This window comes from Rattus norvegicus, chromosome 1 (genome assembly GCF_036323735.1).
Source record: "Rattus norvegicus strain BN/NHsdMcwi chromosome 1, GRCr8, whole genome shotgun sequence".
NCBI classification, from domain to species: domain Eukaryota; kingdom Metazoa; phylum Chordata; class Mammalia; order Rodentia; family Muridae; genus Rattus; species Rattus norvegicus.
The window spans coordinates 77080224-77219099 of record NC_086019.1 but is presented as its reverse complement, the minus strand read 5'-3'; the positions used below and the strand labels follow the sequence as shown (position 1 = coordinate 77219099).

Below are 138876 nucleotides of genomic sequence, written 5' to 3'. Positions count from 1 at the left end.
AGGGTTACAGAAGGGTCAAGCCACTGTCAGAGACAGCAAAACAGGCTAACACCAGAGACAACATTATGGCGACAGAAAAACACAGGAAAGTAAACAACAGAAAGCAAGACTGCTTGGCATCTTCAGAGCCCATTTCTACCACCAATGCGAATACTGGATATCCATATACACGTGAAGAGCAAGATTAGGAATTAATTAAAATCACATCACATAATGATGATAGGGAACTGTAAGAAGGACATAAATAACATCCTTAAAGAAATAAAGGACAGCACAGTTAAACTTCAAGGTGAAAGCACTTCACCTTGAAGCACTTAAGCACTTCAAGGTGAAACACAAAAATCCCTTAGAGAATTGTAGAAATACACACCAAACAGGTGAATAGATTGAACAAACCCATCCAGGATTTAAAATTGGAAATTATAAAGAAAACACAAAGGGAGATAGCCCTGGAAAGAAAAAACTTAGGAAAGAGATCAGGAGTAATAGGCACAAGCATCATCAACAGAATACAAGCTAGACCACTCTTCGGCATATACCCAAATGAAGCTCCAACATACAACAAAGACATATGCTCCACTATGTTCATATCAGCCTTATTTATACTACCAAGATGCCCAACAACAGAGGAATGGATACAGATAATGTGGTACATATACACAACAGAGTATCAAAAACAATGACTTCATGAAAATCATGAGCAAATGGATGGAAATAGAAAATATCATCCTGAGTGAGGTAACCAATCACAAAAAATGCACATGGTATACATTCACTGATAAGTTAATATTAGCCCAAAACCTCCAATTTCCCAAGATACAATCCACACAAAACATGAAGATCCAGTAGATGGACGACCAAAGTGTGTGTGCTTCAGTCCTTTTTAAAAGGGGGAACAAAAGTATTCATTGGAGGATATATGGAGACAAACTTGGATCAGAGACTGAAGGAATGGTCATTCAGGCCTGCAAAATCTGGATATATACATATATACATATATATAGTATATATAATATATATATATATATCAAAAACTAGACAATAATGCTGACAGGAGCCTGATATAGCTGTCCCCTGAGAGGCTTTGCTAAATTGTGTCAGATACAGAGGCCAGTGCTAGCAGCAAACCATTGAACTGAGAAGGGGTCCACATTAGAGGATTAAAAGGACTGAAGGAACCGAAGTGTCTTGCAACGCCATAAGAACATCAATACCAACCAACCAGAACTCCCAGGTACTAAACCACTACCCACAGGGTATACATGGACAGACCCCTAGCTCCAACTGCATATGTACCAGAGGATGGCCTGTTGGGCAAAAAATGAGAAGAGAAATCCTTGGTTCTGAAAAGGCTATAACCCCCTCACCCCCAGTATAAGGAAATGTCTGGGCACAGAGTTAGGAAGGGAAGGGTGGTTGGCGAGGGAGAACACGCTTATAGAATTAGGGCAGGGGGAGAACATAGTGGGCTCATGGATGGGAGCCTATAAAAGGAATAACATTTGAAATGTAAATAAAATATATTCAAGAAAGGGAAGAAAAGAACGTTTAGAAACTGGTTTTGCCTATCCACTATGTGAACACAAAACTCAGTCTTGATGACACAGTGGTTGGTTGAGCTCTCACACAACCCTCAGATTTTTTTTCAATTTTCAGACGGAACTCAAATTCACTATATGACTGCATTTCTCAGTTAACTGCTTGAACAAATGCTGCCAGTAGAGGCCAAGGTCTCTTGTGTGAGCCTTTATAAAAACACTTTGGCTAATATTGAATATTTCACAGTAATATTCTGCCCTTAATGCATGTTTCGGCTGTTTATGTTTAGAAAACTTGTATCCTTAGGGGAGAATTTGTCCACCTTGCTTTTACTCTCTCTCTCTCTCTCTCTCTCTCTCTCTCTCTCTCTCTCTCTCTGTCTCTCTCTCTCTCTCTCTCTCTTTCTAGCTCTCCCTCTCTTTCTCTCTGTGTGTGAGAGTGTGTGTGTGCATGTGTGTGTGTGTCTGTGTGTGTGTGTGGTGTGCACGTGTGTGTGCATTTTAATTTTATGAGGAAGCATTTCTCTGTGTAGCCTGGATTTCCAAGAACTTACTCTCTAGACCAAGCTGATCTCAAACTTATAGACACAGACATGCCTCTCTGCCTCTGCCTCTGCCTCTGCCTCTGCCTCTGCCTCTGCCTCTGCCTCTGCCTCTGCCTCTGCCTCTGCCTCTGCCTCTGCCTCTGCCTCTGCCTCTGCCTCTGCCTCTGCCTCTGCCTCTGCCTCTGCCTCTGCCTCTGTCTCTGCCTCTGCCTCTGCCTCTGCCTCATCTGCCTCTGCCTCTCAAGAGCTGGGAGTATGGTCCTGAGCCTCCACTGCCCAATTTTATCCAGATTCTTTGGCCTCTGCAAAGATACTGGTCCTGCAGGTGCTCTTGCTATAAGCCAGAGAGAGAAGAAAGCATTCATATTGTGGAAGACTTGACTATTGCAGTTTCTATTGAAAACTTACTTATCAATACTTTTGTTTCGTGTTCATTTTTTTATATCCTAAATTGGCCTCCAACTTGCTGGGTAGTTGATGATGACGTTCAGGAACCAGAATTCTCAGCATTTCCTACCACACAGTAGATTTGGTAGTGAGGATGGTGCCCAATCTGCACACTGAGCTCCAACACAACACTTTTGTTTTGGTGGATTTGATGAGGGACCCCCAGTGGAGGAATAAGGACACTAAACACCCCATAGAGTTTTTAACCCAAAATTTGTCCAGTCTAAAAGAAATTCAAGAAAGAGATGGACCAGATAGCCAAGGCAGTCCAATGTGAGACTCATGGCAAGCTCCAATCCCTGATGCTATTATGCTTGTACTCAGAATCTTAGCACAACTGTGCTCAGAGAGACCCCACTGAGGAGCTGAACCAGATGCAGAGACCCAGAACCAAACATTGGACAGAGCTCAGTGACTCTTCTAGAAAAGCTGGGAAAGCTTGAATGCCCTGAATGGGATAGGAGCTCCAGAGGAAATCCAACAGAGTCAACAACCTGGACAATTAGGAGCTACCAAAGACTGAACCACAAAACCAGAACTACCATAGGATAGACCTAGGCTCTGTACATATGTACCGGATGGACAGCTTGATCTTCATGCATGGTCCCAAACAAATGAAGGGAAGGCTCTCCCTCAAGCTGTGTTCTGTCTATGGATCTCATGTTCTTACCAGGGATGGCTTACTTGGCCTCAGTGTAAAAGGATGCACCTAGTCCTGCAGAAATTTGATGTACCAGGATGTAGTGAGCCCCAACTGAGTCTCCCTTTTCCCAGAAGAGACTAGAAGGGAGGATGGGAAGATGAGTTATGGGAAGTGTGGAGAATGGAAGGTGAGGGCGCTGATATTGGTGTGAAAAGAGAATAAATGAATTAATTAATGAAAAAAGAAAGAAAATATTATATTAGATCCAATCCCCAGATCTACCCATATTTTGCCAATGCAGTGTCAGTTGCCTTGTCCACCTCTCTGTCTCTCTGTCTTTCACTGTCTGTCTCTGTCTCAAAACTCATTTTTTTAGTTACATTCAAATGGTCACACACACACACACACACACACACACACACACACACACACACACACACATGTCCTGGTATCCCTCCTGCTTTCTTCACATCACCACTCCCTTTGGCTCCAGAGGGTGCTCTTCTCTCCTTACTCTCCACCTGCCCCCACCCATCACTCCCCCTACCTCCTAACACTCCACAGTCCTCCCACATTACCCTTCTCTGAGGCATCAGTGCTCTACAGGATTAGGAAGATCCTCTACCCCTGACGACAGAGCAGTCCATTGCTCCATATCTGCTAGGCGCCAAGGAGCAGCCCATGGATCCTTTTGGGTTGGTGACTTAGTCTTCCTATCTGGAGGTGGTCATTTAGGTTCCATCTCACCACTGCTGCTCATTTCTGCTAAAGGTCATCCCCACTGAGTCTTTGGAGCCTCTCACATCCCAGGGCTCTGGCACTTTCTAGAGGTGCCACCCCCCACCATGCACCTGCAACTGAATATTTCAATTCATCCTTCTGTCCCACTGGGCTTTCCTCCTGTCTCTCACAATGGGGGATCCCTCCAGAGTCCCACCTTCACTCTATCAACAATTTCCCTCCCTCCCTCTGCTGGCTGTTGTTATTTAGCTCCTCCTTCTATGTGGGATTGAAGTATCCTCAATTCGGCCTTCCTTCCTTCTTTCCTTCCTTCCTTTCTTCCTTCCTTCCTTCCTTCCTTCCTTCCTTCCTTCCTTCCTTCCTCCCTTCCTTCTTTCCTTCCTTCCTTCTAAATTTCGTATCACTGGAGCCTGCCTTCTTTGTCCCTGGGTTCCTTCAGATCTCCTGGTAGGCCTGAGCCCCTGCCTTGAACCGACAAAGTGTGGGGACTTCCAACTGAGGGTTCTTCAGAGGGGCAGAGAAGCTGCAGATTCATTGCCCTGACTGCAGTAGATCTCCCGGGAGGCCTTCAGACTGTTGTGTCTTCAGAGTAGCACTCAAGCTGCTCTTCTGTGTGAAGATGTTCTCCAGGGTGGCCTACAGACTGTGGTTTCTCTTTCCCTCTGTGCAGCAGAACTCCATGTAGGCTTTCAAACTGTTGGCTCAGTGGCCATGCATGCTAAAGAGTTTCTGGGAGGCCTTCAGACTGTGGAGTCAGTTGTCCACTTGCCTTATGTGTATGTCCTGGAATGGGTCAGGCTGTGGTTTCTTCAGGAGAGCAGATGACCAGGCAATCTGCCCCCAGCAGAAGATGCCAGACAGAAGGGGAAATGAGGAAAAAGGGGAGAGGAATAGGGGGAGAGATGCAGAAAAGACTCTCTATGCTTAGTTTTGTTTCAGAAACTTCCCTTTTCCTAGTTACTTTTAATACTAATGTTTAAGGAAAATAAGCCCATCAAGGAAAGAACAGAGGATTGAAACATTTCTTGTTGACTGATTGCTACACCTGTAGACCAGTGCATCTCTCAGCCCTCATCAGAGAGGATTCAGGAATGCTAATAACACAGGAAATCTCAGCCGGTCACTGTGCAGTGATATGAGTTGGGTGTGCTCACACAGGACTAGAATGGATGTGTCGCATATCTGCTATGACAGCTTAAGGGTTTTCATAGAATTTGGGGTGAGCAGAGTTTTTGAGCCAAAAGTAGTTGATAATATCAATGAAACAATGTTTTCTTGACAAAAAACAGGACAGGAACAGAGCTATTGAGCTATGGGGATTAACACAGAATTCAGACAAACAGTATAAGATTAAGCCCAACTATTACTGTTAATTCTTTGTCAAAATGGTAGAAGATAGAGTTTTCTGGGAAGACAAAACTGAATCAGGAAAATATTACAAAGGACCTAAGTTCATTTCCGAACACACACATAAAACCTTGACTGTCTACAATTCTACTCCAGGGGACCATACAGTCTTCTCCAGCTCCACGTACCAAGACATTTGCATGCATGCATTGGAAAACTCTGACAAAACAGTCTTTTTAGTTTTGCAGCAATGTTTGCTTTATTAGAGAACATATAATCCAACAATAAGGAATGCACATTTTCAATGACTTTTGAAATGACCTCACATTATAATCACAGTGGCATGAAACTAATGCATACAGACTTGGGAAATTTCCCCAAATTCAGGGGTTAAGTGTGTCCATTAACATGCTTCTTTATAGATATAAACGTCTAAACTAGTCAAGGGGGTGAGAAGCACTGCTAGGACTCTCAATGTAGTTCTTGGTAAACCAGTCTTCCAATTGGTGAAAGTCTTCAAGCATCCATTGCCAGACCCCTTCGTCCAATAGAGGTAAATCCTCACACTCCTCTGGGTTTTGGGTGTCAACTGCCATGGCAACTGGAGCTCCAGCTGCTGCAAGGTCAGACTGGGCTTCAACTGGTGCTGATTCACCAGAGTCTCCAGCAGTGACAGGGTCATTACCGTCAAGCACGTCTTCTGGCAGACAACACATGGCACCATCATAGGTCCAATTGCCATCCAGAGAAGACTCCTGGCTGCAGTTCAGTTTGGGAGTGGAATCCACATCCAGAATGGCTGTGGCCATGGGCTCTCCCTGGTCACAACCAACAACAGCTATGGAACCAGGAAAATCAGTTGACCAAGAAACAGCTTCAGGGCCTCCATTTGTCTCTGGCAGTGCTTCTGGAACATTCTTCTGTTTGCACTTAGCCCGGTTGTTCTTGAACCAGACCTGAAAGACAAAGGAAAGATCAGGGGAATGCCCAGTTTCCCCTAACTGGACCACAAGGTAAAACAATTGAATGTAAGCTTTTTCTATAGCAATACTTCATGAGGCAGCAACAGAGAAGCCTGAGATTCAAGATCCCTAGCAGATTGTAGTATGATAGAATATGAATGACCAAGGATTGGAGAGAGTGTGTTTGTGTCTCTTACGTTTTAGTACGAGTTCTGATGTCTAACCTCTAGGACCCTGGAGGGGAATCATTTACATCCCTATTGGTATCCAGTTGATGGAGAAAGTGAGGCACAGCATTGGATGCATGAATGAATATCCACCACCCAAACTGTCCACACATCCCCATGCATTTAAGAAGCACAAAATTCAGGTACCTGATCGGAAAGGGGATATTTTTGCTATGGGCCTAAGGGTAAAGAGAGAGACAAACCTTGATCTCATTCTCTGTCACACCAAACAAGGTTGCCAGCTCCAAACACAGTTTCTTGTCTGGGTACTGGCACTCAGCAAAATGTTCTTGCAGCACGGACTTTTGTTTTGCGGAGTACTGAGTGCGTTCCTTTCGGCACTTCCTTGGAGCTACAGGGCCAGTTTGTTTACCGCCATGTTTATCTGACAGTGCCATAGGTTCTATGGGAACATGGAAACCAGATCTCGATGAGGGTCTTGAAGGTCTCTGATGACTTGGATGCCCTGAGGGGCTTCTCAGAGTTGGGAAACCTGGGTCCATTACAGGACCTGGTTGCATCTGGATACTTGATTCTCTTGATGACCCTTGGGACTCTTGCCAATTTAGGTTCTGTTCAGGCACTGAAGGACTTGATTGCATTGGAGTTCTTGAGGTCACAAGGGGACTCTGGCCCATTTGAAAAGCTAAGTTCCATGAAGGCTCTTGAGGCAATTGGGAACTGGTGTCCATGGGGGTATATGAAGACATTTGGAATTTGGGAAGAAAGGAGGGACCTTCAATCATATCTGTGTTCTGAACTGACTGGAGTATGTTCCTGTACTATAGAACATGGAAAAAGGAAATACATCAGAAAAGCTTCAGAGAGCACCCATCAACCCATCATGCCTACCCAGCATTTACTTTGCTCTTCTTATAGAGCAGAACTCACTCAGACCTTCTGACCAACTAACTGCCTGGTTCCCAAGCTTATTAGCAATCTCAATACTTCAATAAACTTGCAACTAGCTCCTATCTTAATATCAGACTGTCAGGCCAGGGAGGAGGGCAATTGAATGTCCTGCCCAAGCTTTAAAAGTCACAGATCCTCCTCATTTCTGCTGGTGCTCTCTCTAAACAAGGAGTGAAGGGGCCATGGAATTTGCAGCAGCTCAATGATCACACCCCACCCTCATCTCCCACACGAGAGCATTATGATCTAATTACCACATATATCATCGGGCTCTCACTCGTCACACAGATCCACCTCATATAGAATCTCTACTCCAAGACATTGCTTTAATTGCCACCCACGACCCTCCCATATGCTCCTCCTTTCATCCACTCACATCCAACAGACATTCCCACCCTATGACCACACTTAGTCCTCAGCCACATCTTATGGAACCTTGACAGGTAGAAGACACCTTTCTTGAGACAAGTTTTGTCTGTATGACCTTGGCTGTCCTATAACTCCATCTGAAGACAAGGCTGAACTTGAACTCAGAGATCCACCTGCCTGTTACCAAACCCAATCCAGTGCCTGAATTAAAGGTATGAAACACAATGGTGACATTCTTTTGGGTCTCCTGTCCTTTGGGTTCCATACACAAGAAATCTTTCCTTCCCTCTTCTGTGACCATCTCTAGAAATGGATCTCTTAGCATGCTGCTGCCCAAGGGACCTGTTCATTCCTGCTCAGTTCAGTCACGTGGTAATTCCCTCTTCTTTCAATGTTTCTCTCTTCATTCCTTCTTTCCTTTCCTTGTAAATGCACATGTCTTCCTGGATCTCATTCTACAGACAATCCAGTCCTTATCACAAACACCCACAGCCAATGGCTCCTGAGAACTGGAATTGTGGTTGTCTCTTCTTGTTGAATGAATGTCTACTCAGCCATAAACCTCTCTAGGTGGCACACTGTTGAGCCAAAATATCACAACCTTAGCCTATCTTGGCCAGCCCAGACCACACTTTGGTCCCAAGGTCACGGGAGACTTCGTTGTGAGTTTATCCTAGTCCTGCATGCACGTTTAACAGGAAATAAATCAGAGAAATCAAACGATACATTTCTCCTAGAGTCAAGACTCTATTGAATTAGGCTTCATATACAACACAGTGCTCAGGATAGTGCCTAGAATGGAGAACAGAGCACCTAGGGGTCTCCTTAATGCTTATCCACAGACTGCTCCAATCCCTGCACCTAAGAGGTTCCCAGCGTTCACATGGCAAGAGCTCCTAATTTACTTAATATCTTCTGCCTCTCTACAAGACAAATGTTAGACTTTACTAATCAAACACCCATACAAGACACAAAATATTATCAAAGCTCTTCCTCCACTAACTCCCAGAATTCCCAACCAGGATGCCCCCTTCACCCAGCAACCTTAAGCATTTCATGCAGCCCACCAACTGGACAGGAATCCTGTGGGCTCTTGATGTTTGTCCAAACTTCTGTTTGACTTCTATTATGTAAATTCTACAATATATAACGTGCACTTATATATCTCTTTGGTTCCTCATACCTTACAGACATTCAAGTCCGTTACCTTCACCCACCTTTGATGACACACTGGCTTCATAATAACCGCCTAGAGCTCTATTCTTGTGGGTTTACTTCTGCTTGTTTTATTGTCTCTTGTTTGGGTTTTGAGTCAAAGCCTCCCTATTAGACCAGGCTGATCTAGGCTTACTGAACAACAAAGGGCTCAGGCCTCGGCCTTGGTTACTACACAAAAGCACAATAGATGGGCCAGCAGCATTGGGTCTTACTAGCCCTCTTGGTCTGTGTTCCAGGAGCACTGCACACTTCTTTCCAAGTGTTAACACCTGTGGAGAAACAAGTGCGCTGCCCCTTCCTTCCCTCAGGACTACCTGCCCAACTCTGGCGATTTGGGGGACCTCAACCTCCAAACACAAACACCAGCTGCAGAATGACCCCCAAAGCTCTTCAACTTCTAGCTCCCTCTCTCTTCCATGAGGGTAACCACCCGCAAAACATACATCATTTACAAAATGTATTCAGGACACTCACTCACCTGAAAAACAGCAGCTCGCTTTACCTTGTTTCGATTCTTCACTGTGTTTTACCAGTTCTTCCAGAACCAGGCCTTAAATATCCTCTCCAGGCACGATAGTCAAAGCTCCACCCACTCTTTGGCTCCTCCCACTCCCCGGATCTTCAAATTCATTGGATAAACACACCATTTGCTGTCAACGCTATTTCAGCCCCACCCTAGAGAGTCCTCATCTTTGATTGAATCACAGTTCTTTTGTTTTATTTTTGAGTCAGGGTCTGTTGTTGCACAAAGCTCTTTCCTTCACAAGCTTCTAAGTGATCTAGTTCTACCCACAAAAACAATTCCTGGGTTTTTAGGAAAATCTTCCTGCAATACATCATGATCCTGGATGGGTGTCTACCTAAATTCGAAGGACTCAGGAGACAGAGAATGGTGCATCTCTGTCAGTTCCAAGCTGTCTTTCTCTACATACCACTTTACAGGATAGAACTACACAGAAAATATCCTCAGAATTAAAATATGCATCTAAATATATGAATATATATGCTATCAAGTCTCCTCCCCAAGCTCTTATCAACATCTATACCCATCATAATTCAAATTTATTCTCTTACATAAAAAATTTTAAAAGGTAAATTAAACTCCATGTGAATAGCATTCACCACACCAAATAATGGAGTCTACACAAACCAAAAACTGTCCCTCTGACCACATGTCCTACCTGAGTGTTAGATTGTTATTCCCAGACTAGAACAACATCTAAATAACCCAATAAAACTCAGAGTTCAGCTAGGTATCTTGTGTCTCTTATCTCACCAAGACTTCTAACTTGAAGGGCAGTTGGATTTTGTCAAAGGCTTTTTTAGCAACTAATGAGAGGATCCTGTGATATTTTTCTCTCATTTGTTCATATGGTGAATTACAGGGATGGAGTTTCTTGTATTGAAGCAACCTTTCCACCCTGGGTTGATGATTTCTTTGATGTCTTCTGTGATTTGGTGTCTGAGTATTTTGTTGAGTACTTCTGCATCTGTGTTCATAAGAGAAATGGATTTGAAATTCTTTGTTGAATCTGCATGTGTCTTGTGAAGTAAGGTGACAGAGCCCTCACAGAATGAATTTGGCACTGTTCCCTCTCCTTCTTTTGTATGCAATAGTCTTGGAAGCATTGGTATCAGCTGTTCTTTGACAACCTGGTAGAAATCTGTGCTAAAACGATCTTGCCCTGAGATTTTGTTTCATTTGGGGGACTTTCAAGGTCTGCTTATTTTTCTGTAGGGTATATAGGAGTGTTTAGATATATTACATGTTCTCCACTTATCATTAGTAAGTGGTATCTGTTTAAAAAATAATCCATTTTTTGTAGATTTTCCCATGTTGTGGAGCATAGGCTTTCAAGCAAGATCTAATGATTCTCAGAGTTTCTTCAGTGTCCATTACATTCCCTCATGATTCATTTATGGTTTTCTTGATCTGTGTATTGTCTACCATGGCCAAGCATTTGCTTATCTTGTCTGTTTTCTGAAAGAACCTGTTTTTCTTAGTTCTTTGTATTATTCTCTTTCTTTCAACTTGATTGACTAGAAACAGTCCTGAGTTTGATTATATCCTGCCAATTACTTCTTTAATTTCTTAAGGAAGGCAGTTAGTGCTATGAACTTTTCTCCTACCACTGCTTTACTGTTTCCCATAAGTTTGGGTATGGTGTGAGCTCATTTTATTTGAATTTTAAAAGGCTTCAATTTCTTTACTTCTTGCCTGACCTAACCACCATTGATTAGACAGTTTTTCAGTTTACGTGAGTATGTAGGTTTCCTTTTGCTTCTGTTGTTCAAGCCAAGCTTGAATCCAAGGAAATCTGATATGAAACAAAGGGTTATTTCTTGAATATGTTCCCACTTGCTTTGTGACCAAGTATGTGGTCAATTTTAGAGAGTTGCATGAAGTGCATATAAGATACATTCTTATGCATTTATATTCTATAGAAGTGTTAGGACTATTTGATTCATAACCTCTATTAGTTTCATTACTTCTGTTTAGTTTCTGTCTGGATAATCTGTTGATGAGATTGGGGTGTTGAAGTCTTCTACTATCACTACTTAGGTTTTGATATATTATTTGATCTTTAGTAATTTTTCACATAGAAATGTGGGTACACCTGTTAAAGGAATCAGAGAAAAGGCTGGAAGAGCTTGAAGGGGCTGGAAACCTCATATGAACAAAAATGTCAACCAACCAGAGCTTCCAGGGACTAAACCACTACCCAAAAACTATACATGGACTGACCCTGTACTCTAACCTCATAGGTAGCAATGTATAGCCTAGTAAGAGCACCAGTGGAAGGGGAAGCCCTTGGTCCTGCCAAGACTGAACACCCAGTGAACGTGAGGGTGAACCCAGTGTTGGGGGGAGGGTGGTAATGGGTGGAGAATGGGGAGGGGAAGTCCATATAGGAGGGGTTAGGGGGATGTTGGCCCAGAAACGGGGAAGGAGAATAACAATCGAAATGTAAATAACAAGCTAATAAAGATTAAAAAAAGAAAGAAATGTGGGTACACATGCTTTTGAAGATAGATGTCTAGATTTTAAATGTTTTGTTGGATTGTTTCTTAAGATGTATGAGGTATCTTTCTACATCTCTTTTGATTACTTATGATTAAAACTCTCTTTTTTGATATTAATATGATATCTGCACCGTTTTTGGTTCCTTTGCTTAGAAAAACTGTTAATTCCTTTAATTTGAGATGAAGTCTATCTTTGTTGCTGAGGATCTAAAGAAGATTCCTATTGGTATGGAATGTCTACTTCCAGTACTGGCTGAAATTGAATCTTCACCCAGGATCATCTCAGCAGCTCCAATTTCATTCCCTCATATCCAGCAAATACTCTCCATGTCCCGCCCTCTGGCACCATGAAGTATGGCCAGGTTGAAGACACCAAACGTTTAGTTGGTGGTGGTGTAATTTGGTTTCTTTTTCCTTTGTTTGTTTCTTTGCTTGTTTGGTTTTTGAGAAAAGGTATCATAATATAACCTCCCTGGCTGTCCTTTAACTCAATTGATAGACAAGGCTGACAGGCAACTCAAAAAAGATCTACCTGCCTCTAATTACCCAGAGCTGGAGAAAAGGTGTGGGCTACCACACCAGTCTTTGAGCACATCATTCTTAACTAAGCAGATATATTCAAATCATGGTTTGTTTACATTCTGGGAAATTATCATAGCCTTAGCCCCATCATTTGGAGTCTCTTGTACTTTGGGACTCCAGTACACTGGAAATTTGGCCTTCCCAAATCAGTAAACTTATCAAGAAATAAGGGTCTTCTCATTTTGTTCTGCAGGGGTTTCCTGCCCTGTGGTAGCACCTCCTAATTGTTTCCTTCCTTCTAAGCAATTTATGGAACCACCAACTCACCAGGAAACCAGCAGGCTGCTGCAGCTTGCCCAATCTTCTGTCTGATTGACCTCTACTCCCAGGACCTGCACTTACATCTCTCTACAAACTTGAAACTTAGTTTTCCTCCCAATCTTTCTATCCACCCACTCCACAGAATCTCAGATCCATTATCCTCACCCACACTTTGGTGCCACTCAGGATTCAACCTTACCTCATGTAGGCATAGGTTTGTAGATTTAATTATTCCTGTTTATTATCTTTTGTTTGGGTTTTGAGACGTGGTTTTTCTATTATTCTAGCCTGTTCTAGAGGTGACCTTGGATCGGCCTGCTGAGTCCTAATTACAGGTGTGGGTCCACACAATGTTCAAGATTTAATCATAGTTCCAGAACAATCTCAGGGTGATGATGGGTTTGTGTGGAGATTGAATTTTAAGCAAAACTTGGTCTGTGTCTCATGAAGCTTCTTCATAGAAGACATTGGGAGTGCATCTGTAAGTCACTTTCTCGGGAAATAGATTTCTATTCAGTCTCCTTCCATGGGTGCTACCATTATTCCTCATACTAGGCACCTCCCTTGCCTTAGAAGATAACATGCTGCTCAGTCTGCAACGAATTTGTTTGCCCCCTCATTCAAGCATCTTCTCCGTCCTGGGACATCCACAATGTCTAAAGAACACTTCAGTCTCTTTATACACACTGTGGTATCTACACAGATACTCCAAGACTCCGGCGTAGATGGCTCAGGGTTTTGATGTGCTGGTGCCTGGGTCTCTGCTCCCAGATTTTCCCTAGGCTAAATGGAATTAATTAGAAAATGCTGATGTCCTTTTGTGAAATAATGAACTGTTTATAATCAATACCTAGGAACCTCAGCTTACATCTCAGATGTTTACCCACTGTCAATGCAGGAAAAGCGAATCTCCAGCTGGTCCTTTACTTATTCCCATCAACTGTTTTAGGAATAAACCTTAGTTTACTAGATCGAACCCTGGGAGGATTTCTTCACATTTAGAGAGGATTATAATTCGTTACAAAAGCAACTGTAAATTTTACAAATAAAGACCAGGTGAGATTTTTGTCAGAGTATTGTTCTACATTCCTGTGAGATCCTGGGAACAAACCTCAGTATCATATGGTATATCAAAAAAGGAAATATCGAAATGTATATAAGCAATTCTCAAGTTAACAAAAAAAAAGAACAAAAAAAAGGAAATAGATTGAAAATTGTTATGCCATGTCTTATTTTGTGTATGATTTTGGTCTTTATCTTATCAGGTTCCACGTGTGAATGTTAGAAATGAACATGTAGCCGGTTTCTGCTGCACCCAGAACTGAACCGGTCTCACAGCTCTCTGTACCCAAATTCGATGGAGAAGAGAGCTGGACTCCCAGAAGTGAGAACAATCCTGACAGCTCAGAGGAGACAACGACTTCTTCTCACATTCCTGATCCCAGAGGAACATGCCTAGTGACCTCTGTGCCGTCTACAAAAAGGAACTTAGGAGCAGTCAGGGGCAGGACTCTTCAGGTTGCTGCCTATGCCCAGAACAGAAAGGAGCTATGACACACATGACAACAAAGGAAAGACCAACTCTTCTACTCCAAGCAACCTATCTGGACACAAACCTTGGAGCAGATCTCTGTATGAAGATCCAGCTGAAAGAAAACAGATCTATAGGAGTGCTGACACACAGGCTTACAGGAGGGTCAAGCCACTGTCAGAGACAGCAAAACAAGCTAACACCAGAGACAACATTATGGCGATAGGCAAACACAGGAAACTAAAGAACAGAAAGCAAGACTGCTTGGCATCTTCAGAGCCCAGTTCTACCACCAATGCAAATACTGGATATCCATACACACCTGAAAAGCAAGATTTGGATTTAATTAAAATCACATCACATAATGATAGAGAACTTATTCTCAAAAATTGTTTAGGGATGAAACTTAGGTTACTAGATTAAACCCTGTGAAACTTTCTTCACATCTACAGGGGATTAAAATAAATAACAAAAGCAGTTGTAAATTCTACAAAAAAGGACCAGGTGAGGATTTTTTTCAGAGCATTGTTCTAATTTTGTTTGACATCCTGGGAACAACCTTCATTATTGTATGATAAATAAAAATAGAAAATAGATTGAAAATTGTTGTGCCAAGTCTTATTTTGTGTATTATTTTGGTCCTTATCAGGGTTAACATGTGTATGTTAGAAAATGACATGTAGCAGATTTCTGCCTGGGCCCAGAACCGACCTGGTCCCACAGCTCTCTGTACCCAAATCCCATGGGGGAGACAGCTGGGCTCTCAAAAATGTAGACAATCGGTTGGGGATTTAGCTCAGTGGTAGAGCGCTTGCCTAGGAAGCGCAAGGCCCTGGGTTCGGTCCCCAGCTCCGAAAAAAAAAAGAACCAAAAAAAAATGTAGACAACCCTTAGAGCTGAGAGGTAACCACCACTTCTGCTCCTATTCCTAGCCTAAGAGTATTCCTAGCCTAGCTCCTATTCCTATTCCTGCCTAGTCCCCTCTGAATACAGGAACACAGAAGCAGTCAGCATCAGGACCCTTCTGGTTTCTGTTTCTGCCCAGAACTAAAAGCCAGTTGTCAGGAGTGATAACACACCTGAGAACAAAGGAAAGACCAACTCTTCTGCTCCAAGTGATCCACCTGGAGGCTTCAGGACACAGAAATCAAGGAGCATCTCTCTGTTTCCAGATCCAGCTTGAAATAAAACATGTCTAGAGAGTGCTGACACAGGTTTACAAAAGGATCAAGCCACTGTCAGAGACAGCAAAACAAACTAACACCATAGACAACCTGATGGCAAGAGACAAGCACAGTAACCTATGCAACAGAAAACAAGACTAATTGGCATCATCAGAGCCCACTTTGCCACCAAAGCAAATACTAGGTATCCAAACACACCTGAAAAGCAAGATTTGGATTTAATTAAAATCACATCACATAATGATAATAGAGGACGTTAAGAAGGACAGAAGGGCATCTCTTCCTTTAGGTTAGGGATGTTTTCTTCTATTATTTTGTTGAAGATATTTAGTGGCCCTTTATATTGGGAGTCTTCACTCTCATCTATACCTATTGTCCTTAGGTTTATTCTTCTCATTGTGTCCTAGATTTCCTGAATGCTTTGGGTGAGGAGCTCTTTGTAGTTTATATTATCATTGACAGTTATTTCGATGTTGTCTATGGTATCTTCTGCTCCTGAGATTCTCTCATCTATCTTGTATTCTGTGATACAAGATATAGATGCTTGCATCTATGACTCTTGATCTCTTTCCTAGGTTTTCTATCTCCAGGCTTGTCTCCCTTTGTGCTTTATTGTTTCTATTTCCAGTTTTAAACCCTAGATTATTTTGTTCAATTCCTTCACATGTTTGGTTGTGTTTTCCTGTAATTCTTTAAGGAATTTTGTGTTTCATCTTTAAGGGTTTCTACTTGTTTACCTGTGTTGTCCTATATTTCTTTAAGAGAGTTATTTATATCCATCTGAAAGTCCTCTATCATCATCATGAGATGTGATTTTTTAAATCCAAATCTTGCTTTTCTGGTGAGTTTGGGTATCCAGTATTTGCTTTGTGAGAGAACTGGATTCTGATGATGCCAAGTAATCTTGTATTCTGTTGCTTAGGTTCCTGTGCTTGCTTCTTGCCATCAGGTTGTCTCTAGTGTTACCTTGTCTTGCTGTCTCTGACAGTGGCTTGACCCTCCTGTAAGCCTGTGTCAGCACTCCTGTTGTCTTTCAGCTGGATATGGGAGCAGAGAGCTGCTATTGGGTTTGTGTGACCTGAAGCCTCCCAGATGGGTTGCTATGCACAGAAGAGTTGGCCTTACCTCTGCTCTCAGGTTTGTAGGTGCTCCTGGAGACTGGCTTTCAGCTTGTAGCATATGCAGGATCCCAGAAGGTCTCTGCCCCTGAGTGTTCCTTGGTCCCTGTGCCCAGAAAGCACAGAGGGCACCAGACTGGTTCCTCTTGGGTCAGGGATGTGGGCAGAAGTAGTTGTCTTCCCTGAGGCTTCAGGATTGTCTGCCCTTCTGAGGGTCCAGCTCTCTCCTCCAGGGGATTTGGGTGCAGGGAGCTGTGGGACTGGTTCAGTTCAGTTCCTGGTGCAGGCAGAAACCATGTCCTGTATTTATTTAAGGAAGTTATTTATGTCCTTCAAGTCCTCTACCATCATCATGAGATGTGATTTTAAATCATGATCTTGCTTTTCCGGTGTGTTGAGGTATCCTGGACTTGCTGTGGTGTGGGAACTGCCTTCTGAAAATCCCAAGTTGCCTTGGTTTCTGTTGCTTAGGTTCTGGCACTTGCCTCTTGTTATCTCAATATCTCTGGTCCTGCTGTCTCTGACAGTGGCTTGACCCTCCTGTAAATCTGTGTGTCAGCTGTCTTGGAAGACTAGCTCTCTCCTTGTGGGATCTGGGTATAGAGAAATATGGTACAGGATCAGCTCCAGGCACAGAGGGAATCCAGGATCTCATCCCAGTCTGCTTCTTGGATCTCATGTCCTAGGGATCCAGGCAGGTTCCTCAGCTCTCAGGTATGTCAGCACTCCTGGGAGACCAACTCTCTGCCAGTGGAATCCAGGCACGGAGAGCTGTGGCATTGGGTCAACTCTAGGGGCCCATGTCTGGTTTTTGCAGGGTCCTTTTGTTGCACTGTGACACTTTACCCATACACATCTCCCAAGTCCCAGACATTAAATATGATAGTTCTACATATTTAGAGTGTGCATGTCCTTTTCAAACAGGATACCACTCCACCTATAAGTCACCTTTACCTACACTGGCCTTGAACTTTTGATACTTGACAGGACAGAGTGCTCAAAGCTAATATCTCTGCACCGGCAATACAGAAACAGGAAGATGAGGATCTTGCTCAAGGTCATCTTTGGGATGATGGTGGCCTATTGGGACATATGAGACCCTAAGTAAACCACAAATGCTAACATCATTACAGTGCACCTAAGGAGGAACTGAGGCAGCAGGATCCACAGGAACTAAAAGCCAATGTGGGCTATGTCCTGAGTTCCATTCCATTTGAGTTATAGATGAGACAATGTGAACACTAAAACCACCACAGAAATACTATTCTTCCTAACCAAAGTAGAAAGAACCAAATGTCAGAATATATAATAGAAGTGTGCCTCAGACATCTGAACATATCAGTGAATAAAAATCAATTTCTATCTTTTGTTGTATGTGGAATATGTTCCCTTGGCATGGTGCTGTGAGTCTATTATTAAGAGTGACATTTTAATGGATGTTTTTGTTGTTGTTGTTGTTGTTGTTCTTACGGTTGTTGTTGTTGTTTCTGCTGCTGCTGTTGTTGTTGTTACGGCTGTTTGTCTGTTGGTTTTAATTTCCTTTATCTCTTTCCATCAATTGTGATTTTAAATGTTATGTTTGTGTTTTGTGTTTGACACTTACAGCCATCTCTAGTGTTTCACAATTCCCTAGGGGTCCATTTTATGAAAGAGCACTCGAGACCTGCCTGTCTGGAAGTTGTTCATGTACAAGAAGAGACAGAAACAAAGACACAGAGAGAGACACGGACTCACCAGGGGGTACTGGTTCAAGTGCATGGATGGCAAGGAAAAATGGTGATTCCAGCCAGTCTGACCAGAGTTGCTGAGAAGTCCTCCTTGGTTTTGTCTGAGTAGCTCAGTCTGTTCCAGTAGCTAAGGCCAGCACAGAACTTGTGAAATAAACTTTCCCAGAGTTGTTCATTGTGGATTGGGGAGCATAGGGTCCAATGGTGCTCTTCCTGCCACAGAGAGGAATAAGACACACCTCTCTTTTCAGATTGGGGTGAGTGCAGATATGTGTCCTACAAGAGTTTAGTGTTGCTCAGTGGACCGTGAAGGTACTAAATAAGATTGTGTTTTACAACAGTAGAATGCTGTAGGGACATGCTACTGAATTCAGCAGAAATTCCAGCAGGAATACTATGCCAGGAGCCTTGTGGTCTTGTGTTCAAAATGATGGCAGACATTTTATTGGAGGAACCATCCATGTCAGTAACCCAGGTTTCTATGTGCCTCATGCTTTGAGTGATGTTGGCACAGTCTAGAGAGAAAGAACACAGGAGATGACATCTTACCAATGTCAAAGTGAAAGGGACAGGAAAGCTTCCCAGAAGCCATCTCAAAGGACATACAAGGATGCTTACCTGGGCAAGTACAAGCAATGTGCAAATACTCATAAAAATGGAAGCAATGTTGCAGATATGTCCAGCTGGGTGCAGACTCCAGGTAGAGGCCTGAAGCTGGCATAAGGCAGGTCCATAGCAGCACAGCAGGTTGCTGCCTGATCATAAGGGTTTCTAGTTTGACCCTGGTCCCACACAGTGTGGCACTTGGTGCTGAGTCTGAACCCTATTTACAAGGCAAATGGTGGACTAAAACACAGAAGTATACAGAGGCAGGAGGTGAGGAACTAGAGGACAGAATTGGTGGGGAGAGATGGCAAAGCTACCTCTGGAGTCACTCCACAGCTATGTTTTACATAAGCTTTGCTCTGAGTTGGTTCTGAAGACTCCAGCAAGGTAACCTGTGGTGGCTTTTGAAGGGGCATAAGGCTGGGTTGGGGGTTGTAAAAGGTTGGTAGGAGGCTGCCCCCTAGAGGACTCACAGAGACACTTTCAGACCACACTCTCAACCTGGGAACCCATTTGGGGTCAGGTGGGACAGACTGGGTAGGGAGACTTCTCTAGAGAGAGAATTCTACCTCATGAAGAAAACCATGTTCCCTGCAAGAAACAGAGAGCAAAGGACAGCCACTTCCTATAGAACAATTTCTGATGAAGAGGCTGGAGAAGAGGTCACAGGGCTACTGTTCCATATACAACTTTGGAGCACTTTTGTACCTTAGCTCTCTCCTCTGAGCAAAACCCAGTGAAAAGCTAGCTCTTCCTGCCTGGGATTTTATCTGGACAAATCTGTGCTGCTGTGGACATCTCTTTTTGTCCCCAGGAGCAAAGGGGCCTATGAATGTACTGGTTTCTGGACACCTGGATCCCCTGAAAGGCTGTCTGATTCTCAGCCAAGCCAACCACCAACACATGGCTCACAAGCCATGGAAATTAGGTTAGTCATCTTCCAGAGTTAAAAGCAGAAAGAAACAGGAGAGGCTCTTAGTAACTTGGATACACAGGGGGCACATGGGACTGGCCCTGCAGAGCCATAACACCTCACTGGTTTGCCAATGACTCTCTGCTTCCTTTGGACATACCCCCACCCTCCTCTCTCCCTGCTTTAATCAGCATCTCTGCCATCCAATTTTGGATCAGCAGGCATGAGGTGGTCTTTCAGGGGTTTCTATTGAATTGGTCTTTCTGAACTGACATATCAAGTTCCTAAATGTGCCACAAGTGGGCACTTGCTTCATTTGTCACAAAGGACAAGAGGGAATATGTATAAAAAGAATGAGGACTTGTGCCCACCTGATCTTGAAGATGACTCTAAGATCTCCTTTCCTCAGAGCCAGGTTCTTATGGGAAACGACTTCTTTTTGGTTGTGGCAGCAGCAGCACAGGTTTGAGAGACAGTTCATGATTGCCTTCCTCACCCCCATCGAGTGGTGTTGCCAGGTATGAGGGCAAGTTCAGCCCACATCCTGAGGATGGACATCAGTAATGAGCTCTTCCTAAATGATGGAGACATTCTGAAGGAGCCTCTTCCTGTTTGATGGCATCTTCCTGGGTGAGGTTCTTTTCCTCCATGAGGGCCTCTTTCTCCAAGGTATACCCAGAGGAGAAGCCTGTGAGGGTTACAATCTTAGGCACTTGCAGGGATCCACAGAGCTCCTCCTGGGTCTGCAGGAGGACATATTCCTGTCAGGCTTATATGCAATGACTCTCATGCTCCTGACAACACTAGGGCTCGGAGTGTCTGGGAAAACCTGTGTGGAAGTAGGTGGTAAACATGACTCACAGTCCCTGATCATGGGGTGTGTCTTGATTTGGTGAATGTTGAGCCTCTTGCTGGGATTGATCATTAGCGTTTCAATGACGACATTGAAAACATCAATGGAAACATGAGGAGAAATGCTGAAGTTTGCAGCAATGATCACCTCCTCAAAAGACCTGCCTTAGAAAGGCAGGCTCCCAGACAACATGAGGAAGAGGAGGACCACTAAACTACAGATATCCACTGGGTATCCCTCTTACACCTCTGCTTACAAGAGTTCTGAGGCACAGTAGGGCAGTGTGCCACAGAAATTTGCCAGTTTCTGCCTAAGAATTACTTTAGCAGCAAGGCCAAAATCAGACATCTTGGGTTTGCCCCTGTAATCAGTCAAAATAGCTGGCCTTTGTGTCTCGATGGTCAATGTGATTGTTGTGGCAGTACTGCACAGCATGTACTATCTGAACAAACATTCTCCAAGACTAGCTCTCCTCTAAAGACCGCCTTCATGATGAGATCTAGTAGCTCTCCCTCTGGGGCACACTCCATCACCTTGTAAGTGATCTCTCTTCTCTGGACCACATGAAACGCTTGATAATGTTAGAATGGCTAAGGATTTTCATAATCCTGGCTTCCCTGCAGAGCAGTGAGGCATACTTCTTGATGTTTCGAAGAATTTTTTCAGACACAGAGGTCAATGTGGTGATATGGAAGGTCTGTTTCACCACTGAAAAGTTTCTTTCACCCAATGGAGAAGTTTTCCTCAATCGAGTAGCAGACCTTCAGATCCTGCTGCATCATCAGGCTCTCATGACTTGACTAGAACCAAGCTCTAAGGAGAAATTTAAAAAAAAAAAAGGTTTAAATCAGCCCCAAGGGAATGTTTACAACTACAAATTATTTCTTATCAAAAAAAGGGTCAGAAATATGTCAGATAACCTAGTCAGGTACTTTAAATGCTTGGAAAGAGAAGAACAAAACACCTTCTAAAGCAGTAGATACAACTATAGCAAGGATCAGGTCAATAGGGACCAACTGCAAACTGAAAGAACAAAACAAATAATCAAAGACAGTAAGAGCTGCTCATTGGAAAAGACAACCATCCTACTTCCCCCCCCCCCCCCCCCGATCTCAGCATTCACTGTGAACCAATGCACTAAGAAAATCAGGCTCAAGAAGAGTAGATAAGACGACAAACCCTCCAAAAACCACAGTGTCCAGGCTGGGGAGCTATTTCTGGAGTCCAGAATATCAGCTACTCCTGCAGAGGACCTGCATTTGGTTCTCAGGACCCAGGTCAGGTGGCTGCTGTAAGTTCAGCTCTAGGACATCTTACACCTCTGGCCTCTAAGGAGACCCATACAACAAACTCACAGACGCTACATGTCGCTTAGAATACTAATACAAGTCTTTATATAATGTTATTTATGACCTTCAAAGGTCAGAGAGGGCATCAGATTCTCTGGAAATGGAACTACAGGTAGTTGTAGTGAGACTTTTGGTTTGTTTTAAAACCCAGTTATGGTATGTGAACATGTTATTGTTTTAATTCCAGGTGTATGATAAGAGGCTCACAACCAAATGTAATTCTGGTTCCTGAAAATCTGAGTCCCTTCTTCTGACCTCCACAGCAGGGACCAGGGAGATGGTGCTCAGACACACATGAAGGCAAAAATACACCTACACGTAAATGAAAACAGAAAATGTTCTCACTTATCAAATATAACTTAAAACAATAAAAAGTAAAATGGGAGATAATAAAGAGCATGGAAAAGTAAATGCATGAATCAAGCCAGCAAATACACAAACGAAAACCAAAAAAAAAAAAAAAAAAAAAAAAAAAACCATGTCATAGTGGAGAGAAACTACTTTGGGATCCAAAGCTCACAAAGTCCAAGTATGATGACTTAGCAGCATCAAATTCCAGTTGGTTTCCAACCAACCTACAGCTTCAAACATGTAATGGCAAGAGGCAGCCTCAGTCAGAGCTCTAAATGGGCAGGTGTCTATCATTCCCTACAATGGTTCCTGGTGAGATCAGAGCAGGAAATGGACCAATGGTGTCTAGGCACAACCCACTGGGTTTCCTCACATTCTGTCCCAAAGGACAGGAAGAATGATCTTGGTCAGTGGGGCAGTAGAGAGCTGGTTACACTCAAAGATCTGTCTCCAATGTTGCCCAGTGACCCACTTCTACCTGTTAGGCTCACTGTAAGATCCTTAATTTCTCCCAAATGGCACCCCCTTGTGGGAACAATATTCAAACACTTGACACTCTGTGGAACTTTTGACACTCTAACTTTAACAAGAACAATTTCCTTGTTAACACAGAATCCTGAGAATGATGGATGGGCTCCAGACCTTTGGTCCTCCCTCAGTTATGGGCTCTGGTATTCCTTGGTTACTAGATGGACAGTGTTCTGCTTGACCCCAGCCTTTATGATAACTTTGTAGCAACTCAGGTCTATACTCTCAAAGTATTCAATTATTATTTTTTGTAAACAAACATCGATGGGTGCTAAAGGATGGTAGCTACTTACTACATTGGAAGTCAAGACAAAATACTGTTTGCCGTGGTACCCCAGGGTTTGAGACTAACACCTGTGGGGCTGAGAGGAAGAGGACACCATCCATCCCATGTTCCCCATGAGGCCTGAGACATCTCCCCAAAGCCCAGGATCCAGAGACACTAACAGTTCCCCTCTGTTTTTCCGACGGGACAAGAGTTTGTTAGGGAGTCTGTGAAGTGCTAGACAGACTATGCCAGCACTAGGCAGGTTTTGTTCCTTCACATGTTCTTTGGACCGCACAACTCAAGGGCACAGGCTTGATCCTTTGCTTCAAAATTATTATTGCCCCATCTCCTGTGCCTGGTAAATCACATTCACCCACCTTAAGACAGAAGATACCTCATGGAATGACCATGACCCAAGTAGGTGGAGGGACCAACTATGGTATGTGCCAGCCAGGAATGCTCTTCAAGGAAGCACAAATCTGGCCCTCTTAAGACTTACATTTAGGGGGGAGGGAGAAAACAAAGACATTTACTCTGTCCTTAAAGTCGTTTCAGTTGCCCACTTCCAGAATTAGCAGGAACAGAATGGGATCTGATCATTCCTTTGGCCCTTGCATGGTGTCACGACTTTTGAACTTGCCATGGTCCAGCCTTGACATGAGTCTGGGGTTGTCAAGTACTGGGGATACTTGATAGGCAAATAAGAAAACACACAATTGAGAATATACATACATATACATATACATATACATATACATATACATATACATATACATATACATATACATATACATATACATATACATATACATATACATATACATATATATGCTAACAGGCTGTTCTTTTTTGCCATGAGAGCTTCTGAACTCAAGAGTCAGAAATGCTCATATAGATTTGACTCAACCCCAGTATTTTATTGCAATCATACAAGAAGTTGGGTTACAAAATTTATAGGGGGTTGGGTAAATGCTTCCCTATTTTCCTGTGTCAACATTTTCTTATGATACAGAGTCATACGGATTGAGAAGAGAAAAAAAGGGAACTATACAATCTCAAACATAATTGTTTTGTAGCAAGCACAATGTTTTTATATCTCCCGACCACCAGTCTCTGATTAGGTCAGGGGCAGCAGTATTGCGGTTACAGAGTCACCATCTTTCAGATATGACAGTATGGTTTCATGAAAGGGCAAACATAAGGTCATACTGCTAACCTTACAGTCTTCAGGACTCCATCTATCTACAAAAACATCCTTACTTAACCTGTATGGAGAATTTCTAGGGGATGCCACCACCTTCCCTAAACCCGAGGAACCCATTGCCGATTTTCTGGGAAATATCTGTATGCTATTCCATCCTCAGTTTTGTAATAAAAACGTCCTGTTTTTATTGTATAGAATTTAGACTAAGACTGGAGGATCAGCTGCAGATTTACTAATCTCTGCCCTTGGCTCCAGGTTACTCTCATTTTCACCTCGACTGAGTGTAACATACATTTCTCTTGAATTCATGTAGAGCCTTCACTTTAATATTATTGGTACCATCTAGCTTCTGGACATCAAGCAAGCTCCTACTAAGTCTTGCCCAGTTACCAAATACTGGTATAATCAAGGAAAGAGGAAAGAGAAGGAATAATAAATAAACAGGAGAATGATAAGTATGAAGAACAGTTACAGAATTGACATCATTAGGTACCTGCACCAAAGAAGCAGACCCTGAAGCCTCAGTACTCATACTGGACCCCAAAAGAGGTCATGGCCCTGTGCCCTGAAACAGTACATCAAGCAGGTTTTTCTTCCTTGTTATCAGATGTCTCAGGCATCTTGGGCTTAATGTGCGGAGACTCCAACATGAACTGCCAGGAAGATCCTAAGATAACCAGCTAGAAGGAAACTTTCTGCTAAAGCACAGAGACACATTGTTGCCCTTCCTTAAGAGACCATCCAATATTGCCAGTCAGTCCTGTGAATAGGAGGACTTGATATAACTAGGCCTGTACTTGGAAAGTAAGGGTATGAACAAAAAAGGAAACACTGGGGGACTTGGAAGGGGCAGACAATAGAAGGTGTGATCAGGGAGGGGAAGTGATCAAAGTTCTTCATGTACGTGTATGGAAATATCATTGTGAGAATGAGCATGTTGTGTAAACTAATGTTCCAAAATAGTTAAAGGAATAGAGACATGTAAAATAGGACATTTTTAAAGCAAAGTCAAAAAACTAATTAACAAAGACAATAAAAAATTTCCCAATCATATTTCAACGAAGAACTAGAAGAGTTAGTTTAAAAGCAGAAAACAGAAACCTCTAAACTGAAACATAGGAACGTAGAAGAAAACTCACTGTGTTCAGATTCAACAACTCACAAAGATCCGAGCGCAGTGGCTCACCAGCCTAGAAACCCAAATGCTCTCCAACCAGCCAACAGCAACTGCACTCACTGTGAGGACAGAGGCAGCCTCGGCCAGAGCTGTAAGTGGGCAATGACCTCATAATAGTTCTCTTTGAGGTTAGAGCTGAAATGGAGCGATGATGGCAGGGCACAACCCACTGATGCCTTCACATTCTGCCCTTAAGACAGGAAAGGCTGGTCAGTGGGGCAGTGGAGACCTGCCAAGGCTACATTTGCCAGATTTTCTACAACTTTTCCAAACAGGGCCACACGCTAGGGACCAATGTTCAAGCACGTGATCCTTTCTTAGTTGATATCCAAACCCCAATAAAGACGCTTTCCACTTTAGCAATACTAGGTGGAGTCCTTTGAATTATAACAGGCTGCACACTGCTATCCTTCACTGACTCTGCACACTGTATTAATATGCTTTCTCCTGCTAGGACTCCAAACACCACAAACAAATGCAACTTGGGGAAGCAAGGGTTTATTTGGCTTTTACTTCCCAATCACAGCCTGACTGGAAGTCAGGGCAGGAACTCAAGACAGGACTCGAGGCAAGAACTGAGGTAGATACCATGGAGTACAGCTTCTTATGGGCTTGCTCTCCATGACTGAGCCTGCACATATATACATTTATAGAGCCATGACCTTGTACCCAGGGACATAAATCAGACATGATGCTCCCCCATAGACTTACCTATTAAGCTCCCTCTTCTTCCCCAGATTTTCCTAGCTGTGTCAAGTTGACCAAAAAAAAAAAAAAAAAAAAAAAAAAGCAATTGGCACATGTTAGCATTCGTATAAAAGTGAACATCATGGTTCACTTTTTACTTGGACATAAACATTGTTTAATAAGTGCTGGTTTATAGAACCTGCCTCATTCATACTCAAGAAAATAAGTTCCCTATTTTAGGTTTGGAGTAAAAAGAATAAAATGGTAGCTCCTGACTGACACTATAATGCTGTGACACAATGCTCTGTTTCCCAGGACACTCCAGGGTAAACGATTACTATCTATGGGGCCAAGAGGAGGACACTTAGTCAAATCTTCACCCAAAACTGTTCATTCAGTTTCTTACCACACAAAAAGTTGGAGTCCAGAAAGCAGCATGTTGATATGTTCAAAATGACAGAGAAAAAGAAGTTGATCAATGATCATTCCATAATTCTCACCCCCGAGGGAGAGGCACACATCGTATCTTCAGTGAAACCTGCTATTCCCCGGCAACATTTTGGAAAAGTAGACCAAAAACTCTCAAACCAAACCACAACCAAAACAGTTGACAATGTAAATGAAGATTATACTACACTTCCTGGCTCAGGAAACTCCTATATGGCTTCTCTGGAAAAGTTTGGACAACATTAGTTCCCCTAGCCCTTTTTATGACTTAAACTCTATTTTGTGTCTTCAGTCCCTCTGAATTTTCAATCCTGGTACAGTTGGTGATTTCTTCATCCAAGCCCTTATGATTCTCACGGTGTTACCTCAGAATTACCAGCCATTGCCATCAACATTGATGCCGTCTCACACTTTTAGGACTCTCATTGTTGTCCTGTCTGCCCCTCCAGTTCCTCCAGCCACTCTCTACCTTCTAATGTTTCTAACACCTGTTAGGCCCAGCCATCTGAGGACCTGATGACCAAACAATAAGATCAGCTGCCCATCCCCAGCTCTAAGGCAGCTCTAGAGGATGAGCTCTGACTCGTGTCACTGCTTTGATCCTTCTTGTCTGTCAGGTTAATCTGTCAGGTAGACACCATTCCAGAATGGATGGATCTGTTGAGCCATTCTAGTCTGGTAACAAGGCTGCTTTTATCTCAAGGCAGGCTGGACTCACAGCAAAACCTTGCCAACTTTGAGCAAGACCAGAAAGGGTTAATCTTAAAAAGCCCTGGCAGCAAAATCTGTCTAGGGCAGTTAGTACCACTGTGAAGAATTAGACCTTCTGGAACCACAGGTCTTTATTGTGATTGCCAAGAGAGCCGGGGGTCACTCAAGGGGCTGAGGCAGGTGAGTGATCTAGTATCATTTAGGTCTTTCCTCATTTAGGTTTCTGTTGCTATGATAAACATCATGGGCAAAACTAACTTGGTAGGAAAGAGTTTCTTTCCTCCTATGTTTTACCACCTGTAAAAAACAAAGCCATAACACAAACCTGGAGGCAGGACCTGAAGCAGAGACCACAGATGAACTGTTGCTGACTAGCTTGCTGCCTCTGCCATTCTACCTTCCTTAAAAAAGGAATCACCTGCCCATGAATCACATTACCCACAGGAATGACGTAAGGCCACCCTACACCAATTAGCAATTAAGGAAGTGCCCTATAGACTGGCTCCTTGCCACTCTGGGACAGAAAAATTTTTTGATTGAGGTTTCCCAGGTATGGCTCTGAAATAACCTTGCTATGGCAAGGTTATATTTGTTAGGATTTAGAATCTTGGCCTGCGCCCAGACAGAACATACCAAGCCAACATGGTTCCACGTGGAGAGGTTTAATGAGAGAAGAGGAAAGGAGACGAAAGGCTGGCCATGAGCATGTGGAGGAAAGGGTGGGGGTGGGGAGAGAAGGGACAGGGACAGAGGGAAAGAGAGCAGAGAAGCAAAGAACAAAGAGAAAGAGAGAATGAGGAGGAGGCAAGCAGCCCCTTACATAGTGTCAGGCACAGCTGGCTGTTGCCAGGCAACTGTGGGGTGGAGCATACCTGGCTGTTCCCAGGTAGCTGTGGGGGTGGAACTTAGAATATCAACAATATTGACTTATTTTAGAAACAATTTCTCTTGTACCACATGTTGGCCACAAATTCAGTATTTAACTGTTGTTTTAAAAACAACAGTTTCCTCATTAACGTTTTAAAACAAAATCCTAAATATTCAATTTTACCAAATGAAGACTGAAGGCCTACATGCTGTGGTGAAAACCTCCTAGCTCAGTTAGGCAGAGAAAGCACACAGTTGACCTTCTTCCTCAACATAGGTCCCAGAAGGGAAAAAACCAGTTCTCCTTCTCCACACAACTGAAAAACCCTTCCAACTGAATCCCCCTCCTTTCTACTTCCTCTATCTCCTGACATTCCTCTCATTCTCTATGGTTTTTCCCTAGGTTCACTTCCTGTCAACTGGTGGCTTTCTCCACCTCTTGAACTATAGTTGACTTAATTCAATATTGTTTCCAAGAAACAGCAAACTGTCTGATTAAAGCTGTATGCTAGGACTGAGACACAACTAGAAACAGGTTTGTCCAGTACACAGTCTCACTGTGTGATTAAATATCCTGCAACACAATTGGATTAAAGGTGTGTGCTACAGCTGAGCCACAGCACAACCAGAGATAGATTTTTCCAGTATAAGATCTCACAGTGTGATCAAATATCTTGCAGCTTCTGATCTTCCTGCCTCTGGTGTTATAGGCATATGCCACCAAGTCTAGCTTAGAAATTTCCATCCATCTTCACAGATACATATTTTCATATTATTCCAAATGTAGGGTGCACCATAGTATATTGAACTGTCCCTATTTTAAATTTTTACTTTTATTTGTTTACCTATTTATTTTTGCATACGTTCAGGGCCTTGCACATAATTGGAAAGCATGTAAGTACTGTGAAGTGTCTTCCCTGGTTTGGTTTGGTTTTCATTTGTTTGTTTGTTTTCTTTTGAGACAGGGTCTTTCTCTCTGTAGTACTGGAACTGGAAACATAGACTAGGTTGGCCTTGAAAGTTACCAAAATCCTCTTGTCTCTGCCTCCTGAGTGTTGGTATTAGAAACCTGTGGAAACACATTCAGCTAACCCTTGGTGTTTGGGTGTTTTGTTCTGTTTTGTTTTGTTTGTTTTGTTGAGGCAGGATCTAGCAAGATAAGTCAGGCTGGCCTGGAACTTTATATATAATTCAAGTTGGCCTTTAATTTATGATCCTACTCTTTCCCAAGTGGTGAGATTACAGCCATGGATCACCACAATAGGTTCTAAGTCCACTTGTCTATAATTTAAGACCATGTCTTGACCTGGGAGTGAAGCCTGTGCTCTACATCCCCAACTACTCAACCCACACCCAGAGACAGCTTGACCCCAGGAGTTCTGACACCTCCACAATCACAGATGAGGCCCTAAACTTTGCCTCAATACCTGACCTAACTGGGACCCCTAGGGTCCTAGGGGACACAAGAACCCCACAGAGCCAGAGACACACGTTCCTTCTGTTTTACACCTCTGCCCAGGAGTGATGACTGTACTCACTGACCAGCACCTGACCAATGCAGATGCAGAACTCCCAGCCAGCCATAGGACTGAACCCAGGGACCCCCAATGGAACAGCTAGGGAATGACTGGAGAAGCTGAAGGAGATTACAACCCCATAGGAAGAACAATATCAGCTAACTGGACCTCCACCCAGAGCTCCCATAGACTAAACCACCAACCAAAGATGGATCCATGACTCCAGCTACATATGTAGCTGAGGATGCCCCTTATCTGACATCAATGGGAGGGGAGGCCATTGGTCCTGTGGATGCCCAAACAAAGAGCGATGCTAGGGCAGTGAGGCAGGAGCAAGTAAATGGGTGGAGGAGCACCTTCATAGAGTCAAAAGGGAGGGGTGAGAGGGACGGTGAGGTGGGAAGTTTCTGGAGGAGTAACCTGGAAGGGGGATATCATTTGCAATGTAAATGAATAAAATGATTAATTAAACAAAAAAGAACATGTCTCATACCAGGCTGCCTTTTAATTGGAAATGTTCACCCAAGGGTGCCCTGAAAGTTCTACACGGAAGATAGGATCTTACAATGTAGGAGAGGAGGAGGAAGAGGAGGAGAAGTGTTGACATTACAGCTGTGTGCTGCCATGCCCAGCTTCATAACCTTTCCTTTTATCATTATATTATTTATTTGCATGTGTGCATACACATGGCATGCTGTACACATGGAAGCCAGAAGACAAGCCAAGGGACTCCTACAAAGTAGTGTAGGGGATTGCACTCATATCCTCAGGCTTGGGAGAAAGCATCTTAACCCAGTGCCATCTTGCTATCTTTCAAGTAGACCCTTGCATGTATCTTGTATAAAGCTCAGGGTGGTAATGCATGCATGTATTCCTACTACTCTAGAGACAGTGTGTCACTAGTCAGTATGGACTGCCTTTTTTTTATTATTATTATTAACTTGAGTATTTCTTATATACATTTCGAGTGTTATTCCCTTTCCTGGTTTCCGGGCAAACATCCCCCTCCCCCCTCTCCATCCTTATGGGTGTTCCCCTCCCAACCCTCCCCCCATTGCCGCCCTCCCCCCACCAGTCTAGTTCACTGGGGGTTCAGTCTTAGCAGGACCCAGGGCTTCCCCTTCCACTGGTGCTCTTACTAGGATATTCATTGCTACCTATGAGGTCAGAGTCCAGGGTCAGTCCATGCATAGTCTTTAGGTAGTGGCTTAGTCCCTGGAAGCTCTGGTTGCTTGGCATTGTTGTACATATGGGGTCTCGAGCCCCTTCAAGCTCTTCCAGTTCTTTCTCTGATTCCTTCAACGGGGGTCCTATTCTCAGTTCAGTGGTTTGCTGCTGGCATTCGCCTCTGTATTTGCTGTATTCTGGCTGTGTCTCTCAGGAGCGATCTACAATGGACTGCCTTTTTAATTGTCTTGCCTCAACCTCCTGAATTATGTTATCTGTTTTATTATTTGACCTGTATAGTTCATCTTTAAAATGCTTTGTTATTTAGATATAAACTCAGACTTTCTAATGCTTGGAAAGAGGATCAGGGGGCAGTTGGTAAAGTGGCTGCTGTTACAGGGTGAGGACCTGAGTTTAGATTCCTTTCACCCACATAAAAACTGACTGAATTGGGACAAGTTGACCTCTGAATTTCACTGGGCACCATAGCCAGTCTATGAGTTCCAGGTTCAGAGAGTATACTTGTCTTAACAAGTATGGATGTGAGAGAAAAAGCCCGAAGATAAACTTTGACCTTCACACATGCATGTAGAGCATGTGCACTCATATGACCTCACATGCACACACATCTATACCTAGAAGCTAGGCTGTTGGCAAATCCCTGTAACCAAAATACTGAAGATGTGGAGCCAAGAAAGTCAGGAAATCAAGACTAGGTTATTACACAGTGAATTCAAGGCCTACCTTGACTACAGGAAACGAGAAGTGGGGAAGAGGTTATTTACATTTCGAACTTTCCAGCTACAACCTGTCACTGAGGGATTCTGTCCTGGTTTGAGTAGGAATGGCACCATAGATTCATGTGCTTGGTGAACAAGGAGTGACACTATTAGAAGGTGTGGCCTGGAATGGGTGTGGCCTACTTAGAGGAACTGTGTTACTGCAGGTTAGCTTGGAGATTTCAGATGCTCAGGCCAAGTCCTTTGTCTTCTTGCTGAGGATCTTGTCGTAGATCTCTCTGCTACTCTCTATTCCCGTGCTCCTGCTCCTGACTGAATTTCTGAACTGTAAGCCAGCTCCAATTCAGTGTTTCCTTTACATGAGTTGCCATGGTCATGGTGTCTGTTCATAGTAATAGAACACAGACTAAGCGAGAAGCTAAGACAGGAACTCAGGGAACCTGGAGGCAGTGGTCATGGAGGAATGCCTCTTACTGGCTTGCTTTCTTTGGCTTACTCAGCCTGCTTTCTTACAGAACCCAAGACCACCCACCTAGAAGTGGCTCCAGGCACAGTGGGTCATACCCTCCCACATCAATCAAGCAATTGCTTCAGAGACTTTCCCACAGGCCACACTGATGAAGACAACTCCTCATTTGAGGTTTCCTCTTCTCATGGGACTCTAGTTGATAAAAAGACTAACCAGAACACAAATTTTACATTTTGTCAATTCTCTACTGTTGTCCTTTTGAGCCTTTATGTTTGATCCTGCCCATTGAAAGCCAGCAGATCTTGGGCTTGTCTGTGTGTGAAAGCCATTGTGGAATTTTTTTTAACTTCCTTAAAAGGCCTGGAGAGCTAGCTTATCAGTTAAGATTATTGGCTGATCTTCTAGAGGACCCAAGTTCAATTATCAGCATCCTATCTGCAGCTCCAGTTCCAGGGGATCAGACCTCTTTTCTGTCCTCCTTAGACACCAGGCACATGTGGTAAACATACACACACGAGAGAGAGAGAGAGAGAGAGAGAGAGAGAGAGAGAGAGAGGAAGGATACGCACACATAAACCTAAGTTTATATCTTTAAAATAAAAGAACAAATTTAATTTAATTTCAAATTTTTTATTTATTGTATATGAATGATGATTGGTCACCTGCATTCATCTGTGTGATGGTGGAGGTCAGAAAAGTTCATGGAATCCCCTGGAACTGCAGTTACAGCCACCCTTGGGAGCTGGGAACAAAACCTGAAGAACTCCCAGTTCACTTAAAGGCTGAGTCATCTCTACAGCTCCAAAAATAAATGCTAAAAATGCTGCTTTCAGCCACAGGGTGGTAGTGGTGCATGCCTTTAATACCTGTACTCCGGGGGCATAGTCAGGATCTCTTTCGTTTGAAACCAGCCTGATCTACAGAGTGAGTTCCAGGATAGCCAGCCTACACAGAGAAACCCTGACTCAAAAAAAAACAGAAGAAAAAAGAAAAAAAGGGAAAAGTTCCTACATCCTGTAGGCCTAGACTTAATGGCCCTGTATAGGATTGTGAGGAGTTTATTTTGAGGAGAGGCTAATGTAGCTTAGGCTGTCCTGGAACTTAATATGTAACTGAGGCTGGCGACATGATCTCATGGTGAAACTGATGCTCCTGCCTCAGCTTCCTAACTACTGCAATTTCAAGCAGCATTACTAAGATTTATCCTTTTGTTACATTATTCAAGAGATATAAAGAGGTGGCTGGGGAGACATGGGAGCAGTTAAGAGCAGCTGGCTGCTCTTCCAGAGGACTAGGGTTCAAGTCCACATAGCAGCTCACAACTGTCTGTATTTCCAGTCCCTGGGGAAGCTAAGGCCCCCTTCTGGTCTCCACTGTACATTGCACAAATGTAGTGCAGAAACATAGGTACAGGCAAACATCTGTACACATAAAATTAATAAATAAATAAGATGTTAAAAGAGCCTTAAAGAGGCTGGGAAGATGGCTCAGTGGTTAAGACCACTGGCTGTTCTTCCAGAGGTCCCGAGTTCAATTCCCAGGAGCCACATGGTGGCTCACAACCATCTGTAATCAGATCCAGTGTCCTCTGTGTCTGAAGAGAACCAGAGAGTACTCACGTACATGAAATAACTTTTTAAAAGAGATGCAAACAAGACTCTCTATGCTTACTTTTGTTTTAGAATCCTTGGTCCTGTCAAGGCTCCATGCCCCAGTGTAGGGGTGGAGAGGTGGGAGGGAGTAGATGGGTGGGTGAGGGAGCCCCCTCTTAAAAGCAGGGAGAGGGGATGGAATAGCAGGTTTCTGGAGGGAAAACTGCGAAAGGGGATAACAGGAAAAAAATTTAAAAAAAAAAAGAAACTTTCTTTTTCCTGGTTTTCTTTCTCCAGATGTTAATGTATGTGTCTATTCCTGTATGACTGGGTGTGTTGTGAGATTTTAGGGAGTGGATCCCAGAGGACAATATATATAGTTATTTATGCAGGTCCACCTTTTAAAACTTTTCTTCCTTTCTTTTTCTTTCTTTCTTTCTTTCTTTCTTTTGAGACATGGTTTCTCTCTGGGTAGCCCTAGCTGTCCTGGACCTCACTCTGTAGACCAGAACGGCCACAAACTCAGTTACCTGCCTCCTCATCCTGAGTGCTGGAATTAAAGACTTCGCTGCCGCCTGGCTAAGATAATGTTCCCCTGTATAGCCCTGGATGTCCCAGAACTGGCTTTGTGAACCATAACTGGTCTGGAACTCACAGAAATGCACCTGCTTCTGCCTCCTGATTTCTAGGATTAAAGGAAAGCACCACACTGCCTAGCCACATCTAGCATTTTCAGTGTGTGTTCTAGGGGTCAAACTCAGCAAGGCAAACTGTCACTGATTGGGCTATCTCTCCACCTCTGCCCATTTTTTTTTTCTAATTTGGGTTTTGTCTTGAGACAGGGTCTCATACAGCCCACCTGACTTTGAACTCACTATGTCTGTTGAAGGTCCTTCAACTACTTTTGGTAATAAGAAAACAAATTCAAGAGACTAGAGACAGCCAAATAATTTTAAATATACAATTCTGTAGAAAGGGAACTCTGACATAGAGAAAAGGGATGAATGGCCAAGTGCTGATTTGGCACATGACAGTGGTTTTTTTTTGTTTGTTTGTTTGTTTGTTTGTTTTTAAAAAAACAAAAACCTACAGAGATATGTTCCAGTTCTCTCCTCCTATAGGCCTACAGGGCTTGCATCTCTTAGGTCCCTTATCTCATTAGCCTAGAACAATTAGCCATTAAAAGGGGGCGGGGCTTGAGAGTGGCCCTTTCAGATTTCTGGCTTCCCTATCTAACCCAACTAAGTGACTAGGCCTACCACTTGTAACTTTCTGAAACAAAGAGGGCCTAGCCCCTAGCCTGCTTGACTGTAGCTCCGACCGACTCTAGTTCACCTCCTACTAAAAAAATGGAACAAAGCAATCCACGTCTTACACTCCTTATCCTCCCCCAAGAACTCTAGGGTTCTGGGAGTTTTTATCTGTTTGAGATTATAAAGTAGTTTCTGAGGTTCCTGTCACAGGATACAGGATAAGGTTGCTATACACAGGTCTCAGGGAGTCAAGATGTGTTTTTATTCAAGATGGGTCTTGTTCCTGAGATCGTTGTGATTCTTAGCCTTTCTCTTCCCCGGTGTGTCCTCTTCATTTATTTGTTCCATCTGCCTATCCTCTCCTGGGGGAGCTGCTGTGCTCTTCCAGAGAAGGCTTCTGTTAATCAGAGTACAAGGGAACCACATGCTCTACACAGGCAAGGACTTCTTCCAAGACTGGGATGTCCTGCTGAGCCAAGCCTCCCTGCCTATTGGTCACCTTTTTCACCCAAACCCCAGAGGATGCTGGCCTGAACTTCCTCTCTAAGGCCAAGGCTAGGCCCTGCCCCCTGCTGGTTAAGAAGATGCTTTTGTGGTTGAGTTTCAGGCCTGGAGGGAAGTAAGCTGGGCTGCCTTGTGTGTGTGCTTACAGGTGCCTCCTAGGGCTTGGGGCAAGCCCTGACCCCATAGCTGCCCTCTGGTTGCTGTCTCCAGGCTTCCTGCCTCTCCTAAGTGCAAGTGGTGACTCAATGATGCAGCAACTGAAGGAGGAGGTGGGTGAGCAGCAGCCTGACCTGTGAATGGTGCTGGCTGGCCCCTATCTGGACTCCCAGGCCATTGAGCAGCAGTTGCTGTGCCCTAGGCCTGAGCTCCCTAAGATTTAGCTGCTGCAGTGCCTAGTGAGTCTCACGATGCAGGTGAGACTCCTGTCCAGACAAGAACCGAGAGCTCTAACTTCATTGCTCTTTGGGTAGGTGGAAGGCCAGTTCCCAAAAGTCCAAAGTCCAAGAGGAGGGAGGATAGACCAGTGTCACTGCAGCCTTAGCCTAACCCGATTGTCTAAAGAGCCTTGCTCTGTGCCTCTTGGTGTGTGTATGTGTGTGAGTCAGGACCTCTTGAACAAACCCCTCTGCTTTTCTAAAGAACATTCAGCTGTATTCTTAGCTTGCATTAGGGGCATGTGCATCACTGGGGCAGAGCTAAGCCAATGGCTATGGGGAGGAATGGTGGAAGGGTGAGGGGAGGGAAAAAAGCACCCCAGTTGCAGTGTCATTTCATGCACCTTTTTGTTGTTGTTTGTGCTTGTTATGTTTTGTTTTGGGGGATGTTTCCAAAGGACCTAGCTGAGGTGAACAACTACTGGACTCTGAACCTGACTTCCATGCTCTCTCTGCTTGACCTTGGATACCCTGAATGCCTTCCCGGATAGCCCTGGTCTATAGACTGTGGTTACCACCTCATCTCTGTGTGACTTTCAGTCCTTCAGGGCAGGCAACGCTGCCTGAAACATGTTATACCAGCTCTCTGCTGTTGAGAAACCCAGCGTGATGGTGCCAAACTATGCTCAGGGTAGGTGGCTGGTACTGACTTGCTGTCCCCAGACCTAACTGGTACATTTCTGGGGGACAGGAGGGAAGTCTGATCTATGTTTTCATTAAAGAATCCAAAGACTATAGTGCCCCTCCCTCTGGTCATGACTTCTCACTTTGCAAGAAAATTACAGACTCCCAAAAAGTTGGAGCAGTTAGGGCCTGAGCTACTCAGCCTTAGGAGTTGCCTGACTAGCAGGTGGGATAAAACATCTATACACATAAAAATGATAAAAGATTAAAAATAAAAAACAAAACCCCTTCTCTTCGATGGGGGTGTACAGCAGCACAGGTTTCAGAGACAGTTCATGATTGTTTTCCTCAAGTCCTTCTGATGGTGTCGCCAGGCATGAGAGGAAGCTCATCCTGCATCCTCAGGCTGGCCATCAGTAATGGGCTCTTCCTAAATGACGAGACTTCTGGATGGATCACCTCTTCCCAGGTGAGGTTCTTTTCCTCCATGTGGGTCTCTGCAGGGGTGTGAGAGACTAGAAGGAAGCCTCAGACTCGGAGGTAAGATTAGAGGATATAGTTCTTTATTTACCATGGCAACATAGGATCGCATTCACGCAACACTCATGCCCCACTAACCTCTGGTCTGGCCCTTAGTCATGTCCAATATCAGTGTGTCAAATAAGGTTCTAGACGTGTCCTTCTGCTTGCTGAAGCTCGGCTTGCTGTGTGGGCTTGTCTCAATTGGCATCGGGCTTCTGGGCATCTGGGTCGGTGGGCTCAGATCTCAGTGACTCCAGGAATGAGTCTTGTCTCAGTGACATTATCTCTGGTGGACTCCAAAAGTGATTCTCTTGCAGTGGCCAGACCAGCTTTTTAAGCTACTTTTAGCCAACCATATTTGGGGCATATACATTGCTTCATTAGGGTGTATCCTTATCAGGTTCATACACACACACACACACACGTACAGCGGTCCCTTATGCAGGGTGTTTCTTAAATGTTTATTTTACAGTGTATTCCTTACAGTCTCTTTCTCCAAGGTATCCCCAGAGGAGGAGCCTGTGAGGGTTACACTCTTAAACTCCTCCTGGGAACTGCAGGAGGATATATTCCTGTCAGGCTTATCTGTGACAGCTCTCGTGCTCCTGACAGTGCTAGGGCTCCGAGTGTCTGGGAAAACCTGTGTGGAATTAGGTGGTAAACATGCCTCACTGTCCCTGATCATGGGACGCGTCTTGATTTGGTGGATAGTGGGCCTCCTGCTGGGATTGATCATCAACATTTCAACGATGACGTTGAAAATATCAATGGAAACATGAGGAGGAACGCGGAAGTTTGCAGAGATGATCTGCCACTTTATCTCCACAAAAGAATTGCCTCGGAAAGGCAGGCTCCCTGACACCATGAGGAAGAGGAGGACCCCTAAACTCCAGATATCCACGGGAAGACCCTCATATTTCTCTGCTTGCAAGAGTTCTGGGGCACAGTAGGGCAGTGTGCCACAGAAACCGGCCAGCTTCTGCCCAGGAACCACTTTAGTAGCCAGGCCAAAATCACCCAGCTTGATGTTCCCCTTGTGGTTGATCAAAATGTTGCTGGCCTTTATGTCTCTATGGGCAATGTGATGGTCATGGCAGTACTGCACAGCATGTACTATCTGGACAAATATCTTTCGAGCCTCGCTATCCTCTAAAGACCCCGCTTGGATGATGCGGTCTTGCAGCTCTCCCTCTGAGGCATACTCCATCACCAGGTAGGTGGTCTCTCTTGTCTCGACCACATGATACAGCTTGATGATGTTAGGATGGCTAAGGGATTTCATAATCCTGGCTTCCCTGGAGGTGACTGAGGTATACTTGTTGTTTTGCAGAATTTTTACAGCCACAGTGGTGCATGTGGGGACATGGAAGGCTCGTTTCACCACTGAAAAGTTTCCTTTGCCCAGAGTGTTCAGCATCTTATAGTTCGTGTTGAAGTTCTCCTCAATCAAATAGCAGGCCTTCAGATCCTGCTGCTTCATTAGGTCCTCCGTGGCATGGCTAGAAGTAAACTTGCAATGAGAAATTAAAAAAAAATTAAAAATCAGGCCCAAGAAAATGTTTACAGCTATAAATTATTACTTCAAAAAGATAAGAAAAAGGTCAGAAATGTGTCAGACGACCTAGTCTGCATGGAAAGAGAAGAACAAAACACCTTCTGAAGCAGTAGACACAAACTATGGCACAGATCAGGTTGGCAGGGACCCACTGCAAACAGAAAGAACAAAACAAGGGATCACAGACAGTAAGAGCTGTGCATTGGAAAAGAAAGCCATCCTCTCTCTGATCTCAGCACACTGAGCAAATGCACCAAGAAAAACTGGTTCAAGGAGTGGATAAGACAATGAACCCTCCAAAACCCACAGTGTCCAGGCTGGGGAGCTATTTCTAGAGTCCAGAATGATAGCTACTCCTGCAGAGGACCTGCATTTGGTTCTCAGGACCCAGGTCAGGTGGCCCACAACTGCTCTAAGTTCAGCTCTAGGACATCTTACACGTCTACCCTCTAAGGGCACTGTCATGATATGAATATTCTTAACCCAGGGAGCGTCACTATTTGGAGGCATGGCCTTCTTGGAGTAGGTATGTCACTGTGGGCATGGACCCTCACCCTAGCTGCCTGGAAGCTTCTATTAGCAGCCTTCAGATGAAGATGTAGAACTCTCAGTGTCTCCTGCACTATGCTTACGTGGATGCTACCATGCTCCTGCCTTGATGATAATGGACTGAACTTGTAAGCCAGCCCCCAATAAAATGTTGTCCTTTTGTTATTTTGTCTTTTTTTCCCCCTGCCTCAAAGCTGAGGACCAAACGCTTGCTAAGCAAGAGCTCTACCACTGAGCTAAATCCCCAACCCAAATGTTGTCCTTTATAAGACTTGACTTGCTGGTCATGGTGTCTGTTCACAGCAGTAAAACACTAAGACAGAAGTTGGTAACAGGGACTGGGGTATTACTGTGATAAGCCTGACCATGCTTTTTCGTTTGGAAGAATGTGGATTTCAGTAATTTGGTTTTGGAAAGTGGTAAAATGCTTTAAACGGGGCTTAATGAACTATTCCATTCCTTCCATCAATATGGAAGACTTTGCTCCTGAGAGTGCATACCTAGCACAGGAGGGTTCAGTGGAGAAGAATTTCAGAATGTGGCCTGGAGACTGTTTTTTGTGGTGTTTTGGTAAAGAATGTGGCTGCTTTTTGCCCTTGTCTGAAGAGTCTACCTGTGTCTAAGGTAAAGAGACTTCTATTAATTGCACTGGCAAAGGAAGTCTCAAAAAAAAGCCCAGAAGATTTTGTTGTCTGGTTAAGTCTCATGAAGAGTTTTAAACAAGCGTAGCAAGTTAGAAAGAAAAAATATAAAATACATGGTTCAGGTATTAACCAGCACGAGGAAGTGAAATAGAGCTGACCTATGTTCTAGGAGATAATAGACTAAGGAATTTGGGGGCAAGAACCCACCTAGCTAAATTTAACTCCCAGCATGGTGGTACAAGCCTTTAATCCCAGAAGACAAGGTCAAACAGATCTCTGAGTGGAAGGCCAGCCTGGGACAAAGCAGGTTCTAGGTGAAGAAAAGCCTAAATCCAGGCACATGATTTTAACCGTTACAGGAAAGAGTTCAAGGTCAATATACAGAGTAAGCTCCAGGAATGCCAAGGTTAGGCAGTGAGGGAGTCAGAAAACAGAAAGCTCCTAATAGAATAAGGGGATCCATGTTCCAGCCCCAGCAAGCAATAGAACACATCAGCTTCAGTCATGTGGCTCTGGCTTTAGAATGAAAAATAGAAGGGACTACAGGGACAATTCATGCTGCTTAGCTGGAGCTAAGAAATTATCAATGATTAAGAAGAGACCAGCATTCTTGAGGTGAAATCTGGGAAGCATTTTCTGAGAGCACAATGCTGTGTTCCAGAGATAGCCAAGGTTGTACCTCGTGCTGCAACTGCACTTGATACTGTATAAGAGTCACCCAGACGGTACTGGTTTAGAAGGCATGAAGGCATCTAGGCATGAAGAATAGCTGAGGCTTGGTACTGTGAGAGGCCATGGAAGGCCACTGGTGAAAAGTGCAGCCCCAGTTGCAGTTGATGGCCCAGGACTGAAGGGGTCATGCAAAGGAGTTGAGGCTTGGCATGATGAAGAGAGCCTATGATCAGCCATTGGTGAAGACTAGTTGCAGCAGGAGACACCAGTCTGTTCACAGCAGTAAAACCCTATACAGTGCACACACGGGCACTACAAGTCACTTAAAATACTGATACAAATCTTTCTATGTAATATGATTTATGACCGTTGAAGATCAGAGACGGCATTAGATTCTCTGGAAGTGGAATTATAGGCAGTTGTAGTGAGACATTTGGTTTGTTTTAAAACCCAGTAATGGTATGTGAACATGTTATTGTTTTAATTCCAGGTGTACAACAAGAGGCTCAGAATAAACTGTAAGTCCAGTTACTGAAAATCTGACTCTCTCTTCTGATCTCCACAGCAGGGACCAGGGAGGTGGTGCTCAGACACATTTGGAGGCAAAATACTCCTGCACATAAATGAAAACATAAAATATTCTAACTTGAGGAGGGCCTACATGCCTGAGAGCAGAGGTAAGACCAACTCTTCTGCTCAAAGCAACCCACATGGAGACTTCAGGTCACACAAACCCAGAAGTTCTCTGTTCCCAGATCTGGCTGAAAGAAAACAGGTCTACAGGAGTGCTGACACAGGCTTACAGGAGAGTCAAAGCCACTGTCAGAGACAGCAAGACAAGCTAACACCACAGACAACCTGATGGTGAGAGGCAAGCGCAGGAACCTAAGCAACAGAAAACAAGACTACTTGGCATCATCAGAGCCCAGTTCTTCCAGCAAAGCAAATACTGGTTATCCAAACACACTGGAAAAGCAAGATTTGGATTTAAAATCACATCTGATGATGATGATGATGATGATGATGATGATGATGATGATGATGATGATGAAGGAGGACTTTAAGGACATAAATAAATCCATTAAAGAAACACAGGACAACTTCCTGGTTGCTGCCGCCGCAGAGAGCTCGTGGGCAGCACCCCGCGAGCAAACTTGATCCTCGGGACCACAGGTAAGACCAACTTTTCTGCAGCAAGAGACCTGCCTGGTGAACTCGGAACACACAGAGGCAGAATTTCTCTAGGACCGGGCACTTCCTGTGTTTACCGGGAGGCCCACTCCCGCAGACCCCAACCCGCAGCAGCTCTCTGCTCCCAGACCCCGTGGGAGAAAGACCTCACCGCCTGGTCAGGTGGGCACTCCTGAGGCTGCAGAGCGGAAGAGACCACCAACACTGCCCACCCCTGCCCACATCCCTGGCCCAAGAGGAAACTGTATAAGGCCTCTGGGTTCCCGTGGGGGAGGGCCCAGGAGCGGCGGGACCCCTGCGCCTGAGACACTGCCGGAACATGAAGGAACAGACCGGATAAACAGTTCTCTGCACCCAAATACCATGGGAGGGAGAGATAAACCTTCAGAGAGGCAGACACGCCTGGGAAACCAGAAGAGACTGCACTCTGCACACATCTCGGACGCTAGAGGAAAACACCAAACGCCATCTGGAACCCTGGTGCACTAAAGCTCCCGGAAATGGTGCCGCAGATCTTCCTGGTTGCTGCCGCCGCAGAGAGCTCGTGGGCAGCACCCCAAGAGCAAACTTGAGCCTCGGGACCACAGGTAAGACCAACTTTTCTGCTGCAAGTGACCTGCCTGGTGAACTCAAGACACAGGCCCACAGGAACAGCTGAAGACCTGTAGAGAGGAAAAACTACACACACGAAAGCAGAACACTCTGTCCCCATAACTGACTGAAAGAGAGGAAAACAGGTCTACAGCACTCCTGACACACAGGCTTATAGGACAGTCTAGCCACTGTCAGAAATAGCAAACAAAGTAACACTAGAGATAATCTGATGGCGAGAGTCAAGCGCAGGAACCCAAGCAACAAAAACCAAGACTACATGGCACCATCGGAGCCCAATTCTCCCATCAAAAGAAACATGGAATATCCAAACACACCAGAAAAGCAAGATCTAGTTTCAAAATCATATTTGATCATGATGCTGGAGGACTTCAAGAAAGACTTGAAGAACTCCCTTAAAGAACAAGTAGAAGCCTACAGAGAGGAATCGCAAAAATGCCTGAAAGAATTCCAGGAAAACACAATCAAACAGTTGAAGGAATTAAAAATGGAAATAGAAGCAATCAAGAAAGAACACATGGAAACAACCCTGGATATAGAAAACCAAAAGAAGAGACAAGGAGCTGTAGATACAAGCTTCACCAACAGAATACAAGAGATGGAAGAGAGAATCTCAGGAGCAGAAGATTCCATAGAAATCATTGACTCAACTGTCAAAGATAATGTAAAGTGGAAAAAGCTACTGGTCCAAAACATACAGGAAATCCAGGACTCAATGAGAAGATCAAACCTAAGGATAATAGGTATAGAAGAGAGTGAAGACTCCCAGCTCAAAGGACCAGTAAATATCTTCAACAAAATCGTAGAAGAAAACTTCCCTAACCTAAAAAAGGAGATACCCATAGGCATACAAGAAGCCTACAGAACTCCAAATAGATTGGACCAGAAAAGAAACACCTCCCGTCACATAATAGTCAAAACACCAAACGCACAAAATAAAGAAAGAATATTAAAAGCAGTAAGGGAAAAAGGTCAAGTAACATATAAAGGCAGACCTATCAGAATCACACCAGACTTCTCGCCAGAAACTATGAAGGCCAGAAGATCCTGGACTGATGTCATACAGACCCTAAGAGAACACAAATGCCAGCCCAGGTTACTGTATCCTGCAAAACTCTCAATTAACATAGATGGAGAAACCAAGATATTCCATGACAAAACCAAATTTACATAATATCTTTCTACAAATCCAGCACTACAAAGGATAATAAATGGTAAAGCCCAACATAAGGAGGCAAGCTATACCCTAGAAGAAGCAAGAAACTAATCGTCTTGGCAACAAAACAAAGAGAAGTAAAGCACACAAACATAACCTCACATCCAAATATGAATATAACAGGAAGCAATAATCACTATTCCTTAATATCTCTCAACATCAATGGCCTCAACTCCCCCAATAAAAAGACATAGATTAACAAACTGGATACGCAACAGGGACCCTGCATTCTGCTGCCTACAGGAAACACACGTCAGAGACAAAGACAGACACTACCTCAGAGTGAAAGGCTGGAAAACAGCTTTCCAAGCAAATGGTCGGAAGAAGCAAGCTGGAGTAGCCATTCTAATATCAAATAAAATCAATTTTCAACTAAAAGTCATCAAAAAAGAAAAGGAAGGACACTTCATATTCATCAAAGGAAAAATCCACCAAGATGAACTCTCAATCCTAAATATCTATGCCCCAAATACAAGGGCACCTACATATGTAAAAGAAACCTTACTAAAGCTCAAAACACACATTGCACCTCACACAATAATAGTAGGAGATTTCAAAACCCCACTCTCATCAATGGACAGATCATAGAAACAGAAATTAAACAGTGATGTCGACAGACTAAGAGAAGTCATGAGCCAAATGGACTTAACGGATATTTATAGAACATTCTATCCTAAAGCAAAAGGATATACCTTCTTCTCAGCTCCTCATGGTACTTTCTCCAAAATTGACCATATAATTGGTCAAAAAACGGGCATCAACAGGTACAGAAAGATAGAAATGATCCCATGCGTGCTATCAGACCACCACGGCCTAAAACTGGTCTTCAATAACAATAAGGGAAGAATGCCCACATATACGTGGAAATTGAACAATGCTCTACTCAATGATAACCTGGACAAGGAAGAAATAAAGAAAGAAATTAAAAACATTTTAGACTTTAATGAAAATGAAGGTACAACATACCCAAACTTACGGGACACAATGAAAGCTGTGCTAAGAGAAAAACTCATAGCTCTGAGTGCCTGCAGAAAGAAACAGGAAAGAGCATATGTCAGCAGCTTGACAGCACACCTAAAAGCTCTAGAACAAAAAGAAGCAAATACACCCAGGAGTAGCAGAAGGCAGGAAATAATCAAACTGAGAGCTGAAATCAACCAAGTAGAAACAAAAAGGACCATAGAAAGAATCAACAGAACAAAAAGTTGGTTCTTGGAGAAAATCAACAAGATAGATAAACCCTTAGCCAGACTAACGAGAGGACACAGAGAGTGTGTCCAAATTAACAAAATCAGAAATGAAAAGGGATACATAACAACAGATTCAGAGGAAATTCAAAAAATCATCAGATCTTACTATAAAAGCCTATATTCAACAAAACTTGAAAATCTACAGGAAATGGACAATTTCCTAGACAGATACCAGGTACCGAAGTTAAATCAGGAACAGATAAACCAGTTAAACAACCCCATAACTCCTAAGTAAATAGAAGCAGTCATTAAAGGTCTCCCAACCAAAAAGAGCCCAGGTCCAGACGGGTTTAGTGCAGAATTCTATCAAACCTTCATAGAAGACCTCATACCAATATTATCCAAATTATTCCACAAAATTGAAAGAGATGGAGCACTACCGAATTCCTTCTATGAAGCCACAATTACTCTTATACCTAAACCACACAAATACCCAACAAAGAAAGAGAACTTCAGACCAATTTCCCTTATGAATATCGATGCAAAAATACTCAATAAAATTCTGGCAAACTGAATCCAAGAGCACATCAAAACAATCATCCACCATGATCAAGTAGGCTTCATCCCAGGCATGCAGGGATGGTTTAATATAAGGAAAACCATCAATGTGATCCATTATATAAACAAACTGAAAGAACAAAATCACATGATCATTTCATTAGATGCTGAGAAAGCATTTGACAAAATTCAACACCCCTTCATGATAAAAGTCCTGGAAAGAATAGGAATTCAAGGCCCATACCTAAACATAGTAAAAGCCATATACAGCAAACCAGTTGCTAACATTAAACTACATGGAGAGAAACTTGCAGCAATCCAACTAAAATCAGGGACTAGACAAGGCTGCCCACTCTCTCCCTACTTATTCAATATAGTTCTTGAAGTTCTAGCCAGAGCAATCAGACAACAAAAGGAGGTCAAGGGGATACAGATCGGAAAAGAAGAAGTCAAAATATCACTATTTGCAGATGATAGGATAGTATATTTAAGTGATCCCAAAAGTTCCACCAGAGAACTACTAAAGCTGATAAACAACTTCAGCAAAGTGGCTGGGTATAAAATTAACTCAAATAAATCAATAGCCTTCCTCTACACAAAAGAGAAACAAGCCGAGAAAGAAATTAGGGAAACAACACTCTTCATAATAGACCCAAATAATATAAAGTACCTCGGTGTGACTTTAACCAAGCAAGTAAAAGATCTGTACAATAAGAACTTCAAGACATTGAAGAAAGAAATTGAAGAAGACCTCAGAAGATCGAAAGATCTCCCATGCACATGGATTGGCAGGGTTAATATAGTAAAAATGGCCATTTTACCAAAAGCAATCTACAGATTCAATGCAATCCCCATCAAAATACCAATCCAATTCTTCAAAGAGTTAGACAGAACAATTTGCAAATTCATCTGGAATAACAAAAAACCCAGGATAGCTAAAACTATCCTCAACAATAAAAGGACTTCAGGGGGAATCACTATCCCTGAACTCAAGCAGTATTACAGAGCAATAGTGATAAAAACTGCATGGTATTGGTACAGAGACAGACAGATAGACCAATGGAATAGAATTGAAGACCCAGAAATGAACCCACACACCTATGGTCACTTGATTTTTGACAAAGGAGCCAAAACCATCCAATGGAAAAAAGATAGCATTTTCAGCAAATGGTGCTGGTTCAACTGGAGGTCAACATGTAGAAGAATGCAGATAGATCCATGCTTATCACCCTGTACAAAGCTTAAGTCCAAGTGGATCAAGGACCTCCACATCAAACCAGATACATTCAAACTAATAGAAGAAAAACTAGGGAAGCATCTGGAACACATGGGCACTGGAAAAAGTTTCCTGAACAAAACACCAATGGCTTATGCTCTAAGATCAAGAATCGACAAATGGGATCTCATAAAACTGCAAAGCTTCTATAAGGCAAAGGACACTGTGGTTAGGACAAAACGGCAACCAACAGATTGGGAAAAGATCTTTACCAATTCTACAACAGATAGAGGCCTTATATCCAAAATATACAAAGAACTCAAGAAGTTAGACCGCAGGGAGACAAATAACCCTATTAAAAATGGGGTTCAGAGCTAAACAAGGAATTCACAGCTGAGAATGCCGAATGGCTGAGAAACACCTAAAGAAATGTTCAACATCTTTAGTCATAAGGGAAATGCAAATCAAAACAACCCTGAGATTTCACCTCACACCAGTGAGAATGGCTAAGATCAAAAACTCAGGTGACAGCAGATGCTGGTGAGGATGCAGAGAAAGAGGAACACTCCTCCATTGTTGGTGGGATTACAGACTGGTACAACCATTCTGTAAATCAGTCTGGAGGTTCCTCAGAAAATTGGACATTGAACTGCCTGAGGATCCAGCTATATCTCTCTTGGGCATATACCCAAAGATGCCCCAACATATAAAAAAGACACGTGCTCCACTATGTTCATAGCAGCCTTATTTATAATAGCCAGAAGCTGGAAAGTACCCAGATGCCCTTCAACAGAGGAATGGATACAGAAAACGTGGTACATCTACACAATGGAATATTACTCAGCTATCAAAAACAACGGCTTTATGAAATTCGTAGGCAAATGGTTGGAACTGGAAAATATCATCCTGAGTGAGCTAACCCAATCACAGAAAGACATACATGGTATGCACTCATTGATAAGTGGCTATTAGCCCAAATGCTTGAATTACCCTAGATGCCTAGAACAAATGAAACTCAAGACAGATGATCAAAATGTGAATGCTTCACTCCTTCTTTAAAAGGGGAACAAGAATACCCTTGGCAGGGAAGGGAGAGGCAAAGATTAAAACAGAGACTGAAGGAACACCCATTCAGAGCCTGCCCCACATGTGGCCCATACATATACAGCCACCCAATTAGACAAGATGGATGAAGCAAAGAAGTGCAGACCGACAGGAGCCGGATGTAGATCGCTCCTGAGAGACACAGCCAGAATACAGCAAATACAGAGGCGAATGCCAGCAGCGAACCACTGAACTGAGAATAGGACCCCCGTTGAAGGAATCAGAGAAAGAACTGGAAGAGCTTGAAGGGGCTCGAGACCCCATATGTACAACAATGCCAAGCAACCAGAGCTTCCAGGGACTAAGCCACTACCTAAAGACTATACATGGACTGACCCTGGACTCTGACCTCATAGGTAGCAATGAATATCCTAGTAAGAGCACCAGTGGAAGGGGAAGCCCTTGGTCCTGCTAAGACTGAACCCCCAGTGAACTAGACTGGTGGGGGGAGGGCAGCAATGGGGGGAGGGTTGGGAGGGGAACACCCATAAGGAAGGGGAGGGGTGAGGGGTATGTTTGCCCGGAAACGGGAAAGGGAATATCACTCAAAATGTATATAAGAAATACTCAAGTTAATAAAAAAAAAATACAGGACAACACAGGTAAACAAGTAGAATCCCTTAAAAAGGAAACATAAAAATCCTTTAAAGAATTACAGGAAAACACAAAAAGGTGAAAGAATTGAAAATACCATACAGGATTTTAAAATGGAAAAAGAAAACACAACAGGGATAGAACCCTGCAGATAGAAAACCTAGGAGAGATATCAGGAGACATAAACACAATCCGATTACAAGATATAGAAGACAGAATCTCAGGGGCAAAAAATACCATAGAAAACATAGACACAACAGTGAAAGATGATGCAAAACAGACAGAATCTCAGGGGCAGAAGGTACCATGGAAAACATCGACACAACAGTGAAAGATGATATAAAACACAGAAAGCTCCTAGCTCAAAACATCCAGGAATTCGAGGCCACAATGAGAAGATCAAACCTAAGGATAATAAGTATAGAAGAAATCAGACTCCTAACTTAAAGGGCCAGTAAATACATTCAACAAAATTATAGGAGAAAACTTCCCTAACCTAAAAAAATGCCCATAAACATACAAGAAACCTACACAACTCCAAATGGACTGGACCAGAAAAGAAATTCATCCCATAATATAATAGACAAAACACCAAACACATAAAACAAAGAAAAAAATTCAAAGAATTAAGGGGGAAAGGTCAAGTAACATATAAAGGTAGACCTATAAGAATTACACCAGACTTCTCACCAGAGACTATGAAAGCCAGAAGATCCTGGGCAGATGTCATACAGAATGTGAGACAACATAAATGCCAGCACAGGCTACTATATCCAGCAAAATCTTTCAATTAACATAGATGGAGAAACCAAGATATTCCATGGCAAGACCAAATTTACACAATATCCCTCTACAAATCCAGCCCTACAAAGGATAATAAATGGGAAACTCCAACACAAGGAGGGAAATTACACCCTAGAAAAATCAAGAAAGTACTATCCTTATAACAAAACAAAAAGAAGAGACACAAAAATATAATTCCACCTCTAACAACAAAAATAACAGGAAACAACAATCACTATTCCTTAATATCTCTTAACATCAATGGACTCGATTCCCCAATAAAAAGACATAGACTAAAAGACTAGATAAATAAAGAGGACCAAGCATTTGATGCATACAGGAAACACACCTCAGAGACAAAGATAGACATTACCTCAGAGTAAAAGGCTAGGAAAAAAATTTTCCAAGAAAATGGTCCGAAGAAACAAGCTGGAGTAGCCATTCTAATATCGAACAAAATCAACTTTCAACCAAAAGTTATCAAAAAAGATAAGGAATAACACTTCATATTTATCAAAGAAAAAAACCCACCAATATGAACTCTCAATCTTAAATATCTATGCTCCAAATGCAAGGGCACCTACATTCATAAAAGAAACCTTACTAAAGCTCAAGGCACACACTGCACCTCACACAAAAATAAAAGGTTTCAACACCCAACTCTCATCAATGGACGGATAATGGAAAGTGAAATTAAACACAAACATAGAGGAACTAACAGAAGTTATTAACCAAATGAATTTAACGGATAGAATATTTTATCCTAAAACAAAATAATATACCTTCTTCTCAGCACCTCATGGTACCTTCTCCAAAATTGGCTACATAATCGGTCACAAAACAGGCCTCAACAGATACAAGACTGAAATAATCCCATGCATCCTATCAGATTACCATGAACTAAGGCTGGTCTTCAATAGCACAAAAATGACAGAAAGCCCATATATACATGGAAGTTGAACAAGGCTCTACTCAATGATAACTTAGTCAAGGAAGAAAGAATGAAATAAATTAAAAACTTTTTAGAATTCAATGACAATGAAGAACAACATACCCAAGCTTATGGAAAACAAGGAAAGTAGTGCGAAGCAGAAAACTCATAGGTTTGAGTGCCTCTAAAATAAAACAGGAGACAGCATACACTAGCAGCTTGACAGCACACCTAAAAGCTCTAGAAAAAAAGAAGCAAATACACCCAAGAAGAGTAGAAGGCAGGAAATAATCAAACTCAGGGCTGAAATCAACCAAGTAGAAACGAAAAGACAATACAAAATAATCAAGAAAACCGAAAGCAGTTTCTTTGAGAAAAATCAACAAGATAGATAAACCTAACTAACCAGATAAACCAGACTAACGAGAGGACACAGAGAGTGTGTCCAAATTAACAAAATCAGAAATGAAAAGGAAGACATAACAACAGAATCTGAGGAAATTCAAAAAATCATCAGGACCTACTACAAAAGCCTATATTCAACAAAACTGGAAAATCTGGAGGAAATGGACAATTTTCTAGACCAATACCAAGTACCAAAGTTAAATCAGGAACAGATAAACCATCTAAACAAGCCTATAACTCCTAAAGAAATAGAAGCAGTTATTAAAAGTCTCCCAATCAAAAGAGCCCAGGACCAGATGGGTTTAGTGCAGAATTTGATCAGACCTTCATAGAAGACCTCATACCAATACTGTCCAAACTATTCCACAAAATTGAAAGACAGAACACTACCAAATTCCTTCTATGAAGCCACAATTACACTTATACCTAAACCACACAAAGACCCAACAAAGAAAGAGAACTTCAGACCAATTTCCCTTAAAAATATCGATTCAAAAATACTCAATAAAATTCTTGCAAACGGAATCAAAGAACACATCAAAACGATCATCCACCATGATCAAGTAGGCTTCATCCCAGGGAGGCAGGGATGGTTCAATATATAGAAATCCATCAATATAATCCACTATATAAACAAACTCAAAGATAAAAACCACATGATCACTTCATTAGATGCTAAGAAAGCATTTGACAAATTCAATACCTCTTCATGATAAAAGTCCTGGAAAGATCAGGAATTCAAGGCCCATACATAAACATAGTAAAAGCAATATACAGCAAACCAGTTGCTAGCATCAAACTAAATGGAGAGAAATTTGAAGCAATCCCACTAAAATCAGGGACTAGACAAGGCTGCCCACTCTTCCAACTTATTCAAGATAACTTATTCAATTGAAGATCTCAGAAGATGGAAAGACCTCCCATGCTCTTGGATTGGCAGGATTAATATAGTAAAATTGGCCATTTTGACAAAAAGCAATCTACAAATTCAATGCAATCCCCAACTCAATTCTTCATAGAGTTAGAAAGAGCAATTTGAAAATCATTTAGAATAACAAAATACCCTGGTTAATGAAAACTATCCTTAACAATAAAAGAACTTCTGGGGGAATCTCCATCCCTGACCTCAAGCAGTATTACAGAGCAATAGTGAAAAAAACTGTAAGGTATTGATACAGAGACAGGTAGATAGATCAGTGGAATAGAATTGAAGACCCAGAAATGAACCCACACACCTATGGTCACTTGATCTTTGACAAAGGAGCTAAAACAATCCAATGGAAAAAAGATAGCATTTGCAACAAATGGTCCTTGTTCAACTCGAGGTCAGCAGGTAGAAGAATAAATCGATCCATTCTTATCACCCACTACAAAGCTTAAGTCCAAATGGATCAAGGACCTCCACATCAAACCAGATACACTCAAACTAATAGAAGAAAAAGTGGGGAAGAATCTCGAACACATGGGAACTGGGGAAAATTTCCTGAACAAAACACCAATGGCTTATGTTCTAAGACCAAGAATCGACAAATGGGATCTCATAAAACTACAAAGCTTCTGTAAGGCAAAGTACACTGTTATTAGGACAAATTGCAACCAACAGATTGGGAAAAGATCTTTACCAATCCTACATCTGATAGAGGACTAATATCCAAAACATACAAAGAATTCAAGAAGTTAGACTCCAGAGAGCCAAATAACCCTATTAAAAATGAGGTACAGAGCTAAACGAAGAATTCTCAGCTGAGGAATATTGAATGGCTGACAAGTACTTAAAGAAATGCTCAACATCCTTGGTCATCAGGGAAATGCAAATCAAAACAACCCTGATAGTCTACCTCACAGCAATCAGAAAGGATAAGATAAAAAAAACTCAGGTGACAAGGCAAGGATGTGGAGAAAGAGGAAAACTCCTCCATTGTTGGTGGGATTGCAAACTAGTACAACCATTCTGGAAATCAATTTGGAGGTTCCTCAGAAAATTGGACATTCCACTACCTGAGCATACATTTCCTGGGCATATACCCAAAAGATGCTCCAACATACAACAAAGACACATGCTCCACTATGTTCATAGCAGCCTTATTTATAATAGTCAGAAGCTGGAAAGAACCCAGATGCCTATCAACAGAGGAATGGATACAGAAAATGTCGTACATCTACACAATGGAATATTACTCAGCTATCAAAAACAATGACTTTATGAAATTCATAGGCAAATGGATGGAACTAGAAAATATCATCCTGAGTGAGGTAACCCAGTCACAAAAGAACATACATGGTATGCACTCACTGATAAGTGGATATTAGCCCAAAAGCTTGAGCTAGCCAAGATGCAATCCACAAAACACATGAAGCTCAAGAATAAGTATGACCAAAGTGCAGATGCTTCACTCCTTCTTAAAAGGTATAACAAAAATATTCATAGGAGGGGATAATGGAGGCAAAGTTTGGAGCAGAGACTGAAGGAACAGCCATTCAGAGCCTGCCCCACGTGGGTATACAGTCCATATATACAGTCACCAAAACTAGATAAGATTGATGAAGCTAGAAAGTGCATGCTGACAGGAGCCAGATAGCTGTCTTCTGAGAGGCACAGCCAGAGCAATGTCAAATACAGAGGCAAATGCTAACAGCAAACCATTGAACTGAGAATGGGATTCCTGTTAGAGGAGTTAGAGAAAGGATTGAAAGAGCTCAAGGGGCTTGCAACCCCATAAGAACAACAATGCCAACCAACCAGAGCTCCTAGGTACTATACCACTACCCAAAGACTATACATGGATTGACCCACGGTCCCAGCTGCATGAGTAGAAAAGGATGGCCTTGTTGGGCATCAGTGGAAAGAGAAGCCCTTGGTCCTGCCTAGGCTGGAACTCCCCCCCCCCAGTGTAAGGGAATGTTGGGGGGCAGGAAGGGGGGATGGTTGGGTTGGGGAACACCCTTATAGAAGAAGGGGAGGGGAGTAGGATAGGGGGCTTATGTCCAGGAAACATAATTTTAACTTGAAATGTAAATTTAAAAATATCCAATAAATTTAATTTGAAATGTAAATTAAAAATATCCAATAAAAATTATATTTTTATCTAAAACATTAAAATTAAAATTAATAAAAAATTTTCTAACTTATCAAACATAACTTAAAACAATACAAAGTAAAAGGAAGGTATAAAGAACATGGGAAAGTAAATGCATAAATCAAGCCAGCAAATACACAAACCAAAACCAAAAAACCATGTTATAGTCACCAAAGTGGAGAGAAACTCACTATTTCAGAATTCCAAGTTCCCGAAATCTGACTAAAATCGCTCGGCATCATTGACTCCAGTTGCTTTCCAACCAGCCTACAGCTTCAAACCTGTAATGGCAAGAGGCAGCCTCAGTCAGAGCTCTAAGTGGGCAGGTGTCTATCATTCCCTACAATGGTTCCTGGTGAGGACAGAGCAGGAAATGGACCAACCCACTGGGTTTCTTCACATTCTGTCTCAGAGGACAGGAAGAATGATCTTGGTCAGTGGGGCAGTAGAGAGCTGGTTACACTCAAAGATCTGTCCCCAATGTTGCCCGTGATCCACTTCTTCCTGTTAGACCCACTGCTTAAGATCCTTAATTTCTCCCAAATGGCACCCCGTGGTGGGAACTATGTTCAAACACTTGACACTCTGTGGAACCTTTGACACTCTAACTTTTTTTTTTTATTAACTTGAGTATTTCTTATATACATTTCAAGTGTTATTCCCTTTCCCGGTTTCCGGGCAAACATCCCCCTCCCCCTCCCCTTCCTATGGGTGTCCCCCTCCCAACTCTTCCCCCATTGCCGCCTTCCCCCCATAGTCTAGTTCACTGGGGGTTCAGTCTTAGCAGGACCCAAGGCTTCCCCTTCCACTGGTGCTCTTACTAGGATATTCATTGCTACCTATGAGGTCAGAGTCCAGGGTCAGTCCATGTATAGTCTTTAGGTAGTGGCTTAGTCCCTGGAAGCTCTGGTTGCTTGGCAGTGTTGTACTTTTGGGGTCTCGAGCCCCTTCAAGCTCTTCCAGTTCTTTCTCTGATTCCTTCAATGGGGGTCCTGTTCTCAGTTCAGTGGTTTGCTGCTGGCATTCGCCTCTGTATTTGCTGTATTCTGGCTGTGTCTTTCAGGAGCGATCTACATCCGGCTCCTGTTGGTCTGCACTTCTTTGCTTCATCCATCTTGTCCAATTGGGTGGCTGTATATGTATGGGCCACCTGTGGGGCAGGCTCTGAATGGGTGTTCCTTCAGTCTCTGTTTTAATCTTTGCCTCTCCCTTCCCTGCCAAGGGTATTCTTTTTCCTCATTTAAAGAAGGAGTGAAGCATTCACATTTTGATCATCCGTCTTGAGTTTCGTTTGTTCTAGGGATCTAGGGTAATTCAAGCATTTGGGCTAATAGCCACTTAACACTCTAACTTTTAACAAGAACAATTTCCTTGTTAACATGGAATCCTGAGAATGATGGATGGGCTCCAGACCTTTGGTCCTCCCTCAGTTATGGGCTCTGGTATTCCTGGGTTACTAGATGGACAGTGTTCTGCTTGACCCCAGCCTTTATGATAACTTTGTAGCAACTCAGGTCTACACTCTCAAAGTACTCAATTATTATTTTTTGTAAACAAACATCGATGGGTGCTAAAGGATGGTAGCTACTTAGTACATTGGAAGTCAAGACAAAATACTGTTTGCCGTGGTACCCCAGGGTTTGAGACTAACACCTGTGGGGCTGAGAGGAAGAGGACACCATCCATCCCATGTTCCCCATGAGGCCTGAGACATCTCCCCAAAGCCCAGGATCCAGAGACAGTAACAGTTCCCCTCTGTTTTTCCGACGGGACAGGAGTTTGTTAGGGAGTCTGTGAAGTGCTAGACAGACTATTCCAGCACTAGGCAGGTTTTGTTCCTTCACATGTTCTTTGGACAGCACAGCTCAAGGGCACAAGCTTGATCCTTTGCTTCAAAATGATTATTGCCCCATCTCCTGTGCCTGGTAAATCACATTCACCCACCTTAAGACAGAAGATACTTCGTGGAATGACCATGACCCAAGTAGGTGGAAGGACGAACTATGGTATGTGCCAGCCAGGAAAGTTCTTCAAGGAAGCACAAATCTGGCCCTCTTTAGACTTAACATTTATTCTGTCCTTGAATTCTTTTCAGCTACCCACTTCCATAATTAGCATGAACAGAATGGGATATGATCGTTGCCTTTGGCCCTTGCATGGAGTCATGATGTTTGAACTATCAGGAAGATCCTAAGAAAACCAGCTAAAGGGGTTGGGGATTTAGCTCAGTGGTAGAGCGCTTGCCTAGGAAGCGCAAGGCCCTGGGTTCGATCCCCAGCTCCGAAAAAAAGAACCAAAAAAAAAAAAAAACCAGCTAGGAGGAAGCTTTGTGCTAAAGCAGAGACACATTGTTGCCCTTCCTTAAGAGACCATCCAATATTGCCAGTCAGTCCTGGGAACAGGAGAGGACTTTATGTGACTTAGCCTGTACTTGGAAAGTAGGGGTGTGAACAAAAAAAGGAAACACTGAGGTACTTGGAAGGGGCAGGCAATAGAAGGAGGGGAGGCAATCAGGGAGGGGAAAGTGATCAAAGTTCTTCATGTACGTGTGTGGAAATATCATTGTGAGAATGACCATGTTGTGTAAACTAATGTTCCAAAATAGTTAAAGGAATAGAGCCATGTAAAATAGGACATTTTTAAAGCACAGTCAAAAAAACTAATTAACAAAGACAATAAAAAATTTCCCAATCATACTTCAACGAAGAACTGGAAGAGTTAGCTAAAAGCAGAAAACAGAAACCTCTAAACTGAAACATAGGAACGTAGAAGAAAACTCACTGTGTTCAGATTCAACAACTCACAAAGATCCGAGCGCAGTGGCTCACCAGCCTAGAAACCCAAATGCTCTCCAACCAGCCAACAGCAACTGCACTCACTGTGAGGACAGAGGCAGCCTCGGCCAGAGCTGTAAGTGGGCAATGACCTCACAATGGTTCTCTTTGAGGTCAGAGCTGAAATGGAGCGATGATGGCAGGGCACAACCCACTGATGCCTTCACATTCTATCCTCAAGACAGGAAAGGCTGGTCAGTGGGGCAGTGGAGACCTAAGGAAGCTAGTTACACCCAGCTAGCAGCCCCTAGATACCCAACGGTGAAGAAGTGGACCATGAAAGGTAGCCTAGTCCTCAGCTGGGCTAAGGTTAGAAACCCCAGAAACCCTGAAGGAACAGTAGGAGCTTCACCTGCTTCTGGGCACCAAGCCCCTGTCACTGGCTGCAGCCTCCCCTCTCACCCCCACCATAGATTTGTGTCCATCAGTCAAGTAAGGGCAGTCAAGTAAGGGCAACGCCCCAAACCCCTCCACAGTCGCCCTAATAACTCAGACCAATAGGAAAAAAAAAAGGCATGAACTCTGGTCACTTAGGCTGAAGACAGATCTCCATTCTAATGAAGTACCCAGAGGCCTAGAGGAGTTAACGAATAAGCTTTCCTTCTCAGGCATTCTTCCGTGCAGAAGGTATTTAATTTCAGGCCCACCCTGAGGAGTAGGGTATAGTTTTACTCATCCACTTTCTCCCATGACAATAAATACCTCAAAACCATGGACTGCCTCTTCTCATGGGGTTTGCCGTGGGGAACCTTTTGAGATGGCCTTTGCCTACAGAGTCACTGTCTAACCTCCCATAGAAGGCCTATCTACACTCCCAACCACAATTGCCACCAAACCAAGTCTGCTACTCTCCCCACCGGATCAGTCAGAGCCCCGCCCCTCTCCACCCTCTCTTCACTGACCCGGGGCTAGATCCAGACCGTGGGCCCAGATTCCAGATTCTCAGCTCTTCTGTGACTTCCAGAGGTACCTGAGTGTCCAAGAACCTGGGAACCTGGCCTGGGAACTCCAAGGCCCTTGCCTCTTTGCAGTCACAGGGACCCTGAGCCAGCGCCAGCTGCCCCAAGCCTCAGACTGTGCTTTCCCACCCCTGAGCCTTGTCCTCCAGCCCAATTCCTGCCCAGGATTGGCTTGGGACAAGCACAGTCAAACTTCCCACGTCCTGCTTCCACAAGTGGCCGAGCCCTGTGTCGGAGCAGACACAGGACTCACACGTTTTCTATATTGAGAGAATTCATAATGACTTACAGTCTGTAGCCCGACTCCCCAACAATGGGCAGCTGTGGATGGGAAGTCCAAGAATCTAGTAGTTACTCAGTCCCACAAGGCTACTTGTTTCAGCTGGGCCTCTGTAGAAGTAGGTTCTAACAGATGTGCGGGCAAGTAAATGCAAGTGGCGAAAAAGGATGAATCTTTTTTCTTCCAATGTCCTTATGTAGGTCTCCAGCAGAAGGTGTGGTCAAGATTAAAGGTGTGTACCACCATGCCTGGATCTGGGACTTGTCCCAGGCTGACCTTGAACTCAGAGATCTTCTTCCCTCTGTCTCCTGGGATTAAAGGCATGTACTACCTTGCCTGAGCCTCAACTTTTCATAGCCACTATGCCTCAAGATCTCCATGCCAAGATCCAGATCAGAAACTTGTTATCTTCTAGCTTCAAGATCTAGATCACAGGTGAGCCCTCCAATTCTGGATTGTGGTTCACTCCAGATATAGCCAAGTTGACAACCAGGAATAGCCATTACACATACAAATGTCCCTTTATAACATAGCCATGTACAATGAATGTACACATGAAAAATTATTTTCATAATCAAAGAATATAAGTGAGTAAATAAATGAATGGAAAGAAATATTAATAGTGAATAAGTAAAATAAAAACTGAGCAGTTGGGGTTCAGCCCAGTGGAGTGTTTGCCCAGTATACATGAGGTCCTGAGTTCAAGGTCCAAGGGTTGCATAAACCACAGGTGGTGGTGTACATCATCTGCAATCCCAGGGTTGGTGCTGTACAACTGCAATCCTAGCACTTAATGAGAGGAAGGGGAATCAGGAGGTCAAAGTCATCTTCAGCTATGCAGAAAGCTCAAGACCAACCTGAGCCGCATGACAGACTTTCTTAAAACAACTTTTAAGTAATAATATTGGAAGTGAATAAACATAAACCCAAAATATTTTTAAAAAATCAATGTTATAAATCTAGCTAAACTGAAATGAAGGGAACATATGGAAATGAATGGTAAAAAGTAAAGAAATGAAGACACAGATTACATGGTCTCTGGGGCAGAAGCAAAGGAGCATAGCTAGAAATTGTATAACCAAAGAATTGGAGGGCTGGAGAGATGGGGCATCAGTTAGAGCACTGACTGCTCTTGCAAAAAAAAAAATCTGGGTTCTATTCCCAGCACTCCCAGGGCAGCTCACAACTGTCTGTAACTCCAGATCTTGGTGACCAGATGCCCTCTCACAGACATACATGTAAGCAAAATACCAATACATGTAGAATAGAGCAAATAAATCATTTTTAAACATCAAAGAATTAGAAAGTTAAAGAGTGGAGTCAAATTTCTATTGAAGACACAGGGCTGTCCTTCTATAGCCATGATCCCTTTAGCCAGTGTCATTTGACTTTAAGAATCCTGATAACTAGTGTTGGTGAGGGGTTTCCCACTTCTAGAAAGGAGAAGGGGAGTGGGCAATGGGGGTAGAAGTTGTGTGAGGGTGGGGGCCTGGGAGTTGTGGGAGGGAGGGGGCTGATATTGGGATGCAAGTGAATAAATTTTAGAAAAGATATTCTGGGCTGGAGAGATGGCTTAGTGGTTAAGAGCACTGACTGCTCTTCCAGAGGTTCTGAGTTCAAATCCCAGCAACCACATGGTGGTTCACAGCCATCTGTAATGAGATCTGATGCCCTCTTCTGGTGTGTCTGAAGACAGCTACAGTGTACTTATATATAATAAATAAATCTTTAAAAAAAAGATATTCTGATCTTTTGTAAATATCATGTTTACAAAATGACATTCTAGATTTTTTTCCCTTTCCCTTTGGACTCTATTAGCCCATATATAAAAATATTATCTTCATTTTTTCCCACTCTGGGTTCCTAGTTTGATAATTATTTGGAGGAAATTTTCATAATATTAAAAAGTTTTCAGACTGTATTGCCTTATGTTTCTATTTTCCTCTGCATTCATTTTTTTAATTTAATTTTGTGTGCTTGGGCACACACACATGCATGTGTGATGTGTGTGTGTGTGTGTGTGTGTGTGTGTGTGTGTGTGTGTGTGTGAAGTGTGTTAAGTTCACAATTTTGTAATGGGTCACATTCACAGCTATCCCTAAATGCAACTGGTCTTCAGGCCACAGGCTAGACACACCTCCGTGGCCAGTCACTCCTTACAGAGAACAGAATAGAAAAGAACACTGTCACACATGTGCATTTCTGAACTAGACTGGGCCCCTCAGAAGTCTTGCTGATTGTTGGTTCTCACAGCCTCTCCTGATTGAAAAATGGTTCACTCTGACTGATAATGTCAGGACCCCTGGGGCATAGGCAAGAACCTCACAACAAGAGATCCAGAGGGCACAAGGAATGTCCATACACAATCTCAATTTCATCTAGCTAGAGATGCCATAAACTACATTAGGAATAAGCTATGTCATCACCTGACAAAGTTCCATGTAAACCTGAGATGTCACAAATGCTTGTGGAGCGCCAGCAAGAGGGCTCCTTTGGTAAAGATGCATGCCTGATGACCTGAATTCAATTCCTGGAACCAACACATGGAAGGAAAGAACTGACTCCTGAAAATACTCTCTTACACACTGAATAAAGAAATAAATAAAAGCTTTCTTAAAGTAAGTAAATATGTGTGGGATGTGTAGGATCATGGCAGTGGAGGAGGTGTAGTCATACTTCCTAGGCCTGTGTTAACCTGTGGGTCTTGACCGTTTTCGGGGATTGAATGACCTATTCACAGGGATCAAATATCAAATATCCAGCCCATCAGATATTTAGATGATAATAACAGTAGCAAAATTGCAGTTGAAAGACCCCCTCCCAGAAAGGAAATTGTACAAGCCCAAGGCCCTCAACTATAGAAGTAAAAAGTAAGTTTTTAGATATGTGGGACAAGCTGACCCATCATTTAGACGAAACAGACCAAAAAAGAAAACAAAATGCAGAAACCAGACTAAATTATGGGCACTGCTCCATGGGCCACCTGGCAGGAAAAAAAAAAAAGTCCCTGACCCCCCGGAAGCCCTGACCACCATGTACTTTTTGCTAACTCACTGTTATGATTATAGCCAAAATAGATAACATACACGTATGCCTCACTTACTCCACCAATCACATCCCTGTAACCATGCATCTGCTTCTGTAAGCCTGCTTCTGCTCCCCAATGCCCTATAAAAACCCGTCCCTGGTTCTGCTAGGCGCGCCAGTCTTCCAAATTGACTGGGACGCCCACAGATACCTGTGTATCCTGATCAATAAAAATCCTCTTGCAGATTACAGCCTGTGGACTCGGTCTGGTCATTGGGCTTGAGGATCTCCCTCCTGAGGGAAGATTCTCTCTGAGAGTCTTACACAGTTATGAGGTAGGATTGAAAATCATCTTCTGGTTGGGGGGGTCACCACAACATGAAGAACTGTATGAGAGGACAGCAGCATCAGTAAGGTTGAGAACACTAATCTAGATCCTTAACCCAGGAGTCAGCCTTCTAGAATCACCTGGGCATCTATAACCATCAAGGAGGACCTGCTCCACCCGCAGCAGTCGGCTGAAATCAGCCAAGTGTTCTGGGTACCCTTGATGACTGTGACGCTTCCCATCACATACCATGAAGGAAAAATGATGGTCCTCTCAATAGATTCAAAGGAGGGAAATTCAAAAGGTGTAATATCTCTCTGTATTCCCAGGTCTTTATAAAATAGAAAAGAAAAAAAAAAAACAATAAAGAGGTTCAAAATCAAGGCACCAGAAACCTCGTGCTGAAAGAAGAGATCATTTAAAATGATACCCTTTCTGTTTTGTGTGCGTGTGTGCGTGCATGCGTGTGTGCATGTGAGCGTGCATGCCTGCGTCCCCATGTCTGTGTGTCTGTCAAAGGACAACTTCGGAGAGTCAGTTCTCTCCTTCCACCAAGCAAGTCCCCAGGATCAGACTCAGGCTCTCAGGCTTTGCAGCAATTGGGGTGGGGGGGGGAGCAGGGGGGCAGGGGCATGCTACAACAATAACAACACTGGACCAGGCTGGAGAGGGGGCAGGGTGGAGTTCTAGCTCCGTGATGGAATGGTTGTGTGACATGCTCAACAAATATATATATATATATATATATATATATATATATATATATATATATATATATATATAATATATATTACATATATATGTATATAGAATAGTATAATATATATATATATATATATATATATATATAATACATTGATCTTCCATGTCCATTTGAAGTTGCCCAATGGATGGGTAAGACTCAGATAAGACGGAACTCTGTATAGTGTTTCCATATATACACCCATAGAAGCTTAATCTATACATTAGGCAAAACAAATTACTAATAGTAATAACATAGTAAATTAGAGCAACGTTAACTATACACGCAAAGGTCAATTAATGCTAGTGAGTTCTTTATATCTGGGATTTGCCACTTAATTTTTAAAATTTTATTACATTTATTTATTCCTCTATAAATTGTGGGTAACTGAGTGGATCAGAGGACAACTTGCAGGAGTTAAGTTTTCTCCTTCCACCACATGGGTCTTAGGGATTGAACCCGGGTCTTCAAGGTTTGATGTCAAGTCCCACCAGCTGAGCCGTCTCATTGCTGGCCCCTCCCCCACTTAATATTTTCAAAAATTGCCAAATTTTGACAGTGGCCAGCCTAACTCAGGAAAAAGAAGAGCCTTGGTAATCATAGAACTCGAAATTTTGCCGCAAGTGTTGCATAGGTCTGTAGTCCTAGCACTCAGAAGGCTGAGGCAGGAAGAACTGGAGTTCAAGGCCAGCCTGGACTTTATAGTGGGGACGACAGAGACAAAGAGACCGCGTACCCTCATTTATGCAATCCTCTTAAAGGCTACATAGTGATGGAACAAATAAAAATAACAACATGCAAAGAGGATGAAGGGTTCTATCTCAGCTTCCCATCCATCTCATCAGGGAGATGCTGGAAGGATTCCGTACAATCAGAAATCTTGAAGATCCGGTATCCGGAGTTCATCCGGAATCCTACACCAAGATTCACTGCAATACCCGCGATCTGTAGAATACCAGGAACTGAGGGCTCAAAGCCACACCCAACCTCCGACTTCAATCACATCCTCCTTCCTTTTGCCAAAAGCCCCCCCTGGACCAATGAAAGGAAGTGACGCATTGACCAATCACATGGCACCATAGACTTTCTGCCCAGTCCAGCTGCCATGTATTAAGGACTAACCTGGAAGCCTAGGGCGGTGAGTCAGCAAATCTTCGGCGTTTTTTCTCTTGTATGCATTTATTTTCTTCGTAATTTGAGGAGGATGCATGCGCGCTTCATTTTTCTTCCCTTTTTCCTCCCTCATGCCTTGACACACCAGAACCAGTTTGCATCCTGTGTCATGGCTGTTTGGACTTACTTTTTAGCAGGGTTAGCCAAAACACTTTGCGGTTCTTAGATTTAACTTTTTAACTTTTTTTTTTTAAAGGAAAACAAAAATTACTACTAGACTAAATCCTCTAGCGCTTGCTCCGACTGGATCCACGGACAATCCTGCTGACTTTATCCGGCTTTTTCCAACTTCGAAGTAAGTAGAGGGACCACAAGAGATTGTTAGCTGGAGAATTCGGGGGACCGGGCGCTCGTGAGGCCTCCCAGATTCAAAGAGAAGATAACGTGTAGGCATCGTGAGGGTTGGATAGCTGAGAATGTAGAGGGTAGAGATATATTTATAGATTTATATTCATGTTTAGGAGGCCGAGAATCAGGAGAACCCACGGAGAAGCAAGCAGATGTGGACACACCGAGTATTTGTGTCTAAGCGCTTCGCACGAGTTCACTGCCTAGAGCAGAGATCTTTGATGTTCCATTTCCGGGGTTTAGTCCTTTGAAGACTTGCCGTTTTTCTTTTTTCTTGGCTGTTAGGTAAATGAATGGACAAAGGCTGCCCTTGCATATCAATAAAAGGGGTCTTTACAATTGGCTGGAGTGTTGAGTTGTGGCTCCCTGGCTCCTGGCTAAACAAATATATCAAGGTCCTGACCTCTAATACCTCAAAAGGTGGCAAGAGGAGTTTGCTGTAGATTTAATTTAGTCGTCCCAAGGGTAACCCTGTGGAGACCAGAACAAGGGAGAATGATACGATAATCAAGGCAGATGTTGGAGTTAAATAGCTAGAAGGAAAAGACACACGATATTCAGCAAATCAGAGACTTCGAAGGGACAGGCCAGGGCTTCTGATGGAGAGAGTGTGAAGCCCCTGTGATACAATTCTTAGAGATTTTGGTGTTATTGGAGTTGGTTGGTTTTTTTGAGACAGTCTCTCAAGGACTGTGGGCAGCTGAAAAATAGCTGTGCAGCCAAGGATGACCTTGAACATCTAATCCCCCTGCTTTCACCTCCCAGGTTCTGGTGTTACAGGTGTACACCACCACATCTGATTTTTTGTGTTATAGGATGGAACCCAGGGCTCTACATGCTAAGTAAGCATGCTGCTAGTCAACCTGCATTCCCTAATGGGATTTCTGTAGTTTTAAACCACTTAGTTTATGTCATTTTGTAACAGAGACCCCTGAAAATTACCTGTACTATTTTACCACAAATAATTCAGTTTATGTTCTGAAAATATAAATGTTTTTCAGAACCACAGTATATCAAAGCCAGGAAATTAATAGTAGCAGGATACTGTTGGCCAATATAAAAACTTTAATATTTACCCCATCGTGATGTCACATGCCCTTGATCCCAGCATCAAAACCAAGTAAAATAATTAATGAATGAAAAAAAGAGAGTCAAAGTCAGTAGGTTCTTTGAGAGGCCCCAAACGGTCTAATTAAAATATATATAAATAAACAAACAAATAAGAAAGTAATGATGGTGTCACAGGATGAACATTACTTCAGCACTTAGGAGGCAGAGGCAGGGTCTGTGAGTTCAAGGCCATCCTGGTCTGTCAATACAGCAAGTTTCAGGACAGCCAGGGCTACACAGAGGAAACACTGTCTCAAAAAAACAAAAACAAACAAAAGCCAATGAAGCCTGGGAGTGGTAGAACATGCCTTTAAAGCCAGTGCTCAGGAGGAAAAGGCAGAGTGATCTCTGGGTTTGAGGCCAGCCTGGTCTCTACAGAGTGAGTTATAGTACAGCCGGGGCTACACCGAGAAACCCTGTCTCACAGAGCCAAAAACAACAACAACAAAAACTTCTTAATGTTTCTAGTATATTATTGTTAAATGGTTGGGTGTGTTTTCATAAGAGTTTTTATATTAAATATTTGTTAACACTTCCAGCATGCAGCCTAACCCTCAAACAGTTGGGGTTCTGGCACAAATTTGTGTGTTTGCTCACCCTCCCAACCCCTGTGAAAGGGGTGTGTGTGTGTGTGTGTGTGTGTGTGTCTGTGTGTCTGTGTGTCTGTGTGTCTGTGTGTGTGTGTGTGTCTGTGTCTGTGAGTGTGTGTGTACGTGTGTAAATAATTTCTGGAGAGACAAAATGACTTTGTTTTGACCCAACTTACTGATGAAGATGTTGGAATCTAAAGCCTCGGGGAGGACCCGAGGTAGGAATTTGTTTCACCCGGTAAAGTGAGCCTTGGGGGTTGAAGGTTTAGCTTGGTGGTAAGCACAATTGCCTAACATCTCCAAAGCTGGAACCCAAAACCCTTTAAATAAAAGGAAATGGAAGGTGGAAGGTGAGGGATGGCATTTCAGGAACCAGTATGTGAACTAAACCATCAGTTTGATCAGGTTGAGAGTTGTGACTGTCCCTGCTTTTAATACCGGCAGGGTATGTGTGTGGTGAGGTTTCTGGATGCTAGCTGGTGCTTCCTATTCATTTGTTATGCTCTTTTCTGTGGGTTGGTTGGTTGGTTGGTTTTTTTGGTTGTTTTTTTTTTGTTTGTTTGTTTTTTGGGTTTTTTTTTGTCGTTTTTGTTTTGTTTTGGGGTTTTTTTTTTGTTGTTGTTGTTAGTTGGTTTTTTGTTTGTTTCGTTTTTTGTTTTGAGACAAGGGGGTCTCACTTTGTAGCCCTGGCCTGCTTCAAATTCACAAAGATACACCTCTTCGGCCTCCTGAGTGCTAGGATTAAAGATATGCACCGCCTGGTGACTTTTTTGTTATTGTTTTTCAAGACAGGGGATTCTCTGTGTAGCCCTGGCTGTACTATAACTTACTCTGTAGAACCAGCTGGCTTTGAACTCAGAGATCCCCCTGTCTCTGCCTCCTGAGGACTGGGATCAAAAGTGTGTGTCACTCTTCTGGTGTATTTTATTTTTTAAATTAGACCTGTTAGGGGTTCTCAAAGGATTTACTGACTTTTAGTGCCTCTCTCTTTTTCTCTCTCTTTTTCATTGATTATCATTTTCTTCTGATTCGGGTTGGTCTCTTTGTTGTTTCTCATGTATATATTGTGCTTGTGAAGTTTCAAGCTAAATATAGTTCTGTTAGCCATGCCCATATGTGCACGGCTGTGGGGTCACTCACTTGAACACTGGCAGCTACCTGGGTGTCCCCTTATGGAAAAATGGCTCTCCTTCTCGGTAGCTATCAAATGCCACTAGCTCCTCAATGAGGAGTGGGACCTTGTCACCCCTTCTACCAATCAACACTAGAATGTTGACTGGCTTCATCTTGCTCAGGTAACTCCATTGTGAGTTTGTGTATACAACAACTGCATCATGTCCCAGACACAGCTTTTCACGGTTCTCCTTCCTGTACTCTGCCATGTAAATTCTTCCCCAAATTCCCTCATCAGGTTCCTTCAGGAAGCAAAGCCTTCCTTTATCTAAGGATTCATTGTTGAGACTGCCCCCCTTTTTGTTTGTAACTTCAGTCACAGGGAAGACTGCCTGTAACTTTGCAACTCTGCAAACTGCCAGCCACCTGTTAGGGGAGAACAGGGCCTAGGGCCTCCTGCTTTCAATCTGTGATTCTTTGATGATCTCTGAGTTCAGAGCACTCTGAAAATGGACCACAAAAATTTTTCTTACACTGACCGTGAGAGAGGAGGAGCTGCTGCAGGTATAGTGGCCTGAGCAGAAGTCTGGCCTGGATTCTAATACTTTTCCTCTTCCCACAGTGTCTGATCTAGGTTGGCTGTCACTAAAGATAGGAACACAGCCACACACCTCACCGGCAGCTGCATGGGGAATTCTTCATAGACTCCCTCCCCTCCCCCCACCACACGCCCACCCAGGCAAAATCAGGATCTGTGGCTTCAACCAAGAAATTAACTTCAGAGCAAGCCAGATGTGAGGCCAAGTTGGATTCTTTTAAAAAATAGAAAAGTGTTTCAGAAGAGAGAGAGTAGAACACACAGCTAAGACACGGGCTTTTCAAGGGAGACTCACAGTTTCTTGGCAGTGGGTATACATAGGATCTTAATGGCTCTCAAGTTACACTTCTAAGGTTGATAAGAAATAACACACACACACACACACACACACACACACACACACACACACACACACTTCTTTATTGCCCCAAGAGTGTAATTTGTGATGCTGGAGAGAGATTTAAAATGTTTGCTGTTTGGTTCTCACGTGAATGTTTCACAACTGCCTGTAACCTCAGCTCCAGGCTACTGTGAAACCTTCTGGCCTCTGCACACACATCACACTCGCACAGGCACAGGTATACATACAGAGAGAGGGGCGAGAGAAGATTTCAAAATACTTTTAAAAGAATGATATTTTGTAATGGTAAAAATTAAATGCTTTGCGGCTTGGGTGAGCGGCAGCCTGCCAGTGGTCACAGCATTAGGGAGGTTCAGCCTTTGAGGCTGGGGCGAGTGCTGTGATCTTGGGCTTTGGCTGGCCCATGGCCTCCCCTTTCTGCTCACCACTCACTGGGGCCCTGTGCCAGAGGTGCATGGTGAAGGACCAGGCAGTGCCATGGAGCGAACGCCATCAACCATTATGGAGCTGCAGTCTCCACTCCTAGCCAATGTCTCGGTCGCCTTCCATAGCTCCTTCCCCAGCTGGCACCCTGGCTTCACTATTACTGCTCTACTTGGTTGTGCTCACCCTGAAGCTGTTGGCCAGCGTGCCTGTTTAGCATTATCCAGCTAAAGCCACCATGATGAGTTTGAGTTTGCATCCTGAGGTCCCACAAGGTTGATTGGACTCTTGATGCTGCTATTGATTTTAGGTCTCAGGCCCCTGTTTTGGGGGAAAACAACATCATTACCACCTCCTTTAACTAAAATCATTTGTCCCTTGGACAAATGAGTGAAGGTTTCTCTCCACCTCCAAGGTTGAGTCACTTCAGGCTCAGGACAAAGAAGAGCAGGCCCAGGCATCCCTACGGGGGCCTGGGTAGGGGAAAGATGAGGGAGGAGGAAGGAATGATAAAGATGAGATACCCTGGGGCTGGAGAGGTGGCTCAGTGGTTAAGAGCACTGACTGCTCTTCTAGAGGTCCTGAGTTCAAATCCCAGCAACCACAGGGTGGCTCACAACCATCTGTAATGGGATCTGATGCCCTCTTCTGGTGTGTCTGAAGACAGCTACAGTGTACTTATATATAATGAATAAATCTTTTAAAAAAAAACAACTATGTATAAAATACAATTAAAAAAGAAGAAGAGATACCCTTGATTTCGTGCCTGTGGCAAAATTCTTACTCTTGAAGATTGAGGTACCTTGATACCTTCCGCTGGTGCCCATACCCGTCCATAAATACTATGTGTTCCCTCTAAAATAAATTAAAGGCTTTTTCTCAACACACAACGTTTAAGGTGGCTTCATGAAGGGTATCTTCTAGAACAGGAAAAAAGTGTGCTAGCAAATCAAGGTTATATTGTTAGTTTAGCCAAGTGGTTCTGAACCTCCCTAATGCTGTGACCATTTAATGCAGTGCCTCATGTTGTGGTGGCCCCCAACCGTAATTTTTTTTCATTGCTACTTCATAGCTCTTTACTACTGTTATGAATCATAATGCAAATATCTTACATGCAGGATGTCTGATATTCGACCCGAGTGAGAGGGTCACTCGATCCTTAAGGGTCAACACAGCCTAATTCCTGTCTATGTTATACTTGGTGGGGATGTCTTCAGGAAGGCATCCCCTGGCCCTAAGTGAAGATTCATTTATCCTCTCAGACAAAATGTCCTTTGAACAACACATACAGTGTCAGTGGGCCTTCAGGTTCTTGCCAGTGGGGTCTGACTTGTGACTTTTTCATCAGTCAAAACAGAAAACCAAGTCTCGAGAGCATAGCATCTTTCCTCTGCAAGCCCCAAATCACCAGTGTCTTCCTATCCTACCTCAGGCTGCCTGACAGAGAAATGCCTACCATCCCCGTGTACCTGCCTAGCACTCTGGAACTGTCTCCATATTTTTTCTGTCTCATCTCTTTTTTAAGTTTCCCTGTAAAGAGTCCAGATGTGGGTAATGTCTCCCTTTGGGCTTCTTGATAGAGTAGATCGATGATTTCATTCAGTTGTTTCAAGGGGCCTAGTAGTGATCTTTCCAGATAGATGGATTCCTCAGCTTATGCTGAAGTTGCATCTCAGTAAGCCAAGTGGGGATTGAAAGTATTGTAAATTGAACATGCATGTGTACTTTTTCTTTTTTATTATGTTTATTTTATTTCTGTATCATATACACATAGGGGTACACACATGCCTAGGAGCATCTGTGCTTATGAAAGTTGGTTTTCTCTTTCCACCGTGTACTCACATCTGAATCCCAAGGCCACCCAGGAATAGGCTCTTCATTCATTCATTCATTCATTCATTCATCCATTCATTCATTCATCCATTCACTCGTTCATTCATGTGCATGTGATGCTAGAGCAGAACCAGAGATGCCTGCTTGTTGGACAAGCATTCGTCCATCTGAGCCACCTCCACAGTCCCTTGCTCGGTTCCTTAGATATCTGAGGATATCTCACTGTTTTCATTTTCATATTAATGATGAATAATGTTTATCATCTTTTCATGAATGTGAATGCATGTGTGTGTACAGGTGTTTGTGGGGACCAGAAGACCACCTCAGATGTCGTTCTGCAGGAGCCAGTTCTCTTTATTTGCATGTAGACTATTTTGTTCCCATACCCTTTGTTGAAAAGACACTCCTCCATGTGGTTTCCCGCTACTCATGCATAAGTCTATCTGCTTTAGATCGTTGGTGTGCTAGTCAGGTAAAGGTTAAGATTTTCATATTTTCTGGATGATTTCTATTGTTTCTGCATCTAATATCTGGTGAAGGTCCTCTTTGCTGTGGTTTTGTCTTAGAGTTAAAATTCCTGGACATCATAATTATGTCAGGCCTTCCTTTGATTAGTTTAGGCATATCTTTTTGGTTGTTTTTTTTTTCAGTACTGAAGATTAAATCTGGTACAGTGGAAAAGCTACGCAAACACTGGCCCATAAATCTCTCTTTATTTTTTATTCTTATATACTTCAAAAATTACATCTTATTTACTTATTATTGTTTTAATTTTTAATTAATATTATATATTATTTATTATGTGTTTTGGTTTGTCTGTGCATCGTGTGCATGCCTGGGGACAGGGAGACCAGGAGAAGGTTTCAGGTGCCCTTGAACAGAAGTTATAGGTAGTTGTGACCCATCTGATAGAAATGCTGGTAACTGAACTCAAGTCCTCTGCAAGATCAGCAGATACTCTTAACCCCTGAGCTACCCCCTACCATCATTGAAAGCCACCATGTGGGTGCTGGGAAATGAACCCAGATTCTCTGGAAGAGCATCCAGCAATCCTAACCCATAGCCATCTCTGTAGCCCCACTTTTTCTTTGAGACGAGGTTTCACTAAGTTGTCCAGGCTTGCCTTCACCTCAATATGTTGGTAGGCAGACCCTGAATTTGAAATCCTCCTGCCTCAGCCTCTGAAGTAGCTGGGGTCCCAGCCCTGTGCCACTGGACCCAGCTACCTGTTCTATTTACAGCTGTGTTATGCCGGAAGTGTATCCTGTGCCATAGTACTGCTTTCCTAATAGCATCACAAATACTGTCCTGTGTTAGCATTCCACCTGGTATCACAGAAGTAGAGGTACCAGTAATTCTTTTAACATTTATGGGTACATGTGTGCCTCAGTGTAAGTAGGAGTACCACATGTGTGCCCTGGCTGCAGAGTCCATAAGAGGGTGTCAGACTCGCTACTTCTAAAGTTACAGGCAGCTGTGAGACCCCTAGTGTGGGTCCTGCAAACCAAATGTGGATCTTCTGTAAGAGCACCAAATGCTCTTAATAGTTAGGCCATCACTCCAGCCCCATCAGTAATTCTTTAGAGTAATAAATCTCACTTGGTTGTTTTGAAAGTGTTGTGGCAGTGGTTCTGAAGCTGTGGGTCATGACCCTTTTGAGGGGTGAACCACTATTTCGCAAGGGTGAAAACACAGATATTTACATCACTATTCATAAAGTAGCAAAATTGCAGATATGAAGAACCAATGAACTTTGTGATTGGGGGTCACCAAAGCATGATGACTGTGCTAAATGCTTTCAAGAGTTGGAAGGGTGAGACTCACTGTGTTAACTGTTGTAGTGATCCTTTCGATGAGATGAGAGTTAAAAACTCCCTGCCTTTATTTATCACCCACAACGAATAGTGTACTATGTGATCAGTTAGTGATTACATTATTATGTGTGGAGATGGGGAGGGGGAATGTTTTCATGGGAGCCAGATATTGACATCAAGTATCTTCCTCAATTAACTCTCTACCTGATTGTTGACATGGGATCTCTCAGGAAACCTAGAGCTCACCAAATTTGGCTAGACAAGCTGGCCAGCAAGCTTCAGGATCTTCCTGTGTCTGCCTTCCCAGTGCTGGGATTGCAGGGCTGTGCCATTACATGCCACCACCACTGCTGCTACTGCTGCCTCCTCCTCCGCCGCCGCCACCATCTCCTCCTCTGCTTCCAACAATAGTTTCCCCTAATTCCATTTCTTCCAGTCCCCCTCACATAAAATTCTCCTGACTCCTAGATCCATTTCTACTTCATTTTCCTTCAAAAAAAAAAAAAAAAAGAGCAAGCCTCCCAGGAATATCGATTGAATACTGCAAAGTAAATTATATTAAGACCAGGCACAACCCCTCATATCAAAGCTGGATGAGGCAACTTAGTAGGAAGTAAAGGCTCTCAAGTGCAGGTGAATGAGTTAGAGGCACCCTCCACTCCTGCTTTTGCAAAAAATCAACAAGCTTCACAACCGTAACGTATATGCAGAGGATCTAGTGCAGACCCATGCAGGCTCTGTGATTGTCCCTTCGGTCTCTATGAGCTTCTATGAGCTCTGCTTAGTTGATTCTGTGGGATGTGTTCTCATGGTGTCCTTGACTCCTCTGGCTTCAACAGGCCTTCCTCTCCTTCTGGGGGTTTCCCCTGACTTCACCAAGTGTTCTGCTGTGGTCTCTACATCTGCTCCTCTCAGTTGCTGGATGGTGTCCGTGATGACAATCAAGCTAGGCACTGATCTATGAATATAGCAGAAAAATCATTAGAAATCATTTCATTGACCTTTTTTGCCAGTCATATTTGGTTCTATCCTTTTTTTTTCTTTCTTTCTTTCTTTCTTTTTTTTTATTAACTTGAGTATTTCTTATTTACATTTCGAGTGTTATTCCCTTTCCCGGTTTACGGGAAAACATCTCCTAACCCCTCCCCCTCCCCTTCTTTATGGGTGTTCCCCTCCCCACCCTCCCCCCATTGCTGCCCTCCCCCCAACAATCTAGTTCACTGAGGGTTCAGTCTTAGCAGGACCCAGGGCTTCCCCTTCCACTGGTGCTCTTACTAGGATATTCATTCCTTCCTATGAGGTCAGAGTCCAGGGTCAGTCCATGTATTGTCTTTAGGTAGTGGCTTAGTCCTTGGAAGCTCTGGTTGCTTGGCATTGTTGTTCATAAGGGGTCTCGAGCCCCTTCGAGCTCTTCCAGGTCTTTCTCTGATTCCTTCAACGGGGGTCCTATTCTCAGTTCAGTGGTTTGCTGCTGGCATTCGCCTCTGTATTTGCTGTATTCTGGCTGTGTCTCTCAGGAGAGATCTACATCCGGCTCCTGTCTGCCTGAACTTCTTTCTTCATCCATCTTGTCTAATTGGGTGACTGTATATGTATGGGCCACATGTGGGGCAGGCTCTGAATGGGTGTTCCTTCTGTGTCTGTTTTAATCTTTGCCTCTCTATTCCCTGCCAAGGGTATTCTTGGGGAACCAATTTCTTAAATGACTAGCAATCTTCAAAGCAAATACTATTAATTGGATTGCAATCTTCATTTGAAGCTGGCAAGAACACTCAATTTAAAAATAAACTGGTGGGTGTATAGCATTGTAGCTTGGGTGATAGAGGTCTTCTGAAGGAGATGCAACCTTTCAGTTGGATAAAGGGTTGCTTTTGATACAGTTAGGATTATAAATATGAACCTGAAACCTTTGACTATCACAATGTAGAGTTAAGGCAATAGAGGGCATAGCTCATATACTCTGGGTTTACTTCTGATCTCAAATAAAGTGGTATTACAGGACAACTAACCAGGGCAGAAGAGATGCAAACAAGAATACCCATATGTGCCTTATGGTTCAGCACTGACCAACTGTTGTTCCAGAGGAGGATCTCTTCTGAGGTCTTTAAGAGCATCATATTAGAAGTCATAATTGTGGGTTGAAAGAGATATGTTTTTGGATCAGAAGTTTTAACTAACACCAAGTTCCCTGGCAGAAGAGGACAGGACCTCTTGTTCTCCAATAACCTAGCCTGACCGGTCCAGCAGGTCCAGTTATTCAGGGTCCCAAAGAGGAACTACCTGAGGGTCAAGGGGGGGAGAGAAGAAGGAGACCAAGCAAAGTTCTGTTGTCAAGGTCTCCTGGTTCTATCCTTGATCTCTGTGCTGACCAGCCTCTAGTTTCTGGCCATCAACACAGTGTCAGATATGGTCCTTTCTCATAGTGTGGGCCTCATGTTGGACCAGTCATTGGTTGGCCACTCCCACAAGTCTGCATCATCATTACCCCAGCACATCTTGCAGACAAGACATAGAGTAGTTTGAAGGTTCTGTGGCTGCACACCCTGCTTCTTACATAAATGTTGAGGACCCAGCTTATGTCCCTACACTTACGCAGCCAACACTTTACCAGCTCTACCGTCTCCCCAGCCCAATGACCCCCTTTTTTTTGTTTTGTGTTTATTAACTCAGCTGCTTGCCTGATTTTCCCACAGATCTCATCAGGTTCTTACTCCTGTTACTCATCTCTCTGAAGACACATCTATCTTCCTTAAGACGCAATGGCATCATTCTTTTCTGATTTTGGCCTTATGTGGTACTTGGAAGAGTTAAACAAGAAAGAATTCGTGAAGTTTAAGGAATTCCTCAAACAGGAGATTTTGCAGTTGAGGCTGAAACAGATTTCTTGGACCAAAGTGAAGAAGGCATCTCGGGAAGACCTTGCCAACTTACTGTTGAAACATTATGAGGAGAAGCAAGCCTGGGACATGACCTTCAAAATCTTCCAGAAGATGAACAGGAAGGATCTCATTGAGAGGGCAGGAAGAGAGATTGCTGGTAAGTTGGTCAAAGCTGCTTTACAGTGAGTGAGGATCATGCCATAATTATGATAACTGTTCTTCATGCCCATCCACCCTACAGCCATTGGGTGTCATGAGATATTCTTCTCCTTGAGGAAGGAGGCAGGTTCATGTAGACACATTAGGTCTAGACTGTATATCAAATGTATGAGGGTGGCATGACCTAACCTAGATGGTTAAACTTCTCACAGGACATTAGTAATATTCCCCTCAAATCTAATCTGGAGCCTTAACTCTAGAGTGGATGGTAGCACTGCGGATTTAGGTCAGCAGCAACAGACCACACCTGCAATAAATCACACTTATAGGATCTAGGAAGATGATTCAGCCTGCAAGGTGCTTGCTATGTGACAATCTGATGTTGGATCTCAGCATCCACATAAAAGCAAGTCATGGTAGCAAGTGGCCAGTCAGTTTGGTAAGTTTTAAGCCACCTTAAAAAAATTTGTTTCAAAAAATAAGATGGAGGGCCTGGAGAGATGACTCAGTGGTTAAGAACACCTGCTCTTTTGGAAGATCTAGGCTCTGTCTCCAAAACCTACCTGGTACTTCACAACAACCTGTAACTCCAGGTTCAGGAAGTCTAATGCCTTCTTCTGTCCTCTTAGGGCACTGCACACACATCTGGTGCACATACAGGTAGGCAGACAAAAGCATCAATGCACATAAAGTTGAAAAAAAAACAAATAAATCTTTTAAAAAGCAGAGAGCAGCTGAAACAGACAGCAGCATCAACCTGCACCCCTCCCCCACTCACCGTCCCACATACGTATCACGCATGTGAAACACCTGTGTAATGCAGTATGGAACAAGATCTCTCAGTCTTCGTTGTGACTGTGGCTGTTTTGACTCTAACAAGCAAAAATTTATATCAAAAGAGCCATGTTTCATGAACACTATGTTCTTAAGAGTCACGCATATCTTTATCCTGGTATAAGATATTATGGGTGCTTTAAGGTTCTATTCATTTCTTTGTCTTTGAAGTTCCATGATAAGCCTGGATGTTGTTTTCTTTTAAAGCCCAACCTTCCTGGGATTCACTAATTATGTTAGATCTGCAGCTATGTGATATTCTTTACTCCTCAGTCTATATTTGTGTAAAGATTGTCTCTGTGCTCTTCTTTCTGTCCCACCTTCTTCTGGGATTCTAGTTGCACGTATCTAAATCTTTAATTCATGATTAAAATACATAAGAACAGTTAGAAACTATATTTTGTATATGTAAGAGTGGCTGCATATATGCATGTGCCCCCGTGTGGACAGTGCCCTTGGTGTCCGGAAGAGGACATCAGATCTCCTGGTACTGGACCTACAGAATGTGGATGCTGTCATGTGGATGCTTAGAACTGAACCCAGGTCCTCTTGGTGCTTTTAACTACTTAACCACTTCGCTCTCTTGAACACCATGTATTTCTTCAGACAATGACTTGTATATATCTCTTTTTCATTTAAAAAAAAAGTCTGTGCTTTAGTCTGGCTTTTGTTTCTAACTGCCCCTAAGCCCTTCATTCCCTGTCCAGTTAATTCTTTATTTTATTATTTTATTTTATTTTTAATTATCCACTTTATATCCCACTCACTACCCCCTCCAAGTTACCCCCTTTCACAATCCTTCCCCTCCCCCATTTCCCCTTTTCCTCTGAGTGGGTGGTTCCCCCCTGGGTGTCCTGCCCACCCTGGCACTTCAAGTCTCTGTGAGGCGAGGTGCTTCCTCTTCCACTGAGGCCAGATAAGGCAGCCCAGCTAGAAGAACATGCCCCACAGACAGGCAAGTGCTTTGGGGATAGCCCCCCACTCCAGTAGTTCAGGGCCCACGTGAAGACCAAGCTGCACATCTACTACATATGTGCAGGGAGGCCTAGGTCATGCTCATGTGTGTTCTTTGGTTGGTGGTTCAGACTCAGAGAGCCCCAAGGGTCCAGGTTAGTTTTGGTCTTTCTGTGGAGTTCCTATCCCGTTCAGGACCCACAATCCTTCCTCCTCTTCTTCTGTAGGAATCCCAAAGTTCCATCCACTCTTTGGCTGTAGGTGTCTGTATCTCTGAGTTAGCTGCTGGGTGGAGCCTCTCCGAGAACAACATCTCCTATCTGCAAATATATCATTAATAGTATTAGGGATTGATGCTTGCCCATGGGATGGGTCTCAAGTTTGGCCAGTTATTGGTTGGCCATTCCCTCCATCTCTGCTCCCTCCCCCATGCCTGCATCACCTGTTGTATTAGTTTGGGTTTTACTGCTGTGATCAGAAACCATGTCCAAAACAACTCTTACAAGGATGACATTTAATTGGGGCTGGCTTGCAGGTTCAGAGGTTCAGTTCATTATCGTCAAGGCAGGAGCATGGCAGGGACCAAGCAGATGTGGGGCTGGAGTAGCTGAGAGTTCCACCTCTTATTCCAAAGGCAGCTAATAGAAGACTCACTTCCAGGCAGCTAAGACAAGGGTATTAAGTCGCATAGCCACCATAACACACCAACAAGGCTACACTTGCTAATTGTGCCACTCCCTGGGCCAAGCATATACAAACCATCACACCTAGAGACAGGATAAATTTGGGGTTGAAAGTTTTGTGGGTGGGTTGGTGTTTCTGTTGCTCCACTGAGGTTCCTGTCTGGATATAGGATGTGGCCTATATCCAGGTTCCATAGCCCCAATGTAGGGAGTCACAGCTAAGGTTACCCCATTGATTCTTGGGCACCTGCCTTGTCCCAGGCCATATCTCATCCTGGAGATGCCCCCCACCTCCTCAACCCTGTCAGTTGCAGATTTCCACTCATTTCCATGGCCATCTGACTCCTGTTCTTCCCCACGCCTCGTCCTGAATCCCCCAGTACTCTCCCCATCTCCCTTCCCTCCAGTTCTCTCCCTCCATCTGCCTCTCAGGACTATTTTATTCCCCCTTCTAAGTGAAATGCAAGCTTCCTCACTTGGGCCTTCCTTCCTGTTCAGCCTCCACAGAACAATGTGGAGTGTAGCCTGTTACCTATATTTTATGGCCAGTATCCTTTGGGAACTGGGTTATCGCACTCAGCATAATATTTTCAAGATCCATCCATGTGCCTGAAAAATTCATGATGTCTTGGTTTTTAACAGCTGAATAGTATTCCATTGCGTAGATGTACCACATTTTTTTTTATCCATTCTTCAGTTGGGGACATCTAGTTTGTTTCTAGTCCTAGTGATTATGAATTCTCTTCCTGTTGCAGAATTAGGGTCAGACCATTCCCAGACAAGAACACAAGAAGGCACTGCACTTAGACATGCTTGAGCCCGAAATGGGGGAAAGGGACAACCTCTCTTCAAGTGCTAGCTTCTGAAGCAACACACGACAGTTTAACAGTATAACATTCCTGACACACAGAGAAATGCGACTCTTGCTTCAGGACCAGTGAAAATCTTCACACATTAACTAGCATTGTTCTGGGCCCAGAGCTTACGAACTCCTAAAACCATGCATCGTAAGTGACTAGGAGTATATCCCACTCTTTCAGAGGTCCTGGCTGTCAGTCTGCCTGGGGTGGTGCCAGGCTGTGAGGAAGAGCCAAGACACCACTCTGGGTGGGGGAAGCTGGAGCTGGTTCAGGAGTCCCCAGGCCACGGGGTTCTCAGACTCTTGGACAGCCAGGCACCACTATGAGTCTCAGAAGAGCAGAGAATGGAGTCAGGGGCCAGCAGGCTGGGGACAGCATCTAGCAGGGGACGGGAGGGTGGAGCTTCTGCTTGTCCTAGGAGACATTGTCCACTTGGTGGAGGCAGGCTTGGTGGCAGTTGTGACCGGGAGCACAGAGAGGCCTCTAACAGGAGAATTAAACTGTGGTTCTTCAGTCAAGTGCCTTCTTATGGCTCCCACAGTGGATCGTGATGAAAATGACAGTCCGTGGCTCTAAACAGTGTATTGGTTGTTCATGGTAGAAAATGGAGGCACAATGTATCATACTAACTTCTGAGGTTAAATATCTCTTGCAGGGAGGATTGTCTGGGAAGGGAAGCTTATTGTCTAAGCCCTCTAAGATACCTCATAAACACGGAGAACTCTGATTTGTGACCATAGGACACATTCTTCTATGTGAGGAGCATGGCACAAGTTCCAGGCCACCAGCCTGACAGGGAGCAAGGAGTCACCTAAGCCTCAGCTGTGTGCCACTGAGTCTCTGGGTCTCAGCCCGCTCTACCTTACCAAACTTCCTGGCATGATTTCACTGTCCAACACCTGAGTTCAACCCTCAGCACCTAGAGGGCTGCTCATGGCCGACTGTAAATCCAGCTCAGGGAGGAGGGAGTGGATTTAACACTTCAAACCTCCATAGGAATCTACTAACACAATTAACACAAACATAATTAAAAATACCTTTTAAGGATACATTCTGAGAATTAAAATATCAAGGTCAGACTATATCTGGGTGAATGTTTAACTTAACTTTTTTTTCTCCATCTTTATTAACTTGGTTATTTCTTATTTACATTTCAATTGTTATTCCCTTTCCCAGTTTTTGGGCCAACATCCTCCTAACCCCTTCCCCTCCCCTTCTATATAGGTGTTCCCCTCCCCATCCTCCCCCCATTACCGCCCTACCCCCAACAATCACGATCACTGGGGGTTCAGTTTTGGCAGGACCCAGGGCTTCCCCTTCCACTGGTGCTCTTACTAGGATATTCATTGCTACCTATGAGGTCAGAGTCCAGGGTCAGTCCATGTATAGTCTTTAGGTAGTGGCTTAGTCCCTGGAAGCTCTGGTTGCTTGGCATTGTTGTACATATGGGGTCTCAAGCCCCTTCAAGATCTTCCAGTTCTTTCTCTGATTCCTTCAACGGGGGTCCTATTCTCAGTTCAGTGGTTTGCTGCTGGCATTCGCCTCTGTATTTGCTGTATTCTGGCTGTGTCTCTCAGGAGAGATCTACATCTGGTTCCTGTCTTAACTTTTGTTATGTTGTGTGTGTGTGTTTTTCCCCTTGTGCTCACTGACTCAGGTCACTCAAAGTTATATCAAGCTCATTTGAAGAAGAAGCTGACCCATGATTATGCCAGAAAGTTTAACATCAAAGCTCAAGATCTCTTTAAGCAGAAATTTACCCAGGATGACTGTGATCGTTTTGAGAACCTTCTTGTATCAAAGGCAACTGGAAAGAAGCCACACATGGTGTTCCTACAAGGAGTGGCGGGAATTGGCAAGTCACTGATGTTGACAAAGTTAATGCTGGCCTGGTCAGAAGGCATCGTGTTTCAGAACAAATTCTCCTACATCTTCTACTTCTGCTGTCAAGATGTGAAGCAGTTAAAGAGAGCAAGTCTGGCAGAACTGATCTCCAGAGAGTGGCCCAATGCCTCGGCTCCCACAGCGGAGATCCTCTCCCAGCCGGAGAAACTCTTGTTTATCATCGACAGCTTGGAAGTGATGGAATGCAATATGTCCGAACGGGAATCGGAGCTGTGTGATAACTGCACGGAGAAGCAGCCCGTGAGTTTACTGCTGAGCAGTTTGCTCAGGAGGAAGATGCTCCCCGAATCCTCTTTCCTCATCTCCGCTACCCCAGAGACTTTTGAGAAAATGGAGGACAGGATTGAGTGCACCAATGTGAAAATAATAACAGGATTCAATGAGAACAATATTAAGATGTATTTCCGCAGCTTGTTCCAAGATAAGAACAGAACCCTGGAGGCCTTCAGTTTAGTGAGAGAAAATGAGCAGCTGTTCAATGTATGTCAGGTCCCTGTGCTCTGCTGGATGGTGGCTACCTGTATTAAAAAGGAGATAGAGAAGGGAAGAGACCCAGTCTTCATCTGCCGACGTACCACCTCTCTGTACACCACTCACATCTTCAATTTGTTCACTCCACAAAATGCCCAGTATCCAAGTAAGAAAAGCCAAGACCAGCTGCAGGGCTTGTGTTCTCTAGCTGCCGAGGGCATGTGGACCGACACATTTGTGTTTAGTGAGGAGGCGCTCAGGAGAAATGGAATCCTGGATTCTGACATCCCCACATTGCTGGACAGACGGATCCTTGAAAGGAGCAAGGAATCTGAAAGTTGTTACATTTTCCTCCACCCATCTCTCCAGGAGGTCTGTGCTGCCGTCTTTTATCTGCTAAAGAGCCACTTGGACCACCCTAGCCAGGACGTAAAGAGTGTAGAGGCACTCTTGTTTACATTTCTGAAGAAAGCCAAAGTACAGTGGATCTTTTTAGGCTGTTTCCTCTTTGGCCTTTTACATGAATCGGAACAAGAAAAGCTAGAGATGTTTTTCGGCCACCAGTTGTCCCAGGAAATAAAGCATCAGCTGTATCAGTGCCTGGAAACCATAAGTGTCAATGAAGAGCTTCAAGAACAGATAGATGGCATGAAGTTGTTTTACTGTCTGTTTGAGATGGAGGATGAAGCCTTCTTAATGCAAGCAATGAACTGTATGGAGCAGATTAACTTTGTGGCTAAGGATTATTCTGATGTTATTGTTGCTGCCTACTGCTTAAAACACTGTTCTACCCTGAAGAAACTATCCTTTTCTACCCAAAATATCCTGAGTGAAGAACAAGAACACAGCTATACGTGAGTCCATTCACTATCTTTCCTTTCTGTCCCCTTTTCAGAATCTGCCCCACAGTTTTTTAAAACCCTTTGCCTAACAGCATGTACCTATAATCCCAGCACTAAAGAGGCAGAGGCTTGGCTTCCATATGCAAGCACATATGTGCAGACACATGCACACATGTACACACATTCGCAAACATATACACACAAAAACATGTATGATGAGCTGCCAAGGTGGCTCAGCAGATTAAAAAGTGCCTGCCCTCTGATGACCTAAGTTCAGTTCCTTACACCGCCAGGCAGAAAAGCTGATTCCTGCAAGTTAGGGCCTCCACACACATGATATAACACACACACACACACACAATATGAAATGTTACACGGCAAATTTGATGATCCTGTTAGAGGTGAGGAAAGTAGGCAGAGGAGTCACATACATTACCCAGGATCCATACTGAGTCAGTAGTGGCATCTGAAGCTTGAGCCAGGACATCCTGGCTCTAAGTTTTGATTCAGGACTTCTGGAACCTTCCCTCATTTTTCATTCTAAAACTACCGAGGTTAACTGTAAGGCATGATTTCTCAAGTTCAATACTGCCAAGCTATCTGGTTGATCTTCCCCTACTGTGGGAGTGAGGAGTGAAGGTGAAAGCCCCAGACAGGTCTGGTCACCAATGTGTAAGGTTTCTCAGACTCCTCTGTCCTTTTCCCGATAGACATTAACTGCATCTCGATGCTCAAGCTATAACACCAGAATCCCACCGACCTTGCCACATGTCTGGCTAAGAACTACAAACATGAAATGACCTTAGCTGTCTACCTTTAATCTGTTCGGGGAATCAGTTTGCCACATTTATGTGCTGGGAATGGCTTGACTTAGCTTTTTGTAAATGAGTAGAATCCAAAAGGGCTGGCTGGTGTTATTATTTGTTTATCTTCGTTTTGTGTGTATGAATGTTTTGCCTACATATGTGCATGTATAACATGTGCATACAGTGCCCATGGTGGCCCTAAGAATGTGTCAGATAACCCCGGTATTGGAGTTAGGATGGTTGTGAACCACCATGTTGGTGCTAGAAACTGAACTTGGTCTCCTGTGAGAACAAAAGTTCTTAACCACTGAGCCATCTCTCTAGTGCCTTGAATTAACTTTTTAACAATGGAATGCATTTCTTTGTCCTCTGTTACAGGGAAAAGCTACTCATCTGTTGGCATCATATGTGCTCTGTGCTTATAAGCAGTAAGGACATCCACGTACTCCAAGTAAAAGACACTAATCTCAATGAGACAGCCTTTTGGGTCTTGTATAATCATCTGAAGTACCCCAGCTGCACCCTTAAAGTACTCGTGTAAGTTAGAGGTCGACTTTGATGTAGTCTTATCACAGAAGTTACAGACTGACCTTCCCACCATCTCTTGGCAAACTGCATAAATGAAGGCTTATGCAGTCTGAAGTAGAATCTCACTAGCTTGGTACCACTGACATGTGTGGCTGATGACCATTCTTTATTGAGGGCTGTCCCATGAATTGTACAATGATAAAAGCATATACAGGACTCTGCTCTCTAGATGCCAGTAGCTTCCTCATGAGACAGCCAACCTTGGCTCCCAACTCTTCTCAGAGTTCCATGTGGAAGAGAAAAATCATCTAGTGAGCTGGGTCACTGGGTTACAAAATTAGTTATGTAGTCATTGCGGGATATAGGATCTTGCCAAAGATGAGAGCTCAGCGGAAACTGATGGACACTTCTCTTTGTTCCGCAGGGTCAATAATGTGACCTTCCTGTGTGATAACCACCTATTCTTTGAGTTGATTCAGAACCAACGTTTGCAGCACCTGAACCTCAGCCTCACGTTCCTCTCCCACAGTGATGTGAAACTGTTGTGTGATGTCTTGAACCAGGCCGAGTGCAACATAGAAAAGCTGATGTAAGTCTGTGTGGTCTCCTAGCTCACTGACTCCACTCAAAGGAGGCATCTTAATTTTGATCCGCTTGCTGTGACAAAAATGCCCTGACCTAAGCAATGATAGAGGGGGAAAAAGTTTACTGGATTCAAAATTTCATCTTATGAGCCATTGCTGTGGAAAGTCAGGGTAGTAAAGGACTGGAAGCATAGTCCCATCTCATGCACAATCGAGAGTGGACTAATGCACGCATGCTAGTGCTCAACTAACTTCCTCCACTCCTATACAGGTCAGGATCCTGCTTCCTGAGGAATGGTGCCACCCACACTGGACAGGTCTTACCACCTCAGTTAACTTCATCAAGAAACTGAAATCACTCTTAAACATGGACACAGGTTATCCCTATCTAGAGAAGTCATCACCGAGACTCTCTTTCTAGGTGATTCTAGATTGTGTCAAGGTAACATTAAAACCATCACAGGACTACAGTTTTTAATTTGTACACTTGTATCCTGTTTTCTATTACCCATATGATATGCAAACTTCCTCACTTTAAGGACTGATCACATCCAATGAGATGGATCAGTTGGTCAAGTAAGGCACTTGCTACCAACCCTACAACTTGTGCTCTGTCCCAGGACCCACATGGAGAAAGGAAAGAACCAACTTCCACAAGTTGTCCTCTTTCGTTCCACACTCTCCACATGCCCCTTTTGCATGCTGTAGCATATGTGCTCAGGCATGCACACACATGCAAATCAGTAAATGGTTGCAATTTGTAATTATTTAAAACACTGCACTATTAGGAGCTGTTGTTGCTCTTCCAGAGGACCAGAGTTCAATCTTTGGCACCCATATGTTGGTTCGCAACCATCCATAACTCTAGTTCCACAGGATCTTTAATTCCTTCTGACATCTGCAGGCACCAGGTATGCATGTGGTACACAGACACACGCAGGCCAAACACTCATAGATGAAATTAAAAAATGAGTAAGTCTAACTTTTTAAAAAGTCGAACTGATTATGGAATGTGAAAGTTAATTTCTAGATAGTTGTATCCACTTTGGAAATCACGGCTTCTGTTCGGATTTCACAGTTTCTGACATAACTTAGAACTCATAACTCCTGCTACTAAGCATATGTTCTATGGTTACACGACCCCATTTGCTTCCTGAACCATCTGTGGCCTGTGTCCATATCTGAAAAGCTGAAATTCTGACTGACAGTAAGCTGTGTGAAAATCCTGTAGCTATTGATCATACCTAGATGGTTCTCAGACATCGTTGGTGCCATGAATTTGATTCAATTGGATACCATGTGCTTCACATACGAAGTTCAAAGATGGACAGGACTGTGGTATTAGAGGCAAGGAGAGTGATTCCTGGTTTGTAGCTAGTGACAGAAAAGGGGGCTGGGAATGAATATAGATGCACTTTTGTCTGATTTTTCTGCCATTGATACTGGTATTCTGTGTGGTTTTTTTCTCTCTCTCTTTTTCGGAGCTGGGGACCGAACCCAGGGCCTTGGGCTTGCTAGGCAAGCGCTCTACCACTGAGCTAAATCCCCAACCCTTCTGTATGGTTTTATGGTAGCCATGTTTTCGGTTTTGAATTATTGAGTTTATTGAGTGATACAGCAAGGAAAACTAAAAAAAGATTAAGTAGCAAGTAGCAAAAAGAAGGCACAGATAGCTAGCAAATTATCATCATATCTGACACAGCATCCCAGCACAGGAGACTAGGATAGCCCGATGAGAGAATGTAAAGATGACATCATATAAGAGACTGCATACATCCAGCAGAAATTGGCTGGGGACACCTCACTGAAGCAGTCAGAGGGAAATCCTCATCTCCCATCCTGGGGGGAGGAGCAGGGCATCTATTTTGTGCCACCAAGTCAAAGAACAAATTACAGCAGATAGATAGTATCTGCAAATAACATGAACAAGACACGTGCTTCAGTTCATCCAGCAGAAATGACTGGGAAGGCCTTGGAACAGCCCTGCTGGAGTTCTCCAGTGAGAGTTCCAAGCAGAGTAAGAGTAGAACCCTCTTTCCACCTGTGAGTTCCTTCCTTCCTTTGCTTGACCTCATTATAACAGCTGTGGGCCATTATAGAGATAAAAAAAATAGTTACTTTGGTTGACACTGGCTTACCTTCTATTCTCAGGAACACAGTGCTTTTACTCTTGGGCTGCGTGATTGCTCTCCCCTCTCCCTATTGCAGACCTACAGGGACCAGCCCTTCCCTAGATAAGGAGCCTTATAAGACATTTGCAATAATCATGCCGGTGTCTGAAGCAGGAAAGCCCTTCTTATTCTCAGAATTCAACTTCAGCAAACTTAACAGCACATCACAATTTCCCAATACAACATACATTACAGCTGGTAACTCAAGGGCATTACACACACACACACACACACACACACACACACACACACACACACACACACACACCACCACCACCACCACCACCACCACCACCACCACCAGCAGCAGCAGCAGCAACAGCAACAACAACAATAAATGAATAAATAAATGGAATTTTTTTAAAAACTGGGCTTGAAAGATGGCTCAGAGGTTCATACAGAGGACCCAGGTTTAAGTCCTATCCCAGAACTCAAACTGAATGGCTTACAACCACCTGTAACTCTAGTTCTAGGGGATATGACATTCCCTTCTGACCTCTATAGGCACTAGGTACACATGGGATGTACACATATAATACATGTAGGCAAACACTCACGCTCATTAAAAATATATTTTTAAAATAAAGAACAATGTCAAATTCTGAGAAGCCCCGAACCTTCACAGGGTTAGACTATGATGTTATCCTTTTCCTGCAGGATAGCAGCCTGTAACCTTTCCCCTGATGACTGCAAGGTCTTTGCCTCTGTCCTGATCAGCAGCAAGATGTTGAAGCATCTTAATTTGTCATCCAACAACTTGGACAAAGGGATCTCCTCACTGTGCAAGGCTTTGTGCCACCCAGACTGCATTCTGAAGCACCTGGTGTAAGTGGCCTTGGGGGGCCTGGGGGAGTACGCTGGGGAGAAAGGTGGAAATGGTTTGAACATGGAGTCTCTTTACTAAAATCTGCCAGTCTTGTATCTGGGAAATGGCTTGGTGGGTAGGAATGTTTTCTATGCCAAGAGCAGCAGCACTCGATGTCTGTAATCCCAAGCTGAGTACTGAAGATAGGTGGGTCCTAGAGTACAAGGATCAGCCATATTGGTGAGTCCCAGTCTCCAAGCAGAGAGCAGCTGGGGAAGGCGTCAGCCTCAGCCTCAGCCTCAGCCTCTGCCTCCAAACACAGGAGCACACATGCAGCATTCACGTTGTTAGGTTTCCAAGGCAATGTTAGAGACACAGGAGGTAGAAAAAAAAAAAAAAGACTAGAGCCTAATCTCCGCAGAGTGGACTATTTATTCCAAAACAGGAAAAAGCAGACTTTCCTGTGGGAAAGGGGTGTCCGTGTGGAGAAAAGCTGGCTGTTTCTCTTATAGGGGTGATGTGAGGGTATTGTTCGCATCCGTAAGGGGCTAGGACAGTGACCCAGTTTCTCACCCCTTGGGCTTAGAGCAGGCAAAGGGTGCTTTGGCCGGTCTGCGTTCTTTCTTTCCTTCAATTTTCATAGATTCTGTTGACCTGCTGATTGGAGGAAGGCCATCTATAGGAATCCTGTCCAGAGAGCATGGCATTGTCTCAGACACCATACAGACAAATTAATTAGTTTCAATATCTTCCCATTGATGCAGCCCCATAGCAGAAGTTTCAAAGCGTAAACTTAAGAAACATAAACAAGCACAGGGAAAGATGGCTCAGTGGTTAGGAACACATACTTTACTCTTTACTCCTCCAGAGGACCCATTTGTTTCCTGTATACTCTTTGGATGGTGGTTTAGTCCGTGGGAGATCTGGGGTATCTGGTTGGTTGATATTGTTCTTCCTATGGAGTTGCCAACCCCTTCAGCTCCTTCCATCCTTTCTCTAACTCCTCCACTGGGGACCACATTCTCAGTTCAATGGTTGGATGCAAGTATCCACCTCTGTATTTGTCAAGCTCTGGCAGAGCCTCTCGGGAGACAGTTATATCAGGCTCCTGTCAGTATGCACTTCTTGGCACTGGAAATAGTGTCTGGGTTTGGTATCTGTATATGGGATGGACCCCCCCAGGTGGGGCAGTCTCTGGATGGCCTTTCCTTCAGTCTCTGCTCCACATTTTGTCTCCATATTTCCTCCTTTGAGTATTTCCCCCCTTCTAAGAAATCTGAAGCATCCACACTTTGGTCTTCCTACTTCTTGAGCTTCATGTGGTTTGCGAATTCTACCTTGGGTAGTCCAAGCCTTTGGGCTAATACCCACTTATCAGTGAGTAGATACCAAAATGGAAGTGTGCCAGGGAGATGTAGTGGGCTCAAGAAGGCTGGCAGCCAGTTGTTCCTGTACTAACGCCACAGCCGCAGCCAAATTTTCTGAGGTTAATGGCCATTGAGCAACCCACACAGCATCATTGAATTCCTAAGTGATTTTATCTGTGTGGAGTACAGAAATGTCAATGGCCATTAGGGTAAATTTGGTGCACCCAAACCGAAACGATCTAGCTTTTCATTCACCTGAATAGGTTCTCTTATGCCTTGTAAATGTTTTCCAAGTCCCTGTCTGGGGCAGAAGCCCTGTTATATTGTTTGATGGACTACAGTTTCATTTGGGCTACACATAAGGAGATGTAATTGGGCAAGAACATCCCTACCCCAAAGGTTAATGGGTAAACCAGGCACGACGTAAGGTTGTACAGTGCCAGTATTACCTTCCTCATCTGTCCAGGTAAGGACCCTGGAACTCTGTTGGGTGTTGGTGGTCTGCCCAGTGCCTTTAAGGAGAGTCGTAGAAGTAGTAAGGGCCAGGAGGAGGGCCAAGATTTCTCTGAAATTACTGCGTCATCTGCTCCAGTATCTATGAGTCCTTCAAACTCCTTCCATCTAATTTTAGTTTAAGGAGGGGTCGGTCTTGAGTAATCTGTTGGACCTAATAAGCATCCGAGGAGCCCAAATTGCCAGTACCCCTGTTTTTTTTGTTGAACATTTGGGTTGCGGTAAATAAAGGGGGATCAAAAACAATTGAGCGATTCTCTGTCCTGAACTGTGGTTAGGGGGCCAAGAGTAGAGGAGGCCAAAATCTTTATTTCTCCTGTATAATCAGTGTCCAAGAAGGAGACAGTAAGTGTCAGAGGGCAGCGGACCAAAACTCCTGTAGGTAGGCTTTGAATTCCCATTTCGGGTGTTAATATTATGCTGGTGGTGGAACAGAGGTCCAATCCTGTGCTACCTGTGGTCACCCGATAGAGGGAGACAACTCCTGGGTTATTTGAGTCTGAGGTTTGGGTGTTTGAGGGACAAACCTGATGGCCCCAGGAGTTCAGGGCCAGGGCTGGCCCCTCTGGAAGTTTCCCTGCCTTGGAGGCTGGTTGTTACCCTGGGCATCAGTTTTTGAATGGCACTCAGAAGCACAATGCCTGCCTTTTTTTTTTTTTTTTTTTTTTGCTTTGGGGGACAGGGAGGAGGGAGGCATTCGTTCAGCTTTAGGGACCCTGCACTTGCTGAAGAAATGGCCTGGTTGTTTGCAATTGAAGCAAGTTTTTGGGCGACTATCCTGGGTAAAGTCTTTAAGGGCGGCTCCGATGGCTAAGCCAATATTATGAGCCAAACGGATGCCTGCACAAGGTTTGATATAGCCTGAAATGCCCTTGCCACTATGGTGGGGTTGAATGGCGGCTTGACAGGCAGAGTTTGCATTTTTGAAAGCAAGAATGTCTAATAAACTTGCTCTGGTTCTCCTATTGGCCCACAAGCCTTTGAGCCACATCTAGGAGACAGCTGATGAAACTGCTGTAGGGTTCGCCGGGACACTGTCATATTTTTGGCAGTGAGATGGTCACTGATCCCTTAGGGGGAAGCTGTTTCCAGGCTTTAAGACCAGCGTTTCACATCTGAGCTAAGAGGCCAGGAGGGAATTTAGCCTGCCTTTCATTGGTGTCATAGGGGCTGTGACCTAAGTTTATCTTTGGTCCAAGGTTTGGAAGTTTTGCTTTTGGAATTTTGGATTGCTGTTTCTCTATAATTTTCAACAAATTCAGTTTCCCAGAGAACATAATCACCCCCTGACAAGGCAGCCCATGCCACAAGATACCAACCATTAGGTATAAGCCATTGGTCACTTAAGGTCTCAATTATAGATAAAGTAAACAGGGCCACTGGGCCATAGAGTATTGCTGCAGTCCTTAATTCTTTTATGTGTTTAAACCCAAGATGTCAATATTGTTGATGTCTGACGTCTTTCTTTTCCTGTCTGGATCTCCTGAACCCTCATTTTCGTTATCTGAAGCTTCATCAGCCAAGGGAAGGTTCTCTTCCTGATCTGAAGCATTGCTCCCTCTGGACGTTCCTTTGGGAGGGGAGGCTATTTTGATCTGCATGACTGGGAACACTTGAAGGGTTTTAGAGGATTTTTTTTTCTTTGTTTCAGTTTTAGCATTTTCCTTTGTCTCAATTTTAAGAGGGGCGGGTTCAGGGATTTTAAGAGGGGTGGGCTTGGGGGTTGGGGATTTGGCTCAGTGGCAGAGCACTTGCCTGGGAAGCGTAAGGCCCTGGGTTCGGTCCCCAGCTCCGGAAAAAAAAAAAAGAACCAAAAAAAAAAAGAGGGGTGGGCTTGGGGAGTGACCGGGTTAGCTCAAGATCCAAAGCCTGCAGTTCCTTCAAGAAAGCAGGATGCTCTCTTTTCTTTAGAAGTAAATCTTTAAGGGAGACTACCTCCTGGCAAAGTTTTGTTTTAGCATATTCAGTGGCGAGGACAACATCTGACTCAAAATCAAAAATGGGAGCGCAAAATGGGGAGCAATGGCATAGGGGGGATAGCCCGGAGTGGGCAGCGTGTTAGGGTGGGGCAGCCTTTTCTTCTAGGAATAATAAATCCTCTGAGGGAGGACCTTGTCATGTTCACTGTGGACTGGGGCTTTCAACTCAGTCAGGGAGGGGTAAATTTTGAGAATAGGAACCGCCAAGGGCAGATTGGGGGGAAGAGGGGGGTGGGTGTGGATCTGGCATGACAACAGAAACAGAATCACAAGCTGAAGGGGGTTGAGAATGGCGCTGTAGGACCTTTTCTCCCTCATTAAGTACCTCTTGAATATCTGAACATGTCTTGTAAACTCTAAGTATTTCATTGATCAAGTTCTACTAAGAGAAGGCTTGAACAGGGACCTTTGCTGGATCAAATGTTCTATAAAAATCTTTTAGACATTCTCCCACTCTGGCCCACCTCTTTTCATCAATAATTCCCTCTTGGGGAAACCAAGGACAAACATCATCAATGAATATAAAGAACTTAGCAAGATCCTTTTTCCTAACCCAAGTTCCTCGCGCCTTTGAGGGACTCCTTAAGGCCCTTTAAGAATAAGTCATGTTTGTTCAATGCCTGTTCCATGATTGCGTTGCTTGGTTTTACCTTACTCAGACTGGACTCCCAGTGGGCGGCTGCAGCAATCACAGTGCGGATCTTCTCTCTCGTCCTCCGGGAAGCAGCGATCCTATGATGGGGGATGTCCATGGGCGAGCAACATTCAGTCAGATCCCCATATCCAGGCCCCATGTCTGGGCGCCAACTGCCCGACCTGTGGGGGTTCACCGGAGACATGGGAGGGGACAAATGAATGGGGGCAGGAGGCACAAAGGAGAACAAGTCGATTGCCTGATCAATCTCTCAAACTTTATTTCAAAACAGCGGCTTAAAAAGACGAGCAGGCAGGAAGGCCGCGCAGGGCCCAGGACCGCTCCATCACTGCCATCACCCTCCCTGTAGCCCTAAACCGTAAATTGCAGGTATAAACTGATGAGAACAGATTGCTGGAGACAGAGGCTGTGAATGTCATAAGAACTGACAACTGGCCGGGTGTCCCAGAGCTAAAGGCTGTAACTCGCTTAATTTTCCTAGAGACAGGCCATAAATGAGCAGAGCATTCCTGAGAAAAATTCCTGAGACAGAGCGTGCTTGGCTCCTGGCAGGTTCCTATATCCCAAGGGCTCTGGGCAAGCCCCACTGAACAGAAGTAGTCGTCTTACCAGTGCTCTCACGTGTGTCAGTGAAAGACCTCCCTGAGGAGAGACACTCAGTCACTCAGGATATCGGCAACCCCCAGTCACCACCCGGAGGCATTCTTGATGCAATCAGCAAGGGGCTTTGCTTTTTATTCGGCACACCGAGGCTCAACTCCTAACTCACACAGGAGCAGAGGAGAGGAGCCCCGAGCTGCATTGCACTCACATTTTTAAACATAAAAACCACAGATGGGGAGGGGAGTGAGGGAATGCACCTGGTTGGCTCGTTTAAACTTAAACAAATATCAGCTTACCACAGCCGGGGTTCAGGGGACAGTCCCTGCCCCTCTGACACCTCCAGGCCCTATCTCTAAATTTCTAAGAATCGTTTATCAAGTACCAGATGTCCTTGGCCAATGACCCTCTTCCTGGAAAGTTTCAGAGGTTTCTGTTGCCAAACTTTGTAAAACTTTAGGGGCTTGTAAAACTTTAGGGGCTTTTTCTTTTATTCTTTTGTCAGCACTTCTGGGAGACCAGCTCTCTCCCTGTGGGATCTGGGCACAGAGAGCTGTGCACAGGGTCAGCTCCAGGTGCATAAGGAAACCAGAAGCGCCCTTGACTTTAGATGTGATGTGGCCAGTTGTTTGAATTTTCTGCCCCCTTAACTTCACAAAATAAGAGAGTGCAATCTAGAATAGTGAGCTAAATTAGAGCCTCTCTCCCAAAACTTTATTTTTGTGAGGATACTTTTATCACAACAAAAATGAAACTAAACCACATGTGATTATTTTTTAAAATACATTTTCATACTGTTTATTATACAAGACAACATTGATATGGTTGCCTATATTACAATAATCATGTAGCTGTAAGTATGATTGAGGCATTGCTAATATAAAGGATTCAGGTTAGATTCAGTACAGTCTTCAAAACGTTAGCATTGCTAATGAATTTACTCAGTTTCAATGCTAGATCTGATGTGAAATCAGAAGGAATAGTTGTGGAAATGTTATATTTTCTTACATGCCTTCCTTTCCTTCCCACAGGTTAGCCAACTGTTCCCTCAGTGAGCAATGTTGGGACTATCTCTCAGAAGTTGTTAGGCGGAACAAAACCCTGAGCCACCTAGACATCAGCTCCAATGACCTGAAGGATGAGGGACTGAAAGTTCTCTGTGGAGCTCTGACTCTCCCAGACAGTGGCCTGATATCACTAAGGTAGGTTTCTTTGAGCTTGGCCTTGGAGGCCGTGTTTAGGAATCTTTCATGTGTATGCCCGAGAGTATGTAGGTATAGTCACTCACCTCAGGCTCCTGAAGTCCCTTTCCTGAGGACAGATACCTGCCTTGGCCTCTGTGAAACGGTTTTGGTCTGTGGTGGGAAGGTGCTCAGAATATGTACACAAGGGACTGAGAGAAAGAGAGAAATTATGACTTGAGTCCAAGGGATGGCTAAAATGAATGGAATGGGTGCCAGAAGTTGAACGGATATCATCAGAAGGAAAACCGGAGCCCAGATCCTGGATAGAAGGGTGTATTCGTGAATTTCTCATCACCGTGATTGTGATGAAATATCTGACAGAAGTAACTCAAAGGAATCAGAATCCGTTGTAGTCACGGTGTGGGATGCTCTAATCTCTCCTATTGGAGAAAAAAGCATGATGGAGTGGCCTCATGGTGGCATCATTGTATATAAAAATTATTCTCAAGTTTTGTGGGTCAGGAAGCAGAGTGTGGAACCAAACTTGGGGTCTAGGATACAACCCACATCTACCTGTTAGATGCTAGTGTTCCAGGGGTCCCACGACTTCCCAAAACAGTGCCCCCATGGGAACTAAGTTTTTAAGCACACGGGCTGTAGGAGACATTTCAAATCCAAAGAAAGACTGAGATGAGGAAGAGGGAACCCAGAAAATGTGTGTGAAGTATTTAGTATGCATGAAAATTCTACCTTGGGAAGAATAAACAGAGACAACAGAACTCTTGATTCCAGATTATAAAATTGAGAGGCGTTTGAGTGATTTAATATGATTGTTGTTTTGATCATGCCATTAATCCATCAGTCGATTAGGACTCCATGACCAAGTGGCTTTCGGTGAGAAATCCAGATGTGTGGGACTTAGGAAAATACTGTTACCTAATTTATTGTGAAACCTCAGAGTCACAATTTTGTCCTCTCTAGAAAGGGGATAAGGAACAATAAGAAAACACATGTATAGTGTGCTTTTCCCTCTTGCAGTGGTTTTCTAAAGCCCACTAAGATGTTATATAGTATATATATATTTCAAGACATTAAAAGTATCTGTGATTTCCCCAGCACTATAAAGAATGGAGAAAAGGTATTTTAAACGTATAAACCACTTGAGGTCTCTAAAAATACTGAATTTGTATTTAAAAATTGGTTGGAAGAGCAAAACTCGGTTTTCTTTACTGGGATGACACTGAGTATACCACCCACACTCTAGAGCAGGCCCCAGACTCAGGAGAAGTTGGTCAACACAAAGTAGACTCCATGTCTTAATGGGATTTTTTTGTTGTTGTTGTTTGGTTTGGTTTGGTTTGGTTTGGTTTGGTTTGGTTTGGTTTTTGCCAACCTGGGTGAGAATGAGACCCTACCTCAAAAAAAAAAAAAAGAAAAAGAAAAAGAAAAGCAAAAAGCATATGGTAATTTCAGAAACCCTGCTGAGGTCCAACCTTAACTCTGAGGAGGGTCCTAAGGAAGGCAGGAATGAGAACAGTGCTGATTCAGTAATGGCTTGGAGTCAGTACATGCAACCTGCCCATCCATTCAGGTACTCTCTCCATCCTCTAAGATTCCCACCATTCTTTCTTCTTCTCCTTTCTGACCAGAGAGCCTGAACCCGGTATTTTATTTTCTAAAGCTACATCATCAAAGCTTAATAATCTTCCAAAAATCCTTAAATTTACATAAATTCTATGAATCCCAGATCAACAGTCCCACCCTTGTTTCCTTAGAGCAGAAACTAATGACAAAGCAAAAGCAGAGCCTGCTCTTCACGGTAGCTGGGCCCAGCTACTGCAGCTTCCTAGTACAGCAAACGGCAGTCCTTAGTGACTATTTCCATGTAAGAGCACAAAGATGACAGACTACTAAAATTAAAATGATTCCTTACAAAGTTTTAAATTTATGTAAGTAAATTGGTTAGCTCTCTTTCCTATCAAGATGTAGAACTCTGGGCTCTTCCAGAGTACCCCGTCTGTCTGGACGGTGCCATGCTTCCTGCCGTGATGATAATGGACTGAACCTCTGAAACTGTAAGCCAACCCCAATTAAAGTGTCTGCCTTTATAAGAGTTGCCTACGCCTTGTCTCTTCACAGCAATGAAACCCTAAGACTCTTCTGTAACTCCAGTTTTTGGAAACCTCTTCTGGCCTTTGTTGGTACCTACTTTCATGTGGTAGGCACAGACACAAGAACACATTTTTTTTTAAGCAGCGTCAGATTCATACCAGAATTTGAGAAATCAGAAACAGAATGGGCTCCTCAAAAACAAACCCATCCACTGGTGTTCATATAATGCAAATGGATCCAAGATAGTTCAGGAAAGGAGCTGGTTTCAACAAGCATTCCCAGTCAGCCACCATCCATATGGATAGCTAAGTCTGTGACACCATGTCATCTTTGATGTAAAGCATAAACCTTGAAAGCTGTACAGTAGCCGCCCCAACCCCTGCATTTTCCATGGTTTGGTTAGGTTACCCATAGTGCCCCACTCCATTTTCATATGACTTACATATAGTCAGTCATGCTCAAAGGTAGTATTATTTAATATAACGTTGTTTTAATCTTTAAAAAGATTTGTTTTACTTCACCTAATGTGTTTGTGCTTCTGAGCGGTGTGTGTGCGTGCGTGCGTGCGTGCGTGCGTGTGTGTGTGTGTGTGTGTGTGTGTGTGTGTGTGTGTGTGTGTGTGTGTATGTGTGTGTGTGCTTTTGAGTGTTTGTGTGCAAGTGCCTGAGGAGGCTGCAAGAGGGAATTGGATCCCCGGGAACTGCAGTTACAAGTTCTTGTGATCAGCCTGATTGGGTTTTGGCGAACAAACCTGGGTCTTCTGTAAGACAAGTGTGCTCTTAACCTCTAAGTCACCTCTCCAGCCCCTGTTTTAACTTTCATTACAATGTATTGCAGTTCATCTTCTAGGACATTGTTAATAGCCTAGTGTGCCTGACTTACTCCATTGTCATTGTCGATGAACCACTGAGAACATGATATTTTCTGAATCACTGAGTGCTCTCTACTGTTCCAGACATACTGGGCCTTGTGAAATGCTTTCTCTTCAGATCAGTGAGTAACCACTGTCTTGTGATTTTTCTCTTACAGTGTGAGACATTGTCTCATCACCACTAGTGGTTGCCAGGACCTGGCTGAAGTCTTGAGGCACAACCAGAACCTGAGGAGCCTACAGGTTTCAAACAATAAGATCGAAGACGCTGGTGTGAAGCTGCTGTGTGATGCTATAAAGCAACCCAACTGCCACTTAGAGAATATTGGGTGGGCGACACCATGGTCATAGCTGTGTCTTTGAGGGTGGCAAAAAAAATGGGTGATTAATGTACATAAAAGTAAATTGAAACTCCATGGGGGTAGGGGGTCTGCAGAGATGGCTCTGCAGTTAAAATCACTAGCTGCTCTTCCAGAGGACCCAAGTTCAATTCCCAGCACTCACATGGCACCTCACAACTGTCTGTGACTCCAGTTCTAGGGAACCTGACACCCTCATACAGACATTCACACAGGCAAAATACTAGTGCACATAAAATAAAAACAAATAAAATTTTAAAAACTCCATAAGACAACACAGCAGTCAGCAGTAGTTATATTAATAAGCCACTCCAAAACCTCGAGCCTGAAAGCTGTGAGCCTTTACTGCTGGCTGATGGCTAGTCTAGCCAGGTATGATTTATCTCGGCTGGGCATACTTGTAAAACTTGATCCTCTAGGGGACCTTAATATGGGGCAGCCAAACTGTTGGGAATGGAAGCAGGAAAAGGAGATAGCGTGTGGATAGATGGATGGATGGATGGATGGGTGGATGGGTGGATGGGTGGATGGATCATTGGACACATGGGTAGATGCAAAGGTGGATGAAATGAAGGCATGGATGGGTGGATGATTGATGGTTGCATGCGAGGGATAGATGTTTACTACATGGATGGATTGGTAGTTGGTTAGGTGAGTCCATAGATGTTTGGATGGATCGATGCATTGGTAGGTGGTGGATGGATGGGTGAGTGATTGATTGATGGTTGTAAGTATAGATGTATGCTTGTCTTCATACATAGTATATGCATAGTATTGATAACTCTTACATGGATGTGAGCATATATATATGAATACCACATAGATGGTTGGGTGGATGCAGGATGTATGTCCACCAGAGATGACAAGAGTGACTAGACCACATCTCATTGACTTATATTTGAGTGGACTGATATGGCAACTGCCTTGGCTGCCATGACATACAGTAGGGATTTACAGGAGTATGGGTCCAGGCTTTTTTCATTGACTTGAAAGTGGTTGTCTTCTCCATGTGTCTTCATAGATGTACAAGATTAGATCCCACCCTATTGTCTTCATTTTAATTTAGTCCCCTCTGAAAATCTAAAGGGATACTGGAGATCGGGACTTTACCAGAGGAATGTCGACAGCATGTCGTTTAGTCCATAGCAAAATGAATCTCGAGGGTTCAAATCAGAACGTGTCAAGGTGCTTGAGGTGTAGCTCAGAACTCAGCAACCCCTGTCCCCTGTTTCATTTCACTGTATTACCCAGTGTGAGGTCCAATTTCATCCCAACTTCAAGGGCTGGGACAGCAGGCCATTAGTGGAACTATTAGTTCACCGCAGACATGGATACTGAGAATGGTCAATCGTGGTCACGTCTGCCGATGAAGGGAAATGTTTGTGAACACTGGACTTTTAGAGACTGTCCTCAGAGGGAATGTGGTGAGCATTCTCTAAATGATAAGTCACCACCCACGTGCCTCCTCACCCTGACGCAGGACTACGCTTTCTTGTTACAGGTTGGAGGCCTGCGAGCTAACTGGTGCCTGTTGTAAGGATCTTGCTTCTGCTTTTGTCCACTGTAAAACCCTGTGGGGTATCAACCTGCTAGAGAACGCCTTGGACCACAGTGGGTTGGTCGTGCTCTTTGAGGCTCTGAAACAGCAAAAGTGTACCCTGCATGTTCTTGGGTGAGCTGGCCTGTATTCTCTTTGGTGGGAAGAGTCCTTACAGATAAGAAGAATAAACTAAGATCTTAAATGTGCTGCTGATCATATGATAATTTAAGATAGAAATAAGAGCTGGGGACATGGCTCAGGCTGTAGAGTCCTTGCCACACAAGCATAAGAAACCAGAGTTTGATCCTCAGAAACTACATGGAGAAAGACATAGGGTTTGTATCTATAATCTCAGTAATGGAGAGGTAAAGACAAGGAAAATCCTTAATACGAGGTTGGTCTCTGTCCTCTGTCTACTTACACACACGCACACACACACACACACACATGCACACACGCACACGTGCGCGCAGATAACTCAATAATAAGAGGGTCACACGGAGAATAACTCTGACAGTGATATAACAGTAAGCACATCTTGTCATGAAACCCCACCTCTCACTGAGGGACTATGGGCAGGTAATTTTGGTGTTTGGGGAAGGATCACCATAAAATATTTTTAAATTTTAAATTAAAAATAATTCAAGTAATGTTCTCTCTCTTGGGGATGCTGTTACGGGGTATTAGACTAAGTAGAAAGCCCTTCTTTGCCCTCTAACTGGTCAGTGCCCAAGTACTGGTGATACTTGGTACTATTATAAGGATAATATATAAATATGCTTGTAAGTACAACTCTATTTATGCAGACAGTCCTGAATTAAGACTGTTTGGATCTACAATATGAAAGCATTCCCAGTCATTCACATTTTTTCCCCAACACAATAGTCATTAATGACAGAACACTTTTAGCATTTCAACATTTTAATATAACATGGTCTTTATGCTAGGGGATTTGATTTTTGCCCACCTAGAGACTAGTGTGAATACACTTGAGAACATTAAAGATAGGCTAAGTGACCTAGGGGGGTCTGCTTGTAGATAAAGGTTTATATTGTGCATTTGTCATATAAACATGTGATTCAGAGTAGTTTATATAAGCATAAGATATTTTACAGGTGCGATATACTATAAATGTCATTTTTATAATCTTCCGTATTTATCTCTGTTATTCATTTTTCCCGGCTATGGTCTTCAAACCCATATGAGATCAAGGTAATTTTTGGAAAAGTATGTGAGTTCAGGCACACATGTGTGTATGGATTGCATACACAAGTGTGGAGACCAGAGCACAGACTCTCATGGCCATCCATCATCAGCTGCCATCTACCTCTGTTATTTTTTGAGATGGGCTCTCTTACTGGAACCTGGGACTAACCAATTCTGTAAGACTGGTTAGCCATCAAGTGCTAGGGACCTGTCAGTCTTTACCTCATTGGTTCTTGTAGTACACTGTTTCCAGCTTTTTGTGTGGCTGTTGGGAATTAGCCTCAGGTCCTCATGTAGCAGACACTTCACTGGGAGGACTATCTCCTCAAACCCTCAAAATCAGGGTCATTTTAGAGTTACTAAGCCATGCATTTCTAGAAAAACCAAACCTTATGGAGGTGTCCAACCTTTTGACATTGCCCTGTGGCACATTCAGAGTTCATACTCAAAAACTCTGGACAGTTTGTTTACCAAAAAAAAAGAAAAACAACAACAACAAAGCCTCATTATTTTGAGTAAACCGATACTTTTGTGCTGGACCTTTCTATAGCTATAACTACCCTCTTCTGTGTGTGGCTCATGGGCCAAGGGTTGAATATGCCTACGAGGAGTTGGGTTTAAATGTTTATAACTCTGACTGTCTCTCCTGGAAGGAAGACAGGGGCTCAGTTCCTTAAGATTTACTCTTGCAAATTCCCCTGCCCCCTCAAAATGCTGAGTGCCTGCAGATTTCTTTCCTTCTTGATGTTGGCTGGAGGTTGAGAGGGTACCAAGTGGGAGTGGTTGCATAACAAAGGTGAGTTGTCTGTCCTTTACTGAGAGCCAGCTCTGCATCTGATTAGAGTTCAGCCATGTTTGCCTGCACCCTGGAGCAAGGTATCCACTCCTTTGATTTGACCTACAAACTAAGAGTTGTTATTTGACATGAGAAATTCAAAACTACGCAGGTGTCAGATAATGTGCTAGATATTTTGAAACCAAGTAAGTTTCTGTGATGTCTTCCTACTCCACCATGGAAAGTCTCAGAAGGACATAGACTACAATGAATATGCCCTAGGGCCACAGTTCATTCCTACCAGACAAAGCTTCTCGAATCATAAAAATATACATAACATAATAGTTTGAATGAAAATGTCTCCCATAAGCTCAGATGTTTGTATATTTGGTCTGGAGTTGATATTGCTACTTCGATAGGTTTGGGAAGTGAGACCTAGGTTGAGAAAGTATGTCACTGGGACAGGTTTTGAGGTGGCAAAGCTTCATACCATTCCCAGTGAGATTTCTCTGCTTCATGCTGTGTTTTAAGATGTGAGCCCCTCAGCTTCCTGCTCCTGATGACACTTTTCCCTACCACCATGGTGGGAGACTCTTACCCTGCTGGAACAGTAGGGGTTTTAGGCAAACAGACCTTTCCTCCTGTAAGTGGCCTTGGTCATGGTGTTATTTTATCACAATAATAGAAAAGTAATTGACATAGAATGAAATCAGAGACAGGAACCAAGGGGTGTGTGTGTGTGTGTGTGTGTGTGTGTGTGTGTGTGTGTGTGTGTACACATGCTTGAGAACTATTAGCCAGAAGGCTAAGACCAGACAGTCAGATCATGGTTAAGAATTACTGGTTGGAGCTTGAAAAAAAAATCTTCAAGTCTTTTGCAAGTCTTCTATGCAAAACCCTAAGGCCTAGAAGGAGTTGGTGCTTATAAGAAGCACTAGAAGGACCACCATTCTGGATGTTGAAACCAAGTTGAAATAAAGCTCAGTCGGGGTGTAGAGTTCATGCCACAGAGATGGTCAGAGCAGAAGCTGTGAAGAGGCTTAGTCAAGTAAAGCGCTTGCAGCAAAAGCATGAGGACCTGGGTTCAGATCTTCACCATCCACCAATAAACTTGATGGTGGGCTCATATGTCTGTAACCTTAGGGCCAAGGAGAAGGGTGGAGACAGAAGACTCCCTGAAGCTTATTGGTCAGCCAGTCCAAGAGTGGCAGGTTCTGTGAGAGACTCTGTCTCGCAAACATAAGGTGGAAAGCAATTGAAGACACCTGACATCGACCTCTAGCAGGCAGGCAGGCGTGCCCATCTACACGTACACATAGGCAAGCCAACAAATCAATTAATTTTTTATTTCATTTTTTTATTTTATGTATGGGTATTTTACCTGCATGTATATTCTAGACCGGAGGCCAGAAGTTGGGATCAAATCCCCTGGAACTGGTTGTATGTCAGTTGTTATGGAGGAGTCCGAATGTTAAACATTTCTCAGCACACCATCTCATAGTATGGGTATGTCACCCCACTTAGGCAACATCGGGGCTACCTGAACTTGGCCTTAGAACAAATTATGGAGGGAAACTTAGATGTTAGAAAGCAAAAAGGAAGGTCTAGAGAAATGGCTCTTCAGGTAAGAGCATCCGCTGCCCTTGCAGAGGACTCAGCCTCAGTTCCCAGCACCAACCAACATGGCAGATCACAAGCGCTGTAACCCTGCTCCTAGCAGCTCCAGTGACTTTTGACTCCTACAGGCACCTGCACACGCTTGGTGCCCAGAGATTCACATAGGCACATACACATCCATAAATAATTTTAAAAAATTAAATCCTAAGAGTGAATTAATTAAAGCTGGTTTTTTGTTTATCTTTCTAGACTTCGAATTACTGACTTTGATAAGGAAACCCAGGAGTTCCTGATTGCAGAGGAAGAGAAAAACCCATATTTGAGCATCCTAAGCAATGTATAAACAGAAACAGAAAGCAAGGGTGGACATTCTGGTGTAGGAAACATGGCTGTATTCCGACTCAAACTACCTCCAAAAGAAAGAGAGCAGGATCCTTAATTTGATCCATTGTATACAAAAATTACAGACCACTAACATTCCAACGAGATATGATTTCTTGGCTCCCTGTTCAGATGTTTTTTGCAAAATAGATATGGCTTTGTTGTTTGAACTCTAGTTTCAAACAGGCCATTCAAAGAGATTCATGCTAAAATGACTGGCTTGTAATGACATTTTTCCCACACTGATATTTTAAGCACCCAATAAAGTCTTTAAATGTATCTTTACTTTTTTTGGATATTTTGTATTTACATTTCAAATCTTGTTTCTTTTCCCAGTTTCTTTGAATGCTTTGGAAATCTCTTAAAATGAGATTTGCCTGTTGGTGGATTACTGGACCTATGGTGTAGGTCCAGGCAATAATGGTGACCTAGAAAGTTGTTGGGGAAACTAATGGAAACTGTAAATAACTTAGGCATATTCTAAATCTACTGGCTTCTAATTTCAGATGTTAGTGCATACATACTCATGCATGCATGTGTGTGTGTGTGCATGTGTACGTGTATGTATTTATATATGTCTGTATGTCTGTGTGTATGTATGTATGTATGTATGTATGTATGTATGTATGTATGTATGTCATCAGATCCCTTGGAGCTGGAGTTACAGGCAGTATGTGAGCTTAACTGCTGGGCCATCTCTCCCCTCTCCTCTGTTTTGATTTAGAAAGGTACTGACCATACTGAGCACCTGAGAAAGGCTGATCTGACTTGATTCTTAGTCCGACTAGCAATCTAATTAGGGCTTTTCCTTCTCTCTTTCTGGATGGGGGAATTTTAAAAGCACAACTTTTATATCTTTCCTAGATCTATGAGAACTTCATAGCATGTATTTTGATCATATTCACCCACCCTCCCTCTTAACTTTTCCCAGATCCATCCTTCTCTTTCCACCCACCTTTGTGTCATCCCTCACTCTCCCGTCAATGCCAATATGGGTTATCTAAGCATTCTTGGATGTGTGGCCTTTTACGGAAGTGTGACCAGGTACTGTATTCAGTGAAAACTGATCCTTTCTTCCAGCAGCTAACAGTTACAGCTTCTTAGACAGGGGTGGAGCCCAACTCTTCTCCATGCTGGAATCTGGTCTTTCTTTGGGCACACCTAGGTCATGTACCTGTGAGAAGCACGTTTATAGAAATCACTCGTCCCTTCTACCTATACCTAACCCTACAAATAGGGGGAAATCCCATTTTTAATCATACCCTATCTTATTCTGTCCTCCCTAAATTCCACAAGTAATCCTTGTTTGGCTGGAACCCCCGCTCACCCCCTGTACAAGCTGGGAAACTCCATCTTCCCCTCCGTCCCCAAACCCTGCATGCACAGAGAAAACTCCATGCTAACCTATCATGGGTCCTTGTCTCTGCCTTTCTGGCAGTCAACCCAAGATTGCCCTCCAAGGGGCTCAGGCTTTGACTGTGTATGGACACAGTACCAGCTCCTAGCTGGCATGACATCACTCCTCACTTAAGCTCTAAAATACCCGCTTGCTTTAGCCTAGATGTGAGATCAGTGAACCCACCTGAGAGCTGCCTCCTAATGAACCTGCCTTTATCTACTTTTATTCTGGTCTAATCTAGCCTGTATCCAAATTACTGGCAGGAGAGAATATGCCTGTTAACCCTGACATAAGACAAATGGATGATCTTACATCATCATTCCTATATAACTTAACCAAGTCCTTCAATGACATAAAATATTGAGGTTTTTTCTTCAGTTATGTAGAAGAAACCACATCCTCAATATTGTTAGTCTGGCCCTATAGCTGCTTGTATGTGCCTATCAGCACAGATAGTGGAGAAAAAAACATATACAGCATGCTTAAATGTGTATATATACACATGTGCATAGTCTGTGTTCAGACTAAAAGCAAAAGTAAATAGGAAATACATATATACAAACGATACCATTTTCAATGTTTTAAAATGCTTAAGTTGGCTTGGTGAGATGGCTCAGTGGGTAAGTGGTCTTGCTAAGATGGATTGCCCCAGCTCCATCCCTTGAATTTTCATGGTGGAAGGAGAAAACTGAGTCCCAAAAGTAGGTCTCTGACTGCACACAAATACACACACAAAATAAATATACAAAAATAAGTTCATGTGACCAGGTATGATGTCACACATCTGTGATCCTAGTACTCTGGAGAAAGAGGCTCACAGCTCGGGAGTTCAAGGTTATCCTTGACCTCATGAGGAGTTTAAGGCTAGCCTGGACTACATGAGACCCTGTCTCAAGCAACATTCCAACATAGAGGAGAGAGGCATCCTGAGAGTTGAATTTCTTTAAAGGTGAGGTCACTGATAAGTTAACTATACTCCAGTGGAAGACCAAACATCCAAGAGTACAGCAGAAGTTGTACTTAACTATTCAAAAACTGGACACAGTTCAGTGGCAAAGTGTTAGGTGACACTGTTCCTAGAGAGACATGAATTAGTTGTAGTCACCCCAGATAGGGACCAATGGCAGAACCATGAATGTACCACCTGAGTTCAACATGAGTGAGCCAGTGAGTTTTATTGGGGTTACTCAAAGGAGCAGAAATGATGCAAAGTCTGCTACATATCAAAGCCTACCCCAGCATGGGTGAGAGCTCACATCCCAAATACAGGAACCTGAAGCAGACCACACAGCCTACAGGCAGCTCGGTAGGTTGGAGTGTCCTTTCCAGGCGGCCAGCTGGTCTGCTGCTTCTAGCCGTCCTACTGGTGTCTTTCTCCAAGCTGCTAGCATAAGCTTTGAAGCTTGGGGGTTGAGAGTCAGGGGCTGGACTCTGCATAGTCTTTACTGTTAGTCTTCAGTGGGGGCAGGGGACAGTAATGTATCTGGTGCATTTCTGGTCCTTCTGGAGCTATTTTGATTGAATTACTTTCTGTCTAAAGGAACATCGTATGGATGGAGTATTTCAGCTCCCCCATAGAACACTCTCTTGTCTCACTTCCTTGTAAAAATCCTGTCCTAAAAGATCCTCTTGTTTTCAGCTCACTTTATTTTTTTTTCTTATGAAGCTGTTTAATTAGGTTGTTAACAATTAGAACACCAGGCATGCGGAATGCAGATGGATACAGATACTTGATTTTCATATCTGTTTTCCAAAGTGATTAGGGGTTTGTTTTGCTGTTTTTGTTTTCTTTCAAAACAGGGTTTCTCTGTATAACAGCCCTGGCTCTCCTGGAAAAACTCACTTTGTAGACCAGGCTGGCCTCAACTCACAGACATCTGCCTGTTTCTGCCTCCCAGGTACTGGGATCAAAGACGCATGCGCCACCATGCCTGGCTAGATTATTTCTAATATTTAGGCATTCTGCATATCACTGCAGTTTACAGCCCTACAAAGTTCTGATACATGAGTCTTCTTAACATAACTAGAAATTTAAATAGAATTAATTCAGTTACAAAAACAACCAAACATGGCTGGAGAAATGACTCAGCCACTGAGAGAGAGGAAGGGGGTTTGATTCCCCTCAGCTTCGTCGGGTACCTCACAACTACGAGTAACTCCAGCTCCATTGGTCTGATGACATTTTCTGACTTCATTATCCTTATGTACACAGACCCGTGTGCATAAAATACACATCTTCAAAGGCAACCAAAGAAGATTGGAATATTGGGAGTTGAAGGGGGTGGAGGGAAATGAAGGAAAGAGCAGATGTCCTAATGGGATGTCCACAGCAACCACTGCAGGAAACAGCAAACTCTTCTGATGTGTTTCTTCCCACCTCCACACACAACCCAAGGCAGATGTCAGTAGAAAAGGGAAGCAAGGAGCATGGAAAGGCCTAGCAGGTGATAGCACATGGTGTGAAAGCAAGGGAACGTGAGTTCAAATCCCTGGCACTCAAATAAAAAGCACCACGGCATGGTGCACAGTGCTAAGGAACGGAGAAGTCCCAGGTGAAGGGACCAGTTTTCAGCACTGAGACATCCCAAGACCAAGTTCTCAGCGCAGAGGAAATCTCTTTGCCCCAAGGGGACAAAGAGCAGCCAGTGAATGTCAAAGATGGTTAGAGGACACAGGAGAAGAGGAAAGAAACGGGAAAGAGGAAAAGGATATTTGTCCCTGAGGACAAATGTGACCTGTAGGTAAATGGCAGTTTATGGAGGTAAAAGGGTTAGGATGAGGTGTTTAATATTGATTGGACATGTTAATTAGGTGAGCCAAAGGGGCTTTTGATTGTTGGACTTGCTGGACCTTGGTGGTCAGCCTCAGTGGGAGCACGAGGTCAAATAAGGGAATAGACCTTGGGGACTACCTTTAGGAATGTAATCTAAGGGTTGTTTGTTTGGCAAGGCAGAGAGGATGAAAGAGAAGGGCAAGGCCAGCCAGAGACATGCTAGCCACACTAGGCCGGGCTAGATTCCCCTCACTGGCCATTCAGCCCTGCAGAAACAGTGAGCCTTGGGTTTGAAGAGAGGTTCTGCCTCAAGGCAATAAAGGACAGGGCTAAGAGAAAACTCACCATCTTCCTCTGGCCCCCAAAAGCATGCATGTAGGTGCTGACACTTGTGTACACATGAACAACACACAAAAGGAGTGCAGAGTGCTGTGCTGATGGGAGACACTGAGCTTCACAGAGTCAGCAACATTCCTGGAAGATGATAGACCGACAGAGGTTGGTAACAGCTCCTTCAGGACTTCCTGTCTGTCTTAATTATTGTTATGAATAGCTGTTGGGATTCAGACTCAGGACAAACGGCGGAGGTATATATTTAACATACCAAAGCAGACCTGGCCTCTAGCTTTGTCTCCTCAGTCTGGACCTGCTACAGGGCATGACTGGCATACCGCCCTCTGCCCTGAACTTTCCAGCCAAGGAGCTGGGCTTCCCCTCCACCAAAACCCTTCCCCATATAATCCAGACATTTTGGTCTCCCTTCTTTTTTTTTTTTTCTTTTTTTTTTTATTAACTTGAGTATTTCTTATATACATTTCTTTTTTTTTGTTGTTGTTGTTGCTTGATATTTCCTTTTAATGATTTTTTTCTCCATTTGGAGATGTGTTTTTTTTTTTTTTTTATTAACTTGAGTATTTCTTACATACATTTCGAGTGTTATTCCCTTTCCCGGTTTCCGGGCAAACATCCCCCTCCCCCCTCCCCTTCCTTATGGGTGTTCCCCTCCCAACCCTCCCCCCATTGCCGCCCTCCCCCCATAGACTAGTTCACTGGGGGTTCAGTCTTAGCAGGACCCAGGGCTTCCCCTTCCACTGGTGCTCTTACTAGGATATTCATTGCTACCTATGGGGTCAGAGTCCAGGGTCAGTCCATGTATAGTCTTTAGGTAGTGGCTTAGTCCCTGGAAGCTCTGATTGCTTGGCATTGTTGTACTTTTGGGGTCTCGAGCCCCTTCAAGCTCTTCCAGTTCATTCTCTGATTCCATTAATAGAGGATCTATTCTCAGTTCAGTGGTTTGCTGCTGGCATTCGCCTCTGTATTTGCTGTATTCTGGCTGTGTCTCTCAGGAGCGATCTACATCTGGCTCCTGTCGGTCTGCACTTCTTTGCTTCATCCATCTTGTCTAATTGGGTGGCTGTATATGTATGGGCCACATGTGGGGCAGGCTCTGAATGGGTGTTCCTTCAGTCTCTGTTTTAATCTTTGACTCTCCCTTCCCTGCCAAGGGTATTCTTTTTCCTCATTTAAAGAAGGAGTGAAGCATTCACATTTTGATCATCTGTCTTGAGTTTCGTTTGTTCTAGGGATCTAGGGTAATTCAAGCATTTGGGCTAATAGCCACTTATCAATGAGTGCATACCATGTATGTCTTTCTGTGATTGGGTTAGCTCACTCAGGATGATATTTTCCAGTTCCAACCATTTGCCTACGAATTTCATAAACTCGTTGTTTTTGATAGCTGAGTAATATTCCATTGTGTAGATGTACCACATTTTCTGTATCCATTCCTCTGTTGAAGGGCATCTGGGTTCTTTCCAGCTTCTGGCTATTATAAATAAGGCTGCGATGAACATAGTGGAGCACGTGTCTCTTTTATATGTTGAGGCATCTTTTGGGTATATGCCCAAGAGAGGTATAGCTGGATCCTCAGGCAGTTCAATGTCCAATTTTCTGAGGAACCTCCAGACTGATTTCCAGAATGGTTTTACCAGTCTGCAATCCCACCAACAATGGAGGAGTGTTCCTCTTTCTCCACATCCTCGCCAGCATCTGCTGTCACCTGAGTTTTTGATCTTAGCCATTCTCACTGGTGTGAGGTGAAATCTCAGGGTTGTTTTGATTTGCATTTCCCTTATGACTAAAGATGTTGAACATTTCTTTAGGTGTTTCTCAGCCATTCGGCATTCGTCAGCTGTGAATTCTTTGTTTACCTCTGAACCCCATTTTTTAATAGGGTTATTTGTTTCCCTGCGGTCTAACTTCTTGAGTTCTTTCTATATTTTGGATATAAGGCCTCTATCTGTTCTAGGATTGGTAAAGATCTTTTCCCAATCTGTTGGTTGCCGTTTTGTCCTAACCACAGTGTCCTTTGCCTTACAGAAGCTTTGCAGTTTTATGAGATCCCATTTGTCGATTCTTGATCTTAGAGCATAAGCCATTGGTGTTTTGTTCAGGAAATTTTTTCCAGTGCCCATGTGTTCCAGATGTTTCCCTAGTTTTTCTTCTATTAGTTTGAGTGTGTCTGGTTTGATGTGGAGGTCCTTGATCCACTTGGACTTAAGCTTTGTACAGGGTGATAAGCATGGATCGATCTGCATTCTTCTACATGTTGCTCTCCAGTTGAACCAGCACCATTTGCTGAAAATGCTATCTTTTTTCCATTGGATGGTTTTGGCTCCTTTGTCAAAAATCAAGTGACCATAGGTGTGTGGGTTCATTTCTGGGTCTTCAATTCTATTCCATTGGTCTATCTGTCTGTCTCTGTACCAATACCATGCAGTTTTTATCACTATTGCTCTGTAATACTGCTTGAGTTCAGGGAGAGTGATTCCCCCTGAAGTTCTTCTTTGTTGAGGATAGCTTTAGCTATCCTGGGTTTTTTGTTATTCCAGATGAATTTGCAAATTGTTCTGTCTAACTCTTTGAAGAATTGGATTGGTATTTTGATGGGGATTGCATTGAATCTGTAGATTGCTTTTGGTAAAATGGCCATTTTTACTATATTAATCCTGCCAATCCATGAGCAAGGGAGATCTTTCCATCTTCTGAGGTCTTCTTCAATTTCTTTCCTCAGTGTCTTGAAGTTCTTATTGTACAGATCTTTTACTTGCTTGGTTAAAGTCACACCGAGGTACTTTATATTATTTGGGTCTATTATGAAGGGTGTCGTTTCCCTAATTTCTTTCTCGCCTTGTTTCTCTTTTGTATAGAGGAAGGCAACTGATTTATTTGAGTTAATTTTATACCCAGCCACTTTGCTGAAGTTGTTTATCAGCTTTAGTAGTTCTCTGGTGGAACTTTTGGGATCACTTCAATATACTATCATATCATCTGCAAATAGTGATATTTTGACCTCTTCTTTTCCGATCTGTATCCCTTTGATCTCCTTTTGTTGTCTGATTGCTCTGGCTAGAACTTCAAGAACTATATTGAATAAGTAGGGAGAGAGTGGGCAGCCTTGTCTAGTCCCTGATTTTAGTGGGATTGCTTCAAGTTTCTCTCCATTTAGTTTAATGTTAGCAACTGGTTTGCTGTATATGGCTTTTACTATGTTTAGGTATGGGCCTTGAATTCCTATTCTTTCCAGGACTTTTATCATGAAGGGGTGTTGAATTTTGTCAAATGCTTTCTCAGCATCTAATGAAATGATCATGTGGTTCTGTTCTTTCAGTTTGTTTATATAATGGATCACGTTGATGGTTTTCCGTATATTAAACCATCCCTGCATGCCTGGGATGAAGCCTACTTGATCATGGTGGGTGATTGTTTTGATGTGCTCTTGAATTCGGTTTGCCAGAATTTGATTGAGTATTTTTGCGTCGATATTCATAAGGGAAATTGGTCTGAAGTTCTCTTTCTTTGTTGTGTCTTTGTGTGGTTTAGGTATAAGAGTAATTGTGGCTTCGTAGAAGGAATTCGGTAGGGCTCCATCTGTTTCAATTTTGTGGAATAGTTTGGATAATATTGGTATGAGGTCTTCTATGAAGGTTTGATAGAATTCTGCACTAAACCCGTCTGGACCTGGGCTCTTTTTGGTTGGGAGACCTTTAATGACTGCTTCTATTTCCTTAGGAGTTATGGGGTTGTTTAACTGGTTTATCTGTTCCTGATTTAACTTCGATACCTAGTATCTGTCTAGGAAATTGTCCATTTCTTGAAGATTTTCAAATTTTGTTGAATATAGGTTTTTATAGTAAGATCTGATGATTTTTTGAATTTCCTCTGAATCTGTAGTTATGTCTCCCTTTTCATTTCTGATTTTGTTAATTTGGACGCACTCTCTTTGTCCTCTCGTTAATCTGGCTAAGGGTTTATCTATCTTGTTGATTTTCTCAAAGAACCAACTTTTGGTTCTGTTGATTCTTTCTATGGTCCTTTTTGTTTCTACTTGGTTGATTTCAGCTCTGAGTTTGATTATTTCCTGCCTTCTACTCCTCCTGGGTGTATTTGCTTCTTTTTGTTCTAGAGCTTTTAGGTGTGCTGTCAAGCTGCTGACATATCCTCTTTCCTGTTTCTTTCTGCAGGCACTCAGCGCTATGAGTTTTCCTCTTAGCACAGCTTTCATTGTGTCCCATAAGTTTGGGTATGTTGTATCTTCATTTTCATAAAATTCTAAAAAGTTATTAATTTCTTTCTTTATTTCTTCCTTGACCAGGTTATCATTGAGTAGAGCATTGTTCAATTTCCAAGTATATGTGGGCATTCTTCCCTTATTGTTATTGAAGACCAGTTTTAGGCCGTGGTGGTCCGATAGCATGCATGGGATTATTTCTATCTTTCTGTACCTGTTGAGGCCCGTTTTTTGACCAGTTATATGGTCAATTTTGGAGAAAGTACCATGAGGAGCTGAGAAGAAGGTATATCCTTTTGCTTTAGGATAGAATGTTCTATAAATGTCCGTTAAGTCCATTTGGCTCATGACTTCTCTTAGTCTGTCGACATCACTGTTAAATTTCTGTTTCCATGATCTGTCCATTGATGAGAGTGGGGTGTTGAAATCTCCCACTATTATTGTGTGAGGTGCAATGTGTGTTTTGAGCTTTAGTAAGGTTTCTTTTACGTATGTAGGTGCCCTTGTATTTGGGGCATAGATATTTAGGATTGAGAGTTCATCTTGGTTGATTTTTCCTTTGATGAATATGAAGTGTCCTTCCTTATCTTTTTTGATGACTTTTAGTTGGAAATTGATTTAATTTGATATTAGAATGGCTACTCCAGCTTGCTTCTTCTGACCATTTGCTTGGAAAGTTGTTTTCCAGCCTTTCACTCTGAGGTAGTGTCTGTCTTTGTCTCTGAGGTGTGTTTCCTGTAGGCAGCAGAATGCAGGGTCCTCGTTGCGTATCCAGTTTGTTGATCTATGTCTTTTTATTGGGGAGTTGAGGCCATTGATATTGAGAGATATTAAGGAATAGTGATTATTGTTTCCCTTTATATTCATATTTGGATGTGAGGTTATGTTTGTGTGCTTTCATTCTCTTTGTTTTGTTGCCAAGACGATTAGTTTCTTGCTTCTTCTAGGGTATAGCTTGCCTCCTTATGTTGGGCTTTACCATTTATTATCCTTTGTAGTGCTGGATTTGTAGAAAGATATTGTGTAAATTTGGTTTTGTCATGGAATATCTTGGTTTCTCCATCAATGTTAATTGAGAGTTTTGCTGGATACAGTAACCTGGGCTGGCATTTGTGTTCTCTTAGGGTCTGTATGACATCAGTCCAGGATCTTCTGGCCTTCATAGTTTCTGGCGAGAAGTCTGGTGTGATTCTGATAGGTCTCCCTTTATATGTTACTTGACCTTTTTCCCTTACTGCTTTTAATATTCTTTCTTTATTTTGTGCGTTTGGTGTTTTGACAATTATGTGACGGGAGGTGTTTCTTTTCTGGTCCAATCTATTTGGAGTTCTATAGGCTTCTTGTATGTCTATGGGTATCTCTTTTTTTAGGTTAGGGAAGTTTTCTTCTATGATTTTGTTGAAGATATTTACTGGTCCTTTGAGCTGGGAGTCTTCACTCTCTTCTATACCTATTATCCTTAGGTTTGATCTTCTCATTGAGTCCTGGATTTCCTGTATGTTTTCGACCAGTAGCTTTTTCCGCTTTACATTATCTTTGAAAGTTGAGTCAATGATTTCTATCAAATCTTCTGCTCCTGAGATTCTCTCTTCCATCTCTTGTATTCTGTTGGTGAAGCTTGTATCTACAGCTCCTTGTCTCTTCTTTTGGTTTTTTATATCCAGGGTTGTTTCCATGTGTTCTTTCTTGATTGCTTCTATTTCCATTTTTAATTCCTTCAACTGTTTGATTGTGTTTTCCTGGAATTCTTTCAGGGATTTTTGCGATTCCTCTCTGTAGGCTTCTACTTGTTTATTAATGTTTTCCTGTGTTTCCCTAAGTGTGTTCATGTCTTTCTTGAAGTCCTCCAGCATCATGATCAAATATGATTTTGAAACTAGATCTTGCTTTTCTGGTGTGTTTGGATGTTCCATGTTTGTTTTGATGGGAGGATTGGGCTCCGATGATGGCATGTAGTCTTGGTTTCTGTTGCTTGGGTTCCTGCGCTTGCCTCTCGCCATCAGATTATCTCTAGTGTTACTTTGTTTTGCTATTTCTGACAGTGGCTAGACTGTCCTATAGGCCTGTGTGTCAGGAGTGCTGTAGACCTGTTTTCCTCTCTTTCAGTCAGTTATGGGGTCAGAGTGTTCTGCTTTCGGGCGTGTAGTTTTTCCTCTCTACAGGTCTTCAGCTGTTCTTGTGGGCCTGTGTCTTGAGTTCACCAGGCAGCTTTCTTGCAGCAGAAAATTTGGTCTTACCTGTGGTCCCGAGGCTCACGTTCGCTCGTGGGGTGCTGCCCAGGGGCTCTCTGCAGTGGCAGCAACCAGGAAGACCTGTGCTGCCCCTTCCGGGAGCTTCAGTGCACCAGGGTTCCAGATGGTCTTTGGCTTTTTCCTCTGGCGTCCGAGATGTGTGTGCAGGGAGCAGTCTCTTCTGGTTTCCCAGGCTTGTCTGCCTCTCTGAAGGTTTAGCTCTCCCTCCCACGGGATTTGGGTGCAGAGAACTGTTTATCCGGTCTGTTTCTCTCAGGTTCCGGCGGTGTCTCCTCTTATATACATTTCGAGTGTTATTCCCTTTCCAGATATCCGGGCAAACATCCCCCTCCCCCCTCCCCTTCCTTATGGGTGTTCCCCTCCCAACCCTCCCCCCATTGCGGCCTTCCCCCACCAGTCTAGATAACTGGGGGTTCAGTCTTAGCAGGACCCAGGGCTTCCCCTTCCACTGGTGCTCTTACTAGGATATTCATTGCTACCTATGAGGTCAGAGTCCAGGGTCAGTCCATGTATACTCTTTAGGTAGTGGCTTAGTCCCTGGAAGCTCTGGTTGCTTGGCATTGTTATACATATGGGGTCTCGAGCCCCTTCAAGCTCTTCCAGTTCTTTCTCTGATTCCTTCAACGGGGGTCCTATTCTCAGTTCAGTGGTTTGCTGCTGGCATTCGCCTCTGTATTTGCTGTATTCTGGCTGTGTCTCTCAGGAGTGATCTACATCTGGCTCCTGTTGGTCTGCACTTCTTTGCTTCATCCATCTTGTCTAATTGGGTGGCTGTATATGTGTGGGCCACATGTGGGGCAGGCTCTGAATGGGTGTTCCTTCAGTCTCTGTTTAAATCTTTGCCTCTCTATTCCCTGCCAAGGGTATTCTTGTTCCCCTTTTAAAGAAGGAGTGAAGCATTCACATTTTGATCATCCGTCTTGAGTTTCATTTGTTCTAGGCATCTAGGGTAGTTCAAGCATTTGGGCTAATAGCCACTTATCAATGAGTGCATACCATGTATGTCTTTCTGTGATTGGGTTAGCTCACTCAGGATGATATTTTCCAGTTCCAACCATTTACCTACGAATTTCATAAAGCCGTTGTTTTTGATAGCTGAGTAATATTCCATTGTGTAGATGTACCACATTTTCTGTATCCATTCCTCTGTTGAAGGGCATCTGGGTTCTTTCCAGCTTCTGGCTATTATAAATAAGGCTGCGATGAACATAGTGGAGCACGTGTCTTTCTTATATGTTGGGGCATCTTTTGGGTATATGCCCAAGAGAGATATAGCTGGATCCTCAGGCAGTTCAATGTCCAATTTTCTGAGGAACCTCCAGACTGATTTCCAGAATGGTTGTACCAGTATGCAATCCCACCAACAATGGAGGAGTGTTCCTCTTTCTCCACATCCTCTCCAGCATATGTTGTCCCCTGAGTTTTTGATCTTAGCCATTCTCACTGGTGTGAGGTGAAATCTCAGGGTTGTTTTGATTTGCATTTCCCTTATGACTAAAGGTAAGAACATTTCTTTAGGTGTTTCTCAGCCATTCGGCATTCCTCAGCTGTGAATTCTTTGTTTACCTCTGAACCCCATTTTTTAATAGGGTTATTTGTTTCCCTGCGGTCAAACTTCTTGAGTTCTTTGTATATTTTGGATATAAGGCCTCCATCTGTTCTGGGATTGGCAAAGATCTTTTCCCAATCTGTTGGTTGCCATTTTGTCCTAACCACAGTGTCCTTTGTCTTACAGAAGCTTTGCAGTTTTATGAGATCCCATTTGTCGATTCTTGATCTTAAAGCGTAAGCCATTGGTGTTTTGTTTAGGAAATTTTTTCCAGTGCCCATGTGTTCCAGATGCTTCCCTGGTTTTTCTTCTATTAGTTTGAGTGTGTCTGGTTTGATGTGGAGGTCCTTGATCCACTTGGACTTAAGCTTTGTACAGGGTGATAAGCATGGATCGATCTGCATTCTTCTACAGGTTGACCTCCAGTTGAACCAGCACCATTTGCTGAAAATGCTATCTTTTTTCCATTTGATGGTTTTGGCTCCTTTATCAAAAATCAAGTGACCATAGGTGTGTGGGTTCATTTCTGGGTCTTCAATTCTATTCCATTGGTCTATCTGTCTGTCTCTGTACCAATACCATGCAGTTTTTATCACGATTGCTCTGTAATGCTGCTTGAGTTCAGGGATAGTGATTCCCCCTGAAGTCCTTTTATCATTGAGGATAGCTTTAGCTATCCTGGGTTTTTTGTTATTCCAGATGAATTTGCAAATTGTTCTTTCTAACTCTTTGAAGAATTGGATTGGTATTTTGATGGGGATTGCATTGAATCTGTAGATTGCTTTTGGTAAAATGGCCATTTTTACTATATTAATCCTGCCAATCCATGAGCATGGGAGATCTTTCCATCTTCTGAGGTCTTCTTCAATTTCCTTCTTCAGTGTCTTGAAGTTCTTTTTTTTTCTTTCTCTCTCTCTCTCTCTCTCTCTCTCTCTCTCTCTCTCTCTCTCTCTCCCTTCCTTCCTTCCTTTCTTCCTTCCTTCCTTCCTTCCTTCCTTTCTCTTTTTTTTTTTTTATTAACTTGAGTATTTCTTATATACATTTCAAGTGTTATTCCCTTTTCCGGTTTCCGGACAAACATCACCCTCCCCCCTCCCCTTCCTTATGGGTGTTCCCCTCCCAAACCTCCCCCCATTGCCACCCTCCCCGCATAGTCTAGTTCACTGGGGGTTCAGTCTTAGCAGGACCCAGGGCTTCCCCTTCCACTGGTGCTCTTACTAGGATATTCATTGCTACCTATGGGGACAGAGTCCAGGGTCAGTCCATGTATAGTCTTTAGGTAGTGGCTTAGTCCCTGGAAGCTCTGGTTGCTTGACATTGTTGTACTTTTGGGGTCTCGAGCACCTTCAAGCTCTTCCAGTTCTTTCTCTGATTCCTTCAACGGGGGTCCTATTCTCAGTTCAGTGGTTTGCTGCTGGCATTCGCCTCTGTATTTGCTGTATTCTGGCTGTGTCTCTCAGGAGCGATCTACATCCGGCTCCTGTCGGTCTGCACTTCTTTGCTTCATCCATCTTGTCTAATTGGGTGGCTGTATATGTATGGGCCAACTGTGGGGCAGGCTCTGAATGGGTGTTCCTTCAGTCTCTGTTTTAATCTTTGCCTCTCCCTTCCCTGCCAAGGGTATTCTTTTTCCTCATTTAAAGAAGGAGTGAAGCATTCACATTTTGATCATCCGTCTTGAGTTTCCTTTGTTCTAGGGATCTAGGGTAATTCAAGCATTTGGGCTAATAGCCACTTATCAATGAGTGCATACCATGTATGTCTTTCTGTGAGTGGGTTAGCTCACTCAGGATGATATTTTCCAGTTCCAACCATTTGCCTACGAATTTCATAAACTCGTTGTTTTTGATAGCTGAGTAATATTCCATTGTGTAGATGTACCACATTTTCTGTATCCATTCCTCTGTTGAAGGGCATCTGGGTTCTTTCCAGTTTCTGGCTATTATAAATAAGGCTGCGATGAACATAGTGGAGCACGTGTCTCTTTTATATGTTGAGGCATCTTTTGGGTATATGCCCAAGAGAGGTATGGCTGGATCCTCAGGCAGTTCAATGTCCAATTTTCTGAGGAACCTCCAGACTGATTTCCAGAATGGTTTTACCAGTCTGCAATCCCACCAACAATGGAGGAGTGTTCCTCTTTCTCCACATCCTCGCCAGCATCTGCTGTCACCTGAGTTTTTGATCTTAGCCATTCTCACTGGTGTGAGGTGAAATCTCAGGGTTGTTTTGATTTGCATTTCCCTTATGACTAAAGATGTTGAACATTTCTTTAGGTGTTTCTCAGCCATTCGGCATTCCTCAGCTGTGAATTCTTTGTTTAGCTCTGAACCCCATTTTTTAATAGGGTTATTTGTTTCCCTGCGGTCTAACTTCTTGAGTTCTTTGTATATTTTGGATATAAGGCCTCTATCTGTTGTAGGGTTGGTAAAGATCTTTTCCCAATCTGTTGGTTGCCGTTTTGTCCTAACCACAGTGTCCTTTGCCTTACAGAAGCTTTGCAGTTTTATGAGATCCCATTTGTCAATTCTTGATCTTAGAGCATAAGCCATTGGTGTTTTGTTCAGGAAATTTTTTCCAGTGCCCATGTGTTCCAGATGCTTCCCTAGTTTTTCTTCTATTAGTTTGAGTGTGTCTGGTTTGATGTGGAGGTCCTTGATCCACTTCGACTTAAGCTTTGTACAGGGTGATAAGCATGGATCGATCTGCATTCTTCTACATGTTGCCCTCCAGTTGAACCAGCACCATTTGCTGAAAATGCTATCTTTTTTCCATTGGATGGTTTTGGCTCCTTTGTCAAAAATCAAGTGACCATAGGTGTGTGGGTTCATTTCTGGGTCTTCAAGTCTATTCCATTGGTCTATCTGTCTGTCTCTGTACCAATACCATGCAGTTTTTATCACTATTGCTCTGTAATACTGCTTGAGTTCAGGGATAGTGATTCCCCCTGAAGTCCTCTTATTGTTGAGGATAGCTTTAGCTATCCTGGGTTTTTTGTTATTCCAGATGAATTTGCAAATTGTTCTGTCTAACTCTTTGAAGAATTGGATTGGTATTTTGATGGGGATTGCATTGAATCTGTAGATTGCTTTTGGTAAAATGGCCATTTTTACTATATTAGTCCTGCCAATCCATGAGCAAGGGAGATCTTTCCATCTTCTGACGTCTTCTTCAATTTCTTTCCTCAGTGTCTTGAAGTTCTTATTTTACAGATCTTTTACTTGCTTGGTTAAAGTCACACCGAGGTACTTTATATTATTTGGGTCTATTATGAAGGGTGTCGTTTCCCTAATTTCTTTCTCGGCTTGTTTCTCTTTTGTATAGAGGAAGGCAACTGATTTATTTGAGTTAATTTTATACCCAGCCACTTTGCTGAAGTTGTTTATCAGCTTTAGTAGTTCTCTGGTGGAACTTTTGGGATCACTTAAATATACTATCATATCATCTGCAAATAGTGATATTTTGACCTCTACTTTTCCGATCTGTATCCCCTTGATCTCCTTTTGTTGTCTGATTGCTCTGGCTAGAACTTCAAGACCTATATTGAATAAGTAGGGAGAGAGTGGGCAGCCTTGTCTAGTCCCTGATTTTAGTGGGATTGCTTCAAGTTTCTCTCCATTTAGTTTAATGTTAGCAACTGGTTTGCTGTATATGGCTTTTACTATGTTCAGGTATGGGCCTTGAATTCCTATTCTTTCCAGGACTTTTATCATGAAGGGGTGTTGAATTTTGTCAAATGCTTTCTCAGCATCTAATGAAATGATCATGTGATTTTGTTCTTTCAGTTTGTTTATATAATGGATCACGTTGATGGTTTTCCGTATATTAAACCATCCCTGCATGCCTGGGATGAAGCCTACTTGGTCATGGTGGATGATTGTTTTGATGTGCTCTTGGATTCGGTTTGCCAGAATTTTATTGAGTATTTTTGCGTCGATATTCATAAGGGAAATTGGTCTGAAGTTCTCTTTCTTTGTTGTGTCTTTGTGTGGTTTAGGTATAAGAGTAATTGTGGCTTCGTAGAAGGTATTCGGTAGTCATCCATCTGTTTCAATTTTGTGGAATAGTTTGGATAATATTGGTATGAGGTCTTCTATGAAGGTTTGATAGAATTCTGCACTAAAGCCGTCTGGACCTGGGCTCTTTTTGGTTGGGAGACCTTTAATGACTGCTTCTATTTACTTAGGAGTTATGGGGTTGTTTAACTGGTTTATCTGTTCCTGATTTAACTTCAGTACCTGGTATCTGTCTGGGAAATTGTCCATTTCCTGAAGATTTTCAAGTTTTGTTGAATATAGGTTTTTATAGTAAGATCTGATGATTTTTTGAATTTCCTCTGAATCTGTTGTTATGTCTCCCTTTTCATTTCTGATTTTGTTAATTTGGACGCATTCTCTGTGTCCTCTCGTTAGTCTGGCTAAGGATTTATCTATCTTGTTGATTTTCTCAAAGAACCAACTTTTGGTTCTGTTGATTCTTTCTATGGTCCTTTTTGTTTCTACTTGGTTGATTTCAGCTCTGAGTTTGATTATTTCCTGCCTTCTACTCCTCCTGGGTGTATTTGCTTCTTTTTGTTCTAGAGCTTTTAGGTGTGCTGTCAAGCTGCTGACATATGCTCTTTCCTGTTTCTTTCTGCAGGCACTCAGCGCTATGAGTTTTCCTCTTAGCACAGCTTTCATTGTGTCCCATAAGTTTGGGTATGTTGTACCTTCATTTTCATTAAATTCTAAAAAGTTTTTAAGTTCTTTCTTTATTTCTTCCTTGACCAGGTTATCATTGAGTAGAGCATTGTTCAATTTCCAAGTATATGTGGGCATTCTTCCTTGATTGTTATTGAAGACCAGTTTTAGGCCGTGGTGGTCTGATAGCACGCATGGGATTATTTCTCTTTCTGTACCTGTTGAGGCCCGTTTTTTGACCAATTATATGGTCAATTTTGGAGAAAGTACCATGAGGAGCTGAGAAGAAGGTATATCCTTTTGCTTTAGGATAGAATGTTCTATAAATATCCGTTAAGTCCATTTGGCTCATGACTTCTCTTAGTCTGTCTACATCTCTGTTTAATTTCTGTTTCCATGATCTGTCCATTGATGAGAGTGGGGTGTTGAAATCTCCCACTATTATTGTGTGAGGTGCAATGTGTGTTTTGAGCTTTAGTAAGGTTTCTTTTACGTATGTAGGTGCCCTTGTATTTGGGGCATAGATATTTAGGATTGAGAGTTCATCTTGGTGGATTTTTCCTTTGATGAATATGAAGTGTCCTTCCTTATCTTTTTTGTTGACTTTTAGTTGAAAATTGATTTTATTTGATATTAGAATGGCTACTCCAGCTTGCTTCTTCTGACCATTTGCTTGGAAAATTGTTTTCCAGCCTTTCACTCTGAGGTAATGTCTGTCTTTGTCTCTGAGGTGTGTTTCCTGTAGGCAGCAGAATGCAGGGTCCTCGTTGCGTATCCAGTTTGTTAATCTATGTCTTTTTATTGGGGAGTTGAGGCCATTGATATTGAGAGATATTAAGGAATAGTGATTATTGCTTCCCGTTATATTCATATTTGGATGTGAGGTTATGTTTGTGTGCTTTCATTCTCTTTGTTTTGTTGCCAAGATGATTAGTTTCTTGCTTCTTCTAGGGTATAGCTTGCCTCCTTATATTGGGCTTTACCATTTATTATCCTTTGTAGTGCTGGATTTGTAGAAAGATATTGTGTAAATTTGGTTTTGTCATGGAATATCTTGGTTTCTCCATCTATGTTAATTGAGAGTTTTGCTGGATACAGTAACCTGGGCTGGCATGTGTTCTCTTAGGGTCTGTATGACATCTGTCCAGGATCTTCTGGCCTTCATAGTTTCTGGCGAGAAGTCTGGTGTGATTCTGATAGGTCTGCCTTTATATATTACTTGACCTTTTTCCCTTACTGCTTTTAATATTCTTTCTTTATTTTGTGCGTTTGGTGTTTTGACAATTATGTGACGGGAGGTGTTTCTTTTCTGGTCCAATCTATTTGGAGTTCTGTAGGCTTCTTGTATGCCTTTTGGTATCTCCTTTTTCAGGTTAGGGAAGTTTTCTTCTATGATTTTATTGAAGATATTTACTGGTCCTTTGAGCTGGGAGTCTTCACTCTCTTCTATACCTATTATCCTTAGGTTTGATCTTCTCATTGAGTCCTGGATTTCCTGTATGTTTTGGACCAGTAGTTTTTTCTGCTTTACATTATCTTTGACAGTTGAGTCAATGATTTCTATGGAATCTTCTGCTCCTGAGATTCTCTCTTCCATCTCTTGTATTCTGTTGGTGAAGCTTGTATCTACAGCTCCTTGTCTCTTCTTTTGGTTTTCTATATCCAGGGTTGTTTCCATGTGTTCTTTCTTGATTGCTTCTATTTCCATTTTTAATTCCTTCAACTGTTTGATTGTGTTTTCCTGGAATTCTTTCAGGGATTTTTGTGACTCCTCTCTATGGGCTTCTACTTGTTTATTTATGTTTTCCTGGAATTCTTTCAGGCATTTTTGCGATTCCTCTCTGTAGGCTTCTACTTGTTTATTAATGTTTTCCTGTGTTTTCTAAGGGAGTTCTTCACGTCTTTCTTGAAGTCCTCCAGCATCATGATCAAATATGATTTTGAAACTAGATCTTGCTTTTCTGGTATGTTTGGACATTCCATGTTTGTTTTGGTGGGAGAATTGGGCTCCGATGATGCCATGTAGTCTTGGTTTCTGTTGCTTGGGTTCCTGCGCTTGCCTCTCGCCATCAGATTATCTCTAGTGTTACTTTGTTTTGCTATTTCTGACAGTGGCTAGACTGTCCTATAAGCCTGTGTGTCAGGAGTGCTGTAGACCTGTTTTACTGTTTTCTTTCAGCCAGTTATGGGGACAGAGTGTTCTGCTTTCGTGCGTGTAGTTTTTCCTCTGTACAGGTCTTCAGCTGTTCCTGTGGGCCTGTGTCTTGAGTTCACCAGGCAGATCACTTGCAGCATACAAGTTGGTCTTACCTGTGGTCCCGAGGCTCAAGTTCGCTCGCAGGGTGCTGCCCACGGGCTCTTTGTGGCGGCAGCAACCAGGAAGACCTGTGCCGCCCCTTCTGGGAGCTTCAGTGCACCAGGGTTCCAGATGGCCTTTGGTGTTTTCCTCTGGTGTCCGAGATGTGTGTGCAGAGAGCAGTCTCTTCTGGTTTCCCAGGCGTGTCTGCCTCTCTGAGGGTTTAGCTCTCCCTCCCACGGGATTTGGGGGCAGAGAACTGTTTATCTGGTCTGTTTCCTTCAGGTTCCGGCGGTGTCTCAGGCAGGGGTCCTGCCGATTTTGGGCCCTCCCCCACGGGAGCCCAGAGGCCTTATACAGTTTCCTCTTGTGCCAGGGATGTGGGCAGGGGTGGGCAGTGTTGATGGTCCCTCCACTCTGCAGCCTCAGGAGTGCCCACCTGACCAGGCGGTGAGGTCTCTTTCCCACGGGGTCTTGGAGCAGAGAGCTGCTGAGGGCCGGGATCCTCGGGTGTGGGACTTCCGGTAAACACAGGACGTGCCCGGTCCTAGAGGAATTCTGCCTCTGTCTGTCCCGATTTCACCAGGCAGCTTTCTTGCAACAGACAAGTTGGCCTTACCTGTGGTCCCGAGGCTCAAGTTTGCTCTCGGGGTGCTGCCCACGGGCTCTCTGCGGCGGCAGCAACCAGGAAGACCTTTGCCGCGCCTTCCAGGAGCTTCAGTGCACCAGGGTTCCAGATGGCCTTTGGTGTTTTCCTCTGGCGTCCGAGATGTATGTACAGAGAGCAGTCTCTTCTGGTTTCCCAGGCTTGTCTGCCTCTTTGAAGGTTTAGCTCTCCCTCCCACGGTATTTGGGTGCAGAGAACTGTTTATCCGGTCTGTTTCCTTCAGGTTCCGGCGGTGTCTCAGGCAGGGGTCCTGCTGCTCCTGGGCCCTCCCCCACGGGAGCCCAGAGGCCTTATACAGTTTCCTCTTGGGCCAGGGATGTGGGCAGGGGTGGGCAGTGTTGATGGTCTCTTCCACTCTGCAGCCTCAGGAGTGCCCACCTGACCAGGCGGTGAGGTCTCTTTCCCTCGGGGTTTGGGAGCAGAGACTCTTCTGGCTCTTTCCTCCCTCACACGCCTTTCTCTTTCCCTCCTCCTCCCCATCTCTACCTCCCTCTCACCTTCCCCTCCTCCAACCTCCCTTGCTCTAGCTTCCTTTCTCTACATTTTCTCTCCCTGGGTGCATTTTCTCTCTCCCTGGGTGCAGTGTGTAGTCTCTCCGTCTCTCTCTCTCTCTCTCTCTCTCTCTCTCTCTCTCTCTCTCTCTCTCTCTCTCCATGGGATAACCCCTCAAGCCTGCATCTGTGCTTTAATTGGGCTTGACTTGGTTCATTTTTGTCGGTGTAGAATAACTCCAAATCCAGTTCATGCTGACCACGTGTACCTCCACGTGCAGGCATGTGGAGTCATTCACTAGCATGCAAACGAACCCACCAACAGTCGCATTTCCCAAAGAAGAATCTATCTTCCTTCCCTGTCAGTCATTCAAAGCTCCTGAGTAGGGGTAGGACTTTTGGAAGCCTGCCCCTCCCCGACCCCCACTGGTGCTGAATTCTGACTGCCTTGAGCTTGTGCCAGTCTCTTACAGGCAACCACAGCTGCCAGTTTGTTTCAAGGCACGGACTTGCTGGCTTGGGAGTCACCCAGGATTGCCCTGTCATCTTCCTTAGCACTTGTGTGTCAAGCATGGTGCAAGACACCCATAGTTTTATGTGGGTTATGGGGATCAAACTCAGGTTTGATCCTGCAAGCACTACCTGTAGTTCCAGAAAGCACTACCAATGAGCTATCTCTCTGGCCCCAACGTTATTTTAAGATAGGTTCTTACCATGCAGCCAATGCAGGCCAGCTAAAATTCAAAACCTCCCTGCTTCGACCTCCCAAGGGCTGGGATTTCAGACTCATCTCAGATCCATCCCTCTTTCTTTTTCTTTCCTTCTTTCTTTCTTTAACTATATTTTAACTGTTTTATTTTATTTTCTTAGATATTTTATGTATTTACATTTCAAATGTTATCCCCTTTCCTCTCCCCTTCCTCTCTCCACCCTCCCCCTACTTCTTCTATAAAGATGCTCCCACTCCCACCTCAATGCCCTGGCATTCCCCTACATTGGGGAAAGGAGATAACAGGACCAAGGTTTTTTCCTCCTATTGATGCTGGACAATTCCATCCTCTGCTACATATGTGGCTGGAGTCATGGGTCCCTCCATGAGCTGTACTCGTTGGTTGGTAGTTTAATCCCTAGGATCTCTGGTGGGGTCTGTTTGGTTGATATGGTTGTTCTTCCTATTGGGTTGCAAACCCCTTCAGCTCCTTCAGTCTTTTCTGTAACACCTCCATTGGGGTCCTCTTGTTCAATGGTTATCTGCAACCATCCTCAACTGGATCAGTAGGGCTCTGGCAGAGCCTCTCAGGAGACACCCAATACTGGCTCCTGTCACCAAGCACTTCTTGGCATCAGCAGCTGTGACTGGGTTTAGTGGCTGTATATGGGATTGATCCCCAGGTCCCCAGGTGGGGCAGTCTCTGGATGACTTTTTCTTCAGTCCCTGCTCCACTCTTTGACCCTGTATTTCCTTCCATGAGTATTTTGTTCTCCCTTCTAAGAAGGAATGAAGCATCCACATTTTGGTCTTCCTTCTTCTTGGGCTTCATATGATCTGTGAAGTTTTCCTTAGGAATTCCAAGCTTTTGGGCTAATACCCATTTATAAGTGAGTGCATAGCAAGTGTGAATTTTTTTGTGATTGGATTACCTCACTCAGGATGATAATCTCTAGTTCCATTCATTTGCCTAAGAAATTCATGTAGTCATTGTTTTTAATAGCTGAGTAGTACTCCCTTGTGTAAATACACCACGTTCTCTGTATCCATTCTATATTTTATTTTTTAATTATTTTATTGATTCCACCATCCCCCTTTCTAACCTACCTTACTCCCCCTTTCAGTGTAACAGGTAGGAGGATCTGAAAAACCACATGATTTCTAAGATATTTTCTCTTTTACCCATAGAGTCAGTCACTCTGTGAACTTCTTGGGAGCAGAGATGTCTTTCTACAAATGACGAGCACATCTATCCACACCCACCCAAATGAACCTTATATATAAATGGCAGATCAGAAAGGGTTAGAAAAAGCAGCAGCATTATAAAGTATAATCTATTTGCATATAATTATGCTTTATGTCCTCTTACACCTATTTGTTTGGTGGGGACACTGCATGCCTCACTGTTCATGTGGAGGGAGGTCAGAGAGCAGCATTTGAGAATGGGTGTTCCCCCACCATGTGGGTTTCAGGGATTGAACTCTAGTCATCAGGATTGGTAGCAAGCGCCCCCACCCATGGATCCATCTTGCCAGCCCTGTGAAGCACTGACAAACCCTCCTTCCACTCGATACAATTATATCGTGTGTAAGGACGAAGGGCAAGTGAGCAAGTATCTCAAAATGGTTGCAAGGGTAGGTAGTGCATCTGGAGTAGTTGGAGTTCTTCAAGTGGGTCACGTTGTGTAGCTTGTTCTGGTGCATAAGTGGTTAGGGCTGCACCTGTAAGAGCAAGCCTTGAAGACTCAAACTGGTGCTGCTACATGGAAGAGGATTATGAGCCAGCCCTAGCCAATAAGAGAAAGAGATGTCATAGGCGTGGCCTCTCAGAGCCTATAAGGCCTTGGGGAAGCATCATGAAAGGTTCGTTCTATCTGCTTTGGGAGATGGGTTTTGCTGGGAGGAACCAAGAAGTCTGATTCCTTTCAGGAGTGAGTGCTCTAAAGTCTTTCTCATCATCTCAATTATTTAGTTACACTGAGTTTACCCAGCCCTGTCAGCCCCTATTGAAAATACAAAACGCAGGCTAGAGAGTGATCTCTGAACTAACAGTTGTGGGTAAAACCCTTATGAAACTCTCAAAACATCCCTCTTTCTCATAGAAAACCCTAAATTCCAGCTCTGAGAACCCACATACCAAGAGACTGGTCAAAGCTGGCAAATCCCTAAAGACCCAAAAAAGGGCATCTTCTCTCATGCTTAGAGGTCCCTGTGTTAAGAAAAAATCAATTGCTACAGACAGGAAGGAGGATCAGTTGAAGAGTGAGAAGGGGAAGGTTTGAGAAGGGCTGGCTTTTCCACCACCTCCCACCCAACACACAGCCCTCATTAGTGAAGGAAAGCATTAGATCGCCCCTGAGGCTCAGTCTTTGGGCAGCAGCCTGGCTCCAGCTGTTGATTGCTGCCACTCATCTGCTGCCTGCAAGTCCAAACAGTTAGTGAAATAAACCTAACTCAGAAACACAAATAGCATATTTTGTCTCATATGTATAATCTAGGTAGGTAGGTGTTAGGTATGAGTTCTAAAGCTCTCTCAATTCAATTCAGCTAAGCCACATTCCCAGACACGGAGCTTAGGGTCTCCACCCCCAGCTGGATTTGATTGGCAATATAGAATTGCTGGATAGGTAGTCTGAGGTGGGACCTTTAGATCAGTCGTGGCTAGAAACTGAGGAAGAAGAGAATCACCAGGACTTGGAGGCAAAGGGATGAGACAAAGAGCTACAAGAGAGAAATCCAACCAGCCATGTAAGAATTCGAGTAAGTGGTCTTGTAGGCTGCTCTCCTGATTGGGTCTGGGGTAGCAGAGATAAAATATTGATTTAACAAGTTAACTCGGGAAAATTGGAGGGGAGAATGGACTAAAAGCAAAGGATTAGAACTGCCTAGACATTAAGCTAAGCTCAGTATATCAAAATTAAGATGTGTGTGTGCCTTTCATTTCTCAGATTCAAAGAGTTCCTGGGCAGGTGGCTGGAAGCACCTGACTTGCCAGGAGCCAAAGCAGTGCAGCTAAACACACCGATACAGGTAGGTAGGTTGATACGTAGGTAGATAGATAGATGAATAGATGGATATAAAAGGTTGAATTAGATAGGTCAATAGATGATGGATAGAAAGACAGATGGATAGATGATATAGATAGATCATCTATAGATGTAATAAATAGGTCATAGATTTAAATAGATACAGATAGATGATAGATAAACAAATGATAGAAATAGGTGACAGATACAGATGATTAATAATTAGATAAGTAGGTAGGTAGATATATAGCTAAGAGTCAGTGATAAGTAGATAAATAAACAATAAATTAATGATAAATAGATGATGGATAGGTAGATGATATGTAGATAAATACATATGATTGATTGATGATAGATAGATAATAGATGATATATATGTATATATATTTGATAGATGATAGATGGTTGATAGATCAATACTAGATGATAGTTGGTAGACAATAGACAGACCATAGATAATTGATCAGATAAAATGATAGATTATAGATAAGTATATGATAGATCATGGATGATTGGAGATGGATAGATAAATGATGGATGAGCAGTTGGGTAGATAGATGATAGAGGGATGTGGAGCTATAGATAACAAGACTGGAGAAGGAGAATTGTTAGAGATCAAGGTATAAGAGGAGAGGACAATGGAAGAGATAAAAACTCCACAAATAGCACACATTTCTCTCATATGTAGACCTAGATTTAAAGGTATGCATGAAGCCAGGCATGATGGTATGTTGCTTTAATCCCAGCACTCTAAAGACTAGACAAGAGGATTGCTCTGAGTTCGAGGCCATCCAAAATTCCATGAAAAGAGCCTCAATAATAAATATATGTATATGACATTAATAACAGAAAGAGAGTTATTGGAGAGGAGAAAGTGTAAGGTCAGAAAAAAGGTAGAGGGCAAGAACAGGTGATTGGCTTCACAGAAGCTAAGAATGATGATAGACATATATCCGAAGATCATCTTTCATGTGCCAAATAAAAATTAATAATGAAAATCAAAAACATATTCACACATAAAAGCAGAAAGGAGAATGTTGAAAGAATATAGCTGAGAGAGGATATTGAAGGGCCTAATAATATCAATGTAGGGACTGGAGAAATGGCTCAGCAGTTAAGAGCACTGACTGCTCGGCCAGAGGTCCTAAATTCAAATCGCAGCAACCACATGGCGGCTCACAACCATCTGTAGTGGGATCTGATGCCCTCTTGCAGTGTGTCTGAAGACAGCTACAGTGTACTTATATACATAAAATAAATCTAAAAAAAAATCAATGTATATGATACAAGCATCTGAAAAGTAATAATGAAATTTGCGATTTTATGCAATAAGTATGTATTAATAAAAGAAAACTGCTTGCTAAAAAAAATAAATGGTGTTCTTTGTACAATTAAGAGTAAAGACTTAGGCTTTTTAGCCTGCCTCTTCTACTAGGGCAGATCAGCAACTTGTGTGCCCCTCTGAAGACACCACAGTCTAAAGGCCTCCTAGGAGATCTGCTATAGCCAGGAACACAGGTTTTCTAGGAAACATGCCCAGGGACACAGGAAACTCAGGGACACAGGAGGCAGGCTTCAGACAGAGATACCCAGGCCAGTTAAAACCAGAGATAACCAGATGGAAAGAGGCAAGAGCAAGACTGTAAACAACAGAAGTCAATATACTTTAACGCCATCAGAACCCAGTTCTTCCACCACAGCAAGCCCTGGATACACCAACACACCTGAAAACTAGGATGCTGACATAAAATCCTATCTCATGAAGATAATAGAGTCCTTTAAGGAGGATATAAATAACTCACTGAAAGAAATACAGGAAAACACAGCTAAACAGGTAGAAGCCCTTAAAGAGGAAACAAATCTCTTAAAGAAATACAGGAAAACACAAACAGATGAAGGAACTGAATAAAGCAGCCCAAGATCTAAAAAGTAGGTAGTGGAGACAATAAAGAAAACACGAATAGAGGGAAACGTATGAAGGAGATCAGGAACTACAGATGCAAGAATAAACAACAGAATACAAGAGATTAAAGAAAAAATATTGGGCATAGAAGGTATCTTAGAAGATATTAACACAATGGACAAAGAAATTCTTAAGCCTCAGCATCCAAGAAATCCAGGACACAATGAAAAGACCAAACCTAACAATAATAGGAATAGAAAAGAGCAAAGAGGGGTTGGGGATTTAGCTCAGTGGTAGAGCGCTTACCTAGCAAGTTCAAGGTGCCCTGGGTTCAGTCCTCAGCTCCAAAAAAGAGAAAAAGAAAAAAGAAAAAGAAAAGAGCAAAGATTCCCAGTCTAAAGGACCAGAAAACATTTTCAACAAAATTGTAAAAGCAGACTTCCCCAACCTAAAGAAAGAGATGGCCATAAATGTACAAGGAGCCTATAGAACACTAAATAGATTGGACCAGAAAGAAAAAAATCCTCTCACTATATAATAATCAAAACACTAAATGCACAGAACAAAGAAAAATTTTAAAACTGTAAGTGAAAAAGGCCAAGTAACATACAAAGGCAAACCTATCAGAATTACACCAGACTTCTCAACAGAGACCCTAAAAGCCAGAAGAGCCTAGACAGAGGTCATGCAGACCCTAAGAGAACACAAATGCCAGGCCAGGTTACTATACCCTGCAAAACTATAAATCACCATAGATGGAGAAACCAAAATATTCCATGACAAAACCAAATTTAAACGATATCTATCTACCAATCCAGTCCTACAGAGGATTCTAAGAGGAAACTCCAAAACAAGGAGAGTACTTACATGAAAAAAAAAAAAAACAAGAAAGTAATCATCTCACAACAAAACCAAAAGGAGAGAATCACATACATATAATGCCACCTACAAAAACAAATATAACAGGAACTAACAATCATCTGTAATATCTCTCAATATCAATGGACTCAATTCCCCAAGAAAAAGAGGCTGCATACACAAGCAGTGTCCAACATTTTGCTTCATACAAGAAACACAACTCAATGGTAAAAAGAATCTCTACCTCAGAGTAAAAGGCTAGAAAAAAAGTCTTCCAAGCAAATGTCCCAAGAAACAAGCTGGAATTGCCATCCTAATATTCAATAAAATAGACTTTTCAATGGCTAAGATCAAAAACTCGGTGACAGCAGATGCTGGCGAGGATGTGGAGAAAGAGGAACACCCCTCCATTGTTGGTGGGATTGCAGACTGATACAACCATTCTGGAAATCAGTCTGGAGGTTCTTCAGAAAATTGGACATTGAACTACCTGAGGACCCAGCTATACCTCTCTTGGGCATATACCCAAATGATGCCCCAACATATAAAAAAGACACATGTTCCACTATGTTCATAGCAACCTTATTTATAATAGCCAGAAGCTGGAAAGAACCCAGATGCCCTTCAACAGAGGAATGGATACAGAAAATGTGGTACATCTACACAATGGAATATTACTCAGCTATCAATAACAATGACTTTATGAAATTCATAGGCAAATGGATGGAACTGGAAAATATCATCCTGAGTGAGGTAACCCAATCACAGAAAAACACACATGGTATGCACTCATTGATAAGTGGCTATTAGCCCAAATGCTTAAATTACCCTAAATGCACAGAACACATGAAACTCAAGAAGGATAACCAAAATGTGAATGCTTCATTTCTTCTTTAAAAGGGGAACAAGAATACCCTTGGGAGGGAATAGGGAGGCAAAGTGTACAACACAGGCAGAAGGAACACCCATTCAGAGCCTGCCCCACATGTGGCCCATACATATACAGCCACCCAATTAGACAAGATGGATGAAGCAAAGAAGTGCAGGCTGACAGGAACCGGATGTAGATCTCTCCTGAGAGACACAGCCAGAATACAGCAAATACATAGGCATATGCCAGCAGCAAACCACTGAACTGAGAATGGGATCCCCATTGAAGGAATCTTAGAAAGGACTGAAAGAGCTTGAAGGGGCTTGAGACCCCATATGTACAACAATGCCAAGCAACCAGAGCTTCCAGGACTAAGCCACTACCCAAAGACTATACATGGACTGACCCTGGGCTCCAAACACATAGGTAGCAATGAATAGCCTAGTAAGATCACCAGTGGAAGGGGAAGCCCTTGGTCCTGCCAATACTAAACCCCCAGAGAACAGGATTGTTGGGAGGAGGGCGGTAATGGGGGAAGGATGGGGAGGGGAACACCCATACAGAAGGGGAGGTGGAGGGGTTAGTGGGATGTTGGCCTGGAAACCACTGGAAAGGGAATAACAATTGAAATGTAAATAAATACCCAATTTAATAAAGATGGAGAAAAAAAGAAAATCAGTACATTGACACTGATATACATATGTATTAAAACATGTATTTTTTTAAAAATAAATAAAAAATAACAAAAGCACAAAAAAAATAGACTTTCAACCAAAAGTTATCAAGCATGATAAGGAAGGACACTTGATATTCATCAAAGAGAAAGTTCACCAAGAGAAAGTTTCAATCCTGAACAGCTATGGCCCAAATCCAAGGGTACCCACATTCATAAAAGAAACTTTACTACAGTGCAAAAAACACACTGAACCTCGTACAATAATATTGGGAGACTTCAATACCCACTCTCATCAATGCAGAGATCATAGAAATAGAAACTAAATAGAGACAAAGTGAAACTATTAGAAGTTATGAACCAAATGGATTTACTACAGAACATTTCTCCCAAAAAACAAAAGAACATACCTTCTTCTCAGCAACTCATGGTATCTTCTCCCAAACTGACACATATAATCAGTCACAAAACAGGCCTCAACAGACACAAAAAGACTAAAATAATCCCAAGCATCCTATCAGATCACCACAGACTAAGGCTAGACTTCAATAAACAACAAAAACAACAGAAAACTCACATACCCATGGAAACTGAACAACTCTACTCAATAATAACTTGGTCACGGAAGAAAGAAAAAAGAAAATAAAGACTTCCTGGAATTCAATAAAGATGATGACAAAGAATACCAAGACTTATGGGAATAATGAAAGCAGTGCTAAGAGGAAAATCCATAGCACTAAGTGCCCCTCATAAAGAAATTGAAGAGATTTTACTCTAGCAACTTAACAGCACATCTGCACATCTGAAAGCCCTAGAACAAAAAGGAGCAAGCACACCCAAGTGGAGTAGATGGAATGAAATAGTCAAACTCGGGGCCGAAATACACCAAATACAAACAAAGAGAACCATACAAAGAATTAACAAAACTAACAGCTGGTTCTTTGAGAAAATCAACAAAATAGATAAATCCATAGCCAAACAAATGTATGGGCACAGCAACACAATCTAAATTAATAAAATCAGAAATGAAGAGAAAGACATAACAGAAAAAGAAGAAATTCAAAAATGTATCAGATCCTACTACAAAAGCCTATACTCAACAAAACTGAAAAATGTAGGGAAAACAGATGATTTTCTAGACATATAACACATAGCAAAGTTAAATCAAGAGCAAGTAAACTATCTAAATAGGTCCATATCCCCTAAGGAAATAGAAGTCATTAAAAACTTCCTAACCAAAAGAAAGCCCCGGAACAGGTAGCTTTAGTGCTGAATTCTACTAGACCTTCAAAGGAGAGCTAACACCAACAGTTCTCAAACTATTCCATAAAATAGAAACTGAAGGAACACTACCTAATTCATTCTATGAAGCCTGATTACTCTGATACCTAAACCATACAAAGACTCAACAAAGAAAGAGAACATCAGACCAATTTCGCTTATGAGTATCAATGCAGAAATACTCAATAAAATTTTAGCAAACTGAATCCAAGAACACATCAAAACATCACTCACAATAATCAAGTAGGCTTCATCCTAGGAATGCAAGGGTGTTTCAATATACAAAAATTTATTAACATAATCCTCTATATAAACAAACTCATAGAAAAAAATCACATGATCATCTCATTAGATGCTGAAAAAGCATTTAACAAAATACAATCTCCATTCAAGTTAAAAAGAATTGGAGAGATCAGAAATTCAAGGCCCACACCTAAACATAATAAAAACAATATACAGCAAACCAACAGCCAATATCAAACTAAATGGAGAGATAATTAAAACAATCCCACTAAAATCAGGGACAAGACACTGCCCACTCTCCTGGTATCTATTCAATATAATACTTGAAGTTCTAGCTTAAGCAATCAGGAAAAAAAAGGAGATCAAGGGAATACAAGTTGGCAAAGAAGAGGTCAAGGTATCACTGTTTGCAGATGATATGATAGTATACATGAGCGACCACGAAAAAAGTCTACCAGAGAACTTCTATAGTTGATAAAAAATTTCAGCAAAGTAGCTGGATATAAACTTAAACAAATCAGTAGCCTTCCTTTATACAAATGATAAACGGGCTGAAAGAAAATAGGAAAACAATACCGTTCACAATAGTCACAAATAATATATCTTGGTGTAACTCTAACCAAACAAGTGAAAGATCTGTATAAAAAGAACTTCAAGTCTCTCAAGAAAGAAATAGAAAAAGAACTCAGAAATTGGAGAGATCTCCCATGCTCATGGATTGGTAGGATTAACATAGTAAAAATGACCATCCTACCAAAAGCAATCTACAGATTCAATGCAATCCCCATAAGAATTACAACAAAGTCTTCAAAGACATCAAAAGAACAATTCTCAACTTCATATGAAAAAACAAAAACCCAGAATAGAAAATAGTTTTTAACAATAAAAGAACTTTTTAGGGAGTCACCAACCCTGACCTCAAGCTGTACTACAGAGCAATAGTAATTAAAAACTGCATGGTATTGGCACAGAGAGAGACAGGTTAATCAATGGAATAGAATTAAAGACCCAGAAATAAAAACTTGGTCTGTGACAAAGAAGCCAAAAGTACAAAATGGAAAAAAGAAAGTATTTTCAAAAAATCGTGCTAGCCTAACTGGCAGTCTGGTATGTAGAAAAATGAAAATAGATTCATATTTGTCACCTTGCATAAAGCTCAAGTCCAAGTGGATCAAGGACCTCAACATAAAACCAGATACACTGAATCTAATAGAAGAGACTTGATAAATGAGACCACATGAAACTGAAAAGCTTCTGTAAGACAAAGGACATAGGGACATAGTCAGTAGGACAAATGAACAACCTACAGATTGTGAAACAAGTCTTCACTAACCCCACATCTGATAGAGGTCTAATATCCAAAATATATAAAAAATTAAGAAGCTAACCTCAAAAAAAATCAAAAAAATGGGGAATAGAGATAAAGTGAGAATTCACAACACAGGCATCTCGAATGGCTGAGAAGCACTTAAAGAAATATTCGACATCCGCGGATCCCGGCCCAGACACCCGCGGATCCCGGCCCGCAGCAGCTCTCTGCTCCCAGACACGGTGAGAGAGAGACCCAACCACCTGGTCAGGTGGGCACTCCTGAGGCTGCAGAGCGGAAGAGACCACCAACACTGCTCACCCCTGCCCACATCCCTGGCCCAAGAGGAAACTGTATAAGGCCTCTGGGCTCCCGTGGGGGAGGGCCCAGGAGCAGCAGGACCCCTGCCTGAGACACCGCCGGAACCTGAAGGAAACAGACCGGATAAACAGTTCTCTGCACCCAAATCCCGTGGGAGGGAGAGCTAAACCTTCAGAGAGGCAGACAAGCCTGGGAAACCAGAAGAGACTGCTCCCTGCACACACATCTCGGACGCCAGAGGAAAAAGCCAAAGACCATCTGGAACCCTGGTGCACTGAAGCTCCTGGAAGGGGCGGCACAGGTCTTCCTGGTTGCTGCCGCTGCAGAGAGCCCGTGGGCAGCACCCCACGAGCGAACTTGAGCCTCAGGACCACAGGTAAGACCAAATTTTCTGCTGCAAGAAAGCTGCCTGGTGAACTCAAGACACAGGCCCACAGGAACAGCTGAAGACCTGTAGAGAGGAAAAACTACACGCCCGAAAGCAGAACACTCTGTCCCCATAACTGACTGAAAGAGAGGAAAACAGGTCTACAGCACTCCTGACACACAGGCTTATAGGACAGTCTAGCCACTGTCAGAAATAGCAGAACAAAGTAACACTAGAGATAATCTGATGGCGAGAGGCAAGCGCAGGAACCCAAGCAACAGAAACCAAGACTACATGGCACCATCGGAGCCCAGTTCTCCCATCAAAACAAACATGGAATATCCAAACACACCAGAAAAGCAAGATCTATTTTCAAAATCATATTTGATCATGATGCTGGAGGACTTCAAGAAAGACATGAAGAACTCCCTTAGAGAACAAGTAGAAGCCTACAGAGAGAAATCGCAAAAATGCCTGAAAGAATCGCAAAAATCCCTGAAAGAATATCAGGAAAACATAAATAAACAAGTAGAAGCCCATAGAGAGGAAACACAAAAATCCCTGAAAGAATTCCAGGAAAACATAAATAAACAAGTAGAAGCCCATAGAGAGGAGACACAAAAATCCCTGAAAGAATTCCAGGAAAACACAATCAAACAGTTGAAGGAATTAAAAATGGAAATAGAAGCAATCAAGAAAGAACACATGGAAACAACCCTGGATATAGAAAACCAAAAGAAGAGACAAGGAGCTGTAGATACAAGCTTCACCAACAGAATACAAGAGATGGAAGAGAGAATCTCAGGAGCAGAAGATTCCATAGAAATCATTGACTCAACTGTCAAAGATAATGTAAAGTGGAAAAAGCTACTGGTGCAAAACATACAGGAAATCCAGGACTCAATGAGAAGATCAAACCTAAGGATAATAGGTATAGAAGAGAGTGAAGACTCCAGCTCAAAGGACCAGTAAATATCTTCAACAAAATCATAGAAGAAAACTTCCCTAACCTAAAAAAAGAGATACCCATAGACATACAAGAAGCCTACAGAACTCCAAATAGATTGGACCAGAAAAGAAACACCTCCCGTCACATAATTGTCAAAACACCAAACGCACAAAATAAAGAAAGAATATTAAAAGCAGTAAGGGAAAAAGGTCAAGTAACATATAAAGGGAGACCTATCAGAATCACACCAGACTTCTCGCCAGAAACTATGAAGGCCAGAATATCCTGGACTGATGTCATACAGACCCTAAGAGAACACAAATGCCAGCCCAGGTTACTGTATCCAGCAAAACTCTCAATTAACATTGATGGAGAAACCAAGATATTCCATGACAAAACCAAATTTACACAATATCTTTCTACAAATCCAGCACTACAAAGGATAATAAATGGTAAAGCCCAACATAAGGAGGCAAGCTATACCCTAGAAGAAGCAAGAAACTAATCGTCTTGGCAACAAAACAAAGAAAATGAAAGCACACAAACATAACCTCACATACAAATATGAATATAAAGGGAAGCAATAATCACTATTCCTTAATATCTCTCAATATCAATGGCCTCAACTCCCCAATAAAAAGACATAGATTAACAAACTGGATACGCAACGAGGACCCTGCATTCTGCTGCCTACAGGAAACACACCTCAGAGACAAAGACAGACACTACCTCAGAGTGAAAGGCTGGAAAACAACTTTCCAAGCAAATGGTCAGAAGAAGCAAGCTGGAGTAGCCATTCTAATATCAAATAAAATCAATTTCCAACTAAAAGTCATCAAAAAAGATAAGGAAGGACACTTCATATTCATCAAAGGAAAAATCCACCAAGATGAACTCTCAATCCTAAATATCTATGCCCTAAATACAAGGGCACCTACATACGTAAAAGAAACCTTACTAAAGCTCAAAACACACATTGCACCTCACACAATAATAGTGGGAGATTTCAACACCCCACTCTCATCAATGGACAGATCATGGAAACAGAAATTAAACAGTGATGTCGACAGACTAAGAGAAGTCATGAGCCAAATGGACTTAACGGATATTTATAGAACATTCTATCCTAAAGCAAAAGGATATACCTTCTTCTCAGCTCCTCATGGTACTTTCTCCAAAATTGACCATATAATTGGTCAAAAAACGGGCCTCAACAGGTACAGAAAGATAGAAATAATCCCATGCGTGCTATCGGACCACTACGGCCTAAAACTGGTCTTCAAAAACAATAAGGGAAGAATGCCCACATATACGTGGAAATTGAACAATGCTCTACTCAATGATAACCTGGTCAAGGAAGAAATAAAGAAATTAAAAACTTTTTAGAATTTAATGAAAATGAAGATACAACATACCGAAACTTATGGGACACAATGAAAGCTGTGCTAAGAGGAAAACTCATAGCGCTGAGTGCCTGCAGAAAGAAACAGGAAAGAGCATATGTCAGCAGCTTGACAGCACACCTAAAAGCTCTAGAACAAAAAGAAGCAAATACACCCAGGAGGAGTAGAAGGCAGGAAATAATCAAACTCAGAGCTGAAATCAACCAAGTAGAAACAAAAAGGACTATAGAAAGAATCAACAGAACCAAAAGTTGGTTCTTTGAGAAAATCAACAAGATAGATAAACCCTTAGCCAGACTAACGAGAGGACACAGAGAGCGCGTCCAAATTAACAAAATCAGAAATGAAAAGGGAGACATAACTACAGATTCAGAGGAAATTCAAAAAATCATCAGATCTTACTATAAAAACCTGTATTCAACAAAATTTAAAATCTTCAGGAAATGGACAATTTCCTAGACAGATACCAGGTATCGAAGTTAAATAAGGAACAGATAAACCAGTTAAACAACCCCATAACTCCTAAGGAAATAGAAGCAGTCATTAAAGGTCTCCCAACCAAAAAGAGCCCAGGTCCAGACGGGTTTAGTGCAGAATTCTATCAAACCTTCATAGAAGACCTCATACCAATATTATCCAAACTATTCCACAAAATTGAAACAGATGGAGCACTACCGAATTCCTTCTATGAAGCCACAATTACTCTTATACCTAAACCACACAAAGACACAACAAAGAAAGAGAACTTCAGACCAATTTCCCTTATGAATATCGACGCAAAAATACTCAATCAAATTCTGGCAAACCGAATCCAAGAGCACATCAAAACAATCATCCACCATGATCAAGTAGGCTTCATCCCAGGCATGCAGGGATGGTTTAATATACGGAAAACCATCAACGTGATCCATTATATAAACAAACTGAAAGAACAAAACCACATGATCATTTCATTAGATGCTGAGAAAGCATTTGACAAAATTCAACACCCCTTCATGATAAAAGTCCTGGAAAGAACAGGAATTCAAGGCCCATACCTAAACATAGTAAAAGCCATATACAGCAAACCAGTTGCTAACATTAAACTAAATGGAGAGAAACTTGAAGCAATCCCACTAAAATCAGGGACTAGACAAGGCTGCCCACTCTCTCCCTACTTATTCAATATAGTTCTTGAAGTTCTAGCCAGAGCAATCAGACAACAAAAGGAGATCAAGGGGATACAGATCGGAAAAGTAGAGGTCAAAATATCACTATTTGCAGATGATATGATAGTATATTTAAGTGATCCCAAACGTTCCACCAGAGAACTACTAAAGCTGATAAACAACTTCAGCAAAGTGGCTGGGTATAAAATTAACTCAAATAAATCAGTTGCCTTCCTCTATACAAAAGAGAAACAAGTCGAGAAAGAAATTAGGGAAACGACACCCTTCATAATAGACCCAAATAATATAAAGTACCTCGGTGTGACTTTAACCAAGCAAGTAAAAGATCTGTACAATAAGAACTTCAAGACACTGAGGAAAGAAATTGAAGAAGACCTCAGAAGATGGAAAGATCTCCCATGCTCATGGATTGGCAGGATTAATATAGTAAAAATGGCCATTTTACCAAAAGCAATCTACAGATTCAATGTAATCCCCATCAAAATACCAATCCAATTCTTCAAAGAGTTAGACAGAACAATTTGCAAATTCATCTGGAATAACAAAAAACCCAGGATAGCTAAAGCTATCCTCAACAATAAAAGGACTTCAGGGGGAATCACTATCCCTGAACTCAAGCAGTATTACAGAGCAATAGTGATAAAAACTGCATGGTATTGGTACAGAGACAGACAGATAGACCAATGGAATAGAATTGAAGACCCAGAAATGAACCCACACACCTATGGTCACTTGATTTTTGACAAAGGAGCCAAAACCATCCAATGGAAAAAAGATAGCATTTTCAGCAAATGGTGCTGGTTCAACTGGAGGGCAACATGTAGAAGAATGCAGATCGATCCATGCTTATCACCCTGTACAAAGCTTAAGTCCAAGTGGATCAAGGACCTCCACATCAAACCAGACACACTCAAACTAATAGAAGAAAAACTAGGGAAGCATCTGGAACACATGGGCACTGGAAAAAATTTCCTAAACAAAACACCAATGGCTTACGCTTTAAGATCAAGAATCGACAAATGGGATCTCATAAAACTGCAAAGCTTCTGTAAGGCAAAGGACACTGTGGTTAGGACTAAACGGCAACCAACAGATTGGGAAAAGATCTTTACCAATCCTACAACAGATGGAGGCCTTATATCCAAAATATACAAAGAACTCAAGAAGTTTGACCGCAGGGAAACAAATAACCCTATTAAAAAATGGGGTTCAGAGGTAAACAAAGAATTCACAGCTGAGGAATGCCGAATGGCTGAGAAACACCTAAAGAAATGTTCAACATCTTTAGTCATAAGGGAAATGCAAATCAAAACAACCCTGAGATTTCACCTCACACCAGTGAGAATGGCTAAGATCAAAAACTCAGGTGACAGCAGATGCTGGCGAGGATGTGGAGAAAGAGGAACACTCCTCCATTGTTGGTGGGATTGCAGACTGGTAAAACCATTCTGGAAATCAGTCTGGAGGTTCCTCAGAAAATTGGACATTGAACTGCCTGAGGATCCAGCTATACCTCTCTTGGGCATATACCCAAAAGATGCCTCAACATATAAAAGAGACACGTGCTCCACTATGTTCATCGCAGCCTTATTTATAATAGCCAGAAGCTGGAAAGAACCCAGATGCCCTTCAACAGAGGAATGGATACAGAAAATGTGGTACATCTACACAATGGAATATTACTCAGCTATCAAAAACAACGAGTTTATGAAATTCGTAGGCAAATGGTTGGAACTGGAAAATATCATCCTGAGTGAGCTAACCCAATCACAGAAAGACATACATGGTATGCACTCATTGATAAGTGGCTATTAGCCCAAATGCTTGAATTACCCTAGATCCCTAGAACAAAGGAAACTCAAGACGGATGATCAAAATGTGAATGCTTCACTCCTTCTTTAAATGAGGAAAAAGAATACCCTTGGCAGGGAAGGGAGAGGCAAAGATTAAAACAGAGACTGAAGGAACACCCATTCAGAGCCTGCCCCACATGTGGCCCATACAAATACAGCCACCCAATTAGACAAGATGGATGAAGCAAAGAAGTGCAGACCGACAGGAGCCGGATGTAGATCGCTCCTGAGAGACACAGCCAGAATACAGCAAATACAGAGGCGAATGCCAGCAGCAAACCACTGAACTGAGAATAGGTCCCCTGTTGAAGGAATCAGAGAAAGAACTGGAAGAGCTTGAAGGGGCTCGAGACCCCAAAAGTACAACAATGCCAAGCAACCAGAGCTTCCAGGGACTAAGCCACTACCTAAAGACTATACATGGACTGACCCTGGACTCTGACCCCATAGGTAGCAATGAATATCCTAGTAAGAGCACCAGTGGAAGGGGAAGCCCTGGGTCCTGCTAAGACTGAACCCCCAGTGAACTAGTCTATGGGGGGAGGGCGGCAATGGGGGGAGGGTTGGGAGGGGGACACCCATAAGGAAGGGGAGGGGGGAGGGGGATGTTTGCCCGGAAACCGGGAAAGGGAATAAC

General features: G+C 42.9%; 3 protein-coding genes across 6 annotated transcripts; 1 reads left to right on the top strand and 2 right to left on the bottom strand.

The window, feature by feature from the left end:
* Positions 1 to 5588: 5588 nt before the first annotated feature.
* Positions 5589 to 7528, bottom strand: Obox2l1 (oocyte specific homeobox 2 like 1). The gene is made up of 3 exons (XM_001077719.6): positions 6980 to 7528; positions 6654 to 6853; positions 5589 to 6217 (listed from the first exon to the last, which is right to left on the bottom strand). Exons 1-3 carry the CDS (start codon positions 7194 to 7196, stop codon positions 5699 to 5701), a joined length of 936 nt encoding a protein of 311 aa, XP_001077719.1. The 5' UTR covers positions 7197 to 7528; the 3' UTR covers positions 5589 to 5698.
* A 29650-nt stretch (positions 7529 to 37178) lies between these two features.
* Smokl 2 (sperm motility kinase like 2) lies at positions 37179 to 57139 on the bottom strand. The gene is made up of 3 exons (XM_002728684.5): positions 56238 to 57139; positions 53648 to 53737; positions 37179 to 38669 (listed from the first exon to the last, which is right to left on the bottom strand). Exons 2-3 carry the CDS (start codon positions 53696 to 53698, stop codon positions 37626 to 37628), a joined length of 1095 nt encoding a protein of 364 aa, XP_002728730.1. The 5' UTR covers positions 53699 to 53737; positions 56238 to 57139; the 3' UTR covers positions 37179 to 37625.
* Nlrp4 (NLR family, pyrin domain containing 4) lies at positions 56412 to 100908 on the top strand. Of its 4 annotated transcripts, XM_006228201.5 has the most exons (12): positions 56412 to 56573; positions 57730 to 57964; positions 62996 to 63094; positions 73683 to 74025; positions 79016 to 80588; positions 81761 to 81919; positions 82335 to 82499; positions 85323 to 85490; positions 91616 to 91786; positions 94910 to 95080; positions 96612 to 96782; positions 100498 to 100908. In XM_006228201.5, exons 4-12 carry the CDS (start codon positions 73749 to 73751, stop codon positions 100589 to 100591), a joined length of 2949 nt encoding a protein of 982 aa, XP_006228263.1. In that variant the 5' UTR covers positions 56412 to 56573; positions 57730 to 57964; positions 62996 to 63094; positions 73683 to 73748; the 3' UTR covers positions 100592 to 100908. The 4 variants fall into 4 exon arrangements, with proteins under 4 accessions (XP_006228263.1, XP_006228262.1, NP_001165635.2 ...); XM_006228200.5 differs by lacking the exons at positions 56412 to 56573; positions 57730 to 57964 and adding an exon at positions 62131 to 62764; NM_001172164.2 differs by lacking the exons at positions 56412 to 56573; positions 57730 to 57964; positions 62996 to 63094 and adding an exon at positions 62710 to 62764.
* The last annotated feature ends 37968 nt before the right edge of the window (positions 100909 to 138876 follow it).

Coding starts and splice junctions, on each gene's coding strand:
- Obox2l1 (XM_001077719.6), bottom strand. CDS start 7,196: ATGATTGAAGGTCCCTCCTTTCTTCCCAAATTCCAAATGTCTTCATAT. Junction 6,854..6,979: donor AGGGTCATCAAGAGAATCAA/GTATCCAGATGC, acceptor ATGTTCCCATAG/AACCTATGGCACTGTCAGAT. Junction 6,218..6,653: donor TGACAGAGAATGAGATCAAG/GTTTGTCTCTCT, acceptor TTTGTCTTTCAG/GTCTGGTTCAAGAACAACCG.
- Nlrp4 (XM_006228201.5), top strand. CDS start 73,749: ATGGCATCATTCTTTTCTGATTTTGGCCTTATGTGGTACTTGGAAGAG. Junction 80,589..81,760: donor GAACAAGAACACAGCTATAC/GTGAGTCCATTC, acceptor CCTCTGTTACAG/GGAAAAGCTACTCATCTGTT. Junction 95,081..96,611: donor TGCCACTTAGAGAATATTGG/GTGGGCGACACC, acceptor TTCTTGTTACAG/GTTGGAGGCCTGCGAGCTAA.